Below are 144,179 nucleotides of genomic sequence, written 5' to 3' on the forward strand. Positions count from 1 at the left end.
TTAAAATGGTACCCCAGTAGCTCAAGATTGAACCCTTGAAAGCAGTTGTGGGGAAAGCTGTAAGTCGAGGGAAGGGACTCTCACATGCGAGCAGAGAACCAACCTGGGCGGCTGTCTTGTGATACTGAAGCCATGAGAGAACCTCTTGTGGAGATGTCTCCATAGCATGAGCAAGAGAGACTCCTCTCCCTAAGTGAACTGAAAAAAAGAGAGTATTATAGAGGTGGTAAACTGACTGGAAAACTCTCAAGGGTTGTCTTTTTATGTTGTCAGTGGGAGAAGGGAGAAAGGTGGGGGGAAGAGAAGTGTTCTGAAGGTTTAGTCTGACTTTTTTCTTCCTTTTAAGTGTGTTAATAAACTTCTTTATATTCTTTTAAGTTTTGTGCCTGCTTTGCTTTCTCCTAATTCTTATCTCACAGAAGGAAAATAAGTAAATAATGGATATTTTGAACCAAACAACTACACTGCGCCAGATGCAGGATGTGCATCCCATGGATGTGGCCACTACCTTACAGCCTTACAGCTCAAGAGGACTGGGGCTTACAAGGAGGAAGAGTCATCACCTTGTCCCTTTGCCTGGGTGCAGGGCTTGTGGCATTGGCCAGCTGCTGTCCTTTCAAAAGTGCCCCAAAGGCAGGTGACATCCTCGCTCTGCCCTTAAACTCTGTTCAGTGTGGGAGAAGCTAGGAAAACATTTTTGGCTTTACACCCTACTCTGCTAACGAGGAATTAAGCAAACTGGACCAACTTCATGGAAGGGGCTTTTAACAACAGGAATCTTGAAGAAACAAACCAAGAAATTATTTTTTTCCATGACGATGTTAATCCAAAAACGAGGCACATATGATAGTGGCTGCAGGACCCCTCCAGACACCGTCCCATAAGCCCATGGAGGGATGACTAAGCAGGAGACAGAGGGATGACTGAGCAAGGCAGCTCTGTCAGGGCTTGTTGTAACAACCGTCTCTGAAGCCAGCAATTTCACACACTGTGAATTAAGTAATTCAATAGAAACATTCAGTTCTCCAGTCAGTCTAATAAGCTGTAATCTAACTATTTCCCTTCAGAGTGAAAGAAAAAAGAAATCAGTAATTGGTAGGCAAGCCTCTTCTCACGGGGCAGAAATGCTTGCTGTAACAACTCTAAACTGGTACTCCTCTGCACCATGGGTTTTATCACTGTCCTGTGATCTTGCAACCAAGATTGGAACAGCCTCTACTCACTAACCTGGCTTAAATTCATTAATGGAAACTCTTCTGCACAGTTAGCTAGCCAAGAGGAACTCAACAGCCGAGGTAAATTATAAAGAAACTTCCCTGCTTTCCTGGAGCCCATTCCTCCCTATAGTCCCAGCAACGCAGATTTCCTCCCACCTGCAGAGCTGAGATGTCTGAGAGAGAAGCAGGTATTGGGGGAGTTTCTGTGCACCAAAAGGTGGTTTAGATGTCCCTGGCTTCAGGTCTGGTCTGGAGGACCTGCCCCACAGCTGCCACTTTCCCAAAGGACACCCCAAGTCCTGCTCCAGACTATGAGAAGCAAAGCAAGCCTGAGCTCAGAAAAAGTTACCCCTGTAGCAAATAAGCCAGTAAAGGCCCACAGAAATGTTTTCAAATGCTGGAGACCAAGTAATGAAACATTCCGTTTAGTAGAGAATCATACTTGTTCCAAAGCTATAAATTATCGAAGAGATCTAAAGCCTTCTGTGTCCTGCATCTGCCAGGGCTTGCCCACATGGAGGGCCCTGCTTTGGGGAATGAGGACCTTTCAGTGGCTCAGAGCAGAGGAATCTCAGTCCTGAGCACTGCTGCTGCCAAGGTCAGAATGGCAACAGCCATGGTGGGGCTGAAACTTTCAGGGCTCAGGCCTCCCCAGGTCTGCTCTGGCCTCCTCATGTTTAACACTGACAGCAAATCTTCCCAGTACTTCTGATTTTCCAGGCCCCCAAAGCTACTTCTGCCATGACTTCCAAGTGAGCAGATGGTAGCACTGGTGTTATTATTCAGTACTATCATTAGATATTTATTAGTCAGTATTTGTGCTGCTCACCATTGGGTTCAGCTCCCCAGAGCTGGGGTGATGAAGCCCTCAGGAAAGCTTTTGCAGGACATGAGTGATCACATGAGTCTGTGTATGAGGATCACTTTCGTGGCACAGCTGCTGGCACCCAAGCACTGAGGAGTGAATGGGCTGCCACTCCCACTGCCACCAGCATATTTTTTGCTTGTCATACTTTTCCTACCCAAGGCATGTCACTGCCTTCAGGATTCCTCAGCTCTTCCCTGAGTGGTCTCAGTCTCTCAGGACGTGGCTGATGTGCCATTTCAGTCTGCCTTCAATTAATCTTTCAAAACTGCCTGTGAAGCAGCAAACAGCCTATCCCATTCTGGAGACCCCCTGTGGCAGAGGCCAGCAGTGGAGACCATCATCAGCACACAATGGGCCCTGGACAGGCTGCTTGGTAACAGACCTGCAGACACAGCACAGGTGGAGAGCCTGGACAGCCTCCTGCGTAGTAAGGCCACCAGCTGTGGAAAGGATTCTTGCATTTCCTCATAAAACCACCCAAGTATAATCTCTTCAGAACCATGTCTGTGTGCTAAGGAATAGTGATGAGGAGGCAGACTTTCCCTAAAGCTCTCACGTTCAGCTTAGGCTGCACTACCAGAGGCTTTTGTCAGATCAGTAAAATGTATTTGGATGTTGAGACTTGTTCTTAACACTTCTCTTAGATCTGCCAATCAATAAGAAAAAAATCCCACCAACTCCTCTGCTGTCCACCCAGAGCCTCCACTGTGATTTTGGGAGCCTCATCACTAAAAGAAGAAATTTATGGATGACCTAAAAGAGGACCTGGTTTGAGTGGCTTATAAAAACCACACCAGCCTCATGAGCAGGCAGCCCCCTCTGAGCCCAGGCTGGGGCAAGCAAACATGGTCAGCATCCGCCCCCAGTCTGACAGGCCAGTGCTTCACTGCAGGCCTTGCCTCTGGCACTGGCGCTGCACACCAGGATCAGCAAGAGCCAAGCCCAAGCCAGGCAGGACTTCAGCCTGAGCCACAGCTGAAAGGGCACAGCAGCACCCTGCCAGCCATCACAAAGAGTGGGCAGAGCGGTGACCAGCAGAGCCGCTTACGGCATCCAGCAGCGTAGTTTCTTTAGGAGTAGGAGTAGGATATGACAAAAGAAAGGAGAGACTTTCAAGGATAGCCTTTGAGCAGATCACATCACAAACCATCCAGCTGTCATTGTGCCAGCACAGATTTTTTCTGACATTCACTGGGCACCAGAGGGACAGAATCCAAAGTTGGTTCCTGCTGGTGAAGTCACGGAAGCATCCAAAATAACTTTCCATCAATCTGTTGATGTTTTCTCATTATCTGCTGGTGAGGACCTCTCCCTGATTCTGCAGCAAAAGGCATTTCCTAAAGGAACAGGCAAGGTCTTGGATGGCCTGTCCCCATGACACCTCACCCTTGATGCCAAGCTGGTCCAGTTCTCTGTGGCAGTTCTCCTACTTCTACGAGCTCCCTAGAGATGCTGTAGCAGTTATGCAAGGCCATTCCCAGAGTAATATTAACCAAACAGTGGACTACAGCACGGAAAGGGATTGATGATACTGATTTGTCCTCGTGAACCCATCAGCCACATGAGAGCCAGTGCAGTGATGAATGGTGCTGGCAAAGCAATAGAAGTCCTGGGAGGAGGACATCTCCCAGGTAAGCCTTTCAAGCAGATTTGCAAAAAAAGATCTCCAGGGCAGGAGCCCCTGATCAGCAGCACTCCACAAGAAGCTGCGATATTGGCAGCACTGCTGCCTGTCATGGAAATCTCATGTCTGTCTCTCACAAATCCTCTAATTTCATTAGAAGGGTCAAAATTCAACAGGGAATTCCCAAGTCTGCCCACATGAGTACACTCAAACAGCCAAATGCCAAAGTTACTGTTCAAAGCAGAAATGTGTGCTCCACACTGGCCAAAATCAGCCATTCTTGAGATTTACCGGCATTTCAAGCTGAAAACCTTCAGCTAAAGTTAGCAGAGCACAGTTCTATCCTCAGGGCAGCCCTGGTTCCTAGAGCCAGATTATGTATGATGGGATGGGACCACTGCCCATCTGTGCCCAGGCTGTACCACTGCTGTCATCTGTTCCCAGGCTGTGGGAAGCAGGGCAAGGCAGCAGCTGCCCGCAAACCAGGAATAGCATCTCTTAACAGCAGTATTACAGTGCCCACCTTGCTCTTCTGCTCCAGGAAGGGGGTTTGCTAAAGCCTGGCACTCCACAGCTTCTCCCCTCAACTCTGCTGGTGTGTGGTGAGCGTGCACATCCCTGCGTGCCAGACATGCACACCCATACGCACAAACGCAGTCTGTACACGCACGTGAGCATTCCTGCGGGGTGCAGTGTGGACAGCGGGCACACGGGCATCCTCCTGGCAAACACAAACTTGGCTACGCGTAGTATTAACGCATCAGCATCGCCAGTGACTGACTCCCAGAAGGAGCTCTAGATAATAGTGACAGAAACATTAATATTTGCTGACTCAAGGGCTCCACCAGGAGGAAAAACCAGCCCAGATCATCCCCTTAGGAAGTCTAGAAGGAAGATGCTCCTCTGGCAGGCTGGGTGACGGGCAGGGGGCCATGCTTGCTCTGTCAAAGCCTTCATCATTCAAAGACAAGGACAAGAAATGTGGTGGAAGTGGATCAGCACAGTGTCAGCCAGAGAGGGGCTGGCCACAGTTCCGAGGGTGCTGCCACACACAGAGCATCCTCATCTGCTGCAAAAATCTTACCAGTCCAAAAACGCTAAGAAAGAGGCTGCTAATTGCCCTGCCTTCACCCACTTTCTTTTGTTTCCCAGCAAGGGCTGGGAATACTCACTGAGCTACAGTGGTTTCACAGCCTTCCACTTGTGGCTACTGACAATCAATTCATGGGATTTGCTGGGAGGCACATGTCTGCTTGAATGGGAACAATGGGAGCTACAGAGGTCACTTCGGAATTTCAAAGAGGGGGATTCTTCCCATGAGCCTCAGTTCCTACTGCAGCCCCCAAAGACAGGTTTCTGCTCATTTGACCAGACATGCTCTTCACTGTGAGACAAACACCTCCAGGAAGCATCTTCTCTGTCCCACTGGAACTATAGTGGAAGTCACACACCAGCCTTATTCCAGAACAGAGCACACAGACCATATACACTGAAGGGATGCTTTGCACTTTCTCTCCCACACACACGCCCATCCGGCTTTTCTAAGCTTGATGGCCACAGCATGAGACACACAGAGCCCTAAGAGGCACACTGGGTTTCTGCCCAGTACCCAGCACTGGTGGGAGAACAGAGGTTGTGCCCTTCATGCCTGTCTCAAGGAGGCACAAAGGGGCTTCAGGGACAAACAAGACTTTTAAAATTAGAGCCCTGAGAGTGCTGACACAAGCAGGTATGAAGCTGTACCAGCTCAGACCCAGATGACCAGTGCTTGGCTTCAGGCAGGTGCCTGGCCAGCCCCAGCTCAGGGGCTGAACCTCATGATGCTGTGTCCAGGCAGTCAGGGTGCCTGCCCCAAGGGCATGATGACCTTGACAGATCAGGTACCACCCACTGAAAACACATTTTTGGAGTGTTTCTTCACTGAATCTTACAGACTTCCAAAACATTTCTCCTTGAGCCAGAAAATCCCAATTAAAAAGAAAACAAACAAACAAGAACCAAACCCACTTGTTTGCTCACCAGACTGCAAAACCTATTCCCAGGAACAAGAAAGAGCAAGTCAAGAACTCCAAAAAGAGCAAGACAATATATGGAGCTCTTATAACTTTCTCCCACAACCCAAAAGCTGTGAATACTGATTTACTTTGTCACATCCCAACTTTATCACTTTGGATTGCACAAGGAAGCATGTAACTTGTAAATGAAGGCATGGGCTTACCCACACTCAAATTTTATTGAAACTACACACATATTTTACACACAAATTGAATGGGAGCTCTTGTACCAGACTTTGGTATCTCATATACATTTACAGAACCTGAGCACATTGCAGTTTTAGATTAGAATACTCTCTATACTCATCATAATTCACAAGACTCAAAATAAATGCTTTTTAGTATTTCCCGTGACATGATAGAGTAATGGAACCTAACAACACTCATTTACAATATTTTCTCTTTCTCCCCTATCAACTCAGTATTTCGAAAAGGTGATGGATTTTCCCTCTAAGTCCACAGTCCTCTTGCAGTTGCAGGATGTTAATGAGGGCCACCAGTTCCAGCTTTTCTCTGTACTCTCCAGGAAAAAAAGCTGTTCCACTTCCAGGCTCCATACATACTCCTTATCTTTTACAGAGACTAAAAAATCAGAGTCAATTTTGCTGCTTATTTTTATAGCAGGGACAGTTGTTCACTAGGAACTATGCTAAGGCAGTGGACCTGTTTCATGAAACTCAGGTACCCAGGACTATGGCTGATCTGGGCTGGCAGGGAAATAACACACCACCCCATCACTGATAACCCTGTGCTCTCAGCTCAGCTCATGCCAGGTGTATCAAAAGCAGCACAAGATGTTTGCAACAGTAAGACTTACAAAAGCCCTTTCACAAAATGCTGAACGTTATGAAAAATGCTTAGGTTTAATGAAGCAGAACCCTTTGTCTAGCTCTTGTACACTCACTCCATCTTTGAATAAAAAAGAGCCTATCTATTTGCAGATAAACAAGGTACAGCTGAATAGCATCCCTCACACCCCAAGTGCCACTGCAGCACATTAGCCATTCTTCAATTGCTCCATTCTCTGTGTGTGATGGCAAGAAATGACAAACAGTTTTCAGGCACACAATCAAAAACCAAACAACAGTCCTCTACAAGATGCTGCTACTCCATACTACTTCTGGGCTTGTTTTTGAAAGGTTTAATACCTTCTTTCAGAAGATCTTCTGTGACAATGGTTCCAATGGTTGACACTAAACACACAACTTGACATCCCTGCATATGTTACTGGGTGCTTCCTTACAGCCCGAGTAGTACGTTTGTAGCACTTCAAGGGACAGTCCCTTGGAATGATATGTCTTCTCACCCCTTCAATGCACAAGTGCAACCAAGAAGGGGAGAACAGCAAATCACCTAGCACGACAGTGGGAAGACTGACAACACCCACAGCTGGCTGTTCCAGTGTCAGATGATTACAAACACAACACAACTACAGGCTGCTTAATAAGGCACTTGATCAGTGAAGCAAGGAAAAACAGGCAGCACAAGCCAAAGAACTACAGCATGTGGTTTTTCTCCACTGTTAACAGGTGTGCCTTTCCAAGAACCATTCAAAGTCCACTGACCTGTTCAGTTACAGCTGTAAGACAAGAATCACATGTATTTGAATTAAATGCCTACAAAGACCCATCAGTTTTCCAAACAGAGTAAAAATTTTTTTCATACAGAGCCTAGGTTAATGGGGAGATCAAACTTAATTCCTGGGTTTAATAATATTCTATAGTTCAGACTTCCTTAATGTCTTCCCACATTCAATTATTATTGTATCTGCAGCAGGCTGAAACAGAAGAGCTTTTACTCTAGACAAAATCTCTAAACATGAAAATAGAAAACAGGAAAATAATTTATAGCAACATTTTTACATGGCGTGACACCTCATCTAGTTTTCAGACTAAAATACCATAACATGAGGTAAATAGGCAGTTTGCTTCTTAAAACATGAAGTGTTAAAAAAGTAGTAGTATCCATGTCATTTTTAAAGACAGCATTGACAGCAGATGAGTCAAGGGAATCTTAAAAGGCCATCCTTTTACAAAGCCATATAAATTTTATAAATCATCCCCCTTTTTTATTCAAATGACATAGAGAGAAATATATTTACTCCTCTGACAAACAACATGAAAACCCAGGAAAAAATCCCAGCAGACTCTGATTCCGTAAGAGGAAATTAAGTCAACTTCACAGCAAAAAGGGAGATGAGGAGAGGGAAACAGTCACCATTCATTTGCCAATTTGTCAAAAATCTGCATCCAGAGTGAAGACATTGTCCATTGTTTCTGTCATAACAGCAAAACGTTGATATTCCGAAACCCGCTTCTCAAAGAAATTTGTTTTCCCTTCCAGAGAAATATTCTCCATGAAATCAAAAGGATTTTCTGCATGAAAGACCTGGGGAAGGAAAACACTATTACACTGGTGATTCTGACAGGAAAATAATGCTTTAAAAACCCCACAACAAACAAAACTGTCAAACTCTTTCAAACTAGACCGCCTCCAGCTGCAATATCCTGTAGGCTCTATGGACACCTATCTAAGCAAATTCAGTACTGCCACTCCCAGGAGTTTGGTCTGTGGTGAAGTTCACTTGTGCAAGGGGTTTGTTATTCTTCAAACACTGCAGCATCTGAGCACAGCTTATGTTTCCCATCCCAAACCTGCTGAGCAGCTGAAGGGAAACAATGGCCTAAATTGTTCTTGTTCTTTTACAGTGAAGCATAGGTATTAATGCTGTGGTTTCAGCTGTCACTCACAGAAGTCCCTGTACTAAATATGACCTGGTCCCCAGCATGACAAGGGAGTGCTTTGTGCTGACAGCTTTCCTGGGCTGCACTGGCAGGCCAGCATTTGGGGCAATCGCATCTCTTACCTTTGAAAACCCAAGCTCCATTAGTAACCGGTCTGCAACAAATTCAATGTATTGTTTCATCAAGGTGCAATTCATTCCAATCAGACCCACAGGTAATGCCTCTGTTAGAAACTCCTAGAAGTTAAAATACAGATGACATTTAGAGAAATTAAATTTAAGAAGAAAAAGGAGAGAAGACACCTGTGTTTCACAATAATATAATTTGTGATGTTCAGGCTCCCCAGGAAGTTGTCTGAATAAATAACTTGCATCACTAAATTCAACAAGTATCTTCTGTTTTCAGTAATTGTTTGTATCTTCCTTTATTGTTAGCCTATTACTCTGGAAAAGGCACAAGATTTTTATCATTGCCCCTCTAATCTGCCTTTCCCTACTCCCCCAGCATAAGCTTCACTGTAAGCTTAAGCTCTAACTTCAATAAACCTACAGACCATACTAGTGGGAACAGGGATAAATCCAGAAATCACCAGTTTTCCTGGCTTCCAGCCATTCCATTATAGAATGACAGATCAGAGACAGCAGTGATATATATGAGTGCTGAACCCAGTCATATGCATGTTTAGGAACTGATGCAATACCTGTCAGTGTTGTGAGACCAAGCAGGAGCATTTGTCATCATCACAGGAGTTAGATGATAACAGGAAAGAAAACTAAACTAAAATCCTGCCAAATACTCAGCCATGCAGAAACTTGTGCCTGCAGAAGGGCAGCATTTCACATGAAAGAACCTGACATCAACCTCAGAAAAAGTCAGAACCCAGCATGATACACGTGGTCAGAACAGACCCTGCCTCCTCCTGAGGACAAGCAGAGATGTGAATACAATAGGGAGGGAGAGACAAAGATCCTGAAAGGACAGATGTAAACAAACTCCTCTCTAGGAGACAGTTGCAGTTGGACTAGATGATTATTGTAGGTCCCTTCCAACTGGAACTATTCTATTCAGTATCAAATAAGAGAGCTTTCCTTCCTTCCTGTCATTAAGGAGAAAACCAGTTGCCAGCTTCAGCTTCCCCCAGCTGTTTGACAACTGAATCAGAAAGTCTCTGACTTCTTGCCACCATTACGGAAGAGGGAAAGAATTGCATCAGGGATCCAAGCCTGAGCCAAGTATCAAACACGAAATCCCAAAAGTTAGAAGTTAATGTGTTTATTTCCTGCATCAGACTGGACCTGTGCTGCCCATGATGCTGTCACAGCCAGGATTACCTGCTCAATTTCTACAGCATTAACGATGATCTCACGGACTCGCTCTTCTGACGGTCTGTTCACTAAATAATGGAACATTAGACAAGCAAAATCACAGTGTAGACCCTGAAATAAGAGAACAATGGAAAAAACAGTCAGTTTTCCCCTCCTCCACATAGTTTGCTCTTATTTTCAGGCAGCCTCATCTGGGTTGAAGTTTCCCAGCCTCCTGCTTTTTTGAGTCTTAGTGTTATCACATGTAGTGTGGACTTGTAGTTTACAAGGCAGTAACATCTCAAATCCAACACATGCCACCTACACTAAAATAAGGCTCAGCATGCACGCTTCTCCGGTAAAATTTTTCTGAGGGCTGCTCTACTGCGAGGGATCCCACACAGAGCCCTGCTGAGCCCTGCCTCCCATCAGGGATGATTTTGCAGAAAGACCTCTACATCAAGACTGGCAAAACTACTTGTGAGTTAAAATAGGCTGTTTACCTCCTCTTTGTTTCGAGATAAAGCTTGATTTAAATTCTTCCAGTAGTATTTCTTCCCTTGCTTCTCCCAACAGCATTTTCAACAAGGCAGATTCAGATTAGAGTCACCAAACCCAAGATTAACAAATCACCTCTGCCCCAGCTAAACTCCCCTTCTCATTTTACCCAGCTATCCTACACAGAGCTTAATGAACTGTGCTCCTTTCCAGGATTTCCAGAAAAGTCTCCTGCCAAGGTAAGAAAACCTCAGGAGACAAGCAACCCCTCACAGTCTGCAGGAGGTACCAGCCAGATGCTCCAAGAGGTGCCTCAGCTTCTCTTTGACTTGCCTGGGTACAGCTTGGTGCTCTGGCTTCAGCCATACCCACCACTGCCAGACTAAAGGAGGACTGCACTACCATCTCTCCTCTCAACAGCAAGGTGGTGATTACAGCCAATAAGCACCAAGAGGGCACATCCAGAGTGAAAACCATCAGAAGGATTGGCAGACTAAGGGCTACAAGACAATCCAATACTATCATTAACAAGGGTCAAAACAAAACCTGGGGACTGACTGACTAGAGAACTGTTCTGCTGCAAAAGACCTGGGAGTCTTTGTGGGTGACAAGTAGACTGAGCCAGCAGTGCCCTTGTGACCAGAGGGGCAAGGGTATCTCAGGGTGCATCAGGAAGAGTGTGGCCAGCAGGTCGAGGGAGGTGATCCTCTCCTTCTGCCCAGCCCTGGTGAGGTCACATCTGGACTGCTGTCCAGTTCTGGGCTCCTCAGTAGCAAAGAGACAAGAAGCTACTGGAGAGGGTCCAGCAGAGGTCACAAAAATGATGAGGGATCTGGAGCATCTTTTTTATGAGGAGAGACTGCAAGACCTGGGTTTGTTTAGTCTGGAGAAGAGGACACTGAAAGGGGATCTCATTAATGCATATGATTATCTCAAAGGTGGTGATGAGGTTTAGGAATGGTACTCCCTAGTTCAGTACCCCCACCAAGACTCTTCCAAACCAGATGCCACTCACTCGCTCTCCACCAGCTTCCCCTTGCCCTTTCCTGCTCTGGGGATGGAGGCACAAAAGGTGAAAATCATGGGAAGGGCAAGAACAATTTACTGGAAATAACAAAAGGAACAGTAACAGCAATATCAATAACAAAATGTGTAAGACAAAGAAACTATTTACATGGAAAACCAGTGACAAATACCTACCTGCTCTCCCCAGTTAGGTTTTTCCCACTGGAAGGAATGCCCTTCTTCTCAAAAGCAGGAGAGGGAGTCCCTTTTCCCGAGCCCTTTTAATGACCTGAGATGGTGCCCAGTAACATTAGGGTCTTAGCCATGCCCACACAGCTCCAGGCTCTACTGCCTCACAGCTACTGCAAAAAATTAACCCTGTCTTTGGCTGAAGCCAGGACAGGCAGGTGCCAAGAGGATGGTGCCAGGCTCTTTTCAGTAGTGCCTGGAGACAGGACGAGGAGCAATGGCTATAAACTAAAACACAAGAAATTTCACCTCAACATGAGGAAGAACTTCTTTACGTCAAGCGTGACAGAGCACTAGCACAGGCTGCCCAGGGAGACTGCGGGGTCTCCCTCTCTGGAGACATTCCAAACCCACCTGGACACATTCCTGTGTCACCTGCTCCAGGCGACCCTACCTGGCAGGAGGGTTGGACAGGATGATCTCCAGAGGACCCTTCCAACCCTAACAATTCTGTGATTCTGTGAAAACCTTTTTAGAAAGGCTATAAAATCCTTGTGATTCAGGTCACAAAACAGCCCTGAAATAACGTAATTTGGGAAGTATCCCCCCCCTCTAGCGACAGCATTAGCTGCCTGCTGCAGGGCTTCCCATGGTCTAATCCAGGGCAACATCACCATCAGGATGCAGGACATGCCTGGCTTCTCCCATGAACCAGTGTGCTCTGCTCACTCGTGCTCCTACCAGCTTTGCACCTTTAAGTATCAGAGATCCACCAGCTCAAGAACAGCTTGGGAACAGAGTCTGCAGCTCAAAAAACACACTGAGCGTTAATCATTTATCTGTTCAGGTGCATAAAAACGTTTTGTAGTTTTCCATTGTGGATTCTTTTTACTGCCACTGGGTTTCAATGCAGGTGCTCTGTGCACCAAGCTTTAACCTTTGTAACAGCACTGCAGTTGGAATTATGCCAGCAGAGCTCAAGAAAATTTTAGTCTTTTGGCGCTCCCCTCTGCAAAGAGGTACAGTTACACTCATTCACCTGCAAGTGATCCTTGTAACAAATCCTGCCTCACTCAAATGTATCAGCTCATAATGACTCACAGAAGACAAAAGGAAGGTGAAGGCTGAGGAACTACTTGTTTTTCCTTACTCATCATATCACTTTCTTCAAAAGTGTCTTTTAAAGACATATCGTAAGATATCTCATTTCAAAGCAGTTTATCTAACCCATGAAAATTACTTCCATTATGATAAAGCTCTTTACACTTTAAGAGCAACTCTGCTAAGTTACAACCACTAGCATGTTTATACTGCATACAAAACTGATCTTTCTACTTTTTCAGTGCTGATAGTGCTGTAAGTAGTGCAGTGCACAGTCCCCAGCCATAAACAACAGCTTCCAACTTGCAGGGAGCAAGGAAAAAGAAAGGAAGGAACCAGTGAAAAGAAGGGGCACTTGTAAGCGCAGCCTGTCACATTTGGTGTGCTGACATGCAGCCCCTCAGACACTTCATATCTTAAGAAGCGCTCTCCTCAAAGGCAGATCTGTAGTTGCCCCCTCCCAGGAGATTCTGTCGCTGTGCAGCAACACAAGACCATGAAGAGGGGTGGTATCTGCTGCTTCTGCAGCAAACTGCCACAGCTGGCTCAGTGATGGATGCAGGCAGCTGTCTGCAAGCTCTGGGACCCACAACAGGAGCAGGTTGAGAGTGGTACTTGGAGCCCACTTGAACCTGCCTGAAGCAGCTGAGGCACAGCAAGTCTCAGAGTCACACACTATCCAGGTCCTTGCTCCAGCCAGCCCACCCTGCAGCTGGGGCCCATGCAATTCCACCCCACTCCTTGAGCGGCCAGGCCTTTGCCTTCTTTCACAGCACAGGAAAACAAACATTCCCTTCAATCTAAAAAATCCACGTTTTTCATAATACTATATGCATTGGTGTGCTGGTTTTGGGGAGAGTTGGCCTTCTTCATGTATGGTTTGGATTTGGGCTGAACACAGGGTTGATAATATAGAGATGTTTGTGCTATTGCTGAGCAGGGCTTAGGCCTTTTCTGCTTCTCGTACTGCCACACTGGTGAGGAAGCTGGGGGTGCATGGGAGGTTGGGAGGAGATACAACACCTGTCCTGAGCTGGGTGGGTGACCCAAACTGACCAAAGGGATATTCCAGACCATGTAACATAATATTCAATACATAAAGTGGAGGGAAGAAGGAGGAGGGGGGGGGCATTTGGAGTGATGCCATTTGTCTTCCCAAATCATCGTTGCACCTCATGGGGCCCTGATCTCCTGGAGATGGCTGAACACCTGCCTGTCCCTGGGAAGCAGTGAATTAAACTGAAAATTCCTTGTTTTGATTTGCTCGCGCGTGTGACTTTTGCTTTCCCTATTAAACTGTCTTCATCTCAACCCATGAGCTTTCTAGCTTTTACCGTTCCGATTCTCTCCCTGGTCCTACTGGTGGGGGAGTGAGAGTGATAGCGTGGGGCTTGATTGCTGGCTGGGGTTAAACCACAACTGGGACACCAGTACTTATGTTTACTCCCTTTAAAAACAGGTATTTCTTTTGAGGGACTCAGTGGCACCCAGGCTTTATGTTCATTAATGCTGTCTGCTGGGTAGAAAACTGGCTGGATGGCCAGGCCAAAAAACGTGGTGAGAATTAAATCCAGTTGGTGGCTGGCCACAGGTGGCATTCCCCAGGGATCAGTTATGTTATGTTATATATGCTACATATATATATATACATACAGATATTATATATATACATTACTGGCCCCAGTGGTCTGTCCTGTTTAATATCTTTACCAATGACCTGGTAAAGTGGATTGAGTGCACCCTCAGTCAGTTTGCAGAAGTCACCAAGTTTGGTAGGAAAGTTGAGCTGCCAGAGGGTAGGAAGGCAGAGGGATCTGGACAGGCTGGATCAGTGGACTGAAGACAATGGTATGAGGTTCAACAAGGCCAAATACCAGGTCCTGCATTTGTGCCACAACAACCCCATGCAGTGCTACAGACTTGGGGCAGAGAGGCTGGAAAGCAGCCTAGCAGAAAATGACCTGGGGGTGCTGGTTGAGAGTGGCTGAACATGAGCCAGTGTGTGCCCAGGTGGCCAAGAAGGCAATGGCATCCTGGCCTGTGTCAGCAATAGCAAGGCCGGAGGACCAGGGCAGTGACTGTCCCTCTATACTCAGCACTGGGAAGGTTGTATCTTGAATCCCATGTTCAGTTTTGGGCCTCTCACTACAGGAAGGACATTGAGGTGCTGCAGCGTGTCCAGGGCAGGGCAAGAAAGCTGGTGAAGGGTCTGGAGCACAAGTCTTATGAGGATTGGCTGAGGGAGCTGGGGGTGTTTAGGCTGGAGAAAAGGAAGCTCAGGGGAGACCCTGTCACTCTACAACTACATAAGAGAAGGTTGTAGTGAGGTGGGGTCAGTCTCTTCTCCCAAACAACAACCAACAGGACAAGAGGAAATGGCCTCAAGTTGCATCAAGCAGGGGATTAGACTGGATATTACAAAAAATTTCTTCATGGAAATTGCTGTCAAGCAATTATTAGAGTAGGCTGTCTAGGGAAGTGGTTGAGTCACCATCCCTGAAGGTATTTTAAAGACGTGGATGTGGCACTTAAGGATATGGTTTAGTGGTGGACTTGGCAGTCAGTGGCAGGTTAACAGTTTGATTCAGTGATCTTAAAGGTCTTTTCCAATCTAAATTATTCTATGATTCTGTAATTATTGGTAAAGGTCTGCTTCTTTCCCCTTTCTCTGTCAAGACTATGGGTTCTTCATGAATATAATTCTGCTCTTCCCCTGGAAACTCCCTTTTCTTCCCAAACAGTGTGTAAGACATGCCACATTACCTCATCTCTGCTAATAAGTTCATTGGAGAAAGTCAGTCCAGGCATCAGGCCCCTCTTCTTCAGCCAAAATATAGCAGCAAAGGAACCCGAAAAGAAGATGCCTTCCACTGCAGCAAAGGCAACCACTCTCTCACCTGTTTAACATGACACATTTTTCATTAGACACAAATTGCTGTGTTGCTCATCAGCAAGATGCACTATTTGCATCAGACAGAATGATGCTGGAGAGGAGTAATCCCCTTTGCAGCACCAGATGCTGTCTTTGACCACATCCAGCAGCAGATCCCAAGCCACAGAGGGTCTACACACCCCAGAGCACTCAGCCAGAGGCAACCCCAGCAGAACTGAAGAACCAAGGCACCCACTGAAACTGACATAGATCAGAAGCAAAAGAATGTAATTGTCCAGAGTGGCCAAGACATTAGTACTCCATTCTCTCTTTCTCCTGAAAGGCCAGAAAGCAGCTGTGTTAACTGACAGACAGAACAAAGAAAATAGTCAATCTCTTATAAATTAAACAAAAAACCCTACCCCACAATTTCTTCTTGTTGGGAATCTACATGAAACCATATTCTTACAAGAGTGAAAGACTACAGAACGTAAGCCAAGACACAAAGAACTATTTGTGCTATCCCACCTTTAATCCAAGGAAAGCAAGGCATTATTGGTTCCAGTTCTCCCTGTTCTCTACAGGAATGTATTTCTTCAGACTACAAGACCATCTGACTGTTTAGTGAAGCCACATCATTCCATGTATACTACTTCAAACAACTTCACAGGCTCATTGTGTATGTTCTAACATAAAGAGCTTTTGCACTAAGTTCTGGTGCCTTTTCCCAATAAGAACTGCATAGAATTTTGTTAATAAGATAACCCAAAATAGCCAGATGTCCCACTTCTTCTATGAGATACAAATACCAACTGCTGGCTCATCTGAAGAAATTCAAGTTAGGAAAAAAGCACAGAGAGCAATACCAACTTACAAGTATCACAGAAGTTATTAAGGAGAGAATTTTTCTGGCAACACTAAAAATCTCATTGGTTATTTCTATAGAGGAATGGAGAAAGGTTGCTCATAAAATACAGGTTTAATGAAGCACAAGCCTGACTACTTATTTGGATTAAATTAATGAAGTTTGGGGGCAGGGAGCAGGGGCTACACTGTTTTTTAAGTTAGGGAACCTTCTGATTCCTGGCACACCCCACACTGCTGGGAGCCAAACAAAAGGATGATGAAGGGGCTCCACACACAGCAAGCAAAGTCAGACTGGGGAGGCAGTGGGAGCACCAGGACAGAATAATGTACAGCTACAAATAATAACCCCTCTCAAAAAAGAGCTGTGAACAGATACCACAAAAGAATGATGTTCAGATTTATTTTGTTCACCAAGCTGAATCTCCCCACCTCCTACACTTTCTTGAAATATAGAGAATGTTTGCTTAAAAAACTTCACCAGAGTGCACTCATTATGCATTTCAGCTACAGCACACCCTTCAGAGTCAACACTGTAAGAATGCAGAACACTGGAAAGGATGCCCTGAAGCATGCTGATGGAAGCTGAGCCAGTGCCCCAGCTCTGAAATGAGATACAAGAACTAGAAACCTGGTCCCAACAGCAAACCAGGAACACCAGAAACAGATGGTTCTTGAATCTTTTTGGTCCAGGCTCAGTCATGCCTCAGTTACAAAAAAACTGATTTGTCTATATGAACGTGAACACAGAAAATGCCTGGACTTGCAAGACTTCAGCTGCCCAGTTCTGAACACCAAGTACAAAATAAGAACCAACTAGAAGAAATAATCAAAACTAGAAAATAAGGTCTACAAGCAAAAACTGAGGAAACCAGGGTTGTTCAGTATAAAGACAAAAAGGACAGAGATCTACAAGCATTTTTCATAACATGACTTCAGGGGGCACTGCCATTACTGTATTTCTCTAGCTGAAGATAAAAACATACATGCTCACCAGAAGTTACTTCTAGTTCTTTAGTTAAACCAGAGACCCAGAAGCCACTACATCTGTGGAGAATTTCATTTCATGTTCCAGGCGTGCAGCTTACTCACAGAGCACCAACAACAGAACATATGCAACAGAAACAAGTTTTTAAAAAGCTACACACCAAAAGTGGATTCTCGGTCTTCGATCCACTTCAGAGCCCAGTCTGCTTTCTTCTTAACACAAGGCATTGTTTCAATGGCATTAAATAAGAAATCCCTATAGAAGAAAACAGAGACAAAACATCAGAACAGTGATTTATGTAAATCTGCCCTGGTTGTCCCTTCCAGCTCCACCAGACAGAGGATCCCATTATGCCAGGCTCTGAACTAACCCAAGTAAGACACCATTCTCACCCCAAAGGGGTGATGATCTGTCCTGGTTTTGTCTGGGATAGAGTTAATTTTCTTCCTAGTTGTTGTACAGTGTTGTGTTTTATACTTAGAATGAGAATTATGTTGATAACACACTGATGTTTTAGTTGTTGCTAAGGAGTGTTTACATGAAGTCAAGGACTCTTCAGCTTCTAACCCCACCCCACCAGTGAGCAGGCTGGGGGGCACAGGAAGCTGGGAGGAGACACAGCCAGGACAGCAGACCCCAAGTGGCCAAAGGGATACTCCACACGATGTCATGCTCAGAATACAAACTAAGGGGAAAGCTGGCCAGGGGCTGCTTCTTGGGAACTGGCTGGGTATCAGTCAGCAGGCAGTGAGCAACTGCATTGTGCATCACTTGTTTTGTATATCATTATTATTATTACTTGCCTTTTCTGTGCTATCCAACTGCCTTACCTCAAACCACCAGTTTTACTTTTTTCCCCAATTCTCTCCCACCCCAATGGGTGGGGGCAGGCAGTGAGTGAGCTGCTGTATGGTGTTTAGCTGCCTGCCAGGTTAAACCACTACCTGATCTCTGATAACAAGGGCAGAGGGAGGCAAATGTGCAGAAGGCAACAAACCCAAGGGCTCAGGAGAAACAAGCTGTGAACTCAAACATCCCATCCCAGGAGTGCTCACCCACCACACCACAGTGCCTCTCAGACTTGAAGCCAGCCACTTCAGTTTATCCACGAAACAAAATCTCATCTTGCCCAACTCCACAAAAGGAACTGGACAACTCCCATGTGCACAGACTCTGTTCCCATGCTGAACACCTGAAAGGAAACCCTGCAGCTCTCCCACCATCACCAACACAGGATGCCACTGTGGGAAAGCAAGTTCTGCCTGACCATCATCATGTTGGAGTCTCTGAGGGAAAATGCTGCTTTTCAAACGTAGTACTGTTTGGACTAGGAACTTCTTCAGACAACAAAGGTGATGGAGCTCTCCAGAGAACTCAATCATTCAAAAATAAGCAGTTTGAGTTGTATTAAAAAGCACTGACAACAAAAAGGCTGAAAGGATGCAATACATTGACTGCTGTACATTAGAACCACCATTTTGATCACGAGCACTCGATTTCCTCGGGCTGATCCTTTGCTGATGTAAGAGCAGCACCGCAGGAGCGCGATAACCTCAAGGAGCTCATCTAACCTTTAACATTTCACATAGTCCACGCCTGCAGAAGTAAAAGATTTATACAAATATTCACTAATCTTCTGATACTCCCACAACAAGCCTTGGTCAGTAATACTCCTCTCCATTTTGGGGGTCAGGCATGCAGGCCTTGAAAGCTTTAAGGAACCTTCCCCAACTCCTCCAGAAAGTCAGCATGAAACAGGAGACAGCTGCAGCTGCCCAACAGCAGCGCCACTGGCTTCAGTAATGCGTGTGTAACACATCCAGAGGTTTACCTTTTCTTTGGATCTTTGATGTAGGTGTCTATGAGCAAGCTGTACATCTCCGAGTGAACATTCTCAATGAGAATCTGAAAGCCATAGAAACAACGAGCTTCTGGGATCTGCACCTCCTGACTAAAACGTGCCACCTACCAAAACCAGAAAGCATGGCAATGAGTACAGTAAAACAGTCCTGCACAACACTACTCTGAGCTTAACAGGAGAGACAATAGATCTCTGCTACAGAGACAGCATGGGAGCACTTCGGTCCTACTTTGTTCACAGACGTGTCAATGGGACAGCTGTGGTGCAGAGGAAAATAAAGCAGTAAATACATCTAAGAGCTGAAGCATGAGGGCACACGTACACAGGAGAAAAGAAAAGTAATGCAATACTAAACACTTGGCACTGAACAGAGCCTCAGACTTTTTGTTCATCATTAGAAATATAAACAGCATGACATAAGGCATGTTCATGCAATACATGCACACATTTTCTACATGTTATAAACATTCAAATGCTTGAGATTAAACTGGGCATTTGCAGATAGATACCACTGCTAATCCGTGACGAGATATTCTCCAGCCCAGAACAGATCTCAACAGGAAGAATTCCCTACCTTTTTAGCAGCACCCACCTGCAGCCCCAAGAGATTCTAGGGTGCCATTCAGTGAGAACAAAACATATTTTACCAAAATGAGGAATACGTATCACAGCCATGGTCTGTATTCCCTATTTTTCCATTAACATGAGTACAGGAAAAATATGTGGTTCTATTAATTCATTCAGAAATGCACATCCCACAACCAAGCAGGGGCTGCACTTAAAAATGGTGTCCCAGAGTGATGTGATTTGGAGTTCTGATGACCACAGCTGACCCAATTTTAACTCAAACACTGCTCCCAGAAGAACAGGCTGCTTGTTCCACTTGACAAAGGTGAGATGGAAAGAAAAAAAAGTACACATTTAATATACCTATGCATTAATGTGAAAAAGCCAAAATGGAAAATTAATAAGACAACAACATGACTAAGTATTCAAGCCCTCTGTAAGTCTTTCTCACCAGGTTTTCATTTACAATTCCATCGCTGGCTGCAAAGAATGCCAGAACATGAGAGATAAAGTATTTTTCATCTGCTTTCAGCTTGTTCCAGTGAGGAAGGTCCTTTGACAAATCAACCTAATGAAAAGAAAAAAGAAGATTATTGTCCTCCAGCATTTGTCATTCTGTAAAAACAGAAGCAGCCCAGTCAAGTGACTGAGGCAGAGTTTTGGCATTTGCTTTCAAATCTTTACACATAGAGAATTCAAATATTTTTGACTGTAAAAGACAACAGATACACAGCACTTCTGTTGTCTCTCTCTGCAACAGTAACATCATGCACTTGTTTCACAGTTTACACTTTGTAATTTGGAATAAAAATCAGTGTCTATTGAATAAATAAATCAGATTTTGAAAAGCATTAGTATCTTTTTGCCACAAGTATGAACATGCACCGGTAAGCAGACCTCACTCTGAGACATTTAAACTGTACTTGAAATAAACACTGATACTCCAAGAAAGCTGTACCTGAGTGTGCCAAAAGATGGACTGAGGGTACCTTTGCCTTTGGCAGGTGTTCAGCCTCCATCTTGTCGAAGAACGGTACAGAGCAAATGCTGTGCAACTGCTCTTGTCTATCACACCAAACCCCAGCCACGAGAGAAAACCACAGCTTCCTTCACATAGACCTGTTTTGTTTGCTGGTTTGTAGGATTTCTGAACCAAAGCAGCACTTCAGCAGAGTCAGATGTGAAAAATGCAGAGGACCCACAGATGGTGGGACAGTGTAAGAAGGAACCAGTAACATAGTAAAAGGGAAATGCTGATAAGGCAGGAATTCAAATGCTTTTTCTTTAATGGCTTAAATGAAGCTCTGCTGCAACAGGGCAGCAAGACACCCGGCAGGCAATGAAATATCACCTCCACAAACAGCTGCTCCTCATCATCCCATGATGCTTTCTTGTCTATTTAGAGCCTGCCAATGCTTTTATCTCACTCCTCTGCAACTGCAGACCACTGCTCACAAACAAGCAAAGAGTGCATAAGCTTTGAGTTGGAACAACCAGCTCCCCTGGCAGATGATCTCTCCAAAGCAGTGCCGTGCTCAGCGGCCTGCACTGCTGCAAGCATAGCAAGCACTGCTCAGGCCTAGCTAACCAGCAACATTGGGGAAGAGCTTAGAGCTTGCACTGTAACATGGGGCAAGCACCTCATCAGGGCAATCAGGAGTCAGCTAAATTCATTTTTAGCAAGTGTCCCTGATTAACACCATCTCTCTGGAAATTTAGGTACCTAATATTAAGGAACAGCATGAAATTTCCCAGAGCATCTTACACAGGCAAGGAGTTAGTTGCAGGTTCAGATATCACAGCAGGGTAGGAGCTATCTGACCACAAATCAGAGCAATCTGACTTAGGATTTCTTTATAACCAGAGAAGTACCCCAGGACACAATTCCACCTCATCCTGAACTAAGCACCTAAAACAGCTCTGCTGAATCACCCTGTGGAAGCAGCTTGCTTGCCACTGTCGATGGAGGGAGTTCTGCTTTGGTGCTGGCACCTCATGTTCGACGCAATTAACTCCAACCTTTGCAACACAGAAGCCAGCAGCAGAGCTAGGAAAGATGCACCAGGACCCCAGTGGTCTGATTGCCTTTTGCCAACCCACTGGCCCAGGGCTCACCTCTTCTGCTGTCCAAAAGGAGGCCTGAGCCTGCTTATACATCTTCCATATGTCTGGGTACTGGATGGGGAAGATGACGAACCGGCGGTGATTTTTTCTGAGTAGAGGCTCTTCGTCAAGGCCTGAGACATTTTCAGCAGCACCCGATGAGCTCTGAAAATAAAGCACAGTTCTGGTTAAAGTTACCATTATTGATTCCTCCTTCTCGCAGTATCCAAAAGGTGTGGTTTAAAGTTCACCCATGTCACACAGACACTCACCTGCCCCTCTGGGGTGGACATGCTGCCTGTCCCTGGAGTACGTGTCCCCTCGCCCTCCATCCGTGCTCCCGGCAGCACTGCCTGTCCTCCCGGCCCTACCCAGCACAGCTCACACCAACCGCCCCCGCCCAGCTGTGCTGGTGCCAGGAAGTGCCCCACACCTGTGTGCCAAAGACAAAGCGGAGGAAATCTGCCCTGGGAGACATCAGCCACCGTGGTACCACACACGGAGAGACATGTGTGAGGTCACGGCATGGTGCTGCAGCCTGCAACCAGCACAGCCCCACCAGGCTCACTGCCCAGGTACTTCCCAGCCATCTGCTTTACATTCAGCCATTAGGACCTGGATGGACCTTTTTAAGAAAGCCATGAGATCACAGCAACTAATGCCAGCTGACAGAGGACAGCCCTGTGCCACAGAGCATCTCAGCATGGAGGTCTGTGAGAGCAATCTGTGAGGGCAGCCCACACACCAGCGCAGGTCTGGAGGCTGCTCTGGAGCCTCTCCCTCAAGCGCCAATACAAAGCTAACGTGCCTCTTCCCAGCAGCTGGCAGCAGGAAAACCTCTGCCTGGAGTCACCCATCTCCACGCTGACCCTTCTGTGTGGGCTCCCAGAGGACATCTGTGCACAGCTCTTCCTCAGCGAGCTCCCAGTCCAGCCAAGGTGGGGACAGCCGACATTTAGGAAACAGGCCAGTGAAAAGTAGCAGGGGGGGCACTCTGAGCAGGGCCTTCACCTCACTTCTGGCTGGGGACATGTGCTCCCAGGATCAATCCCTGCATCCCTGCAGACATGTCACCAAGCACCTACTAGAAACAACTGCTGTGAAGAGCTGTCAGGACAGCACATTGCAATCTCTACTGAAGGGCTGGTGACTCACACTGATCAGCCAGCAGGACCCTTTCTGGGTTGGTTCTGAGATGCCACTGACACTGCTGTAGAGGATAACTAACCACAGGCAGTATACGAGGTGTTATGTATAATACAGCAGAGAAGGGGAGCTGATGGTTTGAACACCATTATTTCTACCCTCCTGAAGGTGCCAAAGTCCCTTCCCTACCCAGTCTGCTTGTAACTATGCACATAATAAAAAACATTCCTTTACTTCAATTTGCAAAATATCCTCAAACAAATAATGCACTCAGATTTTGAAAAACAAATAAAACCCAAACACACATGCACATTGCATAGCTGGCATACATACCACAGATGCCCAATGAATACATCAGGGAAGCACATTCTGGGTTACAATTCTACCACTTTATTATATTTTTAAATATTACCCAATTACATGAAACAGATTTCCCAGCCTCATCTTGCAAAGTCTGTGCTGAAGGCCATGAGAGTGCAAGACTTTTTTTACTTCCCAGAACATAGAGATGGTTACAATAACTCACTGGAATTGGGGGAATTTGGGGTTGGCACGTTTGGCACCTTGTCTTAGCACACACCTTCTCAGGACCTGACATGCAGCCAACAGCTCCATCTACTTCTGCACCAGCTGTCATTGAAAATGGAAACACTGCAAAAATCCTCCCTGTAAGCCCAGCCACTGCTGGCTCATGGATACCTTGTTGTCCTCCAGGACCCTCAGGGCCTTCTCTGCAGAGCTGCTTCCCAGCAGGTTGGCCCCCATCCTGTACTGGTGCCTGGGGTTATTCCTCCCCAGGTGCAGGACCTGCATTTGCTTTTGTTGAGTTTCAGATGGTTCTTCTTTGCCCATCTCTCCAACCGGTCGAGGCCCTTCTGAAGGGCTGCACAGGTCTCTGGGATATTGGCTGCTCCTCCCGGCTTTGTGCCATCAGTGAACTTGCTGAGGAGGCATCTGCCCCTTCATCCAAGTCACCAAGGGGTAAGTTAAACAATACTGGGCCCCGCACTGAACCCTGGAGGACACAACCAGGCCTGCAACTTGACCCTGGGATGCTGACCACAACCCTTCATGCTCTGCCATTCAGCCAGTGCTCAATCCCCCTCGCCATCCACTCACCCAGCCCACACTTTCTGAGCTTGCCTATGAGGGTATCATGGGAGACACTGGCAAAAGCCTGGCTAAAGCCCATGTAGACAAAATCCCTTGTCTATTCAGCCAATTGTCCCACCACAGAAGTTAATGAGATTGGTTAAGCACGAGTTCCCTTTGGTGAATCCATGGTGACTACTCCTCATGACTGTCTTGTCTTCCATGTGCTTAGAGACAGACTGCAGGACAAGCCATTCCATCATCTTTCCAGGGATTCAGGTGAGGCTGACTGGCCTGTGGTTTTAAAAACTGTACAAATATTTTTTTAAATAGATGGGTTTGATTGTTGGATTGTTTTTTTTTTTTTTATAATTTTAAAAAAGGAAAGGTCAGCCACAGAGACGACACCATACTGGAACCTCCTGCTCAACCTATACCCACCTCCCTCATAACCTTCAGGGGCTGAGAGGAGTTTCCCAGGCAGGCTCTAAATTGGCAGGCAGGCAGCTAGTGGCTACAAAACAATCCCATCCTCTCTAACTCAATTTCAAGTGCATGGCACATTATGATCACTGCTGAGGCTTCTGAGCAATCACCACCTTGTGCTGAAGGAGCATAATGCATTCCCTACCTTGCCTTCCTGCATCCAGGGGGCACTGGCAGGAGTATGGGGGGCAGGAGAAGGTAACAGTCACTAGGTCAACACTACCTTCAATCTGCACCCCAGATCTTTTTCTTAATGCTATGATGGTGTACAAAACAGTCAACACTCACCATAACAACAAAGGGCACCCAGTTTATAACGTGTACGGGCTTCATTCTGTTCAGACAACATGATCTAAATGCATAAAAGAGCTGAAGCTGGCGGGCACAGGAAAACCCTTGCTTCAGCAGGGTCAACCAGAGCAGACTGCCCACGGCTGCATCCAGGTGAGGCTTCAGTATCTCCAAGGATGGAGACTACACAACCTCTGTGAGCAACCTGTGCCAGCATCTGACCACCTTCAGGAAAAACAAGTGTTTTCTTACATGTAAATGCAAGCTCTTGTGCTTCAGTGTGTGACCAATGCCCCTAGTCTCACCATGGGGCACCACTAAGAAGAGCCTGGTTTTCTGTCTCTGTTACTCCCTCCACTGGCTATCTACACACACTCACGGAATCCCCTGGAGTCTTCTCCAGGCTAAACAGTCCCAGCACTCATGCCTCTCTTCGTATCACAGATGCTGCAGTCTCGTAATCATCAGCCCTTTGCTGGACACACTCCAGTACATCATATCCCAGTTACTCCGCAACTGCAAGAGACAAGCTCTTCTGGTGATGACAATAAACCAAATGGACAAAAAAGACTGCTTAGGGGTACTGAAACTCCTTCCATTAATTTCAAATTCAGCAAACTAGGAAATAATTAACATATATGCACACATACAACCATCATCCCACAGCAACAGCTGCTGGGTTACATGTACAAGTATCACAGTTGCATGCCCTACATCAGCTGTAGCCAGGGAAAAAGCTAGAGGTGCTGGTAGAGCCAGCACTGTGATGTGGCACATCCGCTCAATGGTTATGTGACCATGAACCCTCACGCACCCTAGTAAGAGGCTGCATGTGCATCCCACAAGCTCCCAAAGCACTCAGGCCAGCCTTGGGCAGCACAGGCCATGCCAGCAGTGAGACAGGGAAGACCATCACCATTCCCGGGAGAGATGGCTTGCACTGCACAGCATCTGAGGAGCCACCACCTGCTGGTTCCACATTCTTGAGGGAATGCACAGGACTGACTACCATGCACCTCTTCACTATGGGTACAGCATGTCACTGTTCAGGGGAAAACAGTAAGGGGTTTCTTACACTTGTATTTAACATGGCACACCTGGTTTTGGATACTTGAGTACTGATGAGACACAAGGGTTCCGGAAGACCACGTGCATCTCCGTGCCATGAAGACCCTTTCTCCTCACGCACCTCAGCCTGGCTTAGCGTAGTTATACTAGGGGGACACCAGAACGCAGCTGAGACACCTCGCAGGGGCAGACTTTCCTGGTCCACAGGGCCTGGGAAGCCAGGAACATCACCAATACCCACACCTGCCTCCACGGCAGCTCGGGGCGCAGGAGCTCTACCTTCCCGGCCCCGGCAGGCGCAGCTCTGCAAGCCCAGAAGCCCCGGGGCGGCAGGGCCGGCGATGCCCAGACCCCGTGCCAAGCAGCCCGCGGCCTCCGGTCGGAGGCCCGCATCCCCCGCAGCTGCTGCCACAGCGCTCCCGATCCGGGCCGGCGGTCCGCATCCCCCGCAGGTGCTGCCAGCGCTCCCCGGGCGCGCGGTGCCCGAGCGGTCCGGCCCTGCGAGCCCGGGCGGGACAAGGGCGCGGGGAGGATGGGCCCGTGCCCTTTCCAGGGCTTGTCCGAAGCAGCAGATCCCCGGTGCCCGCGGTCCCCCCACGGCGGCCCGGGCCGGCGGGCAGGCAGCGCAGCGCCCGGCAGTGCGGGAGGCCGCGGAGCCCGGCCGGGCAGGGCTGCGCCACCGCCGCCGCGCCGCTCCCGGAGCCCCCGCCCGCCCCGGCCCCGCTCCCCGCCCCGGCCGGCCTTACCCGCTCCGGGCCCGCCGCCTCCTGCAGCGCCGCCGGCCCCCGGCGCTCGCCCATGGCCGGCGGGACTGCACCGCGAGGGGGGCCGGCGGAGGAAGGGGGAACGGCCATGGCCAAGGCCGCTCCTCCCCCGGGGAGGACTCAGTAATTGCATAACAAACACAGAGCTGGTTGCAGCGCTTGGAGGCGCTCGCCAAGGGCTTGTCATTGAAAGCGCGACTGGTGCTTGTTTCGCTCCCTGCTTGCAAGCAGAGAGAGCTTCAAAAGATTCGGGTGTCGCCTTTCCAAAAAGGTAACTTTCGGTGTTGCTTTAACAATTCGTGTGCCCTTAAGAATTTTGGGTTTGTTTTTTTTAAAGGGCACCCGTCTGCCACAGTGACTGAGACCTCCCCTCTCTCCACTCCCCAGCATGGGAAGGGGAGTCAGGCCAGCTGGGCTCCTCGGGGCTGCATCTGTTTCCTGCGGCTTTTTTATGCCTTGTGAGAGACACTCAAGCCTCGCCAGGGCAGGGGGTAAGACAAGTTCAGCGGTGAGATCTGTGCAGCACGGCTGACTAAGCACAAGAACAGCTTTGGTTTTGTTACACGGAGTTTTCTGAGGAGCAGAAACAGGTGCCTGGGCAGCAAGTTACTGAAAAGCACAGCAGGAACACACAAACATGAGAAAAGGTGGTTTCACACTAACATCTGCTGTTACTGGAGTAACTTTCCGAGACATCCTTGAAGTTTTATTTCCCAGAGATACCTATACAATCTGCTTATTCTTCACGTCCAACAACAGCTCCACTTGTATCGTGTGTACGGACTACCACAGATTCCAGCTTTTTGTCCAGAGCAATGGAAAGGAACACGGATTGATGTAGAACAAACCCAACGGACCCATTTACAGACAAATTCTATTGGTGTGTGTAATACAGAGTGTGCTGGTGACTTAAGGGGGAGATGCACGAGTTTCCGGGCCAAAACCAACAAGCAGCAGACTATTTGTATTAAATGACATCGACTTGCCTATTAGTTGTCTTAGCCCCCAATTCTGATTGTCGTGGCTGCTGTTTCAGAGTTCCCTAAAATAAGGAAAAACCCTGTCCTGACAGGGATTAAGACCTATCATAAATTAATATACTTAGCAATAGAAATCGTTCAAGTATTTGGAGATAACTTCTTAAACACCTGTCCTTTTACCAATGCACAGCAAATGTCTACTTACATGATGCCTAAAGATGCACATAAAAAAGAAAAATACTGGAAAGGAAATGTACCTCAAGGATTAACCAAACATCAGGTGGCTGTTCTTGCACCTCCACAAAAAGCTGCCAACTTCTGTTAGCTTTGTTTTATAAAAATTAAATCATGTACACAACACTGAAATACAGACAAGCACATACAAATGAAATACAGCATTATGCACAATTTTGCAAGATTTCAGATTACTCAGGTGTACCTACAATGTCGTATTTAAAACAAGCTCCCTAACAGGTGGTGGAAACTGTATTCCTCCCTTAGTTCCTCACTGCCATGGCAGCTGTCCTGCTCTGGCAAGTATAGTCATCACTGCTTTAACTGTAATACCTCTTTTCTCCCTCCCCTAAAAGGTGTTACTTTTTTTGGGGAATACTTATGAGGCATTTAAAAAGGCAGCTAAGTCTAATTTTGTATATGAAAGTGCCATTTCAAGTAAATTGAAGGATTTTCATTTATAAATTAAAGTGAAATCTGCTTTTCAGCTTCGCACTGTTCACTGTTGGAAAGTCAATTAGTGAATAATTTCAATATGTCTAAAGCCTAAAATTTCCTTAAGTCTCCTTGCAGTCTCCTTGCCAAGAAACCTCATCATATGTTGTGGCAAGAATCTATTTTCCAGTAGGTTTACGTGACTTCAGTATTCAAGCATACGCGTTTGTGTAAGCTGCCATTGCCACTGGACAAAGGGACAATGAAGAGTTTCACCATTATGGAAAAGTCCTGAAACACCTGGGAGCAACCAAGTGCCTCTTGTTACACTAAACAGTCTATTACTATAATAGTAGTTTGTGGTGGTAATAGACAAAAAATACCTTTATATTAAGCCATTGACAAAGGGGGGAAAATAGTCTCTCACAGGACTGTGTTTCAAGCGAGACATGAAGTTACCCTCTTAGACAACTCCACAAAAAATCCTTAAAAAATATTAAAAAAATTAAAAGCCCTCCATGCTTCTCAATTCAGCAAATCTGAAAGAGCTGCAAATGAAAGCCATAAAAGCAATTTCCAACTAGCAAAGTACCCATTGGAGCTCCTGATAGTGCCAGAAGTCCTGATGGGCAACAACGGCACTGTGATGGAGGCCAGCTTCCAGTTGTGAAGCCTGTTCATGTCCTCCTAACAGAGATCATGTGGAAACTTCCAGCACTGTGAGTTCAAGATAGTCACTGAAGCTTTCACATGACCCATTCACCTACACATTTCAATGTGTGGACATTCATTCTACCTCAGAATAAGCTAACACCACATGTACTGAAATTCAGTTAATCTGGATTTGCAGAATTTTCTATTTGATTTTAGCAGAGCTGTTACTAAATAGGCAAACTGAAGAGTTCAAACAAAGGTCAAATCCTACACAGCGTGAAAAGAGGAAGGGAATCAGAGCTACTGAGCAAGATATCCATTTGCCTTACAGAGAAGAAGCCAAGAGAAATCCAAGTGTCAGTGAAGCAAAGAGCATGGACACAGAAGCAGCTCAGAAAAGGCATTTACAGATGCACAGAGAGACAGGATCCACAGGCTATGGGACACTATAAAAAGGGAGTTAGTTAGCATAGGAAGGAGGAGGTAAATACAAACCTAGTGAACAATCTTTCATGTGGTGTTAAGGGTGACCAGGAGCTGTGCTGAATTCTGGCTCTCCCTGAGAAGCAACCACACAGGAGATGGTTGGTGGTAACTGGGGAACTTCTCCCACCTGCACTCCAACTACCATGGAGAGGTGCAGCCCTGCTCCCTAAACACCTCTCTTCAGATGCATGGAAGTACACTTTTGAAAAACAGCAGGTCTGTATGATTTGCACAATTGCATACAAAGCAAAATGTAGAGTTGAGGAAAATTTCCTTTCCTCTGCCTCCCTGAATGCTGCTGTGCAAGGGTTTTGGTTTGGATTCACAAGTTTGCCAGTTTACAGCTTTACCACTGCTTGTTATCTAGTGACCAAATTACTAACTTGCAGGAAAGAAAAGTCACTTCCAAACCACACGGGGGGAAAGACCACTTGATGACAAGTCCATAGAATTATTCACTCCTGGAAAATTATCAAAGCCAGAGCAAGTGATTTTCCTTGTGTTGGATACAGTTAGCTAAGTAAGAGAAACCAAAGCCAAGAATTAGTCATGGAAATTAGCACTGAAGTATCAGTTTTCCCTAGATTCAGATTAGGACCTACTCTAGAAATTGGTGATAACATTTTATTAGTAGCTACGTTTATCTCCTCTTTTAGCAATGGTGAACAGCTAAGGATTTAGTCTATTTTAAAAGTGTAAACATTGCAGAATTTTCCTTTAACTAGTTTTTCTACCACATTTTAAGTGAACTAACAGAAGGCTTAAGTCAAAGGGAGAGGAAGTGTATGATTTTAATAAACATTTTTCTTATTAAAATCTTGATATAGTTTAAATATACCATACAGAGGAAAAAAAGCTATTTATAAAGCTACATACATATTTCAAGTCAATGACGACAGCATATACCATTCTAAATTCCCTCTCTGCTTATCAGAATGCCTTGTGTGTGTATATATGGTGAGCTACTGTGCTATCTGCATAACTTTTGTCTAGCTATACATTACAGGACTTAAAAAATGTTTAAGCTATATACAGAAATATATATACATATAACATATATTTATATGTTATACATACACATACACTTATATACATATACACACAATACATATATATACACAGTACTTTACATGTATATATGGCCTTTCATCCAAGGGCCTTGGATACTTCTTAGTACATCAAGCCTCACAAAGCTTTGTGAGGGGAGGGAGCTTTATTTTACAGACTGGAGATTTGATGCCTATTCTAAACAGTTTCTTTTGTTGCTTTCTACTAACTTTACACATTTCAGTTAGAGGCAGTTTTGGTAGTGGAAATGATCACAGCAGTTTGATATCCAGGCATAAGGCAGATGTTGCTTTGTAACTTACCCACCTTAGTATAAGAGAACAGCCATACCAGCATGAATTTTCTCTATACTAATATGCCTTTACCTAGATTTGTGAGGCTGTACTGCTTTTTATTGTTTAGCATAGTAAAATCTAATACAGTTTTGAACTTAAGATACACTGGAGGTCACAACAGGAAATCTAGAACAGACTCCAATCCTCGTACACTGAAACTATCCTTTTCTAGGATGATAGATTTAGAGGAAGTATTAGCACATGCAGAAATAATTCTACATCTATTTATTTATCTGCAGTTTAACTACACAAGCCTGGAACAGTCTGCCTTATTTAGAAAACAGGATTTTCTGCATCAATTTGGCAACTGGTTATCAGAATTTGTGCTATCAACTGTACTCCATACCTCTAGCAACTAAATAAATTATGAAAACAGGCTTTTTTGAAAATCAGATGTAGGTAACTTCTGCTTATCCTCAAACTAGCTGACAGAAAGGAAAACCCAATGGAACTCTGGCAAAGGAGAGTTCCACTGGGATTTTGATGGAACATTACTTCAGCTCATCCCAACAAAAGGGAGAAAAAAAAAACTAACATAGACTAACAGGGTTGGAGAAGCAAGAAAGGAGGAGAACATCACCACCACAAAAACTCTTATCCCTCAATACTGCCATCTGCTAAGCTTTCAGGAATTTATTTTGACACAGAAACAGTATCTCCTTTCTTTATTAATCAATTTCTAACTCACAAAAATCTCTCAAGCCTTAGGGAAAAGAAGTCCTAGATTATGGTCAAAGACTGCCCTCCCCAAAAGCAACCAACCACTTCAAAAGTGAACATAGAATAGAACTGACTACAATGAAGTTTGAGAATTTTATTCTAACCTAATTGCCTTGAGATTTTTCAGAACAAGCCACTTTTCCTTCAAACCAATTCTATAAAAAGGAGGGGTTGCCTGGCCCATTTCTTTCAGGATTCTCTGCTAACTGTAAAATGTGGGCTAAATATCTTCTGCATGTCAATTTTTCAGCTACAAAATTCAGATTTTTAATGAACAACTATGTTTAGTGTATGCTGTTAGCTAAAGTATAAATGGCTAAATAAATAAAAACTATTGTTTCTTCAGTATGACTTGGTATTTTGTCTGTAATTTCTTTATTAAAAAACTGTAACAAGATACTTAAAAAAAGGCTAGATACAAAAGAAGTTAAGCAGCTCACGAACATTAAAGTTTTCCAAAAAATGTATCTTCAATAATCATGATCTTATAAACATTTTACAGTTACCAGAAAGTGCCCAGGCTGAGTTTACATAGTTAGATAATGTAGTACAAGTGTTGGGTTAGAACTGGTAGTGGAACAATCTCCTGACTGTCTGTTCACTGTAACAAGGATACAAAAATGTTGATTGTGAACTATGAAATACTGTGCATTGGCCTCATCAAATATGTACAGGGAAAAAAAAAGCACTAAAGGTACAGATTACATGCAAAATATTAGTGATGGTATCTGATGTGCCAGAGTTCAATGCAATAGAACAAAATTGCAATGAAAGTGGTTTCATAAGTGAACGATCCCAACTCCGGGATCTGAGCTGTCAGGAACTTTTTACAAGTTCAATATACATGATACACAACTGCAGCCAACCACAAATTAAACACCATTAAAAAAAAAGTTAAAAACACAGAACATACTTAATTTTTTATTTCGAAATTCCCTACTCCCTCTATACAAGAACCTTTGCTGAAACACTTTCCACAAAGGCAGCAGTGAATTTTCAGAACATTTTACATATTTTCCCTCAGCAAAAAGATAAATCACAGTGTAAATTATATTGTTCTGCTGTCATCTTTGGCTGGGGTTAGGCAAAGGAGTTATTGACTAGCAAACTGTTGCAATCACATATTGCTAGTGCTCCTTAGGCCTTTACATTACAGATTTAGTACAGGAATGTTTGCATTTAAATCTTTGAAGTACCACCAGGGGTATGACAGCATTAACTTTCATAAACTTTTATAGACAAATGGAAAAATCTACAAAACTTAGCTAGTAATATTACACAGCAATACACACTTTTTATACTCTACACAAAACCAAAATTCTTGGTCTTAATGGCGAGTAACAATTTTTGTTTCAAAATCTGCTTAGAGGAATAGAGTGGGACATAAAGGCGAGAAATGCAAGTGTTTGCTGTAGGAAGATGTTGGTCATCTGGTGGCCTTATTGTGATGGATGGCATAGGCTGGAATCCCTCCTCACTGGCGGGCAATGATGGACTTGAGGTCCAAAAGTAAACCTGAAAAAATAAGGCAGCATATAAAATTATGATTTACAAGGCTGTAGAGATTCCTACTGCCTACAAAATGTGTAGCGATAGGTTAAAAAAGAACTGCACAGTCACACAAGTTTGATCACACTATGTTCTCTTCAATATGCCAGCTAAACTCCACAGTCATGCTACTTGCTTCTGTAGTAGTTTCCTTCACTTCCCTTCCTCAACTGCTCATTCATAAAACTGATAAAAGCAGCACTCAAAATTATCCTGTATCAACAAATCCTCAGTAAATGAAATGTCCCCAGGTCCATCTAGGAAGGTGGTGACTGCCATCAATACAAATTGAATCAGGAACCTCTCACAAACCAGTTAGAGACTACAGAATGTAGTACTGGTATAGACAAAAGGCAGCAACAGAGAGTATTTCGTTTATTGTCTCAAGTGTGAAATACTGAGTCACCACCGAAGTGTAACCATAGATACTCCTTGAAAAATGTGCTCTAGGGTTTCCACTTTTCAGAGAACTCTTTGTTTCCTCTTAGTAGACTGTAAGGGAGACAGAGTACCTTACAGAGTAGGAACTTAAACAGTTTGAAGAAGTGTACAACAAATACAGTTTACAGGTAAGTTTTTAAAGATTAAAATCCCTGAACAGTATCTTGTTTTTGCATGCTTCTCATCTGTTATTCCTGAAGGGCTTTGAGAAGGACATGGTATGATCACTGACATCTTTAAGAAAGGACACACATATTACCCTCAGGATACACAGAAGTCAGGTGAGTAGATGATCCATGAAGAGAATTCCACCTCAAAACCCTACCAGCCCACAGCACAGTTGAGTAACCACAGTTACTCAAGAGCAACTGTGCAGAGTAAAACTGTGCTTCTCTAAGAGACTTATGAACATGGAGAAGGACACACCATGCTTACTTTCAGTTACAAGAAGGTCTAAGATTCACACCTGCTGTTTCCAGAACCGACAGTCCTACCCAACCCTACTACCCTGCTCTGCTACCTTAACTCTTCACATAGTCTCTGCAGGTAGACACAGTTAAGAACAGTAATGACATCAGTTAGTCCAATTCTTCTGCATGGTTCCAATGGGAATAGACAACTTACTAGGTCTTGTCTTTCTGTCATACTCATCTTCTCAACTATGGACCAAAACCAACGCTTGAATTGCAAAAGCTTCTCAGCATTTTCTCCTGTGTGAAATAAAAGGCATACAATTCAGCTGCTACACTGGACAATAACATTAAGAGATCTGTTTTATGTGTGCTGCAAGTTGGATCTCAGCTACAATCGCATTTATGAAGTCCTGATATTGGAGACTAATAATTTCAAAACTAATAGCTTTGAATGCAAGGCTAACACTGACATAATTCAGTACCACTCCCACTCCTCCCTCCTTACCAAAAAGCCTAACTGCAGCTAAATGCAGTTTAAAAATTATGCAAGAAGTATTAAATTTGCATCCATCACATTTATAGTTCTAAAGTTAGGTCACAATTTTCACAAGAAAGATATACTAACAATAATACAATCCTTGTATTTAACATCTAGTGACAGCAAAGTTGGAAAACATGCTTTCTCCACCCGCCCTTAACTGAAGGTAAATATTTTCAAAGCAATGTAAAAAAAAAAAGCCAAGTAGTAACTTTATTACAGCTTTCACTGGCTTATTAACTAATGCCAGATTTGAAGAGATAGTTTAAGTTTAATGCTGGTAACTACTCCACACAGAACAGTGTAAAGTTATCCCTTCAACTCTGTTTATGAGTAAGTTATTTCATACCTGATTCGTCATTGAAAGAGGTAAAGCTGATTAGCATTTGCACATTTACTTCACCACAGCCATTTACCAAAAGTCTGAAATCTTCTGCTGTCAAATCTTCTAATGAATTCTTTGGAAGTACATCCAGGAGCCCCTTCCTCATTGCCTTAAGTGAAACCACAAAATGCACATTGTAACCCTGTAACTTTTAAGGATTATTTTAAACACATTACTGAAAAGTTTCATGTGAAATCCCCTTCAACTCAAGATTCATTATTCTCTGAGCTGTTCTTTTCTTTCAAAGCTTTATCATCTGAGATGCAAATCTTCTGAAACAAAGAACTGCACCAATTGTTAAACCCTACCTACTAGAGCAAAAGAAAGCAGTAATGGTTTGAGCTAGCATTTCACCAGGACCAGAAGCACATGCAGTCAGTCTCTCATGCTTAAAATGCGAAGCTCTGCTGAATCTGATGAGAATTTTTAAAAAATGCATCTTGCACGTTACTTTTTCTTTGCTTTCTCAGACATATGCCAACTCTGCTTCAATTATACACACACACAAATTCTATATAAATAATATCCTGAAAAGATTGAAAATTCCATATTCAAAATGGAATACTGTGAATCAATTTGCTTTAGAAAATTCCAAAATGAATACAAGTGTAAGGGTTTTCAACTCTTAAAATAAAAAAGAGTCAAACTATTAATATATGCAGACATGCAGATAAGTAGGTTAATTCCAGGAACATGTTCTTTCAGTGAGAATTTGGACCTCAGCTGCACAGAGGTAATCTGGTAATCTCACATGTGCAGCAGGAAACCACAATGAGCACAAGCAACAAAGTTTAGATGTAGCATCATATGACAGACTGGACCTTCAGTAACTGTCTACAAAAATATATTATTCCGTAAGTTTTATTTTACAAGGGCTTCAAAAAGAAAATAATTTAAAATATGGTTTTCTAGTCAATTTTTACATTTCTTGCCAGGCTGGTAGAGGCTGTTTTATAACTGATTTTTCCTTAGAACAAGGATGCAAACAAATCAAAGATAATAAATTATTAGAACGAAGTACTGCCAAATACAAAGTTCCAAGAGGATTTGTGCTATTTGAGCTGAAGAAATGAACTATTTATATGGTTATATTTAACCAATGAGACCCACTAGAAAAGAAATTATCTTTCATTCTATAAAATAAATTGCTCAAAGTACTTGGTCTTCAAAGTACTGCATAAACAGCTATACAATTACGAAAAAAATAGAAAATTAAATACTTTTAATGAAACTGTCAAGACTTCAAAAGAAACCTGATTAGCAATACCAAAATGAGGAAATTAATTAACTGACTGGAATTTTTTTTTCTTCTTTTTAAAAATACTCCACTAAAGACTTACATGTAGAGGCTGTTCTGCTACTACCAACATTCGGTGTTCTGCATATTTCCGGACATACTCATATACATTCTGAGGAGTGACTGGTATATTTACACCGTTGGAAATAAGTTCAACCTATGGCAAAGAAATAAGGAACATTTAAAAAGGGGAAGAAGAAAAGGGATAAAAAGGAAATGACATTATTATCACCACCACAGTATGCTGCAGAGATTTATTGCTTAATATACCTCCAAGACCAAGCAAAATTTACCATTACGGGTGAGTTTTAAGAATTCCCTAGGACTGACTATGGTAGCCAGGCTCTATGATCTCTCTCTAGATCACTTTCAAGGAAAAAAAATGCAGGTTTCAATGCCTAAGAACATTGCATCGAATCCAGGGAGAGTAAAATGTTTTATCTGTCATCTGAGAAGGGCAGGGATTATGTGCACACTACAGCCTGCATCAGCTGCCAAACTCTGAAACTACAGAGCCACAGATTTAGCTGTGCTTACCTGCCCTCCACCCTCCTCCTTGCACAGGTCTATTGCAAAGGCTAAATCCATTGCTGCAAACACTGCATCAGCATCTGTACTCTGGGAAGCGAGGATAAGTTGCCGAAGGCTTTCATACATAACCGGATCAAAAAAAGCAAAGTCGTGCCAGTTCACCTGTAAAAAAGGACAGAATTTTGAAATGTAACAGATGTTTGAGAACACATTCAAAATTATGTGATCCGTGCCAGGTCTATGCACTAGCAACAAAGTATACAAACACATGGAAATAAATGCAGTTAAACTCCTACTTTCAGTCTGCTTAAGAAGGTACATTAGAATACTGGAAGGAATACATATTCAACAAGAAAAACCTGAAGAGAAGAATTAGAAGGCAGTCACCCTTGGAAGACACCAGGGGTTATATAAAGGTCATTTCTGCCATTAACACTTTTTCATTAAAGATTATACTGTGCTGGATAACTGATTATGTGATCAAAATTGAATTTAAGGAAAGACCAACAGTAACAAACCTTAGTTTAAGTTTGCTGCATCAGACAGAACTTAAAATGCCACTGAATAACGCATCAGAAGTGCAATACATTATTCATTTTTACTGTGCCAGGGTAGCATTTTTGGTCTAAAGTTTAGGTAATTATTGCTCTGAATTAAATTATAAATACACCTATACCTAATTAATTAATGTAATTAATTTTAATTACAAATTAATTCTATGAGCTCTCTCAAATATCCACAAAAAAGCTTTTCTGTAAGCTAAGATACTATTGCCTAGCATTGTCTAACGATCTTTTCTGAGTCTCAGGAAGAGAAAAAGCAGTGACAGTATGTAGTTTCTGAAGGGAGGTGAAGGCTAACCTATTGCAAATCATTACATCTTAGTAAAATACCTGACTTCTAGTACATCTACTCTGTTCAAAATCTAGGAAACTAGAAAATTAATAGTCCTCAACTTAAAGACATCCATACAGTTCCAGTGTCAACTCAGCTAGTTAATACATACGTGGTTAGGGAAAAAAAACCCAGTTTTATAGATGAGATTTTTAAGTAATTACAGGAAATTAAAATATTTATGTTCAACTTACCTTTCTGCCAAGTAGAACTTTGATTACGTGTCTATTTAAAGTGATGGGACATAGTTCATTCTGCAACAAGCACAATCCTAGGATTCTGAAAATATATGTTTGGAGTTTGTTTTGGTACAGCAGAAATTACATCAGAGATCTTTTAGCAAACTCACATTAAGAGTTCCAATATTCTAATAATTAAGCTGGAGCTAGCTTTCCAACTTTATCGGTCACAAATAAAAATCAAGGACATACATAATTTAAAAAAACAGGATAAAAAATTAAAATTTAACAGGCAAAGAAACCTCAAGTTGACATATGCAAATTCCCAGTATTTAGGCTCAGGGTGAGAAACAGAGACCATAAAAAAGAAGGCTTTTCCAGCTTGGATCATCAGTACTCTCTCTGGTGTTACATATGATGGTCTTTTACATTTTTTCAGACTATAAAGTTAATGGTAGCATACCTGCCAATGTTTCGGAAACAATTCAGCCTTGCTTCTGTGTTTTTACCAGGTCTTGGTGTATAAAAACCTCGTTTTCCAGGTTGGTAGAAAAGTGGTGCATTATCATCCCCATCATCTGTATCATCTAATTCCATATCTACTACACTGCGGCTGGATCCATGTCGCTTTCTATTTTCCTGTTTTGAAAGTCAAAATAACAATTAACACACTTAATTCTAGTTACTGACACACATCAACAACCTACTTGCTACTAGACCCAAAGATTCAGGTTCCATTGGTTAAGAATTCCTGTGACATTTCCCAATAACATTTTATACTTTTGACTAATTACTGTTAATCCTTTTGAAAGAAAATAAAGGATTAAACAGAACTTTGTCTTGCATGATAAAGAAAGCTTCCAATTACTTCCGGTTTTAAAATTAACTGATACAACTGAATCTTACATAAATTTTGTGCAACAGGTACCTGCACTTTATCTGAAGAGTCTAGCAATCCAAGATCCAATATACTGTCAGCACCATTCTCCCTTGAGAAGGGAATAAAAAGGCAAATTTAATTTCACAATCACAGACTCACAGAATGATAGAATGGTTTGGGTTAGAAAGGGACCTTGAAGAACATATAGTTCCAACCCACTTGCTGTGGGCAGGGACACTTTCCTCTAGATCAAGTTGTTCAAGCCCAACCTGGCCTTGAACACTTCCAAGGGATCTACAACTTCTCTGGATAATCTGTTCCAGTGCTTCACTATCCTCACAGTAAAGAGATTCTTCTTGTTATCTAATCTAAACCTACTCCCTTTCTGTTTGAAGCCATTCCCCCTTGAACTGTCACTACATGCTCTTGTATTAAGTCCCTCTCCATCTTTTCGTAGGTTCCTTTCAGGGACTTTAAGGTCACAATTAGGTCACCCATAAGCTTTCTCTTTTCCATGCTGAACAACCCCAGTTTTCTCAGCCTTTCCTCATAAGACAGGTACTCCATTCCTCTGATCATCTTGGTGGCCTCCTCTGGACTTTCTCCAGCAGGTCAATGTCCTTCCTGTGCTGGGGACCCCAGAGCTGGATGCAGCACTGCAGGTGGGGTCTCACCAGAGGGGCAGAATCCTCTCCCTCAACCTGCTGGCCACACTGTTTTTGATGCAGCCCAGAACACATCTGGCACATTGCCAGCTCATGTCCAGTTTCTCATCCAGCAGCACCCATCAAGTCCTTCTCAGCAGGGCTGTTCTCAATAAGGAACTGTCATATTCTGAAACCAGTCAGATAGATTAAACCAAAGCCAAAAGGTCACTTGTCCATAAAAAAAACCATCTAGACTATCAAGGAATAAGCTGCATGTATTGGAGTTAGATGTAGAACAGTACAAATGCTTTGGCCACAAAATCAGTTCTCACTTCCTGATACTTTACCTGCCATGTGCAATAATGAGTTCCATTGCTTCATCAACTCTTGCTCTAAGGGAATCTTCACTAGCTAGTAACAGAAGCAGCTGAGCAGGAGACAACTCCAACAACATTCCTGTGATTTTACTTGCAAATGCCTGGGGATAAAGGAGTGATAGGTCTTACTATTCTCCTCCAGTTCTCTCATTTTCAAATAGGTCTTATGAAAGTTTTGGTATTTTAAATAGAGAATGCATTACAAGATACCTCCTAAGCTAAACAACAAATTATAGAAACAAAATCTTAACAGAATTAGAAAGAAAATCAGTCTTACATGTTCAAATATTTTCAATTAGGTTTCAATTATTTCAATCACGGATAAGGAAATAAATGTTTACATTACAAGGTGACAAGAACAATCCCTAAGTGTATGAGAGAAGTCTTACTGGTTGCATTGCTTGCACTCGAGGGTAGAGCCGTTCTCCAAGGGCTTGTCTGTGTGCTGGGAGAGGGTCAGGGTCATCGCTAGGATTCCCTTCCGATGCTGGTCTAAAAGGCCTCGTGTCAATGGACAGTTGTCTTCTGAAGTCCCTTAAGATAATCAGAGCAGTTTGTACTCATTTCAGAGGAAAAATGCAAAAATCCTCTGGAACAATATCATTTGCACACAGATTCAGGTTAGCATTAGCTTTACTGCTGGAATAGTAGTGTTGCTCATAGCTGCTTGGAGAGAATGCATCAGAAAGAGAGAATCAAAATGAACCAGAGATTTTATTATTACTCGTGTTTTGGATACAGCAGTCAGACCTATGCCACCAATGGCATTGCTGTTTCTAAACCACCTCACTATTTTATTCTAGTACACAAATTCTTATTGTTCTAGCAAAAGAGACTGATGGCCTGTGGTTGAGATATAACCTATTAATGCTAAAGTAAGCATAATAATTCTTTAAAGAATTACAAGTAGAGACTGAATTTCAAGAAATTACCCTGCAAATTGCTCGTGAAAGACTCCTTTAATTGGAGGGAGTAAAAGTATCTTTCCTGACAATATCCAAGGCAATTACTCTTATTTGACAAAATATCTTCAACAAGTTAAAGATTTATCACTTACCTATCCCTATCTCTCCGAGAACCAGTTCGCAAGCCACTACTTCTCCGCATTTCTCTCTCTCGCTCCCTCTCCCGATCTCTCTCTCCCCTATTTCGCAATCTCTGCATCAGACCTGAAGGGCAAAAAACCTCATAAACTTAAACATCTTTATATTTCTCTCTCCTACATAAGTTTCAGTGTAAGGAAGACTAACTTTTGGAAGAGCTTGAAAGACATCAATGAGACAGAACCACTTCACTTGAAGCAGTGGTTGGGTTCAGCCAAACTTAAGAAAGGACCTGAAGTGTTTATACCAACTTAAAAATGACAAAATACTTTTAAGAGTTTACATATACTTTCAAAAACATTAAAACATGTTTGTGGCAAGTCAGATGGAGCAACCATATTAAAATGTATAAGCTCTTAACAGCTAAAATCTTGACAATTATTACCTGCTGGAGGGAAGGACACTGAAAAAAAGCTGCGCACATCTAAAGCAGACTCTTGTTGCAAGAAAAACAAGAGGTTCCTGTTTCTGAAAGTGTGGGGGGAGGGAAGAGCCATTTCCTTGCTCCAGAGAACTAACATAGAATTTTTATGGATACTGGGCTGAGCTAACAAGAGATGTCTCTGGAACAGTGCCAAGTATTTCTATGTTAAAAAAAAGGAAAAAGCACCCAAGGTTTTTATGACTATTTTCTGTAGATTAACTGCTGTGCATCACTTACTTGTATGGGTACCCTTGTTGGCATTCTGAATACAATCTAGATTTGGCAGTTTCTCATTTGACAGAAAAGCCTGTGCAATAGCAGTATAAAAGCTTCGCGCTACACCGCTGCCTTCTCCAGGCTCATCCTTAAAAGTAACTTTCACTCTGTGTACAGCCATCGGAGTGGTAGCACACCTGCGACCAAAATGATTGTTGAGCTGCCTCATGGTCTGCTGAATTAGAAGATCTCTGTCTCGATCAACCTAGTAAAAAACACAAAAAAAGTTTTTTCTTTACCAATTATCATACTGAGAGACTTTCATTCTCACAACAAATTTCTGGACACTGCTGCACAGACTCAAAAAATATCAATTAGACTGGGAAAAACTACAGAGTAATTGAAACGTAACTCACAAAGTATGATTTAAGACACCTACTTGCAGACTCTGAAATACAACTTCTCCTATCAAGTTACTGTAATAATTCAACTTTTAATGAAAATGTATTCAGAAGATAAACTAACATTTTTTACCTCCAATGTTAAATCCCTTGATTGCTGGTTTCTAAGTTTTTCCATCTCCCTGCGGAATTTTGATTCCTTTACTTCAAAGCCACCTAATTCAGTCAAGATCTAAAAATAATGAAACACAAACCCCAAAATCAGAATCATCAGGGAGAGTCACAATTTAGTTGTAAGAGGAACTGTCCCTACACTGAGAAGTACATACCGATCCAGGCTCTGCTCCAACATCTTCCATGAATACTCTACCGAACAACTCCAAAGAAAGGCGCCAACGTCCCAGCAACATGTCATGAGAAATAACCATGCCCATGAAGCTACACTGTGGCCTGACAGAAAGAAGAAAAAATGACAGATACATGAAATCAAGTTAAATTTCAGACACATTTTGTGTACTTTGGCTTTTTCTTACTCTCTGCCTTCAACTAAGTTTTTTGTTCCTGATAAACCATGACCCAATACACTAAGTCTGTGGACAAAAGCACAAGAAGCTGCTTAGTTTCAGCTGAAACACAAGTCTTGCTTCCAAAGGGTAATTACTCCAAAAGCATGTAACTTTGCTGCTACATGGAACTCACTGTTGTTGGTCTCCCTTCAATCAAGACCTTAATTTCTTTTAAAAAAGGTGTAATTTGAAGTGAGCGCAGTTCAGTCCCTAAAATTGCATGAAGTGTGGGCAGCACCACCACACACAGATGGCAAGTTGTCAGTTCTAATTGCTCAACTTGGCCACCCAGGACATCACAGTAGCTCTGCAACAGAAGTCATGGAGTAAAGGAATTTGTCTACAGTTTGCACAGACCTCTTTGAAGACTGTTCAACTATTCACTTTAGGAACTACTAATCACAAACTACAAAGGCAAACTAAATTAAGCTACCCATTCTCATTTAAAAAACACTTTCCAGAGTCCCAAACAGCCATTTATCCGATCAGTAATATTTCAAAGAGTCATTTTTAACTCAGCTACCTGAAAGATGTGAGAGGTGGCCCTTCACTTTCTGTTAATCCTATCTCAGCCAACAAGCTGCTTTTCAGTTGTGCTGCAAGATCGTGAGCTGAAGGCCCTGGTTTTGAACTCTCAGATTCTTCTGTAGGCACATTTTGTTCTTCCCCTTCCTTCTTTTGCCGATTTTGCATGCTCATAACATTTTTTAAGTTGGCTGCATAAGACATTTTAGTTGGAAGAACCTAAAGGAGAAGTAAAATTTAATTGCACTTTCAAAGCAGCCTAGAAGGCTTTTTCAGCACATATATTCACAGATGTATATTTTAAATCACACAAAAGTGAACACTGTTACTGACCTGTTAAAACACAGCAATCTCAATCATTTCAATAAATTTAAAAAAAAAAATTCCCCACTGTATGTTTGCATTTCATATGCTTGCCAATTAATGTTCAGTCTGAAGGCAAGTCAAATCTACTGGACTATAGGAAGATTTAATTCTTTTTATCAAAAATAATTATATAATTAGCATTCCAAAATTAACTTATTTAAAAAAGACTGCATTTAAAAAAATTACCTGAAAGGTGCTATAAATCAATAATCATGAAGTTTCTACATTAAGCATATTTTTCATAAAGATTTCAAGTTTTCACAGGCACTGGGCTTTTAAATTATCATTCTAAAAGCTACGTAAAATTCTCTCTGAAAACACTGAAGTGTCATTTTAAGGAATGAAGGTTCTAGTTTAAATTACCATATTGTTTAAAATAATAAAAGCTTTGCATTTACCTCAAGGCAGTTTCTATCCACTGTAACTTCCATTAAGCACTTCCCACTGTTGGCAGAAGATGAGTAGAGACCCTGACTGGGTCGGCCGAACAGATCTTCTTTGCGAGCATTTGGCTGAAAAGTAACAAAAGCGTTCTGGGTCAATAATATACTTCGGTGAGGAATGAAAAAGCAAACTGCAGTTTTCTTCCAAAACACCATCTCTGATGTCACCTGTAACAGATGCGGCTGGTCTGCCAAGGGGATGGCCTCTGCCAGAGGAACCTCAAAAGGATTGGGTGGAATGCAGCCGAGGAACGTCATAGAGTCTGACCGTCTGAAAAATGGATGGTTTTGGCCAGTCTCTGCTGGGAGGGTGTCATCATCTTTGTCATTGAGTGTAGCACCTAAATATGAGAGAAGATTTCACATCAGTTTTCTCAGTTATAAAAGCAAAGGATATAAAATGCCAAAAATTAATATCCTTCCCTCTTAGCTATCTGACTAGAGAAGGATCTCTGCAAATTTAACTTCTACAGATGTTCATCCTTCTACATCTAAGGATGCTTCTGTAAATGCTGTATCTTTATTAGTTTGCTTAGTTATCACTTATTCTTTTTACTATACCTAGCTTTACTGAACAGGCACTCCTACACTGTATGTAGGAGTATACATACTATCATTTTCAGCACAATTTCATCAGATCAAAAAAATCAGTTCAACTCTGATTCAAATTTTAATGCAGAATGGTAAGGGCAGAAATGCAGTGGTTTAGTGAGAAAGGAGATGAAAAGATGGCCCTGAAATGAGAGGCAATGAAATAAGCAATGGCAGAAGAAACTTGGTAAAGCAACAATGCTAAGAAAATCTTACCAAAATCCAACTTTACAAATACAAGTAGCAAAATTTATTCGAAGTCTCAGGGAGCTAAAGGGAAAAAGCACTAACAAAGTCTGGCATTTTGGTACGCTATGTCAATTTTTGTATACTAACTTTGATTGGTATCATCATCATTTTCATGTTCTGAATCTTCGTTGTCAAGACCCAGTTCCAAAAGTTCCCGAGTCCTTAATAAAAGAAAAAACAAAACAACAACAACAAAAGAAAAAAGAGTCAATCATCTTGAAGACATTATTATGCAAAACATCTACATGTGTAGCATAATCTGGAGTGTACTTAAGAGTTATACAGAAAAAATCCAAACTCTAAAACTGAAGCACTGTAGAGAACTTCTCATTACATACTCACTACATCACACACAGTTACCCTTGGAGCCATTTGGCCACCGACCAATTTTGATCTTAAATGTTACAGCTTTAGGCAGTGATGGGTATGCTTGGTTTTAAACACTATATAAATATAAAAATGTTAGCAACCCTGCATTAGTGGAAGAAATATGCAAGCGAATGCTATTCCAAAATTTAAAAATAATCTCACTGATGACATTTCAGAAGGTAAGTCTGTGAGCTGCACTTAGAAAACTTGATTTCACTATGTTATAAAAAGGGTCAAGAACTTTGGTTAGTATTCATTTCTGGCAGTTTATGCATTGTGAAATGTGTTCTGCAACTAGATGAAGACTGATAAAAGTTCATTTCACTCAGACTACTAATACGTCATCTAACACAAGCAACTGTTTGAACCACTGACTTTTAATTGAAAAGGTCTAGGCCTTCATAGTTTTATAAGCATTTCATGCAAATTTAGCAATTCTTTGATGAATAGTTATTTAACAGATCTCAATGTGTGAATTTTTTGGGGGAAAAGCAGCTTCTGGAAGTACGTTACTGCCTGGAAAGGGTTAAAGATGTGGCTATAACTACTCAAGTCAGACAGTACAAAAACTTGATTACTGTATTATATTCATTCTTACTTGTGAGGAAACTACTGTTGCTATCATTGCCCTCTGGTACACTTCTGAAGTCCTAACAAACCTTACATTACCAAGATAAACAGAACATAGTATTGCAACTAAAGTAGCAGTCCAATATATATCTAAAATATCTGTATCTCATATTTTACAGTTACTAAATTTGTAGAGAAAATCAAACTTTAAGTATGACTTGCAGTATTGAAAATTAGGAGTAGAAAGGGGCAAAGATCTGCATTTAACTATCGACTAGGACTGCTCGGGTACATTACCTAAAAACCTAGAAAGAAATGAGAACAGACAGTGTAGACTATCAACATGTGGACATTTCTATGATCATTAATTGCCGTTTGAAATTAAAAAGAAAAGAAATCTTAAAACGTCTTAAAAATTAATAAATGTACCTTGTAAAAAGCTACAGTTGAAGTAGCAGTTTTTCAACTCAAGGACATTTTCATCTATTAACTTCCCTACTGTGCTTTAAATATCAGGTAAGTCTCAAATGCACACAACCAAATGGAAAACAAAACCACAAAGCCCATTATATCAGACACTGACATTTTCTCCAATGTCATCTATAACGTTTGACAGATATCTAAGTAAGTTGTTATCATGTCAAATGTATGTCCCATGTCATTAGCTGAGAAATTGTCCTGAGTATGTCTTTTAGAGGCACTGCTATGGAGTTAAAAATCCAACTCAAGTTTCAACAGTAAGGAAACATTTTACAGCAATCAGCATAAAAAAAAGTGAACAGCGTACCGCAACAGGCTTATCAAACAGGTACATTACATACGATTATAGAAATTCTTTTTATAATATATATGTTACTACAAACCCCCACACAGACATACAGATTAATTAATATATTTCTAGAAGTTATTGAGGAACAATGCCAATGACTGAAACAAAAGGGCTTATGCCACCTTTGCTTAAGTTCTGTTTCTGGGAGTCAACCTCAATACCTTTTCCTTTCCAGCTGAGGAGTATCCAATGTTGTCTGTTGATTCATTGCTTTAATCCAATAAATAAGGGCTTGAAAAACATATGCTACATGCTTTAGTGAGCAGACATCTAGAACAGGAAGAACATCCGAGTGCTCATCGTTGTGAGAACGCATCAAGGACAGTGCGTAGTTCAGGAAATCACCACGTGCTGACATCATTCCCTGACGGGCACTGAGTAAAGTAGCACGTCTAGTGAAGGAAAAGGATTGAATACAGAGACATCAGGCATCACAGAACAACATATACTTTACGTATAAGCCTTATATTTGAAATTTGGATGTAAAATCTCAATGAACTCCACACAAAAATAGTGATTAGAAGCTACAAGCATAGAACAAGCAGTTCAGATGCAGTACATTGTGAACAGTTAATGCTCAAGATGACTCAAGTCCGTCAGAATAAACCAAATAGTAGCAACAACACAGGAAGCCAACTTAAATCAAAACAGTAACTACATTCCAGTGCTACAACATCAGATTCCAAAGATGTCTGTAAATAAGATTTGACTATAAAACTGATAATTCATAGTGCATGCAGTAATCAAACTATTTTCATACCTTCTTCCTTCAAGAGTTCTTAAGCTGGCTTCCTCACGAGCTGTCATTCTTTCCCTTCTAGCTGAGTTCTGAGAAGCATGGAGAGGATGATTTGGATGCCCAGGATCACCAGCAGATGATAATGCTGAACCATAACGCAGCTGAGCTTCAGTAGAGTCCATGATACTGACCATCCAATTCCAAGTAGGAATAAGCTTTTCTTCCACGTAATTCTATAGAAAATGAGAATTAATTAGTTTTGCAAACAACAGAACTAGATTATGAGAATGAAATCTTAACATAAGCCTCCTCCACCTGATTCCCTACAAAAAGGCTGTAAAATCATGTTCAAAAATGACCAATGATCGATTTCTGAAAGCTTTGTTGAGACTGCTGATTTAGTACGGTGGCATGCAGCTCTCATCACTTAACACTTTGCTATCTATAAAGCATTCTCACTCTCTCTCTCTCTCTCTCTTTTGGGCATCTCTTCTACTCCTCCCCTTACAACCATTCAGCATCTCCCAGGTGTGCACAGCTTGGCAATTTTAGCTTAATTCCTGACTTTCTATAAACCTTAACAGCCCCCATCCTGCCAGATCTTTCACCATTCTTCACCCCTTGCAAATTACTCAGTGAAGACAACGAAGTTAAGACCTGCACAGAGAATTATGTCTGTATGCAAGTCTCACCTCCTGGTCTCATCTTTGCTTCCCCTGTTACCCCTACGGCTCTGCAGCCTCATTTTCTTGCCATCTGCTAACTCCATTGACCTCTTGGATTTCTTTATCCAACATCAGTCTGCTTTCTTCATTCCTCTACATTCTGGTCTTCAAAAACATCCCTCACACTTCTGATGCACCAAACTAACACAATGCTGTCTCAACCCTGTTTCTGTGTCCAACTGAAACCTCCACTGTTCAGTTTTCACATGCTAATACAAACCTCTTGCTACCTCAGCTGGACAGATCTCCTGTTCACTTTTCCCATTAAGAATCTCCCAAACAGAAAATTATTTTAGCTTCCTCCATAATAAAACTACACTCTCTTATTTCTTTCCCTGTGTATTTACCCGTGTTTGATCCCAGAATAATTTTCTGACCTTCCTCTCCCAAATCAGAAGTTTTTTCCTTCCATCACACTGTGAAAACAGAGCCATACAAATACTGTGTGGCTCAATTAAAAATAAATATATTGTCATCAGGTTTTCACATCCCTATATAGCACTACTAACAGAAAACAGCATCCCTTGATTTTCTTGCCTCCACAAAGCAGCTGTTATTCTGACAGCTGACTTCTGTACTAAATTCAGTATATATGATTTTACCCTATAAACTATGCCCAGGTGCAAGTTGATACATACTTTCTGAACACTCTGAAGTCCCTCCTGCCTTGACAGTCTCTCAAACTAATGTCTATACATGAAGGGGAAGACTGCTGTCTGACATGTATTTTCTCTACAGATGCATTTTACATATATTTTCAAAAATAAGACAGTCAAGAGCACTGTATAAAAAATATGTGCATAACATGGAAAGGATGACCATGTCCCTGAAGGAAGGGACAAAGAACAGTACATTTACCTGTACAAATCTTTTATCTCATTTCGTTATTTGGCCCTTACTAACTTTCTTCTTATACAGACTCAATAGTTCATGTCAAATAGAATATGGCAATAGATCTCTAGCAGAAATAAGTCAATTCTGACTTAACTATTAATTATTTATCAGTCAGATACTGTTTAAACAAAACCAACTTAAATTCCTCTTTCAAAAGAATGTATGTATATGAAATACTACCAATTTAATGGAGTAAGTAACCACAGTTACTTTATCCCACGCTCTCTCTTTAACATAAGAGACTGATTGTGCTGGAACAGTTTAGACTGAAGAAACAAACTCAGGAGGATCTTACCAGTGTGTATACCTGTATACCTGACAAAAAGAAACGAAATATACAAAGCCAGACTCTTCTAAGTGATACCCAGTGAATGGACAAGTGGCAATAGGTACAAATTGAAATACTTCGTAAGTCCCTTTAAACTCAAGAAAAACCCTCTTTTACTGTGAGAGCTGTCAAACACTTAACAGGTTGTTCAGAGCAGTTGTGGAACCTCCATCCTTGGAGATACTCAAAACGTAAGACAGTCCTGAGCAGCCTTCTCCTGTTGACCCTCAAAGAAATTTAGACTAGCCAATATGCAGAGCCCACTTTCAACAATTCTGTAAAAAACACAGTTGTATTGAAATTATGTTTCTCTATGAAAATTTCCATGCTCTTACCTGCAAGTTAACTGCATCTTGGTAAGTCAGCTTCACTGCAGCTGGAATCTGGGAGTATACTAAGTGATTGTATTTGGGAATCAGACCCATCAGATCAGATATCTGCCGTATCACAATACTATATGCTCTTGCTAAGCTGCTTGCAGATGTCAAATAGCTGCTTGCATTGCTGGCTTCAAGAGCTGCAGCTGCTGCTGCAGCACTCGTACTGATGGTGCCACTCCGACGTAGGTTTGAGGGATCAATATAAATCAAGCCCGCTGAACTTGCTAAATATAAAAGAACAGATGACATTAATGAACTCATTTAATCTTTGCTATGTGGTTTGTGTATTGATTGATGCCAAGATGTTTTGCAGAAATAAACTTGTAAATATTACTGACATCACAACTGTAACTAGAAAATAGTTACTAACTACAACAAGCACACTCAGATCTTAACTGCAATGGATCTTTTCCTTTTTTTACATTCAAACCTAGAACTGGAACAGTCAAGGTAGGTCAGCAGTATGACAAAGACATAAGATTTCATCCTTAAGAGAATAAACAAAAGCAGAGGAAGGAATGAGCCAGAGCTAGCTGGCATTTGCGCATGCAATTCACTCAGACTTGCCTGCTGGGGTTGACGTACTAGAGGGAGCTGTGCTGGTAGTTCTCTGGTTTTGGGTATTCCGTACAGCCCACTGCATGGAACGGGGAGCCTGGGCAGCACCATTGGCATGGGAGCTATTTGTGGTTCGCTCCAGAGGCTCATCAAGCATGAAGGTCTCCTGCTCTATGTCATCACTCTGACTGCTGCTGCTATCAGAGTCACTGGAATCATTTGATTGAGAGTCATCTTCAGAAAAAAATGCTGGCACACTGCTAGCTCCTGTTGAGAAAAATCAGCAATAACTGACAGCTCCACACCTGTGCATGTACACCTGTATCATGTCAGCACAGCAGACTTCTTCCAAGAGAAACTACACTGTACTAAAAAGGTTCAGGTACCACCATTGAAAATGTTCAATAAATTATCCACAGTTGTTATGAAAAAGCAGTATGATTACTTACACTTCAAAATATAAATTAAGAAGTAATCTGATTTAAAAATTCTTCACTGATTCTACCCCTAGGAAAAGAATTCTAAAAATTATGCTTCCAAATTGGGCAGTAAAGCAGTTGCTCTCAAAAACCTGTACCATGATTGCTCAGGTTTTGTGTACTGATTTAAACCATAAACCATTGTTTTAAACTTCTCTGCTTAAGTGAGAACATTTCATTTCACTACACAAGAGTGCAAGGTAATCTCTAACACCTGCAGATGCTCCATAAGAGCAAAACATATAGGTCACACCTTAATGTATTTTCTTGTCCAAAAAGTCTGCCTAGTACCTTACTATTAGAGCAAAGGAAAACCAGGAAATCTGGGGAAGGAGGAGCGTACTTACTCCCAGGATCTAGATTTAACCAGCTAGACTAAACCCAAAAAGATGTGGTGTACCTGCTTCTGACCCAGCAGTAGCTGCAGTGACAACACTTCTTCGCCCACTGGCATTGTCCTGGTTACTGTGGTTACTCTCACTATCACTTTCTGTTTCAGCAGCAGCTAGCAAATCCAACTCCATATCACTGCCTGTAAAAACAATGGATAAAACATTTCATGTTTATAAGACAAAATTAGAATTACTGTAGTGACTCGTAAGACACAAATAAACCCCAGACCCTCTTACTATAGCAGAAGTTAATGGATATGCAGGGGGGATCATAAAAGCAATGCAGACACCCAACAACACCTGGAGCATGTTTTCTTATTTTCCAGCAATTAGCAACCTGCTTTCATTCTGCACTGTACATGTACATTCAACACACAGTGAAAACAAAGGCTTTTAGGATTCAGAATTAGTCATTCAAGCCAAAAGATTCCACAACTCTTCACACACATGTACTAGGACAATTTACCATATGCTGTTTCAGCTAATATTTAAGGAATACTTGAAAACTTAAAAAAAAAATCTAATTAAATATACATGTTCTATTCCAGTTTTAAGCTTTAAGAATGAAACATCTGAATATTCAGCAAATCAGTAAACATATTTACTGTACTGTAAATGGATTGACTGCAAACACAAAGCACAGTCAGAAAGAGAAGACAGCTTTTTTTAATATCATAGCTTTGGGCCATCTAATCCTAAACTAAGTAATATAAGACAAGTCACATTAATTTCAAACATTTTCATACAGAATTGATTAATTTTGTCTACAAAATATTGAACCATAATTTAGTACTTTGTGATTAGTTTGTTAACCAACAATATAATAACATCTGATACCTTTGGGACCTTAGTATTTTCTCCTCAACCAGAAAAAGTTCATGTACTTGTCTACTACAAGTTATCTATAATTTTACACGTCCTTTCGTAAGATGAGCAGTCTGGAACCCTCAGATTCTCTCTACTCGTGCAAATCTCCCAAATCATTATCACTGGTGACTCCAAAGATGCTTCTCTTTTTGATGCATAGTTTTCTCATTGAAGCAGTAAATGCAGGAGGTACATTATACATACCATCCTCATCATGCTCATCATGCTGTCCTTCTGCTTCAGCATTTTCTTCACCATGTTCTTCCTGTTCATCATGATGATCTTCTTCACCAGCCACCCCCTCAACCACCTCAACCTGGAAAGAGCATTGTAATATTATGCCAGACTCTCTTCAATATTAGAGAACCTATGTGTTTTCCAAAACAGAGTGCAAAGTTTTATTTAAAAAAACACATCTTAGAAAGATGACCACAAAATTGAACTGATGTGAAGAAATGAATTTACAGCCACGTAGCTGTACGTCACTGTACATGTTCTAGTGTTGTGGGAAAAAAAAAAATCACATGCACAAATGAAACAGCCTTGAACATTAGATTTTAATGCTGTAAAGATAAAGGATAAAACTGACTACAAAACCTAGAATTCGTTTCTAAATACTGCTGAAAGACTTTCCAGCTCTCTAACAGAACCCTACATAATAGCAGCTGTGTGCTGAAAGACTTTAAAACTTTTTAAATAGGGAGAAATAGAAGAGAAAACAACAATTACAAAGTTCTATTAAAAATGCTCACAGCACTGTAGGATTTCATGAAGTACTGCTTAACATCTTTTTCAACTCAGAGGTCTTGATGCATGGATTTTGAGTTCAGATGTTAAAGCATGGGCTAATGCATAAGGTATGCCACACTGAGAAGAAAAATAAGTACAAAAAAGAAAACTGACCTCTTCTACATCAGCTGACACAATATCATCTTGTTCTTCATCCCTGCCACGAACTGGTTGTGACTGGCTGATTCGTCTTTGCTGAGGATTCCTTATTATGTAGGATGACTGAGATTGACTAGAACTTAAAAGAAAAATATATAAAAATAAATCCTCAAAAAAAATACATTTGGATCTCTGGATATCACTTAATGGAAAGCTAACAAAATCTCCAAAATAAAACCACCCTAAAGAAGTCTTCGAAAAGAACAGATAGTAAGCTTTAATAAGTTTTACCTGCTAGACTGGTCAGATGATGGTCTGGGTGGCAGAGGCTCCACAGAAAACAGTTCTTCACTACCCTGCATGGCATCTATACTAGTGCTGGCAAGGGTGAAAGGTGCTGTAGGACGTGCAATTCCCATCCTGACTGGAATAATTAGAGATTCTGCTACATTGCACAACTCTTCAACAGCATAGGGCAGTAACGCCTGGAATACACGCTTACATTTTCCAATTGGCTGTGGAATAAAATTGCTGGGGGAAAAATACAGAAAGATAAATGTCAAATACATCTTCTTTTTCCCCAAAAACTTCATGGCAATATTAATTGTCCTAATTTTTTTCTCAAAACATCATCTTTAACAAATACATGCATTGTGTGTTTAGAATAATATGCAGCTATTCAAGTCAGTGAAAAACATTTATCATTCAATAATTCAAGATTAAGGCTTGATATCTAAATCTACTACTGATAAATAACCATACACTGTAATTTTTTTATGTTAAAAAACCTATTTCCAAAAACCCTAACACTGTAAACAGAAAGGTTCAGTATGAACATGTAAATTAACAAGCACTGCATTAAGAAGTTACATGACATACCAGTAACTATTGGGCAATCTTGAGATTTGCAGCTTTCCAAATCTGTCTGTCTACAGAACACAAAATCAGATGTTTCTGCCTATTGTTGATTTTTATCAACTCATTTTATAAGAAAAAAAAAATTAATTAAGGAAAATAGCCACCACAATCAACACACATCTTCACCACTTACTTTTTCTTTTTCGAGGAAGCCATCTCCACACTAAGAATGACAAACACTCTTGCCACAGAACGCAGGAATCTCATTGTAACAGCAATGGCTTCTTCTCTGCGTCCTGGTGTATACTTGTTTTGTAATTCCTTTACCAGAGTACCCAGCAAAGTATCTAACAGCTGAAGAAAGAAGTCATTACAACCCATTAGTTGTGTGTAATTTCAAAGCATGAAACAAGAGAGATTAAGACTCAAAGGGAGATCACAGTCATAACTGTACAAATTCACGAAACCAAGATTAACTTGAAGTTAGTTTCAAATTAGTCTCCAAGCACATGGCCTGAGATACCTTATAATATCGTATTACTCAGAAAACCTACGTAAAACATGGCTAAGAGTGCTTACCAAAATGTCTGCTGTACATTTGACAATAAGGCAGTGTGTAAAACAGTCCAAGCGAATAGTTCCACTTTGCTGATTAAGGTAAACTTGCTCTTCAGGCAGAAGATGACCTATCCTACTGCTTGCACTAAGACTTGGAAAAAATAAAAATAAGGGAAATAAATTTATATCAGTCAGCAGGTCTCAAATATCAGATCAAACTTTATGTCGACAACTATTTGTAGATACACACGGGTCTTTATTTTCCTGGGAGCCAAACATGATCATGGACTTCAGGGCATTCCAGTCCTGTAAAACACGTTCCAGAGCTAGCTGGGCAAAACGAGGAGGTTCTAAATCATGATCAGGCATGTCAGAATCTAAAAAGACAAAAAAAACCACCAACATAAGAAAGAGGTACTGAAATGTGAAGTTTTCCATTTATTTCACTGAAACAGCTCTTACCTTCAGGATTTGCAGTTTTACGATTACGATCTTCCCTAATTCTAGGTGGTCTGTACTGGCAGTGTTCTACAGTTTGCCTGGCAACTGTCTGTACTAAAAACAACAGCAGATGTTCTCCCCTGTAATAAAAAAATTGTTAGTGGAAATACAATACACCACATATATTTACAAAAATAATTTTTAAAATTCTTCCTTAGTCAATGCTAATGTGAACTTGCCTGCTATTTGGCATGGTAACAAGATTTGTGGTGGTGAGCAGACGGTAAAGGAGATCAAGGCGAGCAGACTTTTGTCCAGCAATTAGTGTCTTACACTTGCACTTTTCCCAGCAATCGCAGTAGGCTGTTGGGGATGTTCGTTTGAGCCTACAAGAAACAGAAAAGGTGAACTGCAACACTGTTCAGTAATGTACCAAAATCTTTTCTACACAAGCTGAGGGTGTTAGCATACATCCTTAGATTCCTTCTAGAGTTTTTTGTTTCTGATACTAGCAAAATGCCAAAACCTAGCTTAAAAAAGAGAAATACAGATTTTATATGTGGCAGCACATGACATTTGTCATCCATGTTTCCTATACTTAAGAGGGCAGTTTCACAACAGAGCTTTCCATATTGCCATAGTAAAACTCATTCAAGATTATTTATTCTTCCCTAAAATAGCCTCCATCCAAGAAAGTTAAGCTGAAAATACTCATGACATGCAGTAAAATCTCAGTAACTGTTACAGTGCTGAGAATATCTTTATAATAGTATTTGTTAGCTTTTATAGCTAGGATATCAAATGCTGTAATTTTTACACACTGTAACAGCAGCACAGAACACATGCAGCTTCAAAGCTTTGGGCTGGGTTGATCTGAGATTTTTTGATTGTTCGCTCACTTTTCCCTTTGTTACAGTTGATTTTTAAAAGATGAATACGCTACACTTCTTTCCAAAAATTCACAAGAATGATCTGTCATCAGGATTCATAAAACTAAGGGGGGCACCCAAAATGAAAACACAGTATTAGTTAGATGCAATGTTCTTACCATATTACGCACTTTAAGAATTACTCATTTACTCAAAATACTACAAAGTGGAAAGTACAAAACCGCTTCAGGTTACTCTTTTAATTCTGACTTATTAAATAAATCTCATAGAGTAGGTGTAAAACTATTTTATTAATCTTCTGTTCTCTAAGTTTGGAACACTTCAAGCAACAGAAAAATTTATTAAGTATCAGTAAACAGAGGAAACCACAAAATATTGATTCAATTATAAGAAACGGAACACAACACTTACTTGCAGTCATGTCCTTTGTGACAGACCCTTGCACATTCTGTGCAACAACAAAGTGATTCCAATAGGCCACATGTTCGGCATTCAAATATATCCTAAAAAAAAAAGGAAAAAAAATGTATGTATAGTTTTCTCCTTACAGTGCTTGCAATCTCACAGTTTTCCAGGTTACAATAAAACTGCACTTGTTTAAATTGATGCCTAAACTTAGAAGTAGGTCAGTTCTAGAAAGTGAAACTTAGTTGTTAAGTTAGAATATTCCGTGTTTTTAAAGAGCTCTGTCCATCAAAATTTTTGACAAAGATAGCCAGAGGGGAAAAACCACACCCAGTAACAACCATGTCCTGAGGAACACAGTCAGCTTTGAGACTACAGAGCAGTTTGGGGAGGCAGTAACTATTCCAGACTTAAGTGTTACGGTAATTTAAACAATGCAATTAGTAATTTAAAAATCAGATTAGCAGACTAACACAATACATGGTTGAAACATGTTCCTATTTGCTTAAAAAAAAAAAGCTTACTTGGTTAATATGTTCTGCACCAGTCCAGGTAAAACTGCATGTATCATTACAACACAAAACATACAACGGAGAGTCATCTGGATTTGTCCCAGAAGGACAAACCATTCCCATAAACACATCATCTTCTTTTTCACTGGAAGTTGCTTCAGCTAAAATAATAGAATAACGTGTTAAAAATAACCCCCAAAAAATAAAAAACCCACCAAAAGAATCCATTCTTGGCAGATGCCCGCCATTACAAAAATCTCATACAGAAGTAGAAGTTTGAATAAAACCTGTTACAGCTTTTTGAGAAAACTTCTTGCTTGTCACATTATTTCTAAAAGAAGCCACTGCAAATTCCTAACTGAAAAACATGACCACTATCTCTTCCCCAGTTCTAAATTCACTAAATCACCGTTTTGAAGGATTATAGACCATGTTCTTAAGAGGAGTATTCTTGTCCCACACAAAGTCCTACAGAACTGTGGTGTGACAAGTTCTAATGTGTTTAAGTTTTTCCCTAAATTCAGTTTCATGCATTTCTCCTAAAAAATTAAATACCAACACTAAAAGAGAGTCACAAAATATTTGTTTGTATACAAGTCTGTTCAGAAACAGGATCTATCTTGGCATATCACTGTATCATACCAGATTTTTTCAATTTCAAGGAAGTAGTTCCATGTGATACATTTCTGCTACCAAAAAATAATACCTTAAATCCACTGGTTTATAAAGCAATGAAATGCTGAAAAGACTACAGAGAACACAAAAGCAATAATATTCGTAGAAATCTACTGCAATATACTAACTACAAAAGAGGAAGATACTCCATAATAGCAAAATTTCCACAACATGCAGCAATCTACAGTGTTAATAACGACTCTACACACATGCCAAAGTTTAGAAGGAAACCACACACTAAACTATTACTAAAACTGTTGTACCTTTAGCAATTTTCTGTGCAGTTTCTAGAATTGTAATTGCAGCAGGATATGCCCGGCCACTAACTGCTGACATAAATGGTGTCATGCCTCTTGCATCCCTAGGCAAAAAAAACCCCAACAGACAAGTTAAAACACTGAATTTTTTCATTATAACAGGAGACATAGGATGCAAATATATGAAAACTTAGCACTGCTGATCTTGTGCAAACAGAAAAACCACTGAGTGAATAAGCACTCTTATTTACTGTACTTCTGTGAAATAGACATACTTTTAAAGGATGGCAGGACAAAATACAGCTGTATTCTAACATTAGCAATTTTAACTAACAGGCCTTTATGTAACCTTTTTAAAAAGGCTTCTATGTAATTGATTTCAGGTAATGTAACATTACAGAGGATAGTGAGAACTCATATGAAAATCCTTACTTAGCTGACAGCAATTCTCGAAGATAAGGTTGTAGAACAACACTATCACACAGCAATTTCAGTATGAAATGAGCATTTGCCTTCCGATCCTTTGATTCCACTACAGATGGTTCTGTAGAAGGACCTGTAGTAAGAAAAAAAAATTGCAGAGAAACAGTTTTTCCTCAAAAAATTACTACCTGCTAAAATCAAGTAATTGAGTAATTCACTGGGGTGAATAATTGGTAACTTGACTATTCAGTGGTTTCAGCAATACTTCACTGAAGTACTGTAAATTTCAGCTCCAAATTACATTACTGAAATACAGAGGGTAATCCCAATTTCATGCTAATTACCATAGTTTTACATATTTGTCACTCCCCAGGTATGTTTTTACATAAAACATAGTATGGTGCTTCGTTTACTTTCTGCACACTTGAGAAATTCTGCTTCAATCCAATCTTCATCTGATAAGAGGCATTTTCATATGCAGAAAAGTCTGTGCAAGCAAAGACAGCTTTTAAGATAATTTTTGTTCTAAAGCATAATTAAATAAGCAGTATGTCCTCACCTGCTATTGTGGAGGTGCTGGGTCCTTGGCCGGTGCCAGTCGCTGCTGTGGTAAGAGATCCCACAGCGGGGGCCAGGATAAAATCAATGTCACCATCTTTCAGTAAACAGAACAGCAGGATGTATATCAATACATAAAAACATCCCTAACAACATGCTCTTGCTGCAATGCCTAACACACTGCAGGTTTGCTGTATTTAACTGGTAATCTTTCCCACAAATGGCCACACTCCTAGGTCCATAACGTAACTCAGCATTACAAAGGAGACTTCCTAGAAGTTTGACACCAGCATTGAAAAGACACATACTGGATTTAAAAACACCTGTCAAGTCTTCAATAAACTCTTAAAGCTATCTCAATGAACGCCTGCTACCTCAATGACATTAGAAAGATTTCACTGTGAGACTAAAATAAGTTATTCACCTTAAAAGCCATTGGTTCCTTTATCAAATCTCTCCTTATACAGTCTAATGTGATATATGAGCAGACTTACCTGGATCCATTGCAGGAGGATCTGGAACCCAGCTGGGAGGAGCTATTGGTGGAGAAACTGGGTCCTGGTGATCACTTGATGAGGCACCAGCTTCATGTCTGCCCAATCCAGCAGCTCTCAAGGATCTTCTCATCATTTCTCTTAATCTCAAACTAAATACAAAACCAAGGCAGAAATGCCCTCATTTTCATTTATAATTAGAACATATTTAAGAAGAATTTCACACTGAAAAAGGAAACCAAAGTCCTCTTATCTCCATTTTATTTCAGCATAACTAATGATGAGCAAAGAGGTATTTTTCATTACATTTCGTTGCATTAGAATGTTTTAGCCTTGGAAGAGGACTCACTCAGCAACACTTCAAGGCAGATTTGAGCCCAGAACACACCCCTAGGCACCACAGCACCGCCTCTTGCAGGCAGCAGCTGATGGGTATTCTTACTGCTACCTGATATTTCTTTTGGCCCAAGCTCATTCCCGGAAGTGTTAAGCTTTTGCAAGGATTTGCTCTTGTTGCTACTCCTTTTTAAAATCTAACTACAAGAAGAGGTTAATGATAGGATTAAAAAATGGGTCTTGATAGAATTTCTTTTTAAGGAATGTAATGCTTGTTTAGAATGAAATGAATCAACTTAAATTCTTCCCCAGTAGTGTTATACTGGTGTCAGTATTATTTATCTGCATAAGTGACTACCTCCCTCAGAAATTCTCTTAAAACAACCTGGGCACTATCACAGTAGTTCTGTGATACTTAATACTTCTTGGCAAAGAACACTAGAGCTTATCTTCAAATTCCCTTTCCCCACAAGGAAGAACATTTCCACTTCACAACTGACAGACAAAGCATCAACCCCAGAAAACAGAATTAGTTTAGAAATATCATACTATTAGTTCTCACACTAAAAAGGGTTCAAAAAACCACTAGAACTCTAGTTTGGTGCTTAAAGAAGTGAAATTCGATTTTAAGCTAGCAACAGAGGCCCATTCTTAAATCGGACTGAAGGAAAGAATTAATAACAGATTGGTAGTTAATACAGAAATTAGCATACAGAAAAGAAGAAGAAAGCATTACTTAGTTTACCTTCTGCTGCTTGATGATCCTGCCCTATTTCCTGGACCATTACTTGACACAACAGAGATTGCATTTGCAATAGCTTCCACAGCTGAGAGCCTTTCAGCAAACGTGTTCCTCTCAGAGCGTTCTGCTTCTGAAAAATTTAAAAAAGCATCAGTGCTAAAATTCTACTTGTGAAAATTTTAAGAAAGGAGTATAAAAAATGAAAAGTCACTAATCTTTTTTTTTTTAATGTTTAGAGAGACAGACTAGGTTTATATGTAATTTTTTCTTTTGGATGAGCTTAACAACGTTTCTGTACAAGCTTTCAGTATCATCAACAGACAAGGACCTATCCTGTAGTAGCTGATTCCAGACACTTGGTGAGTCAAGGCTTCAAAAACAATGATAAAAAACAAAGAAAACAAAATAAACAAAACACAAACAAAAAACAACAATGAAGAAAAAAAACACACAAAAACAAACAAACAAAACCACCAAAAATACCCACGCCCAAACATCAGACCAGGAGAAACAAACCACACTTCACAATGAGCATCCATGAAGAATGCAAATCTGTGGGCTTGTAATATACACACTCTATATATGAACATGCTTAGGAGAACTGTGCTATGAGTGTAAGAAAGCAGTACAATCCGTTTGTATCAGAAAGAACTAGCATTTCTTCCAACGTCTACAACTCTAAGCACCATAACACCTACAGGTTCTACTCATAATGAGGACTGAATTTTGTCAAGTGAGATACAGAACAGTATTTTTTTAAAAACCCAGTTTTTGGTGCAAACTAGAAGGAAAAGGTATATTTCTGAATAAAGAAAAGTATGTCCTTAAAGTGACTCTGATCGTTCTTTCAGGAAATGTCTCAAAGTTGCAAGGACCAGTACTCATTTTCCATTCAAACGCTTTTCAAACTGAGAGTCACCTTACTCTGCACACTTATTTTCACCATTGACAGTATTAAGGCCTGGATAGTTCCCCTTTTTTTTTTTTTGAGTAGGAAAGTACTATTAGTACCTTTCATTCAAAGAATGAAAGAATAAGATAATCTGACAGCATGTGTCAGCTGTTACGGTATGTTCGTATCTTTCTACTCATCATTACCTGAAGCAAAAGAGATCCTAGGTTTTGCTTGTTCACAAGAATGTGCAGGCCTCTTAGATAAAAATCACCTACTACTCAAAGCAGATAACTATTAAACACTTAGCAGTGAGAGAATACTATTCTTGTGCCCCTAGCTACAAGCTGATTCATAGCTGTAAGTGAACTGCTATTGTACTTGCGCTGTACTCCTTTCTCAGATCCACTAGTTCTCATAACTCACGACCCATCACTTCCAGACCCCTCACAAAGGGGTTCACAGCTCTTGAGAGTGATTCCCTCAAGCAATATAATCACTCTCTGCAACAGAGGTTTCACCTGTTCTGGAGAAAGTAATCTGTAACTGAATTTTCACTGTTCCACTTGCAAAATTAGCATTTGTTTTTGGAGAACCATCAGTTGTAAATGCTTTGGCTTTAATAGGGAATTTGCTGTTCTATTGTCTAATTAAATCTGTCCCAGTTCTCAAGGCAAAAAACCCTCAGTTTTTATGTGTTAAGTGATGTTAGCTGAAATTTAGTATTACAACTTTTTAATGATTTCGCATGCTTTGGACTTTCTTTTGGACATGCTTTTCCCAAGATCCTTTCTATTGGCAAGACTGAGAAGATACCAATTCACAGAAACAGAGCAGCCTTCCCCCAGATTTGCAGGTCTGGGGTCACTTTTCCTGCAATTCATTTATCGTTTATCCAATACTTCAGGAGCTATAGCAAAACTAGGCACAGGATCTGAGGGAGAAGGAAAAAAAAAAAAAAAAAGCTTATCCCTGACCTCAGTATTTCCTTTCTGGCACTTATGAAGAAACCTCTATGAAGAAGAGTGAAGAATCTCAAGCAGGTACTAGCTGGGAAGTGGCACTATGTTCTGAAATTGTTAAGAAATATTACATCTGTATGTCTGGAATTGAAGCCTTTACTTCTAAATCAAACTTTTTTTACAGTTCAAGAGATGACCATGTAACTCACAGACAGTAACATAAGTCACCACTGCCCTCCAAATGATACACAGAAAGTAAGCTTGTCCTAATATCCATCACTAACAGTTACAGTGGAAGCTAAATGTGACCTGAATGTAAAGAGATTAATCTCCTTCAAGGACAAGTTTTATGACGAAAAAAGAGAGAGGCAGAGGAGTGTTACAAGTCTATCATGTTCATGTTTTTCATGTTTCCAAAAGTTAAATTACACCCAAATGAAGTTACTGAAAAAAATGTCAAGGTTGCAAAGACAAGCACTCAAATTAGGAAAAGTCAGATTAAGTTTGCCTATGCATCCTTATTTCAACTTCCTTGTGTGCTTATAGTAACACAATCTTCAGTTACACAGTTGGGTTTTGTTTGCTTATTTTGGTTTGGGTTTTTTGTTTCAGATTGTTTTGTCTACCCACCCACCCTGCGCCCAGCAACAAGACCCCTGCCTCAATCAGTGCACAGGATGGACGACATACTGAAGATGAAGGGTTGTACAGAGAGCAAGCTGTTTATGCCTTGTTTGCTGCAACATTAGGGAGCGGTGTAGTAAGGCAGCAACAGCTTGGGAAGGAGGGGGGAAACACTGTATTGTGCTTAATGCCACTGAACATCACTTTGGAAAACTGGAACCTATTTCTGCCACATCTATGAGCACACAGAACTTTGTGAAACAACTTTTTACAGATGATTGTGATACATTTTACTCATTTATGGACACCTAAAAGGTGCCTGACCCACAGAAATAATTAACATTCCCAGCACGACTAAAACTACGATTAATCCAGTTCTAGAATTCAGTGTTTTGAAGTAACACCTACACAAAATCAGGCCCTAGGCTTCTCAAACAGAATGCTCAAAATTAGTTAATAGCTTTGAACACAGAAAAACTTCAAGCTATAATAAAACTCCAACCAAGAGATGAGAAAGCTGCAGCATTACCTCCATTTTATCAACAGGGATACGAGGAACAATTAAGGTCTATAAATGACTAAAATTCAATGACAGCACCATACAAAAATCCCACAAGGAAGTTAATTCATTATTCAGTGCAGGGTTTGTATGGTGTGCAAGAGTAAGGAATGGGGCCACACACTGAATGATGAGGATAAAAAGAAATATTGAATAGCTACCCATTCGGTGAGCACCGTCCATCTTGTGCACTGAATGAGGTAGTCCTGTGGAAAAAATAGTATGACGGTGTAATTAAAGACCATTTCACAATGCATACCCATGTGTAGCACATGGGTAAACTTAATTCTGCCATTCCCTAACTTTTGAGTGCTTGACTTAGCAACCTTGTTCTGTTAACATGCTTTTTACATAACAGTATTTAACAGACATTTTTAAGTGGTCTCAATAACTGGCATTAATAGGTCATTCTTCCCCATTTCTTAATACAAGCAGCATTTCTAACTGGAGGTATTAACACACAGAACACTTCAAAAATATTAAATACCATTTGTCATAAATTTTACTATATAAAGGGGATAATAGTGATACAAAGTTAGAAAAATACTTTTTTCATCCAAAATTAATGTGTGAACGTCAGAAGCTTTTACAATCAATAGAAACAGCTTAGTGCTCTTTACTACTGAATTCTTATAAAACCTTATTAGAGTAATAAAAATGTTGCGTCAGCACCTTTGAAAGGCCAGGACACATTTTAGGTGGTAAATTTTAATATACCCATATATGAAGAATGCAGACTTTTGAATGAATTTTCTTGAAAATTCATGAGAAGATTATTTTCAAAGTATTTTCATGATATTGTTGAGCTCACCCTCTTCCTCTTTTGTTTCCTTGTTGCTGGTTGGAAAGCACACAGATACACAAGCATGCAGAATATTACGGTTTCCGTCACATCTATGGCCAAGGAATGTCTGCAGCATTTGTGGATTCTGATCCAAGACAACTGCTTGTTCAAGATTCATCAGGTATTGTCTGCAAGCCTCATAATCACATCGAAGAATGTGCTGCATCAATGTTTGTTTCTGTACTCAAAAGAATAAAATATTTGAGAAATGTAAAGCACAAAAGGTAGATATAAGCTTCATAAATACTTCTGATTTTCTTCGCATTTTGAAATTATTAAGAAGGTCTTCCATCTCCAACACTGGCTGGAAGTTAGTGCAGGAACTATTCAAAACATGCATCATCTCAATTATAGCACTGTTAAAAACAGAGCTGTATGCATTCAGGCACAGACAAGCAAAAGGAAGGGAGCAGCAGAAGTCATCAGGCTCACAAAAGCATTCGTTTGGCTTCACAGTTGGATTCTTTAGATAAATTACTTCCATTTCATAGCTCCATGTAACATGGGAAAAGTGATACAACTGAAAAAGCCTAAGGATCTACATGAACGAGTTCTAACCCAGTTCTTTCTAAACAAGTGATTTATGTGCTGGGAAGTGAATGATTAGAAGCTCTTGAAAGTCTGGGAGGCTCACCCCACATACAACCAGCTTTTCCATAATGATGGAATACTACTTCACTGTGAACTCAGTCTGACAGGTACACAATACCTCGGGGTGGCAGCAGAGCACACAGCAGATCTAACTGCACTGCCCCAAATCACTGACAGGATTTTAAAAGTATGACATATAAATTCACAGCAGGACTACTCATACAGCACCACTGATGAAGACAGAACTCTACAGGTGATTCAAGTGAAAAAACCTCCACTTTCCTCTCCTAGTTTCCTAGTGCATGGTCCAAATAGAAGATTAAAAAAAAAAAAAAAGAAAAAAAAAGAAACAAGTATTGTATTCTCAGGGATCTAACCAAAACAAGTTGTTGAATCCCTGAGAAAAACTGTGCACCCATGAGACAAATAAAACTGCACAGTGTTAGCAGATATGAAAAGGTAACCATTTCAAAATCAATGCTTAAAAAAGCCTTACTAATTAAAAGCCTGATACAGAAGTCATGCACTGCCCAAAAAGGATCTTTCACTTAGCAAATTTATTGGTGTTTTCATGTTTCTAAGAGAGTCTTCAGTTGAAATTAGTTTCTTTCAAATAGTGAAAATACAAATCAGTATCTAAACAGGAAGCTGCTTTAAGCATAACTTTACAAAAGCAAGAGAAAAAAAAAGCACATAATTCTGTAGGCAGAGAAAATACTTTACCTCAACAGCCATAATGATAATAGCAGCTTTCTTTTTGATGGTCGAGTTAGCAGGAAGATTTGTTAAGGAATGAACACCCATTCCAAGACTACTAATAGGTGGAAGATCAAGCCAGTCAGGGTCTCGTATCCCACCCATACAATCTTTTGCCATTGGATAGATTGTACCATTTCCATCTCTAAGAATAATAGGTGATTCCTACATTTGGGAAAAAAAGTTTCATTATTATGTCTCCACAATTTATAAATATTATTCTTCCCAAAACGCCCAGTTGTTTTTGACTGCCAACAATTACAACAGTTTACCCAAGATTCTCATTTATGTCACTGACTCCTATCATTACAAGTGGTGCAACATAAGATACAAGATTCCTTCTGCAAATGCCTGAAATGTGCTTAACATCACAAATATTACTAGAAGTATCTTCCTTATGATATACATTCATTAATTAACATTACCAGTGAAACAAATAGAACCTATACTTTTAGCTTACTTTAAATGCTCCAAATAAAGTTGCATATACTGAAATGAAATATTCAAATTCAGTTATTTTGCAAAAAATGTTTCCTTCAATTATCCTAAACAAAGTATATAATCTTTGTGGAAGAGTTGCACAAAATCTCAATCATTTTTAGTGAATCTGAATTTTCACTCAAATAGAGATTAATTTTTTTTGTTAGTATTTCCATTTATTCTCAAAAGTGGATTTTTATCTGACCCAGTCCCAAAATACAGCTAGATAACAAGCTGACACCAATCCAAGAACCATTCTGTCACCTTTCCTCCCCGCCTTCTTTACATTCAAGGTAGAGTTTAATTAAGATGTGCTTAAGTAAGTTGACTGCTATTCCCCTTGTGCCTTCAAAATATTAAAGGTAGCAGCAAGTTTTTCATAACCTGTTTGAAAAACTATTTCTTTGCCAGACTTTGGAAAAGCCTTACAGAAGGCTGTACCATCTCATTCAAAGATGACAGAAGTGAAGTGCAGTGAGGTTACATGATTTGAGACACAAAACCACAAACCTGTCCAGCTGTAAAAATAGCAACACTTCTCTCATTCTGACCCAGGAATGCAATGCTGCTAGTAGGGAAATTATTTTCCTGTTCAGCCTTTCCTGTGGCAAGATCAAATATGCAGTATCGAACCCAGTTCCCAGTTTTCAGAACAGCATGCACTCCTTCAAAGACACATGAAGAAAAAAGTTAATGTGTTTTATGGATGGCATCCAGTAAAAGAACTTCTAACTAAAGCACTTTCAAGAAATTACTAATATCAATGGAAGCACCTGTTTATGTCCTTTTGAAAGTAGGTGTTTTCCACTTGGATGAGAGACAGGTAATAAAGGAACCAACAGATATGGACTCACAGGCTCAGTCCTACTTACCTTTTGAATCTACATTTACTGCTAGGATCTCTGTTTTTTCAGGAATACACAGCTTTTTGGGGGTTCTTTGAAAACAGTCAGGAACTTTTGGAGTTCCGCCAGTTTTTACGACCTGAAAACAGATGTAAAATTTTAAGCTGCAATTAAGCACACATAGTGCTGACCCTTCAAAATACTGATTATTTCCTCAGTGTTTCACAAACACATACCTGCAGTTCATCTATTCTGAGCAGCCTACAGTCTTGGAGGAGAGAAGAAGGATCAGGATCGGAATTCGAACTGCTCTGACAGTTTGCATTATTGGAGGTGCCTGGAAATTTCACAGCAACATACGCACCATCCACTTTTAGCACCTACAGGCAGAACACATAAGAGTTTTACCAAAAGACTGAACAAAATCTAATTTGCTTCAAAATAAACCAGACCTTTATCAGGGAGAGGAAAAAATTTACAATAACCAGTGATAAAATTACATAGCTCTTGGTCATTAGCCTTGTCATTTCAATAAAATTACTGATATTTGAAAATCTTGGATTTCCTAATGACTTCAAAGTAACCAGAATCATATCAAAGGTCCCTCCATTTCAACATCCTACATCCAACAGGAGCCAACATCAACTGACTAGAGAAGCTCCTACTGGTACTGCCCTGGTCTCTTTCCAACTTCCACCTCCTGGAAACAGCAGGACAACTTCATGTTTAATAGCCTGGATAGACCTTTCTTTTATTAATTTGTGCAATCACTTTTGGAAATAAACACTACTCTTGTGGCAATGAATTCCAAACATTAGCCAACAATTCAACAACAACAAAGTCTACACTGACTTCTTTTTTAAGTTCCCGTTAGCTCTTACACTACAAGACAAAAGAAGAAACTTTTTTTTTTTTGGCCTTCAACAGGACTGTACACAGTGGAAAAAAGACCTGTTAGTTTATGGGTCTGTTACCTGTTCTGTACACTCAATGATGAAGTCCTTCACTCAGTCCCTTAGGACTGAAGGATACAGACAAGTCTATCCAGACGTTCGTCAAGTGTGTGTGTCTGTCCTTCTCTGGCCCCGAAGGAAAGGGAAGCTATTCAACCCCACACTGACAGAGTCATTTCTAAGACTGTAAGCCTCTCTAAAGAGTTGCTGCCATGCATATCTAAGCAGAACTGTCAAAACAGGCTTCCTTGATATAGGAACTTCTTGTGCTATCACCAAACAGCAAGGCCCTTTGAATTTCCAGTTGAGACCATAATTTTCTCAACAGGAAAACAAAGCTAAGGCAGAAGCGGGTGGGGAAAGGACAGACAATGTTTTAATTATGAGCAGAAATAAGAACTCTGTATGCTCTCAGTCTTCATCAAAACTAGATATAAGCAGCCATCAGTCTTTAACAAGCCCTAATTTCTCTATGGTTTCTACACAGAAAGTGCTTAACAAACAGAGGTCTAGATGTAACCAACTTTATCTAAAAGGTCTCCAACAATAAAAAACATCTCTCAAATTTTCAAGATACTGTATGTAAGAAAAATCCAGGCACTTCCATGTTTTCTCCCCATTTCTCTAGCTAAGAGCAGCCCAACAAGTGCACTAGAGAAAATGATATATTGACAAACCTTAAAGCATTAGCACTTCAGTGAAAATATAAAAGTTCAAGCTCTTTTATATTTAATATAGTAGTTCTTGATGCAATGCACAGACACCTTTGCAACTGTATACAGAAATAGTAGAACAGTCTCTGTACTGAAAATCTTAGGATCTAAAACAGGAAGGATAGTTAAGGACAAGAGGGACTTTCCCAAAGCTGGTATCAGAGGAAAACAGTGGTTTCAGCAACTTCAACTAGATCTCAAAATCGTATTTACAGAAACTGAAGTGTTACAATGAACTAAGTTGCTCCATATTCATTCTGCATAAATGAATGCAGAACCCAAACCTGATAATCAAAATTCAATGTGAACCTCCTCCTTTCAAAAATACTGCTCAAGGCAAATCTTACACTGACACACAAGTAAATCCATTAAGGATGCAAGTAAAATAACTCTTACTAACTTCAGCTGCCTTCTGTTGGACAGTTATGGATCCTCTTCTGGTAACATTTTTTTAAATCTATGAATCAAGTAGAAAGCAACCAAATCTTTTCCTTTTGAGGAAAACCTTACTGGCTTTCTTGTTACTTTTATTTTTCAAAAGCATACCAGAGAACTGTCTAGAGAACCTAATCCCTCCTGACATTACACAACAATGCCAAGGAGAAAAGGGAGTATTTTCCCCTATATGGCTCCTGAGTCAGAGCAAAGATTTATTAGAGAAAAAAATGAAAACATAACAAGGATTAAACAAAGAGATTTTCTGTAGTAATAAATGAAATAACTTTATAATCATATTAATGAAGCATGTAATTTCTAATCAAAATATTTTTGTTCTTTGGTTGCCTGAACATGAGATTCACCCAAATATTCTACCTATGCATATGTAAAAAGTCAGTCACAACAGATGAAACCCTTCACAATCTCACTGGACATGTGGAAGTTACTGCTCAAGACAACAAAATAATATTTTGCATAAAACCACATCTGCTTTTCTTAATATTGTGGTTCAGTTTAAAATATCAGAATTTTTTAAGATTCATCACGTTTTACTCACAACAGATCTACTCTATTATTATCACTGTGTTATGGACAAATATATAAATGCAAGTCATACTCATCAGAAACACTCTCAAGCATCTCCAAAAGCATGATTTTTTTAAACAGTTAGCTTATCTAAAAGAAAAACCTTTTTTTTCCTCCTCCCAAAAGACAGTGGGACAGTGTATTTTATGTTTTAGACAAACCTTGCCAACAGGAACATTCTTAACATCTTCCACAAACACAACTTCCCTAAGAGACCACTGTTCTTCATTCACTTTCTCCTCCTCTTTTGGGGCAGGAGTAGATCGTCGTCGCTCTGAGACAAAAAAGTTATAACCAAAAAGAAAGACTTGAAATACTTAATCAAAGCATCAAAATGCAATGTTCAGTAAGCACCAAACCTTTCCCCCAAAAAGATTATCAGCAGTCAAATGTAGACATTAACAAGAGGTTAACAAGAATACAACTTTAAGAGTCAGAGCTACCTAACAAGTATATCATGTCACTTTCATGCGTTTCTATGGATTTAGCACTTATAAAGCTGGTATGATACGCAAAGCAATTTTTAAAGATATTTAAGAAAAGTAATTAGAATACAATTTTTTTAAATTTTAGATAACACAATAATTAGAATAAAAAAAATTAAAATATAAGGAACAAGCCCTGTTTTGGCGGGGCTCAGATACTCGTGCTGTAAATAAAACAGCTGACACTGTGACACCATTCAGTCACCGCTGCTACAGTGCTTTATATCAACTTCACAAAAAGTCTGCTTGCCTACCACATATGGATTACTTGGTAAAATTCTAGAAGAATAGCAAATGAGGCAGAAAATAGCTATTTGAGCTAATGGCAATTGCTATGCAGTTAGATTTGCTGCAGACTTTATCTGAACAGTAACTGTAGTACATTCAGAATCAAATCTAAATACATAACATGGCTAAATTAACACTGGCAAGAACCTTTAATCTTCCAAGTCAAGTATATAGTGTAATTAATACTATCAACATATTTAAAGTAAGAAGCAGAGAACTTCTAAGCTAATTGCAGAGTTAACTTCAAACACTAGTTCAAAAGCCCAAGAAAAGTTGTAGTCAGTGAAAAATTACAGTTGAACGAACTGCAAAAGAAATCAATAGTAAAATTAGTGAGTACTGCAGATCTGAGCATATGAGATTCTCAGTCACTGCATGAGGCCATTTGAGTCATTAGGTTAATGCAGTTTGTGAACAATTAGAAGAAAAAGCTAGAGAGAAAAGATTTCTTCAAATTACAAAGCATTGTAATTAACATTTTATAAATTTATGTGTTTAAATGGAGAGAAAAAAATGCTTAAGGAGTCCAGTTACACAAATTCGGATGTAGCCTTTCAGCACAACTTGTACTATAAAACTTTTCTGACTGCTTTTGCATGTTAGTAAAGAATGTCGTATTTTAGACATTTTCTGTATTAGATATAAACTACTGCTTTCTACATCAACATTCAACTGCAAGGCAAGCTGTTCAACAGCAGCTTAATCTTTAAAGAAGTTTTCCAAAACAAGTTCAACTTCTGGGCTGCAAAGAAGCTCATCACATTGCAACTAAACATAACTCTATCTTCAGACTTCCTCTTGATCACCCCCTGAAAGATAATTTTGATTCTGAGAACTGCTACGCTTGCACAGATACATCTTACATCGAGTAGTCACTGCTTATACATTTATTTAACACTGACACCAATTATTCAAAGCCTATTACAAAACCTTTATCTATATTGCAGTACAGATTGAAAGACCAAAGGATTGTGAAATTAGTACAGAATCACTGTAGAACTGCCTTTTATGGAAATTTCTTATCTACACAAATATTTTATGTTACCCTGAGCTACACATTACTTACTATATGGCATTGATGCACTGCTTGCTATTGAAGATGCATCACTACAAGTGGAAGCTGGGGATGGTGGAGGACCCATCTCAGTTTTCACTGGTTCCTGTTTGCTTTCAGGTCTAGAATAAAAGGTAGTACTTAGAGCGAAGAAAGAAAAAAGTGAAATCTTTTCTGTGACAATGGACAGAGTGTCAGCGTATCCCAGCATTGTTCCTTTAATAATACCTTAAAGAAGTAACTCCACACTCCTGACCAACCATCCCAACTGACAAGGCTATAAATCTTGATGTTGGGAACAGCGCAATGCCATGTAATCAGGGATTAGCTTTTTAACATTAACTAAGCATAGGTACACTATTACAGAAAATAAACATGATGAGCTTCATTTGAGGGCAGGAAGAATTATTAGCTTTATACAGTAACCTGAAACTCCAGAACTGCTAAGCATTTTCAAGCTTTACTTGAAATTGTTTAAATCTGTTTTAAGAAACATTTAAATGGCAATTGTCAACCCAAATTTTTTTTTTCCAAACTATGAGGGGCTGAAACAGATCTGTTTAATCTCATGAAGAGCCAGAAAAGAGCTGGTTCTATTTTCAGCTATTAAAATATAAAATCTTGGAAACTTTATGGAACACTGTAGGCAAGCCTTCATTTAATACTCTGTCTGCATTTCACATGTCCATAGTGATTTCACACAACTGAGACACCTTTCCTGCATTGAGTATTTCTGCACAGCTAGCCAAGTTTACAAGAAACCTAGTATCTTATAAAGAAGGCAGAATTTTCAAAATTATAAAAATCTGACCTTTCTTTTCCATTATTATTCCCCAGGTCAAGAGAATATCAAATAAAGGATCTGTGTGTACACGCACGCATGTTCTCCACACTTACTTTGCCTCAGTAGTTTTGCTGGCTTTCTCCATGTTTTTCAAGCTCTCGGGGGAGCGAAGCTGAAATCGACAGCTATCGTTCATGTTCCAAACAGATTCCATTAACACACCGACTTTAGGAATTCCAGCACTGATTGAAAAAGCAACTGCTCCAGCATGATAGAGGGGATTATTTCTTAAACACACCTACAGATAGAAATATTTATTTCTATGAGAAAAATGGATTCTACTGAGGGAAATCATATGTGCACTATTTTCTTGGTGACATATGTAGTAGTCAAAATAGAAAACTTATGGAATCAGGTGAAGAGGAAAGTCAGCAGTATGTACAGAAAAGGAAGCTGTTGTGCAATTCACAGCTGAAAGCAACAGTTTTAGCAGTGAAACATATAATAGCAGTTTAACATATAATATTTAGATGCTCAACCACAAAAGGAAGAATTACTCCAATAACAGACTCATCACAGTGTCAATTAGAATGGTATTGGAATCAACAGAAATGTGCTCCCTGGGAAAGAGCTGTTTTGTCTTCTATTAGTTCTAGTACTAATCACAAAAAAAAAATCCTCCATACCAGTTATTAGCCCTTTTGGTAAAGGCTTCAAAACAAAGGCCTATCACAGTGCATAAATAAATCAAATCCAGACATTAATACTACAGAGGTACTTAAATGCTTAATCATTTACTAAGCTACTTGTTCTATGGGGAATTGTATGTCCATACTTACTTTCTCTCAAAATACAGAATCAGTAGGTAAATTAAATCAGTAGGTAAACTAAACAGAAGTACTTTGCATGAGTACAGTTTGTTCTTGTGTGCAGCAATAGTCATACTTATAAAACAGTAACAACACTAACAGGACACAGCCATTTACAGTCATATAATTAAAACATACTATTTTAATTCCATTATCGATATCACTTTCATGCGTAACTTTTTGTGATAATTCATTTTGCTGGGTTTTTTTTTAAGAGCAGGTTGTAAGCTCATCATACAGCATGGTAAAAGTGCCACTGGTGACAGCTGTACTTGCCTGGGTTCCAACAGTTATGTTTGGCATAGAGGAGATACCAGCACTAGACTTCGGCTTTTTATTTTTTGCTCTGGCCTTTTCTAGCATTTTCTTCCTTTGGCTGAAAGGAACTACACCCCTGTGGAAAAATGCATGTTATTTTAAAAAGGCTGTGAAAGAAAAGCTTTGTTCAGAACTTTGAACAGTTTATTCCTTCTGCTTAATGTAATCACAATCAAACATACAAGTGTGTGTGCCACCTTCTCCAAAATCTCAAAGAACTGCAGAAATGTCATCTTTTTCTATATGCACCCCCACTTTCCAAATTCATCTCAACTGCCCCAATTTATTAGGTGGAGGTGGAAGAGGCAGAGCCCACAAGTTATTTCACTGCCAAATGGCTTCCCTTCCAGTCTGAAGTGCTGCAAAACCTCTGTCACCAAGTGGTGTACTCCAGTCACAGCTTTCAAGATGCAGGCTGCATGTCTGAACTTGAGGATTCCCACAACTAGTGATAACTTCCAGAGATTGCAAACTCTGGGGAACAAGATAAGCTTTTTTGTTTCTAATTCTAAAAGCCTCACTTTCTCTCTGGGGACATGGCTGAAGGAGCCTGGGACTCTTACGACTGCAAGTGGGGGAAAAAAGAACACTCCTTTTGTAATTGGATCTGCTCAGTTTAGTTGAAAATCATGCCTGCATACACAGTTAAGCATGCTTATTATTTTGATACTTCATGTTTTAGTCAGTGGCTTATACAGTTAAAAGCCTGGATTAAAGAAGCTCCTTCATGTTAAGTGAAACATGAAAAGCATCAATCCCATGCAACATCGGAAATTGAAATCCTGTCTCGTACTACAGCTCACTGGAACTCAGGGTATCAATAGTAACAGAAGCTTCTGTCTGCATCAGTCTGGTAACATAAAATCACCACAGCCCACATTTAACCAGAAAAAGACATGTTAGTTCATAAATTGCTTCCAAAGACTACATATAAATGCTAATGAGTCTTTTTGTATTTTGCACCGATTATTCCAGTAAAAATGGAAGGTTCTAATAACCAATATCTCAGATGCTATGGCTTAGTAGTTTCTATACAAAGAGTAATTAAAGTGTGGCATGTCGGCCATGACACAATGAAAGGGCCAAGAACCAGAGAGGTGTAATTTTGGGATCTGGGACTAGAAATTAGAATAAAATATGTCTGTGTTTAAGTTTACAAGTCTAGCTACAAGTCTACTTAAATATTTTCCAGAGTTAACAGAATTTAATGAGAAAGCCGTTTCATAGAATTAATTTTCAATGCTCTGATTTCCAGCTCATCATTAAGTATTTAATTCACCCATGCCTCAAAGCCACTTGAACTTTAGGCATGATACATAATGCAATGACTCCTGACACACCGAAAAATAATGCATGCTGACAATGCATTAGTATTACTCAATGAATTCACTTAAGTTAGAAACTCACTTCAGAGCCCTTTTGGAAGCATTATTTTTGAGGGTTTGTTTTTTGCTTCGTTTTGTTTGGTTTTTTTTGGCATAGCCTTCTTAATCATCAAGTTGTTAGTTAAAATATTTTAACTAGCATTTCATATTTTATGTTTTAACAACTCCAGAGGGAGCATTTGATGTTATTTCCCTCTTCTTTAAAATAGAGACTACAAATTAATAGACCAAATCTTCCAACAGAGCCAGAGAGAGGAACATTGACCTCATACGTGGGTAAGTTTGCTCCATATTTATAATCTGAAAAAGGCCCGAAAGGCATAGAGAAGATTATTATTATTCTCTGATCCTCTGTAGTACTGATACATCTGAATGCTAAAGCATTTAAACACATCTCCTAAAACAACGACCTTATTCTGTTAAAGATGTTATAACTGGATCCAAAAGATTTAGGCATTAAAAAAAGAGAATAAATGTATTTTAAAAAGGGAACCTAAGCTCAAGTGCAGATTTCCCGAACTCAGAACAATGGTGGTTCAGTAGTTTTGCAATGCTTCTCAGAGCCAGAGACATGAAGAAATCCAGGGCATCTACACTGTTGTACACAAACACAGTATTACTTACCACCAATACAAGTTGTTCTCTAGTTGAGCACATGTGTAAAGAGCACAACAATGTAAAGATACAATCCGTTCTCCCTGAAGCTCCGAGTATGTCTGTGCAGTGTGCTCTAATTTAGAGGCTACAGAGCTTAAAGTTTCATCTACCCATGTAGCAACCTAAGGGAGAAGGAAAGAAAGGAACAGAGAAGGTAGAGGAAAAGAAAGAAGTTGCACATCAGTTGCATCTTTAACATAATATTTACTGGTTTTGAAAGGGGGGGGGAAAAACCACATCATAAAACAAAAAAACAATTATACCCTTTGGAAATTTATCCCCTACCATCTTTTCTTTCCCCAAAAGAGAGCTTTTCAGAACTGCTTTCCCTTCTATTTCCAGTTCTCAACATTAACAAAAAAGGTTGGGAAAAAAAAAAAGAGAAACCTGTCAAAAAGTATATGGACATGTTGGTGTCTTTACCAAATCAGTTTCAAGTTTACCCTAACTGGGCTGAAAAGCATATTTAGATAACTTGCTTTACATCACTGAAAGCTTCAATGTCCTTAATTTTTCTATTAAATCTATAAAGAACATTAACAAGCTTCTCTATTCTCAAACCAGTGTCAGTTTCTACTGTAACAGCAAAAAGTCAAGTGTTTCAGATAATCAGGTAAACCAAGTTTCTTTTCACTGTTTCAGCTGTAAATCTGACAGGTTCCTTTTTTAAAAACTTTTTGCATTTCTACAAAACACCATATGGAGAAGAAAATAAATGAATGAGCAAATGAATTTAAGTACTTTCAAGAGCAGATAAAACCGAAGAAACAACTTCTCTATAATATACTGCAAGCAATTGAAAAAACCCAGCTTTGTCAAACTCAGCAACCAGCAAATATTTCATACCTTGTTATTTTCCGTGGCAACAGTTGCTCTAATACTATTTGCAGAAAGCAGCACTATCTTTTCATTGGTTAACCCCAAGAACATGGCTCGTGGATGATGTAGCGAAGGATTCTTTGGAAACAAAAAAATATTTCAGATATTCAAAGCATATAAATAATTCTGAAGGGAAACATTTAAAGCTATACAGTACCTGTGCATTTCTGTAAGGCTCTGATTCACTCCACTTCCATTGATAGAGTTCTCCTTTACTGCTAACAGCCACGAGCTCAGAATATAGAGCTCCAATAGAAATGAACTTTGTTCCATCCTACAAACACAGAAATATGAAGTCTAAGACAACAATATTATAAATGCATCTATAAAAACACATACATGAAAAAAAAATGAACTTGGAATTGTTTTTTTTTCCAGAGCACCCATGAACGTTGATCCTGAAAATAAAGATATATCCAGATTGTCTCAAACTCAGCATGTCCCCACACAAAAAGCATCATTGTTTCTGATGAAGTGAAGGAAGAAAGAAATAGATATTATTTCCCTGAACTTCAGTAATAGCACATACATGGCAATTAACTTGGACAGTTTATATTAAGAGCTTACACAGTGTTTTAAGAACACAACACTGCTCGTGAAATTAAAGATGAGAAGATCTCTTGACTTGCAACACTGAAAAAATAAGTTACTGCTTGAAATTCTGGCTGTTTGAAATTAACAAAAAAGCAACATAATTCCATTATTCCACTGCTAAGTATAGCCAGGAAGATATCTTGCAAGCTACCCAAGAAATCAATTAATCACATTTACTGGTTCATCAGTTAATTCTTATCTTTCACTTCTGAAAGCAAGTAACTGCAAACAATGTCAAGTTAAAAAAAAAAAAAAAAAACAAACAGTATACTACATGTCTCAATAATGCATCATTATAACCCGATATGCTGGAAAAGTTACTAATTATTTGTTTTTCCTCTCGCCCTTTTCTCCTTTTTAACTTTGTATTAAAACTCATCTGGTATCCTTCTACTTACATAGCATCATTTTGTTCATTTGCTTCATCCTGTACCTACACGGACCTCACAGGTCTGTTTTCCTCCCTCTTAGATTGGGTTCAATGTTGCTGCAACTATGCACAACCTCACTTTTGCCAATTCCTGCTCCTCCTTGCACTGAAATGGATCTCAAACTACAGAGAATTTAAGTGATTTCACAAAGCATTAAATTCTGTTTACTGAGAAACATTTGTAACATTTCACTGCTCCTCAGCAAGTGCAGCTATAGGACAAACATGTTCTTTCTGAAGTTCCTTACTTGTAGTAAGTCAAATTTTTCTTCCACTTACAGCTTTACAAAAATAAAAAAAAAAAACCCAACTTAAACTAGTGTAAAATCAAATGCTGTCTTCTACAGCTACAGATCTGAAAGAGAGGTACATGATATCTAGTCTTCTCTGTAGTGGTTATCTCCCAGATCAGTATCTTTAACTGACTCTCAGATACACCATGTTTATGTATTTCAGCCATCTGAGGGGAAACTGAATTCAGTCAGCCAATAAAAAACTCCCACCATCCTGTACCATCCCACCATCTATCTGTCCCCTAAATTAGGAGACGTTTTGCCACAGAAGTTTAAAAGTGGAAACATTTTTAGTTTCGTAAGTCTGGATTTACACTATTTTTTTACTGTTTTCATGCCCAGAAGTGCGCATTCCAAAAGGTGTGAGTGTGTCCTTGAGTAACACTGGATTAATTCAGTACAACTCTTACCAAATGCTCAAATGCTCACCAATATTTTGGGAAAAAGAGAAAAGCAGCAGAAGGACAGAAGCAATCACAAGCAATTCACTTTTATTCCCTGATAAAAGGCTCTAGAATTAGTTAAATCATTAGAGAACGATTTTGTTCTGGAGGGCATCTACCAACACAGTACAGAAGTAACACAAACACTAATCCACAGCATGATTATTAATACGTGCCATGGCATAAACACTGCACATTTTGAGAAAGAATTGTCATCAGAACCTACTGTAGTATAACGAGATACATCTCTACTTCATCAGCATAGATGAATCTTCAGAAGTTATCTGGCCTAATGCCTCAGAGTTAAGTATGGAAAGCAATTAATTTTTGCTCCAAGACACTCTCATTATGACTTTTCACCTTGCCAACATATTTTTATAAACAAGCAGCTTTGTACCAGAAGCTGAGTATTAGAGAGACCTGCCAATCAAAACTTATCTCTCCCTTCCATCAAAATATTAGCAGTTGTGACCTATGTGCTCCAGGATCAATGCTACATTCACCTCCACAGGGCCATTCAACCAACTGCCCAAAGATGCAGGAACAACACAACAGCTCTGCTCCTGTAAACCTGAGACTCCTGTTCAACTACAAATTTTGATTTCAGACCAGAGAAATTAACACACTTGAAGATGATGCAGACCACTGACAAATTCTTAGTATCTCAATAGCTAAGCAGAATATACCTATTTGAAAAAACTAAAGGCTTGGTTTGCACCTCATTACAGTCAAGCAGGGAAAAACCAGTCATACTTGCCATTACTACAGCGTGGCTCTGATACACATGGCACAAGGCTGACACAGAGCAAGTGTGGACTGATAGCACTACTAGTGCAACAAGATTTGAAATAGCAGAAGAATGTACTCATTGACTTGGATTCCTGAGCAGTTGATGACATTTATTTGGTGGAGAAAACCGAGTACCTGTGCAGTATGTCTATACACCATCAGTCTCAGATTGTGGGTGAAACTGATGCATTTGGGAACACTATCAGCTTTCCAAATGTTTCACACATGCCTCTCAGGTCAGTACTTCACCTTCCACAAACAAAAGTTAACCACCCTCATCACAGCCTACTACAGTTCTGCCTCAAATGCTAAAGGTCAAAATAATGAAAAATGAAGGACAAATATTTGCAAACATGACTGGTTCTTTAGTAGTGGTTTATTGTGTGCTTTAACTTGCCCCTAGCTTAACATTTCAAGACCTCCTTCCTGTTTCCCAAAATGGAAGAAACATCTGAACTGACCTCTCTGCTAAACCATCTTCCTCAGGATTTTCACCTTGAAGAATTTCTGTTGGAAAATACTAAAAAATTCATACCAGGGCTATAGTAAGAAAGACACAGAACCATTTCTTATCAATGCTCAGATGAAGGAAATGATGGAAAGTTTAATTACTTTTGGATAAAAATGGAAGGCCTTTCCAGTAAGATACCTTCATTTAACTGGAAGCCCAGAAGCTAGGGTTTATAAGAGTGCATATGCAAACAGGTAGGTGGGAAGCAGTTCAGCATATATAAACTGCACAGGCATACAGTTAGATATCACAGCAAAAATTAAAAAAAAAAACCCACACCAGTAATAATGGCCATAGTAACATTACCAAAACACAGATGATGAGTCAATATCCCAAAACTAAACTGTGTTTATTCTTTGATGTTAAATTCCTGAAATGTCTCTCTACCTAAGCTAGATTTTCTCATTCGAAGCTAGCAGGACAAAAGCTGCAAACTTTCACTGACAGAGAAGTTCAATGCTACTAGATGAGAAAAAACAAAACAAAACAAAACCAACAACAAACCCAAAACCAAACAAAAAACAGTTTAAACATGAAAGATCTGGCAGAGAGCAACTATTAGACAAACATTCTTTTTAGGTCTCTTAATTTCTCAGTTTGAATGCCCAAAAGAAGGCAATAGCATCTACAGTCATGCTGCTGTAAGCAGAAATAAGCCTCTATATTCACCTCCCTTCTCAAGCTATCTGGATTTAGTCTGAAATGAACAGAGACACAGAAAAAGGAAGTGTGACAGATCAAAAAAGCAACCTCACAGATCCTGCAGACAGACAGAAATGGGAACACCAGATCAATTCCATAAAATTTGGTCTAATAAACATAGATGATCCTTCCATTCTTAGGAAGCTTTTTGGTTTGGTTGGTTGGTTTGGGTTTTATTTTATTTTATTTAGGTTTTTTAAAAGTCATCTCCCCAAACATACAGGTAATCCATAAAGGCAATGACTACAGATATTCAATTAGCAACATACAGCTGGTTTTTCTACTACTTTTATCTCCTGTGGTAATTACTTCTTGCCTTGAAAATGGAATTAAGGTTACAAAGAAAACCAGATAATCAAAGCCAAAAGATTTTGAAGGAGCAACCAAGTTACTGATCAACTCAAAACACAACTGCAAATAAATGCCAATTTTTACCACTGTAGTTTAAAAGCCCAACCCACTCAAACTGAAAGTATCTCTAGGAATAATAATGCTTATCAAAAAATGTTTCCTTGATGAAGCATACTTAGATTGTTTCATGAATTTCCTACTGCCAATTAAATGCTTTGAGCACCCAAGTAAATAAAAGAAAGAAGAAAAAAACCCCCAAGCCTTCTGGTCTACAGCAGTGTCTTGAAAATACACAGAGAAGAAAATTAAAACAGTAGTAACAGAAGTGCAGCTATAAGGATATAATTAATTATGTATAACTTACGTGCATAATAAAGGAATATGCTTTATTACATTATCTCACAAAACTAAGATGTGATAGTCAAAAAGGAAACACACAGTATTTATTTGGAAAAAAAAAACCAATCTGTTGCACAGCATGCAAATAATACATTAAAAAAATTCCATACCTTATCTGGCCACCACTGCAAGTCTTCTCCTAAAGAAACAGGACTTTGAACAGGTGTATTCTTCTTGTCCAGGTTTGGTTCCCCTTCCTTACTTGTTGAGCCTCTTTCATTATCAAATGAGGCTCCATCAAGCCACCTTCGCTCACGCAAACGTAAAACGGACTCACGTTCACGCAACAGCTCAGAGTCTCTCTCTAAGGGAAGAAGGAGAACTGGTATGCAATTGGGTCACACCAGTGGGATAAAAGTAAGCCACTCTCTAGTAAAGACCCTTCAGGATGCAACTAACAGCAGTTAAATCTACTCACACAGATTAAAAATATAGTCCTGACATGCAACATTCAATATATTAACTCTTTCAAGAATATGTACTTTAGAATTACTAAACATAAAATAAGCTAGAAATAAAGGCTTACAGTTTTGTGCACTATGAAAAAATGCTAGAGCAATTTCACTTACAGCGTAAGAGGCCAAATACATTTTACATTGCTATTTAAAGTTTTCTAGTACAATACGCACAGTTCTGTAGTTTTATCAATGTAGTTACAATAATAAAAGAATCTTAAGTCTATATAGTCTGTCAGATATCTTTATGCAAACCAAAAAAGAGTTTTTATTAGAGAGTTTTGTAACAACTTTCCCAGAAAAACAGTAATTTGAAAAGGTTAAAGAAAGCAAGCATTAAAAAAAGCTCTCATACATGTTTGATAATCCAACCCCTTTTGTTTAAAGCAATATTCCAGGATTTAATAGGACTGGATTTAATAAATTAAAGTGTATCTGCTTTGAGTAGATCAAATGAAAACTTTTCAAGAGTCAGACAGGTTTTTAAAAGGATCCTCATAGAAAATGTTCCTTACCAAAATGCTTCCCCTCCAATTGGCCTATAAACTGTCTAAAGCCAGTACTCTGCAGTTCGCTCATGCAGAAAAATTTTTTAAATCAGGTAATCAAACTAACTTTCCACGAGTCAACTATGCATGGAAAATAAGGATTATAAAATTCGTGGTAACATCTTATATAGAATAACCTTAGAAAAGGAAAAAAAAGGAGGAATTTAGAAGGAGATATGTCAGATGCTGAATATTCGCACATGCACATAAATGCATTTAACCTATGAAGTACCTCACTTATGCTCACAAAAATCAACTGAAATTACATATACGAGATGACTGCATCATTACATCATAGTGTCAATGGATTATGCCAAGTCTTGGGCCTTTCGCTGTATTAGACAAATGGGAGAGCTTTTACATAAGCCAAACACGACAGCCTGTCTTACAGATGTATTTCACATAAGTACTGTACTTACTTTCTAGCAAACATCACACTGACCCCTGACTAATAATTTTGTAACAGGAACTTACATGTTCAGCAATTAATATATAAAACATGTTCATGAAAGGCAACAAAGCTGTACTAAATAAACAATCACACCAGAGGTTGGATTAACAGTTTGGAAATACCCTAGGCACTTGTGGCAACAGCTTCAAAAAGACAGGAAATTGCTGCATGGTCTGTTATAAATCTTTTAAGTGTATAATGCTTAAAAGAAAAAATGCCCTAACACTGCTCAAGGAGCTTTTTTTATCACCTGCCAATAGTTCTCCCTATCCAACTATGAAAACACTTCCAGAAAGTAAAATTTAGATTTGTTCTCCCTCCTTATCATCTAAAGTTCCTCATTCCATAAAGTTAACTTCTGTCATGGAACAACTAAGGAAATGTGAAGAACAGTGTACAAAGAGCAACCCAAAAGAAAGAAAGAAGAAGAAAAAAAAAAGTATTAAGAATGCTGCATGTCATCGATTATTACTAATTTTTGAGCCAAATTAAATATTTGTAATGCAATCTCTGTATTAGTAGGTACATACACTACAGCTTAAAATAAACTTAACATGCAAAAATTTTGTAACACCTTGCAACACCAATGATCAACAATTAGATTTAAAACACATGACGACCAACGTTCTTGCAGAACTTACCTGCTAATAGTCAGAATTCATTAATAATTTTGATGAGCAACAGTCTACTTGTCTACTCTGTATTTGACAACATATCACAGTCTACTTTCACATTAAATCAGCATCTAAACCACCAGTGTGTACTATCACTAGCTTTTTCCACAGCAAACTAGTTATTACAAAGAAAAAAGGTGCAAAATTACCTCTGGATGAGCCTAGCCTGGAAAGTGATGAGCGCCGAAAGGATGGATAACCAAAGTAACTAATATCTTCTGAAAACATAGCATCAGCATCAATAATGACACTTGGGTGAGCAGAATGTATGTCAGCATCCAGAAGAGACATAAGATCCTCTATAAGAGGAGACAAGGGTCTTAAGTGAATAATCAGCTACTTAAAACATCAGCTAGAGAGACCATCAACTAAACAAATATCAAAACAAAAAAATCCTATCTATTAATTGAATTTCTGCTCTTCAGATTCACCAGTGCAAACTCATGTGCCTCCTATGCAACCACATTTACAATCAGGCTTGGTGAACTAGTGAACGAAACCAGTTTCCCTGCAAGAACTGCTCTGTCACTTACCTAACCACATTTCCCAAACAAGACTTTCCCAAAACATACTGTTCTATATCCCAGAAATTCAAACTTTTGACTGTCACTTGAAAGAACACAGCACTAAGATAGAGACATATACACTCATGTGCACACACAGTCATGCACGTAATGCAGAACTCCCAAGATGACCTAGAATGAAGGGAGGACAGAGCTGACGGAGAAGGGCGGCCTTCACACAGCCACGTCTTTGATGCCAAAGACTGTACGTTTCTCTATGGAATGTTTCTTTCAGAGAATGAGGTACTCATTTAATTCACAAGCTAGTAACTTGCAGCTCTCAGTACAAAGCTTTAAATGGTAGCTACATGAACAACAACAACAGTTACCTGGAAAAAGCATAATGTTTTAATACCATGCAGTTTGAAAAAAAAGACCCAACCAAACCAGAAAGTTGAACTTAAATACTGTGACTACCCTACCTTCTATATTAGAAAACTTGAGTTTCCCAGAAGTAATGATCATCATTAAAATGCAAAACAATCTCCTTCCATTAACTAAACTATAGCTTCTATCTACACACAAAAGAGGCTACTGGGAATTCATGTGACTTACTGAAGTCCAGCAATATGGACTGGCGGTACAACTGAACCTGACCACCATCTTGCGACAAAAGGGCAGTCGTACTTCCCTCCTTCATCCCTGTGGCAGGCACCTTCTTGGGACAAGGGGGGATTTCTAAATCTCCAACTAGTGCATTCACCTGGCTTGAAAGAGAAGTTCACTGGGTATAGAAGTAATGTGGGAATGGATCTTCAGACTGACGTAATGGAGTAACCAGAGCCCCAAAGGTGAAGCCTCACCACATTCTGCAAAGCTGACAAGACCCTACTGCTTGCTGCCAAAGGAGATAATTTTTGCCCTTCCCAAACTTTCAAGCAAATCTGACTTAGAACAAAAAAAAAAAGAAATTAGGCTTCCCAAATTAGGTTTCACTAGCCCATACAGGCACACAAACCTCACCCCCATGCAAGGGAATGGCAGGATAGTGCCTTCTGGCAGCAGGACAACCTCATCTGCTTAAACCACCCAGGAAGCTCATGTGAGGCTATACACAAACCCTCTTCAGGAAACATGGAAGGAGCACACAGAATTTCTGCACATCCAGTTCTCAGCCTTTATCTCACAAGCATAAAACAAAATAGTGGCTAGAAAACAAGCATTCTTAACAGCAGGAACTGATTATTATGGGTCTTTTTCTCAGCGTCTGGAATGAAATGGAGGGAGGAACACAAAGTAGAGGGCATCAAAAAACTGAAAAGGAGCCATAAATCTGCTCTTAGAGCTGGTATTAATTCACTTAAGACTTTCACATCCCTGCACATCAGAATATTCATCCTCGTATTTCTAAACTCTCATCTACAGGAAATGTAACACATACCACTGACTGTCCACAGAAAAACAGCACTGTAACCAGTGAGCACACTCGATTTCAAGGCAAGATCTACATGAACACTTTTTGCATTAACCCGCTCAGGTGTAGACCATGCTTCTAAAAGGACACCATTTGGGACCCCATAGTTCACGTGGCACACTTCAGGAAGCCATCCATGGCAAACTGCTTGGAAATCTTAGAAAAAAAAAATCACATGAATTTGCCATGCCTGGCAAACAGGCTCTATCTAAAACAATTCAGATCACTCAGAGTACCCTTACCCTGCCTGCTACTGGCTTTTCACAATGATAAAGCTGCAGTACAGCTCACCTTCAGTGTCAACTCGTAAGTAACAGACTTTCAGAGCTGTGAACACAGATGAGATTCTGTTGTATTTCCCAATACTGACATACTGCTCCCTCTTCCCTCCTCCCACAACCACCACAACCATCTTTTCCTAGGTAAGCTCCAAGCCCTCCATAGTCTAGAAACTAGTTCTGATATCTTTTGGTCAGTATCCAGGAAAAAAACTGCAAAGAACTTTGATCTCTTTCTAGGAACCAAATTGCCCAGTACAGAAAAGAACTCTCCACCCTCATTCAAAATGGACAATACTGGATTCTTTTTTTTAAGGTAAGCTAAGTGAGAAATCCTCTTGACAGAAAACACACACTAACTTGTGACACACACACACACACCTTCCACCATGTCAGGCATCTTGAGTTTAACTGTGTTTCCAAAAAAAAAGAAAGTAAAAATTCAAGCTATCAGACGTAAGAACCAAAACTATGTGGGTTTGGGCTAAATACGCATTAAGATGAGTAACGAAATTAAGCCTTTTCTTACCCTCTTATTTCAGCTTCAAACCAGATTTTAATTTTCTTCCAGTATTTCTGAAAGAGATCCCCCTTCTTCCATTTTCTATATCAGCAAAGAAAGGTGCTAAAACCAGTAGGGATAGGAGCCAAATCCACTCCCCTTCAAACATCACTGGAATTTTTTTAGCGCTGTGAAAACACAGATACTGCAAGGCTACATCCAGTTTAAGAATTCGGAGTTTAAAAAGAAAAAAAAAACAAAAACAAAAACAAAAAACCCCCCAAAAAACATTCTCTATGACTTTGTTTTCCTGCTCTTCAGACAAAACCCATGGGATTATATCATTCATTGTGCTGTGTGAGACCAGAATCAGACTGCTCCCTTCACATCTAGATGTGATACTTCTGATGAACCTATTTTCATAAGAAAATACCCATGATTCACTACTAAATACCACAGAAAATTAGAAGGAAAAGGATATCCAGTTCAGAGGAAAGAAACAAAACAAAAAAAAATACCCACACCAAAAAAACCCATCAATAAAACCCCCTGGTTTTCAGTATGCACATAAGCAGCAATTCAAATAGCATCATCACTGGATTCATTAACTGAAGGCATTGCTTAGATCAATTCTTATCTCAGGTAGAGCTCACTTTAAACCTTTTCCCTTAAGGGGCAATCGCAAGTTCTCTCCCCTCTTCTCAGCTGCACACTTTTATGAAATATTCAAGGATTCAACGTGTTCAGTACCTCCTCTTCTTTCAAGTTTGGATTAAACTGGCAAAACTGTGACAGTGAAGGGAGAGAAACATTTGTTTTGGTTTCCTAGGAAACTAGACTAAAACAGAACTCCAGAATTCATTCTTGATAAGATAATAGTTATTCAAAATATTACCCAACTTGAAGTTCACAAAAACAGAGGAAAAAAAAACCAACCCAACAACAAAGAAAAAAAAACCACAACAACAAAACCGGAAAAAAAACCCAACCCCATTATCTAATTGTTTTCCCCAAAGGCAAACCACTGAGCTGATCCTACACTATGCTACAGTTCCCATCTCCCCTCACTGGAAGCCAGCACAGTAAGTCCTGCTGCGACACCAGCCCATCTCTCCTCTCTGCAAAGCAGCCTGGATGTTGTCAAACCCACGTTTCACAAGTCCCACTAGTGAGAACGCACTGCACCATGCAGAAGTTACTGAGCAAATATGCACTCATCTGAACTACACAAACAACAAAACATTTTAACATCTATAGCATCTCTATTCAGAATATTAACAGAACATAAAGCCTAGAAGAACCCTCTATTACAACTTGATATGAGCCTCACAGAGGTTGTCAAGTCTTTTCTAGGCTAAATGATCTTGTTCTATGTATCTTTTTATCTTATTCTCCTTATGTATTTGTTATGAAACAAATGAACCCATATTCCTCTCTGCTAACTATCATAAAACAAAAGAAACAGAATTAGATTAGAGAAGCCAAAAATCAAAGTACACTGGGGTCCAAAAATAAATATTTAACAGAGACTCGTTGATGGCAATTTGTACAGAAAAGTAGAGTTCTGCTCTTCACTTAAGACATTTCAAAGAATTCAGGAAGAACTGAAACATGTCTTTTGGCACCTCAAAAAAAGTTAGATCCATAACCTTTACAGTACTAACTGGAATCATCACAACTGATACATTAATGAAATTATGATCCATTAAACAAAAATTTATTAAATTCACAGTTCTTGGAAAGTATCTTAGCTTATTAATGATTTTATTACTATTTTTTAAATCATATGCAAAGTACTTTAAAAAAAGTTTGTCTGTCTTGGAAAGCTTAGAGAAGTAACCCCTAAATTTAAGGGTCACAAAGCATCAGACATGCAGAAGGCAGAAAGACAAAATTAATGTGCTTTTAATTGAAATGCAAGAGCCTCAGAAGTCCAGAGTCAAAATCTGTCTTGTCACATGCTTTTTTTGTGCTTGAAATGAACAAAATAAAAAAACTTTAAAGCATAATTTGACATAATTTTTAAAAAGTTCTTAATCTTTCAGAACATTAAAAAAGCCTAATAATTGAATGCACATACCATTTATCAGTTTTCTTTTATGATGTTATAGTTCCAAAGGGGCATCCAGACAAGATGACAAGTGAAAGCAAGAAGACTGCAAAGTTTCTAGAGCAAAATACTTTTAGAAAGAGCTATAGGCAACTTTCTCTGGCCATTTGGTTTTCCTGAAACCTAGCTTGCACAGTCATGTGGCATAAGCAAGGCTGGCAATTTTTACTACTCAATGTATCAATAGTAGAGTCATGGCAGCACTGCCAAGTGTTCAGCTAGACTTCCTCTGGTCACTCAGATACCAAACTAATTCATTTCTGTGCAACAAACTGATTTTTGCCCATGAAACTTAGGACAGAGAAGGCACAGCACATTCTACAAACCAGAAATTACATCTTTGAAGACTGGAGTTAAGACAGATCAAGTGTCATTTCAGCCATCATTTCCATATCTTTTCCCATAAAAACTGGGAAAAAATAGATCAATTTCTCAATGGGGTAATATAGGGGAAAAACCTATTTTAGGACATTGCAATCCCTTACAGGAAGTTTACTCCAAACAGAGAACAAGATTTAAAAATTAAGCCAAGAGAATTTTTTTTTTCTGGACATCCAGTGAGGACAGTAAAACTGCACACTACTTTAACCCATCTCAAAGAGATAAGACTCACAGACTGTAGTGGAGGCACCTTCAAATGAAAGTTACCAGTCACAGGTTGTCAGATGGTCCCTATTAATTGATCCTTAGGATCGCAAGAGGTACTCAGAGAACAGTTAATGCTGCAGAACGCTGGTTAGTATGGTTAAAAGCAGTAATTTACAGTAGAAGTTCCTAACTGTGATTTATCTTCTGAAAGCCAGCTCTGGAGGAATGCATTTGGGTATGCTTAAGACTAAGAACTGCTTTGAACATTTGGAAACTTAGGAGAATTTACTTCCTCCATTGCATCCATCTAATGCTATTAAGCTGATCACTAAAAAATAAGATGGAGATTGAAGATTTTTCACCCCTCTCACCAGAAGATTCTTGATTCTACAGCAAAATAAAGATGCTTGACAGATGCAACTAAAACTAGAAGAAGCAAAATGAAATACAAAGTTTTTGTTGCAGAAATTAAAAATAACCTTTGTCTAATCACATGACTGACAAGATAAAGATGGACGAAGCCCATGAACCTTCCTGGTGAACCAGATGAGCAGAAAAAAAACCCAAAAAAACCATTTATTAGAAAAATATCAAAACATCATTTTGACACACAGAAAAAAAGCTATAATGTAGTCAGAGTTTAGATGTGTTCTTTTCATGCAGTGCACCTAACACAACACTGGATTTGGCTGCTATGTTTTCAAATCTGTTTATTCAGCTAGAAAAGATTGCCTAAATTATTTAGCCAATGCAAAAGAAGACTCAAAGTCTTTTATAAAAAGCAATTGTACGGGACAGACAATATTTCAAAAATAGCTGCACTTCAATTACAGGATTTTGCCGGTCTAGCCAGAACACTACAGCATTTATAAGGGGAATTTGAGATGAAGAATAAATTCTCAATCTAACTATAACCACTGTAAACTGTTTTGCCCTCTACTAAGGCTTTTTGATTTTATAAAAACATAATTTTTGCTCTAAAAACTTGTATAAATATTAAGAATATTTGTTAGTAGTAAAAAACATGCAAGTCACTAGAAAGTTTTAGATTTAGCTTTTATGAGCAAGCCACACAGCAGTCTCAGCATCTCGTTGAGCAGCAAAATAGACATAAGTAATGCTAGTGTTACAAAGCCTGGGATCCTAAGAGAAAATATAACTTTCATGCCCCCACAAACAGTATCAACAGTTATTCTTCAGTGGCCATCCTAATCCCTCAAGACATCCCAGTCCATCTTTTGTTTTGTACATCTTTAGACTTTGCTGCTATAAGCAAGAATTGTCTTCGCTGCACACCTGGCACAGCACGGAACTTGCTGTCAGTACTTAAATACAGAAAAATAAGAATGCAATGCCATTTTTTTAATCAAAAGTTGCAGGATACAAACCTCCAGGAAGATATGATTCACTTGCTGTGTCATCCCCATCATCTCCATCTTCATCATCACGACTCAACAAATTATTGACAGCAAGGTTTACATCAAGATTTGTTCGTTGGAGTTCTCGAATAATAATACTTCTGGACTTCCCTTGTAAAACAACTTGTGCCTGTAAGAGCAGAGTAGAATTAGTCACTGGTCATTCTCAGCTCACCAATCACCATTCATAAGAAAAGGCTTAATTCTAAAAGAAGTCTAGTAAGAATCAAGTTGATAATAGGACATAGAGACACAGGGCCTCTTATCAGTTTTTTCACAGTATCCTGCACTAGATATCCAGCCTTCTCTCAGTTCCAGTCAGGCCACTGAATTCCAACTTTGGTGCTAAATTTTCTAACGGAACCTTAGAATCTACTTCTTGGAATGTTTAATGCTGTACTTAAATAATAAGCAGAGTCTGGTTTTGAGAATGTTCTGTACGTTTCTATAAAATTTAGTATGTCAAACAATGGAGTTTGCAATCAACTGCTGTGTCAAAACTACACCTCAATCCCTGTCTTTTACACTGGTTTCTCTTTCCACTGCCCTTCAAACAAAACCACCTCACTGACCGTATTTTTCTCATCATTATGCTTCTAAAGGTTTATCTTCAGCAGTTTTTGCAACATTTAAGTTTTTATTAACAAAGTGCAAATGCAGATAAAACCTTCCAAGCATTAGAGGCAATGAATTTAAAAAAAACCAGAGAAACTCTGGTTTATTCCACTAAGTTTAGGACTCAGAGCACTTTGTTTGCCCAGATTATCCTCTACTGAATGTCAGAGATGATGAGAGTTTTGAAAGATCACAAACAAGAGAACGTAAGAAAGAAGTACTGAGTATTTTCACAACAGAGTAAAAATAAGGCACCAAGTAAAATGGTCTGGTGGCATGCAAAAAAAAAACCTGGGACGTTTTAACAACACACAAAGGCAAATTTTTTGTCGCAACTTTCTATGCCAAAAGTTTACAGATTTTTGAGACGCCCTAGAATTTATAGACCATCTCTGAAGATCTTTCCTATTGCTCTGCTTTAAAGTTACCTCAAAAATGTTTTAGACACCTTCTGCTTTAAAGGTAAACAAAGTATGCTATTTAAAAAAGAAAAAAAAAGGAAAAAAAAAAGAAAAAAAAAAGGAAAGCAAAATATTACAGCAAGGGAAGAAGCAAAGCAGATTATCTTTAGCCTAGCAAATAATATCTGTATTTCGAATGTAGACCAGCAAGTAGTTCTAAGCTAATAGTTAAAATGAATTAACTAATCACATATTTTGAATGTATTCTTTTCTTCAAATATGGAGAAAAATGTTTTAACACACTTAAACAGCTTCTTCAGGCTTTAATGCATTAAAAGGCAAAAGCAGAGCAATTTATACCCAACATTCATAAAAGTCACATCTATAAAAAATTAAGTAGAGGTGTACATGAAGAAAAATTATCAGTATTTTAAAGAGATTAAATATGTTTAATGTCTTTCATTTACATCTAAAATGGATCACTCCTTCTATCAAACAAGAAAAAGTCAATCTGCCCTCCTTCATTACATTCCTTCAAGAAACTTAACGTTTGATACTATTCTCAAGTATTTGATTTTCTCACTAAATCTCTCCTCTGCAACCAAACATGGCCTTCCTTATCTACATTAAACATATACGTGTCTTGGGGGAAGTTTGGGAAATGAAAATTCTAGAATCCAGAAGTCTATCACTTCCACTATGTATATAAGAATAAAACCAAGTCAGCTAGGGAAAGTCAATTTCTTCAATTATATGCCATTACTCCTTGGAGAAAAGGCACTACTACAACACATTCCTGTGCACACGCTGTGAGAAGCTCTCCAAGCTTTTGGCAACAAGCAGTTTCCAGTTCACATACCTGTGAAATTAGTTCCTCTGGAATGACTGATGCTGGAATCACTGGTTGTGGTTGACTCCCCAGCAGCCCAGATCCTCTGTCACGTCCTGTGCGTATAACTCTGGTCTGCCTTCGAGAGTCTCGAGCTCCAGCAGATGATCTACCAGAAGATCCTCCTCCACTTCCACCAACCCCTGAACTCCAGCGACTTCTAGAAGATTTAGAATATTTATTTATTTAATACAACAGCATACTTTGGGGCCCACTTCAGTAAGTCTTTAGTTTTATTAATAATAACTTATAAATAGCCTCTGAAAAATACTGCAGCTTGACTTCATAGACAAACATATAAAAGTAACTCTCAAAACTAGAAAGAACAAGAACACCAGGAAAACTGATAAAGTTCTGAAATATGCAGAAGAAATAAAAGAACAGGACTCCAACTGGAACTTGCACTTTCCTACTCATACAGCTGAGTGGATGTATACATACATAAATACATAAAAGGATGAATTCCCAGCTTTTCTAAAAGCAGTAGCAGTAGCATAAGATCTAACACTCATCTGCTAATTTCCTGTTATAAAAGCACACATGCAGCAACTTCACTGTCAGTGGCTCTGACAGAAGACCACTATACTTAGGTGGGTCTTCTAAAGATTCTGATACTTGATTTACATTAAGAAATTGGTAAAGATTACACTGGAAAAATCAAGTAATCTTCTCTACTGCGAAAGAAATCTTACACTACATAGTTCTCTGATCCCCATGTATAGCTATCAAGAGATACTCTTCTTTTTACCTATTCCTTTTGCAGAAATTAACATCAACTGTATACATTGCAAAAACATGCCTGAACTGACTGAACAGTTTCTTCATTTCTATGAATCAGTATCAAAATAAGGCAACAAAAAGACAGTGATTTGTAAAAATAGACATCTCACCATCATTACAACTATCCACTAATAATTATCACCACAGAACTGTGTCAATTGTATCTGCTCTGGATTTAAGACAAGATAATCTGTTGCCATGAAAGACAAGAGACTCTAGTTAATTCTTCAAGGTTAACTAAGCTTTATCTTGTAATACACCTTAAAGGGTATTGGGTATGGTATTACTGCTACTTAATAATCTGTATCAGCAGAACCTTCCTCTATCAACCACTTCAAGTCTCAAACTGCTTTCAAGAAAAACATTTAAAATTAGACATGAAAATAAAGATACGATCTCTGAAACAGTATCTAATAATTTTACATTGAAAGTCTATCATAAGCAGCTATTAACAGCTAATTAAGCAAGAACACTTGTCTTGCATTTTATGCCTTCAGTTGATTACTAGCACCCTTTTTTAATTTGTGTTTTCTTTTTCCTCCCAACAAGACCCTGCAACCACAGAGTAACTCAAATGTCTGCTTAAGACAAGGCCCTGTCAGACACATCTACATTTTCAGGATTCTAGCTAGCAACCACACAGACAATGACAAGACAAGACAGAAAGAAATTCAATTATGTCTTTAGGAAAAGTCTTGTCTCATGAGTGAAAAAGAGAGTTGTAAAAAACAAAAAAGATGCTATTGAAAATACAAAAAAAAACAAAAAAAAAAAAAAAAACAAAAAAAACCCAAAAAAACAAACCAACAAAGAAGAATGTGACATATAAAAAAAAAAGAAGAGCTAGTTAAACTGTTCTAAAGGTGGGAAGGTGGTTGAGAGGAAAAGAATGGGGCTGAGGGAAAGTCAAATTCTACCTACAGAGCAACTCTCAATTCAACCCTCTGCAGGGAGGTATAGGGTTAACGAAAAGGTTCCATATTAGATATTAATACTACAGATGCATTTTCTATTTTAAGTTATAAACTATCAATGACATCATTTAGATATCTAACAGTTAAAACCATTTCTATTTGTGTAATAATTCAAATATTCCCTATGTGTCCTAATTTGGTCCTGTTAAGGAGAATAAGGACATGGCCATTGCCAAAGCTGTCTAAACCTAAAATAAATATAACACAGTACAGAAATCTTACGTCTCATTTCTGTTCACCTACTAGTTTACCACATCCCTCCACTGTGCAGCAGCATGCTAGCAATTTCCCAAATCCAGTTATCTACTATAACAGCCCCAGTTTGAATGGCTCCAGATTCAATTTATTAACATAATTATTCCCTCCAATTAACAGACTAGTTATAGTGCCTACTGCTACTCTACTAGTTCAGTGACGTTCCAACTACCTAGTTCCGAGACATTCAAGAGAAGACATCAGGAACACTTCAGGGTTGGTCTCTAAGATTCACACAATTTTAACACATTATGCTTAGCTAAGAATAACGAGGGAAAAAATGTGATACACATCCCACAATAAGTTCTTAAACATGACAATACTAGTTTGTCTTTAACGTTTATCACATGGATTTTTAGGTTCAGATGTGTGACGATTTCAGAAAAAATTTGGGAAGCTTATAGGGATGGTTATTCTTCATGCAACTAAGGCCCAAATGAAATTAGTTTATTTGGTAATAAAAAAACAACAAATTTTCTGGAAATTAATGGAAAGGTGTCATTCCTTCCTCTTAAATCATTTGCATTCTCCTTACTGCAGTTAGTAACCTTAGGAAGCAGCAGAGTTGGACATGTCTTACAAAAACATGTAACAAAAGAGATCACTGTCATTATGGAATGAAGATTACTTTACCTTTCTATAAAAAGGGACACCATCAATTTTAAGTCTAATGACAAGAAAACTGGATCTATACAGTATATTTAGCATATAGTACAATTTTAAAGGTTCTGAGAAACAACCTTTTCCAAATGCTCCTTTTTTATTACTACGTATAGGATCCCAGCTATCAAAACACCACTCATGACTTGGGGCAAGGGAGTGGAAGGCACAAAACAATGGAGCACATAATGAAGGTTCTTCCTGCATAAATGCACTCATTTCACTTTATGCTTGTAACCCATCATGGTTTAAATTGATAGTGTCCCTCTGAAATAGACTGCTTTTCAAAAATCAAGGTACTAAAAAAACATTCAAAAGAAGACAACACAGCCTAAAGCAAGTTATTCTTCACACATAGATGAAGATCTCTCCGTATCCTATGTGCTGAACGGTCACTTCAATGTCTGTTATTTTAACCAAGTCAATCAAGTGGGTTTTTTTGTTATACCCTACCTACCCAACTGCTGTGATTATACGTTCCCTTATACATACTGCATACAATTTATATATGTGTATACACATATACTCAAATATGGAACAAACAGATTGCAGCCTCAATCCTATCAAAACTTACCCAAGGGTGTTGCCTGCCAGTCTGCCCAGAGTTTCAGAACCAGACAGAAACCATGGGGAGTCACTAGTCCTGCCTGGCCTGGATGTCCTTCCTGCCCCTGAGCCACTGCTCAACTTTGAACTGAAAGTAAAAGATGGTAAATCAGTCACAAAACAATCCCAAATGGGTTAAGAACAAAACCTGGAATCCCAGGTTGAAATTCTCAGGGACTTAGTCTGGTAACATACCAGCTTAAGCAACACCCTTGGGGAATATTCCAAACTAATCTAACTGTATATTAAGAGGTACACTGGAAAAAGAAAGTGGAAAGCATGCCTAACAGACCTTACGTACATCGGCAATCCATAATAGCACAGTCGTAAATACATATTAAGCTAATTAGTGATTTGAGTTAGCCACTGTGCTAAGTTTTCCTTTAGTGTACATGTACAAATTGTAATCAGCAGGTGTTCTATCCATAAACCTGAGCACGCTACTTTGGTATTACGTGATTTAAATTCAAATGTGAACCGTTAATTAGTCCTGTTAAGGGGGACTTACCTGGACCGAGGACCACAGGTCTAGAAAGTGAGCCTTGCCAGATGGGACCACTTTCAGAGTGGATTCTACATTAAGCTTAACAATTTAACACAGATTATTTCTTAAGGATTATTTTTGGATGAGTTTGTTTCTTGAAGTTAAAGAGAGCCTGTCTCACTTCTTTCAGAATCACATATACTATTTCTTCCTACACCAGTTTGTCAAGCTAGGCTGTTTGGCTGCATCACCATAACCACTGTGTCTCTACTCAAAGTATCCATTCCAAAATCTACTTTGAAAACAAACAAATAAAAACAAAAACAGAAAAGCAGCCAAGCTGCTTACTGAGTTAAAAAAAAAAATCTTAGAAGAAAAGCATTTCTTACCCATCACTATTCTCAGGTTTACCCAATTCCAATCTGTCTGGTTGAACTGAAAAACCAATCCTGCAGACTCTACCATCCTGTATTTAGAACAAGAAAAGCAAGTGTTAAAACTGAAATGTAAGTCAAGTTTACAAAAAAAATTAAAACATAAGTCTTCAGTTACTGAAGAGTGTTAATCAATTTAATGTTAGAATAACTAATTTTAACTGTATGGTTTCAAGTTTGTTACCTGAGAAGATTTCAGCAACTTACCTCCAGAAGAAATGCAGCGTGATTTGGTCCCACCACACACTGTTTAATAGTGGCCTGTTCCAATACATTCAAAGGCGGATGGCTGAAAAGAAAAAGTGAGAGTTTATAGCATTTTAAAACTTTCGAAGTCTGGGGGGAAAAAAATCAAGTTGGGCATGGATGGAAAAATGTACAGTGGTGGTTACCAACAGGAAAACTTTCAAAAATGACTAAGTGTGCATTAATTGAAGCACACAGCACATAAAATGCAGGAAAAGGATCTTAAAAGATGATGGTTCTCATTTAATCTGATCAGCAATAAACAGCAGGGTTTATACCTCATATTAAGAAGTCATTTTGTAATGAAGATTTGCATATAATTTATCATAACTGAAAACCTCCCATTTTCTTCCTGTGTTATCTGAACTGTGTTACCTGAAGCATTTCTGGACTTCAGTATCAGTAGCATTGATGATTTCTACGGCTACATCATCTACAGTACAATCATCTGTTTCTTGTTGCTGTTAAGAGAAATTGTTCCTAAATGATTCACAGCAGCATGTGATATGCCTTACCTGTTTAAATTATATTTGTTCAGCTTCTCTGAAACTTCCCTTAATCTGAAACAGGAAGAAATGAAGCTGTTATTTGGTGACATACTCCACAGTCCACAACATCCATTCGTACAGCATATTTATGATGTTATGGGAACAACTTACTACCACATTAATTGAAGTTTAATATAAATACTACTTGGTGCTGGGAGTCTCTTTAAGAACTGCACAGTATTCAGCTCCAAATCAGGCTTTTGTTTCAGAGGTTTTTTGCTTTGGAATTTTACCCAAAGTTTTAGCCACAGAACCAACATTTGCTTGCATTTCTGTGTGTTTTGCAAGTCACTATAAAAAACACTACTCAGGCCTTGTTACAACCATCTACACTTCAGTCACAAAATAAACATATGAAGCAATGACCATGAATTGTAGATATACTTGTATTTCCTTGTATAAGTTTGAATACAGTATCCCAGAGGAGAATTATAATCTTCTAGGAAATGAAAGTATGTGGCACGCAAGAGCCAAATATATGACATTAAGTTCCCCAAAACAGAAAGCACAAGGAAACAGATGTACAAAAGCCAACAGCAAAAGGGACAAACAATAAATTCTGACTAGCAGAAGAAACAATCCATAGAAACATCACTATTTTAGGGTTATGTAAAACATCACCTTTCCTAAAGGTAAAGAATGCTTCCAAAAGTTCAAAAGATCAGAACACATGAAAGAGCCAACCCATATAAAACTCCTGCTTACAGGATACTGTAAGCAACAGAGTAATTTCCTAGGTAATTTCTAATCCACTTAGGAAAGATCCTCTATGGGAAGCAAAGATGCTGGAGTGGTATCAGGTAGGCATGTCAGTTAAAACTTGGGTTCCTTTCTTCCCAGACAAGCAATCTGAAAAAGGCCCTAAAGAGCTTCCAGTTACAGTCAGAGTATTTGCATTATATCAAGATATAAAACCAAGATTAATTCTGTAAAAATTATGCAAGGTTTTCTAAATTGAGAAAAAAAATCTCAGCTTTGGTACCATGTTCATCCTAGCATAAATCAACAACACCTTTCTAAACCTAACAAAAGACATGCACACTAGCACTGTTTTCCCCTGTTTGAATCCATGTCTTTAAATCCTTAATTTCTACTTGCCTCATTTCAGTTTCTACACACAGAGTATGGACAACAGACTTCAGCTACTTGCAAACCCTGAGCATGAGAAACAAAGAGACTAGAGGTCCAAACAGTGAAATCTTAACATTATCAACAGTGTTTAAAGTATTTGCCCTGAGGGAAAAAATAAGGAAAAAATCTCTGTTTGAGAAACAAGGTATTTTATACTGGTAGAAGTAACTTCCAAGCCCAAGAAGAAAGGAATAGTGAAAAGAAGAAAGCAGGAAGGAATTGAATATGTTCAGAATTGCCTTTTGCTATCCAAGCCAAGCTGCCGGTTTGTAAGTAGGCAATTTCACACTCCCAATTTCCAGCCACAACTACTTCACACAGGCCAAGAGTACATATGCCGATAAGGTTTCTGTGAAAACAACCCACAAAAGCAAAAGAGAAAACAAAAACTTCCCATGCAATCTGTGCAAAAGGTACCCCACACAACTGAGCTACTGTGGGAGACTGTGGAATGAACCCCAAGCTGAACAGCACACACTCCACAGCTTATCATACGGTTTTATACAGCAAGCAGGGATTGCTGCATAATATCTGACAAGTTAAACATCCCTGAAGTTTCATGTCTTGAGTTTATCACCTAACAGTTTCCCACAGGAATCCTGAGCAGTTTCCCATTAACATTTCTCTCCTGGCAAGCATGAGTAATAATTATAGAATAGGAAAATCTACCTTTAAATTCATTGCACTGCCTTTAAGAAAAATGGACAGCAAAAAATCAGTACTTTATTGGAGATGGTTACTAGACTAGTTTATGAGCAACATTTAAAGCTTCCTTATCTAAGTCTTGTGTCACAAGATCAGACCACTACCAAAGAAATAGATGTATTTAAATTTGAAAAAAATCACCTAGCTCCTTTTATACCCATTAAAAAAAATGCAGTAATAGGAAAGAAATATGCTCAGAAAGCTAAGAATATTCAATGAATCCACGAGTAACATCAATCTCAAGAGAGTAGGTCCATCTACAACAAGCACAGGCCAAAAGAGATCTAACATTGCTGAAGAGGCTGCTATCAGTCTTTAAAGGGAGGGAGCAGAGAAGGATATAAGCGACAATGCTGAAAGTACTAAACTCCTCTAATAGAAAGAAAAAAAAAGTAAAAACTATCTCATGCCTCAACCATCTCATATGCAACTGCTGTAATAGCAAAATTAACAAGTACTTCTTATAAGCTCCTGTAAGTCCACAAGGATTTGAATTTGATGCAGAACACCACTGGAGTTGTTCCCTCCTGTGGCGCTGGTTTCACCCTCATTCCTCCCCTTTTTTGTGCTGGCACCAGCATTCACATGAACACCAGTCACAAAACCAAACCAGCAGGAAAAGAAGAACAAAGCAGAAAGATGTGTTTGTATACTCTGTATGGAGAATCTCTCTGTACAAATAAAAACTTGAAATAATTTCCTGCAGTAATCTAAGCCTTTCTGCCTGCACAGTTGCAGGGTATTGTACCACTGACCCTCTGAAGGGAAAAGCTTATTTAAAATCAGGTTAATTTTAATAATACAGTGCAATAATTTCAACTGATGGTGTTCTGGAGGAAGAGGTACAGGCAGAGATGATTTAGTCAATTCTCACATTAAGGTCAACATTTTCCCTAAAACCTTTCTGTGGTAAAAGAAATCTCCAATACAAACGCCTTGACAAACTATGCTTCAAAAAGTTCTCATTAAAAGCAATTAAACTATTTCAAAGGACAAAGTTAGAAGCAACACGTATCTTGATCACAAAAGTTTTTGGAGAAATGCACTAGGCTTGGCAACACTTTTAGACAGGAAGTTTAGTGATGATGGCTCCTGTATCAAGACACACATTCTTTGAATACTATTACTGAAATGAATCCAAAAACAGTTGTGAGGAAAAAAAAGTCAGTTTGTACAAGCCAAGTAGGGATTTCTTTAATTTCAAGTTTTGCAGCTCCAATTTCTAGCCTCTAGAAACCAATCAGAATAGAAAGAATCTATGCTCAAACTAAGCAACCAAAAAGGCTCTAGGTCAGGACTACCACAGCTCAGATTTCCCACATGGCACTTTTATTCATCACAAGACATTATTTTTCTCAAAGAAGATTTCTATTTCCAGACAAGTTTATCTCAGGACCAATCCTTCCACCACATATTGTTTTATAAAAGCGGGTTAGGATCAAAAAAGCAAAAAAGTTACAGAAAAACTCCATTTCAAAATACTGAAGGTAAGAGGCGCAGAGGAAGAAAAGGTACTCTTTAAACAAAACAACCAAATAAACAAAACATAAACCAACCAAACAAAAAACCCCACATCCCAAAACCCCAAAACCAGCTTGGTATGAAGAACAACTTCAAGTAGGGAAATTAAAAAAAAAAGCTACTTTAGGCCTGGTAGATTTTTCTAAGTGATCAGGCCTCTTTAAGTCAACTTAATATGTCAGTGAAGTCTGGAAGCCAACAAACTTATGAGACTTCCACAGCAGAGCAGACAGAAGTATGCAAGTACCGCTACAATGCTCTTCCAAGGGAAGGACAATAATAATAATAATAAGCAGATACCCAAGGGGACACACCCATATGACACAATCAATTTAAGCACTGGGGAACAGTATTACATACCTATCAACACTTAAAAGGTAAATACATCCATCCCTGGTCCTCAGTTGAGACCCTGAAATGCTCTGAGCACAGCAAGTCAGATCCAAAGAAGCACCTATCTGGCCAATTTACAGGTTTTGGCCCAGCAGAGCTGCACAGCCTCCAGATCAAAGACCTGTCACACCTGCCTGTCTTGAATCACATGGAAATGAGCTCCTGTGCCTGTCTATCAGTGTCACAAAAACAGTCTCAGAAATGCAGAAAATGGACAGCAATGAAAAGCTTAAGTGATTATCTTTGTTTCCTAATCCCAGGGTAACTTTGATGCTAGATGCTGTCATTGATGTAAAGTCACACCCAGCTATCTTCCATGCCACAATACAGCATACAAAAGGATCCTGCCCCCGACTGCCATCTCAAACATTAGAGAGCAGCTTCCAAGAGACAGCCTTCCACAGCTACACCTTTCTCCTACTGGAATAAATGAAGATTTAGACTGTGTTTTAAGTCAGTCTGGGTAGGAAGGGGGAAGAATCCATAAAATCAAATGCTAAAGTACCACACAAAAGCAGCCAATAAGATTATCTGTAGAAAATAATGCACATAAGAAAAAAAAAAAATCTCGAGCACAAGTACAAAATGACAGGCTCCAAGGTAACCAGTACTACTCAGCAGGGTAGTGGGATAACGTGTTTAGACTATAATACACAGATGACTGAAATGAACTAGATGACAAAGAAACCCATTGCTCTATTCAGTCACTAATCAGGGGTACCATGGCTTACACTGTGTCTTCTCCACATTTCAAGAATTATAAATTAGGACTATTTGGTTATTACATACTAAACCAACACCTACTGCTCAAGGAATCACCAAGCTGCAAATTCTTAGAAGCTGGAAAAGCATCACTGTATGTTTGCCCTATTCTAACACTGTTCTCCTGTCAATCTGCCACAAACAGGAGGAAAAGAAGATGGACTTCTTGTCTGACTTGAACAGCTCTTCTTGTATTTCATGGTATCAGCCAACACAAGTTTACAGAACAGAGCTCCCAAACTTTATTTCCTATTTTGCAGGATTTTCAGTTTGATTGATAAAAGTAGTTCTGACCACTTAATAGTTCTCTCTGGAACAAAAGTAACACACTGTGCTGAATTTGTTATCTGCAGTAAAATGCCAATATGACAAACATCAAACAAATTAACGTCCTAAAAACAGCTTTCTGCAATATCACTGAAAAGTCTTCAGGTAATACAGTGATTGGAGAATGAAAATTCTCTAACAGTAGACCATTACTATTTAATGATATAACAACACTGATGTAGATAATGACCTACGTTAGGTATAAGCTAGCCCACAAGAAGGTTAAAGCATGACAAGAAAAATTAGCAAAAATAGGATAGTAGCAACAGCATCAGAAGGTTAAACACAGATACCCATCAATAGCTAATATTCAGAGGTAAATACACACTGTAGAGGCAGGTAAAATTACTTACCCATTTTCTTCACCTTACAGAGAATGTAAGCATGGGTTTTAGTTCTAGTTTTAAGAAAAAAAAAGGAAGATTTCATATCGCTGTATAGAAGAACAAGGAGAGAGCAGTAGATGCTGTCTAGCAAGGATTTTAATGCTGTCTCCCACAACATTCTCACATAGCAGCTGTTGATGTTCAGCCTGGATGAGCAGACCAAAAACTGTTTGGACATCTGGGTCTAGAGGGTGATGATTAGCATCATGAGGTCTGGCTGGAGGCCAGTGACAAGCCATGTGCCCCACGAGTCAAAACTGGGTCCAGTCCTGCTCAACATCCTCATTAACAATCCAGATGATGGGGCACTGGGAACCCTCAGCAAGTTTGCTGATGACACCAAACTGCAAGGACTGGTGGATATGCTGGATGTCACACTGCCGTACAAAGCACAGCAACCTCCTGACCACTAAGGGGACGCAAGGCACAAATCCCGGCACCTCAGGAGGAACAACCACATGCACAAGAACAAGCACATGCCAGAGACTGCCCAGCTGGATAACAGCGTGGCAGAAAAAGACCTGAAGTTCTGGTGGACACCAGGTTGAACATGAGCCAATATGCCTTGCAGCAAAGAAGGCAAATGGCATTCTGGCTACAACAGAGAAAATATTACCAGCATGCTGAGGCAGACAATCCTCTTTATTCAGCACTCATAAGGCCACATCTGGAGTTCTGGGCTCCCCACAAGAGAGACATGAACATACTGGACAGAGCCTAGCAAAGGGACATAAAATGATTAAGAGACTAGAGCATCTCTCAAAAGAGGAAAGGCTGAGAGAGTTGGGACTTCAGCCTAGGGAAGAGAAAGCTTGAGGGGGGGATCTTATCAACATATATGAACACTTAAACCAAGGGTAGTAAAGGTGACAGAGCCAGGTTCTTTCCAGGGGCACCCAGTGACAGGACCAGAGGCAGTACACACACACCAAAACACAAGAGGTTTTGTCTGAACATCAGGAAACATTTCCTTTGCTGTGAGGGTGACCAATTACTCACACAGGGTGCTCAGGGAGGTTGTAGAGTCTCAACCCTTGAGAGTTATTGAAAAGCCATCTGAACACAGACCTGGGCAACCAGCTGTAGACGGCCCTGCCTGGGAATGGGACCAGATGATATCCACAGGTCCCTTCCAACTTCAGCCATTCTGCAATTGATATTGAAGACTTAATGCTTTAGGATGTAATATTTGACTTGAAGGCACAGCAGCAAAAGGAGGGGATTTGCCACTGAAAAGCTAGGAGTTCATGTTTTGCTATACAGAATCCCTCTAAGGTCAGTGGCACAGGAAAAAAGTTACACCAATGAGGCAGGAAAGTGTCAGAGACTTAGACATTCAGTAAAAAAAAAACATGGGTACTTAAATATCCAGGTGGAAGTACTCTGTTTCTTTAGCAAGAACAGCAAGATTGGGGCAGACACCTGTAGAATTTGTGAACTAGCAATGAATTTTTAAGCTGAGTGACTGGTTCCTCTAGCTCAGAATCTACTTACATCCTTTCTTCAGATTTATCATTTAAGTGACACTGAAATCATCCCCCTCTGAAAAAAAACCACCCCAGAACCATAACTCCACACAACAGTGCAAAGGATGGCCATAGCCTAGCTCAAGAGGAATACAAAGTCAATCATGCTTTATAAATAAGCAAACACCCAAAAGCTATGAAACAGCATGGCCCTTTTTCTGAAAAAAAGTTGTAGTTAACAGTCTGAATACGAAGAGGAAGAAATCACAAATGGTATGATCCTGACAGGACTGCCACAGAGGAGGTACAGCACACCTACATGTTATTTAGCACATTATCTAGAGGGTTTAGTACGGAAGCATATCTACAGCTACAAGTTGCCTGAACACCTAGCGTTGTTTTTGGGGAAAAAGAAACACACTACAGGAGAATGAGTCAGCCTCAATCTGAGGCCCTTCTATGGCAGTAGATTTCCAAAAGTATAGTTTGCAAATCCAGGCAATGTTAAAGACAGAAATCTGTTCTCTGGTGCAAAACGCATCAAATCATCATTTTGTGGTCCCACATTCTGTTCAACTGCACAAACTCCTTGCAGCTGTTTTGGTTAATATTTAGCAGAAGACTATTTCTTTAGCCAGAACACCACAACAGCTAAACAACTGGATCAACCAACTCAGTTGGGTGAGTTCAGAATCATAAAACAATTATGGTTGTAAACTATTTAACTATCCATCATTTTAGGAAGTATATCCTCTTGTGATAATAAAACATGAATAATGGGAATTTAGAACCCCATGGTTCTAAATTCAAGGATACTTGAAAAATACACACATAATAATAACATGAGCCAGTGTCACTACACTGAAGAACAAACAAATCAAAATACAGCTGGGAAGCTGTACACTTGTTTAACCAGAATGAGTGAAAATTGAAAGAACCCATTATGGCAAAGAAAGCAAAAAATCCTATTTTTACAGTCAGAACATTGCTGTAGTGATTCCACTTTAAAAAACGCTATCAAAATAAAAATCCAGTCACTGAAAATCATAGAACTCTTCTGTGTCCCATAATGGTAAGATTGCTAATGCTCCTTCAGGAGTTAATTACGAGCCACCAGGGAGGCTATGAATTTACCAGCATACCAGCTTAAAGCCTGGAGAGCCAGGTTCTGGGCCCAGCTGAGGCTACTGCAGGAACCCAAATCATCTCTTCATCATTTTCCTTTCCTCTAAGCTTTTGGGAGCTGCGATCACTTTGTGCAAAGTTGGAAAATGGCCTTTGATTGGAGCATTCAAATGCTATAAAAATATTTTTAAAAGTAAGAACTGTCACACTATTAAACACTTTATGTCTTGACTAGAGAAAAGCAACTGTATGTTTTGTACAAGTGATTTTATTAAAAACAAAGCACAAACAAGAACTGAATTCTGATTGCTTTTCTATAAAGTCCAATGACCTTATTCTCATTCTGAATTACTTTTAGCAACAGGGAAAGATCACTTAGCATGTCCAGTTCTTTACTTGCCAATTCGTCCAATTCCAAACCTCGAAGTATTCAACAAAAACTCTGACATCACAGTGTTATCTGCATGTCCCTTTTTCAAACTTGCTAAAAACTGCCTTTTAAATACCAGACCTCCTCCTCACACTGCTCTGTCTCCCACTAAAAACACATCTTCAAAACCTTTCTCTCAGACACTGCATCTTTGATTTAGATTGGAATGGACTGAGGCCTGGAATAAAGAGTAGAGAGCAAGCACCAAGCCAGAAAAACAAGCCAAATCACTTTGTCCAATGCACAATGCAGGCAAAATAACTCAAAATAAACCTGAGCTTCTGAGGTGCACAGCTCATCCCAATACTTTTTTGCACTGCCAGAAAAAAGATTCTTTTTTCCATCTGCCTGTGCCCCAGCCATGAAACTCCAGATGCATCCCGCAGCGTAACCAGTGTTTTGGTTGCCCTAGAAGAACTCATGAAGCAGCACATTGAGTACCTCCTGCTTCACGTTTTGCCTAGAGCCATATTATTCCAGATAACAATTTTGCCAGATACAGATTCTGCACCACAAGAGAAAAAAAACAAACTTTGTACATTCCAGCAAAACAGTTGCCTGTTATTCCCCAGCCTTCCCATGAGGAGCAGGGCACACCTGGACAGATTACCTTCTGCCTACCCAATCTGCCCCACAATGACAAGATGCTATGATCTGTATCATTTGAAGGTTTAATTAAGTACCTCTAAATTACTGCTCTAGAGATAGATACATTTTGTCAAAGTCAGTGAATTGTGTATACAATGGCTTAAAAAGAAAGGAAAATGAGAAAATAAAAACCTGTTAATAATATACTGTGGTCAAAGCCAAAGAAAAGAGATCCAACAACCGAAGAAAGATCTTCATTAAAGATCAGACAATAACTCACTTATGCTAAAAAAAAATGAAATGGATTAAAAGCCATAAATTCTCTTTAGAAGAACATCTCCTGATATTTACTGGAGAGAGAGAAAAAATGTAGCTCTGACCATTTTCAGGCTGGATAGAGAACAGCAAAAATTTCATACCATAAATGAAAGAATAAACACAGAGACACATTTAAGAAAATTAATTTTGCAAAATGAACAAGAAATTAAAATCATACCACCCTTACTGAAGGAAGTGACAGACCCCAATAGCTTCAAACAACAACAGAGTAAGGTGTACACTCAACTTTATTCACATAGGCAAATATTTATTCTCCAGTTAAGTTTTTGGTTAAAATGCTGTAGCACAAACATGTCTGTATTAATTCAATGTCAGACTTCACACTGAGACCTACATAGTGAAATTAAAATTTTTAGTAGAATTCAGAGATCCCAATCAAGATCCTTTTCACTGTATCAGAACTACCTACATATATAGAGAGATAATCCATCCCAAAGGTGAACAAGGTGAGAGGCTGAGGAAACATAATGGATAATAGAGAATGAAGCATAATGAAAGACTGTAAGCAAAATTTTTAAATGCTGTTTTATCACAGATTTGGATTAAACTAATCAACTACTACTTCTATAGCGCATAGAAAAAGACAAAATTAGCATCCAGCTTAACTAGAGATGATGGCAAGCATGCTGCAGAAAGTAACACCAGCAAGACCTGGGTACAAAGCAGTTTCTTTCTGGGCTATCTTCTAAGGAATAGGCAAACTACAGCTGCAGGGTATAATCACCCTCAGTTATTCGAGATATTTTGAACTGATTCATTTGACAAACAAAAAACACACTCTCTTGAATATGGATTTTGGAGGGGGGGCTTTTTTTTTACTGAAGACAAATTCCGTAAGATTACTGAAGTCTCCAGCAGCCTTGGTACCGTCATCTGCTGAGTTACACTACTGTTGTCACAAATTAAACTGGCAGACCTCATGGCTGGCAATAAAACAACAATGATAGCAAGAAATCTCAACACAGTTAATGTCCAAAATAGTACCAATCATGGAAATGTTTTCAAAGTTTTTTATTCTGCACTCTTTAATAAAACATCATAATGTAAAAACTAAATCAGAAAGATGAGACCAAAATATCTTTGGGCATCTTTTCAGATTAAAGGTAGTAACCAGTTTAATGATGAAAAGCTGTCCAAACCAACATTACAGAAAATATACATTCCACCTCCACTGTGGATGTAAGCAATTTGAGAAATAAACGCAACAGCAACTGGTTTGGGATTACAAAAACTAGCCAATAAGACAAACCGTAAGATGCTACACTAAAAGTAATTTTTAAAACTGCAACAAAAGAATCAAGTTGGGATGTCAAATATTCAAAATTTCACTGCACCAACATGGATTGCTACTGTAAAACACACTGCACTTTAAAGTGCAGCACCAAGGATTTGCTGAAAGACAAGGTGAAGCATACTTAGTATGAGAAATTCTCCTGACAAGTGCTGGGTGTAGCAGTGAGACTTGTGAGATGAAGACAAAATTTTCAAAGACAGCAAATTTAATGGTTACATCACTCCTCACTAGGAACCAAACTGGCAGTTTTACATAAATGCAGATGACCAGTGCTCCCACCTTAAACCTTTCTACTAGGTTTACAGTATGTTTGTATGTTTCAACTGTTCAGAACTGCCACACTTCATAACTTTGTATCAGTGAGTATGTGCTCTCATATAAAACAAAAAAAATTCTTTAAATTGAAGCAAAATACTAATTACTGTGGAAGGGAAGGGTAAGAGGAAAGGAAGCAATGTTGGTTGACTGCATTGTTTAAGCACAGAAAGACTTTTAGAAATAGAGCACAGAGTTTATTGTCAAAATAGTTCTATGTCAGAAAGAGCAAGTAAGATCTGAAGTTCAGGTAATTATTCCTGTAGTGCAGTAACTAATGCTGTGTCATCCTCACTTAAACTGTCAGGCTTAGGGTGTTGGACAAAATACACATGTGCACCATGAAAATTAGATTTGTGCATCTATTTCAACTTTTTTTTTTCCTCCAAATTGTTCCTCTCAATTTAAAATCCTCTAACTACTGCAACCAGGCCTTGTCTTCTCATTTTCTCTGGGGCACATACAGATGCCAACTACTGCAGTCTCCTATGTGGAGTTGTTTCTCAGAGCCAAATCCTGAGTGAACTTCAATGAATGCAAGCTTTAAAAAAGTCTGTACAACTGAAAAGCACAAGTAGTTTTTTTTGTATATGTTTTTTTCCTGCATAAATGGCTGTTGATGCAGAGAAAGATGAAACAGCAGCTTTTACACTAAGCATTTTGCAAATTTAACTGCCAATTAGATTGCTACTAGTGTAATCACAAAAATAAAATACCTTGAACCCCTTCTCTTCTTTACCTAAGTTTCAAATACATAATACTGCCTATTTAAGTCACAAATGATTAACACTGCCACAACCGTGAAAAGGCAGCTACAACACAATACAGTTTGCCAAGCTTAGGTACATCCTTGGTTGTTTTTCCTCAAGTATAAAGTCGTTTTTCATGTAAATATAATTGTGTATTGAACAGTTATCTGCTTTAGATAAAGAAAGAAAGTGTCATACCCTTTACATCTATTTTATGATTTAATCACAAATTTTACAAACATCCTACATGGCAATTAGAATATTTCATGAATAGATACTATACCAGAATTTACCTCAAATGTATTTTATTTTTTATAGTTTTTAACTTTTACAAATATTTAGCACATAAATGTTATTGGCTGATACCTTACTGTTCTTAGAATTAAAAAAGTTGTTTTCTGACAACTCTGACTTGCAGCGCCAACCTTGAAATACAGCTACTGACATCTTAGTCCATTAGTCTTACTTTATCATTGGTCCAACAAATATACTCAAACCTTATATATTACTTGAGAAGGAAAAAGGAAGCAACATTTGTGCCCCAATTACTATTTTACTAAATTCCTTGTGACAGGTCACAACTACTCTCAGCCCAGATCATATTCACAGTACAGTTTCACATTACAGTAGCCAAAATAAACTTGCTGCTTTCAAAATGGAAGGAACTCAACCCTGCTTCCTCTTCCCTGTTCTACACTACCAACTCTCCCTCCTGCAGCACTTTTCAAAATATTCTGACGCACACTCAACAAGGAGATAAACCAGTTCAACTTCATAATGTACTAAATTGTATTTACTTCACTTTACCAGGGCTATCTTTATATCATTTTAGCAAATTAAGTCAGTTTCCTATGGGATCAAAAACTTACAGTTAGTGCAACGTAAGAGGTAGGGAAAACAAACCTCTGCCTTCAGAAGAGAGCAATTATTTTGACTTACAACATCTCAAGAGAAAGTTTCAGCAAGAATATTCACAGACAATTACATACGTACTCTCTAAAAAGCAGGATCTGGGGTATAGCAAGCAACTGAACCAGAAGAGGATCCTGGCAGAGCAATGTCCAAAAAGGCCCAGAATACCAGCCTATGTATAGGTAACTTTCCATATTCAACCAGACATGAAATAACACTTATGTGTAAATTCTGATGTTTACCTTCCTAAATTACTGTTCTTAAGTAACAATACTAAGTAAAATCAAATCTTAATGCACTGCTGCATATATGAATCCTATAACAGTCTATATTACCATAGTGGTGGTGCAAACCTTTTGAGACAGCCAAACCATTTCATTTTTACAAGTGTTTCCAACTAAGAGTCTGATGATGATGATGATGATGATAATAATAATAATAACAGTAATGTCATGACAGTCATACCATTCCCTCATTCTCTTCTGAAAGAGGTCAATCTAAATTTTCAAGAAACTAATCCTAAAACCAAGTTCAACACTTCACCCGTTACTAAAGTTTCATCAAGCAGCTGCAACTCAGGCAGTTCAAGTACTACATCAGTTAGGGCTTTCCAGTAATTAAACCTGTTTGAGGCAAGCTACCTACACTTTTGCTAAAGTAGATTAGGAACAGTTTAAAGTACACCAAAATAAATCACTTAAGCTAAAATAAGTACTGTATTATCTGGACACAACTTGTAGGTTCTCTGTTTAAGAATGCATCAGTCAATCCCTTCTTTTCCCCAACTTGGGGCAGCAGTGCAGATCACACAGAAGTAACAGCAGAGAAGTTTGTGCTCAGGCTGCCTTCCTCCACCCAAGAGGACAGGCACTCTCCCAGCACGCCTGTGGACATAGCAGAGGGGGTTCAGGGCTAAACCAACACTTGCATTATCAGGAGCTCTCTCTCCCTCTCTGTGCATGGCTCCTGCAGAGAGCACAGGGGCCAAGACACCAGCTCCACATCCCTGCTGGCTCCCTGCACAGCCATACCACACCCTATGCAAGCTTCTTCCAGCAACATCTGCTTGAGATTTTTAACAGATTTGCTCATCGGTAAATGCAAGGCAGGGAGGTGTTTGCCAGCCACATATCCACTGATCACTTGCACAGTACCTTAAATTGATGTGCAGATTAAAAAGGTATGTTCTTGCTAGGTGTTTTTTTCCACATAAATTGATTATCAGAGTGTAAACAATGCAGGCAATGCAAAGTACACCACTTAAATTTTCAGTTCAGGCAAAGCCTAAACATTCAAATAACAGAGACAGGCACTGAATGTATTATTAAGGGAAAACAAAGTCATGTGAGAACGAGATCATCCTTCCTTTCCCCAAAGCTGACTCTACGTATAGACTCACTGAAGCTTCAAATTAACTTTTGTCAGGTGTGTCAAAGGTGTTACTGCCAGAAAACTTACTACATGACACTTCTGAACACTCATCTTAAATTCAGAACACCCCCTATTTAACCAAATTCATTACATCTCATCTTCAGGAGGAGAGAAAAGACCACATTAACATTGTGTCAATGACCACTTCAAAAATTACATCTTACTCTATGCTAGGACTTTAATGGTTTAGCTGCCAAGAATTTTCTAAGTACAAGGTAAAAACAAAGTCAAGGCTTTAAGATGAATCCTGTCCCTGAAGGTTAGTTCATGTACGGAAAGCCATTTATGTAAGGTGAAAGACTCCTCTTCTCCTTCCAGAAAGCTGCAAGTTAAACTGCTTCTGTGAGGTTTCACAACAGCAGAGAAAAGGCTATTTGTCATGGTTACACCCACTTCCTAACCCAACATAAAATTAAGAAAGATACTAAGAAGAATTTACTAAGATTAACCTATCTATGAAACTGTGTCAGACTTCTTCCACAAAGCACAAAGTCTCCAACCCTGAAAGAGGTGGCTAAGTGACAAAACATACCTAACACCCACTGCAGTAGAGGCTGGACACATCTTTTTCAAATATTAAAGCAATTAATTATTTACATCCCAAATACTCTATGGAGTTGTTTCTCAAACTGCAGGCCATACCAAATTTTTCTCCCAATAAACTCCTCATATTTAGTTTGCAGAGAACAAATTGCTTGGGGGAAAAATTCCAAGTTACCTATCTTCCTAAATAAATACCAGAAAAACCCTAATTACCTCAGTTCATCCTAAACAAAAGCTTAGCCTAGTATCCAATTGAAAAGATGAATTCTTATACAACTACAAAATCAAGTATATAACCTTGTCCTTTGTGAACTCTCTTCAGTGTCACCAGCTCCCAGACATCTGAGTGAAGAAGGCAACATCGTTTCAGCTTATTTGAGAGAGGACTAGTAATTGCCATCAAGGTACAATATTAACCTACATTCTCAAAAACGCTAGTTAAGAAGTATTTTGAGATGATGAGTAGATGTGCTCAGGAGTCCTCTGATTATTTGTGGTTCTACAGTTACTTTTTCCTCTTTTCTTTGAAGTGTTTTACCATTCTTACAGTTGCTGCATGAATAAGTAGGATAACAAATTACACAGAAAACCTAGTAAGAACTGTAGAACAGAATGACAGAAAATGCACCAAACCAAACTGGAAAAAACTACTTCCTCGCATTTTGTCAACTACTTAAGAGCAGAGCAATATTTCAGGAGAAGGATGGTTTCCAAAAACATTTCACCTCCTTAACACATCTACACTGATTATTAAGCATATTGTATCAAATACTTGATTACAAAAATTCAAGTGTCCTGTATCCTGAACACACAGGGATTGCACTGATAAATGCCTCATGTTGTAAGTGATTATTCCTTAGACACATAACACTGGAAGCATACAATGTAGATTTATGATCCCAAAATCTGATTTTGAGAAAACTATCATTCAGAATGCAGACAGAACAAAACCCTGACTGACCACTGGCTGCAGCACAGACTCAAAAATGCCTATAAAGTGAGAGAGGAAAGAAACATCACAAATACAAGAGACGTTCCAAGATCCTAACTTGTATGAGTATGTGTATGAGAATTTATTAAGCTATCTAGATCCTGATCTACATTGACAGAATAGTAATAAGCAGCAATGCTACTGATAAAATTGAACTGGCATTTCCAGCATCTATGTGTGTGCCTCAACCCTATTTATGAATCATTCTGATTTCACTGCATTACAAGTTCTGATACACAGCTACTGCACTTTTAAGAGAATTATATTTATGAAGTCGAAATTTCTGACTTGCAGCTCAGATCAAGGAGTCACTTGATTTTTCAGAATAATCACTACTTAACAGCACTTCTGCAGCTTTCTCCATAAATTAATTACTGCACATTTTGAAGCTTCCTGTATCAAATAGTAGTTGTAAGAGATGCTGCTGTGGTAAGAAGGGAAAAAAAAATTAAAAAAAAAAAAAAAAAAGAAAGCATTATGAAGACTGAAGGGGACTCGTATTTTATATCAATATGTCAACAGAACAGGTACCATTAAAGAAAAAACAGATGAGCTCTCTCACTTGGAGCAAAGTGTGATAATTACATGCTAAACGTTTTCCAAGGGCCTATCAACATAAAAAGAAAAGAAAAAGAAAACCCACCGGGGTCCTTTCAAGTTCAAAGCCCTAGATCTTACTCCAAATCAAAACAGTGCAAGCAGTAAGTGGAAGAACTCCTAGTACAGCATCATCTCTCAGCTTGTCACTCTAAAGGAAGATAGTCTATGCCAAATTTGAATGTAGTACTTATGGAGAAAGCAAATCAATCCTGTAGGAATGGCTAGGTAGGCCTCCCAGGAAGCAGGATTCTGTAAAATGTATTATCAAGGGAAAAAAATACACAGGTTTTGGACCTGTTTTATGTTTTCTTTTCCCTGTGTAAGGATATGGATAATGCAGTTAGGCAGAAATTCTGTCTTTAAAACGACCTATTTTCCTCATCATACACTCTCAAAACCTCTCCTGTTTTAAGAGGCATCTTAAAAATGCCAGAGCAAAGACCAGTCTAGGAAAAGTGACCTAACTACAGACAACAGTGAAGTGAGTTGGATCCTGACCTACTCTGAAACCTGGTAGTATCAAAACCAGGGATTATAACCAAAAGCTCATGCTTTTAAGACTTACAAACATTTAAATATTGTTCAGAATCATTAAATAACATTTATCTTTAGTGCAAAAAGACTTTAGGTTTCTATCCAGTGATGATTAAAGATCACGATTTATTCACGCATAAATTGGTGAGAAATTAAAGATGAAGTTACAGGTTTTTAATAATTCCTATGTAAAAGAGCAGAAGTAAAATTTGCAAGCTATTACACATACCATTAGCAATTGCTACAGAAGAAATAATTGACAGCCACACAGAGCTGTCAAATACACGTCAAGCAGTGAAGAAAATTTGGTTCGCGGATTCATTTTCTCCCAAGCACTCCAGTTTCTCCCCATCCTGCAATTTCTCTCCCCCAATCCTACATAAAGTTAGCTGCGTGGTTTCCAGGCTGGCAGCTGTCATCCCCATCTCAGCCAAGCTGCACACCATCAGTGATTTGGAGATCGGGCCTCCTTTTGTATCGAACACCCGGTGCGTGAGCAGGGGAAGGCAGCGCGCACACCGGCGCTGCGTGTGACAGCGCTGCCGCCTTTATCCCCGCTCCCGTCATTCTCTAACACACCGCGATCCCCCACCCGCATTGTCTGCCTCGCTCCATCCCTGATTAATAGGGACACGTTCTCGCTCCTCCGCCAGGGATCCCCGGGAACCCACTTCCTTGGCCAAGGATCCCCGGGAACCCCTTTCCTCGGCCGGACGCCGGGATTTCCCTGGCCGGCCGGAGCCCCCGCCGGGCCCGCGGCGAAGGTCGGGCCCCCCCAACCTCGCGCGGGGCGAAGCTGGCGGCGGCGGCCGCCGGGAGAGGCCTCTCGGAGCGGGACGCCTCGGGACCCGGCAGAACCGCGGCCCGGCGGGGGGGTCGGGCCGGCCCCGCTGCCCCGGGGCCCCTCCCCTCGCCCCCGGGGGGCCCCTCCCCTCACCGGTCGTTGAGCTGGTCCTCGGTGCCCGGCAGCGGGTGCACCACGAAGTGGATCGAGGTCATGTTCCGCGCCGGTGCCCCCTCGGCGGCGGCGGGAGGCGGGCGGGCGGGGGCCGGGCACACAATGGGGGCGGCGGGGGAGGGGGCTCTCGGCCTCCGTCCCTCCCCCCGGGTGGTTCGCGGCCGCCCGGCGGAGTCTCGGGCTCTCGGCGGCCGCGGCGCTGCGGGCGCGGGGCGGGGCGGAACGGCCGCAACGGCGCCGCTCGGAGCTGGGCCCGCGCCGCGCTCACGCACGCGCCGCCATCTTGGCTTCCAGCGGGCCCTTCTCCCTTCCCCCTCCCCCGCCCTCCGTGCGCCGCGACAGGGAAGGGGCGGGGCTTGACCGGCGCGCGCGGCGGCGCGCGTGCAAGCCTCGTGCTGACTGGCGCGCGCGGCTCCCTCCCCTGCCACTAAGCGCGCCGCCGATTGGCCCGGTGCGTCGCCCTCGCGGCGGGGCGCGATGACGTCATTGCGCCAGCGGGACGTAAAGCACCACGTGCCTCCTGCCCCCCGCCCCCCCGCGCTTTCCCTTCCCCCCCGCCCCAGTGCGGTTTCCCGGCGGGCGGCGCGCGCGGCTGTCCCTGAGGCGCTGGGCGGGAGCGAGGTGGGAGCGGAGCCGCTTCCTTTTGGCTGGGGCGGCTCCGGGGAGGAAGCGGGGGTGTGGATGTGTGAGGCCTCAGTGTGCTGGTCCCCAGGGGTGCCTTGTGGGGAGGACACGGATTTCCCCCGATGCCCGCAGGTGCTTCAAACCCAGCGCCTCTCGGCACCCGCTCTTCACGGCCGGTGCTGGCTCTGTCTTTTCCAGTTGCATTTCTGGTCAGTCCTTCCTGCAGCAGCCGGGATTTTTCACCATTTTTCAGGGAGGCTCACAGAATCGTAAGGGTTGGAAGGGACCTCTGGAGATCATCCAGTCCACCCCCTCTGCCAAGGCAGGGTCATCTGAGCAGGTGGCATAGGAACGTGTCCAGGTGGGTTTGGAAAGGCAGCGAGTTCCCTGGGCAGCCTGGTTCAGTGCTTTGCCACTCTCAACGTAAAGCAGTTTTTCCTTATGTTGAGGTGGAACTTGTATTTCAGCTTACGGTCTTTAGTCCTCGTCCTACCGCTGGGTACCAGCAAACAGTCTGGCACCATCCTCTTGACACATTCCTTTAAAATATTTATATATATTGATGCGGTCCCTTTTCAGGCTTCTCTTCCCTAGACTAACCACTTTGTGGTATATTGAATAAAAAGCTACCACGCTGTGAAACTCTCGGTGCCGCTGGCCTTGCATGACTTCCCTCTGGACAGGATTTAGCTGAGCTGTTCCAAGAGATCACACCTTGCCAATGGAGCTGTTTTCAACAAATTAACATCTCAATGTACCGAAGGTTGAGTAGCAAAATCAATAAAACAGCTATTTGTTTCTATAGAAACTAAGCACTTTAGCAGGGATTGTACCAAGCTTTGATTTTGGTGATTTTTTTTTTTTTTAACTGGAATTTGCTGCTTTTGCAGCCTGTTCTTGCTTGTTTTCAGGAAATCAGAAATTTGGAAAACTGACTTGGAATATTTTAACATGTGAGGAATGATGGTAATCACATGATAATGGTACCAAAAAACATCTAGAATCTAGTTCAATGAGTTAGAATTAATTTCTGAGTCTGTTTATTCATAAACTGTAAAAATCTCAGTTTGTTCCCCTACCTTCAGACCATAAGGAACTTTGCAACTTCCCATCTTCCACTCCCCTTTCTTCCTAGGCGCTTTCTCCAGTACAGCTGAGAAGAGCTAATCCAAGAATCGGCTGATGCAGCTGCTTGCTGCCCAAAGATTTGGGGAGTCTGTGAAGGTTTTTTCCCAACTGTCATTAACGTTAGGAAATGTCACAGGGAGAAGAAATATTCAATTGATGCATTCCAGATTTCTTATTCTGAGATGAAGCTTCCCCATATGTTCTGTTCTCAAGCGGCAGTGATACTCAAATGCCTTCAAGAATACAAATAAGTAATTTAGCTTATTCCAGATGGAAAATACTAACAGATTTCTGGAAATACACAAAGGCATGGAATAGGACTCGTTCTGTTTGGTAGTGAGACAGTGCAGTAGCTGTGCTTTTAAAAACTAGAGGGTCCATGTTTACCTTTTTGCTTTTTTTTTCCTGTTAGGATAGAGCTTAGAGTTTATGGATTATTTAGTTCTGTGTTTGATTGTACCTAAGTTTGTTAGGTTTTTTTTGCCTTTTTGTTTTTTCCAACATCAGTCTTTGTGCTTTCCCTGAAAATATTTGTGGTGTTTATCACAAGGAGAGACTCTTATGAGCTGTCTTGACCCCAGTTATTTTATCAGAATCACTTTTGTGTTTTGATAACCACCTGAAAAGCCTTGCTTCTTAGTTTAATTTTTTTCCCAGACAAAAAAAAGGAATATTTCCCTTTGTCACTCATTCCTCTTTTCCATTGAACAATAGGAAGATGGGTCACATGAATTCCTGCAGAGCCCTTGGGAATATTGACAAGAATTTTTGGTAGGTTTTGGGAAGTTTCAGATATTTATGTTTGCTTTTCTGTTCAAGTTGCAGTTCTCCAAAGCATTTACATTTCCAAATGCTTCGACTTGTTCATTGGAATTCTCTAAGGGGGTGGGCATAAAGAAGAGATTTCCGTTACTCTTTTCCTTCCACCATTAACACACAGCCTTTAAAAGTTAATGGGTTATGGAAACCTGTTAGATACAGGAAAGGAGCTAGGAAAGCCCTAAAGGGAGGCACATCTGTTAGGCCTCAGTGGTCTGCTGCTGGCCATTTCCAAGCAATCCTTTTCTGTAGCTTTATTTACATTGTGTCTAAACCCCAGTTTTAGCCATTGCTCATGGCTTTGCCAATGCAAACACTCAGCATGAGCAAAAATTTTAAAAAATTTAAAATGGATTCCACTCGAACTTGTGTTCAGAGCCAGAATAAACTTGAGTAGTGCAAATGTCAGCTCTTGTTCACACAAAGAGTTTACTCTGCTGTCTAAAATGGCAACTAAGCATAGGTGAGAGGACACAAGGCCGAGTGCTCAACTGACAGTGTTATTCTGAGACAAGTTTGTAATATGGAAGAAGTTCCTGCTCAGGGATGTGAGCCTGCATCTTGCTGGTTGACTTTTGCATTACCATTGAATACCTGCCTTGGCTGGCCAGCCAGTTCTAAGAACTGATGCAGTTCTTAGAAGATAATTGTGGGGGTTACAGCTTGATGGCCCTTTGATTATCTGAATTTGACTTCAATTAGAATTGCTTTCTGATTGCAGGACCGCTCATTCTTACAACTTGTATTTTTTAAGAACTTCACAATAGAAGATTTTTCCTAAGTCCTCTCAATTGCACCAATCTGTTGGATGGCAGCATCCAATACTGAAGTGGTATTTTAAAATTCATATTTGCCAAGTCATGAAAAAACCCCTTAAGAACCAAACCAGATTTTTCTTCTTTACAAAATATATCTTTAAGTCAGCATTGTATGTCTTGGCCTAAGAATTTGGCTGTCTACATTGTGCAGCTCCTCCATGTGTAGATAGTGCTTTTTTCAGGTCTACAGGTAAAGGAGCAGCTTCTTTATGAAGGTGCAACTATAAATACACCAACACCCATCCAGCAGAACAAGTTTCTTGCTGGTATATTTTCCATGCAAGAGTTTTGTCAGCTTAGGAATACCATACAAAATAACTCCTGTGGGATCATTGCTGTCATGTCTGAAATTGAGTTTTGATGAGAGTCAGTGTTTCCTGAAGTTTTCAGACTGGTAGAAGCACATAGTTTGGTAAGAATCTCTGGAGGTCGTCTTATCCAGCCTCCTGCTCCACAAATGTTCAGTTCCAGTGGGTCAGGAATTTTAACATCAGAAAAAGCTTCTGAATAATATGTACTGGGAGAGGTTTATTCCCAACTGCTTGCTACTCGGCAACTGCAAGCCTGGTGGATTACACAGAATTCTGTTAGTTCTGAAGGGAAGGGCCCTGCTAACGATGGGAGGATTGGGGTAGGAGGACTGCAAGGGACTTTGCTCTGTAAACAGTGGGAGCAGATGCCAGCAGGTGTATCACAGGCAGCACTGTTTGCAGCTGATGGGACATGCAGAAGCCAGGAAGAAGGCTCTGAGTAAAGGCTTCAGGCAGTGAAGGAGAGCTCCAGAGGGCACTTTCCAGGCTGTTAACTCCAGATGTCAACAGAGATGACATCAGGCTGGCACCATAAGATTGTATTTTGCTCTGGAAGAAATGAGGCCAGCATTCCTGGAAATGTCAGGCAAGAATGCTGTGCAGAAAACTGCAGTTTCTAGATTGTTCCCAAGGCTGAAAAGATGTTCCTATAATGAGCAGCAAGTACATGGCAAGGTTTCCATCACCTTGTGCCACAAACTGAAGCAATGCAGGTCCCTCACTGCCTCTTCCCCTCCCTCTGTCTAGCTATAGTGTCTGAGTGGTTTCTTGGGGGCTGGGAACCTCAGGCTTTTAAACTACATCCTTGTGTTTTGCAACACAAGTTGCATAGTTTGCAAGTTAACACTAGAAATCAGACAATTCCATCTGAGGACTGCACTGCCAGCCATTTGCTTTCTGCTGTCCTGGGCAATGTTTTGTCCTGCTCATGGCCCAAGTTGTCATAGACTGATTTTTTTTTTATACATTGCTGAAATTTCATGACAGCTGAAATTTCATTTTGATGTCAGATACTGAGTGTTTGTAGTCTTCTTATTTTCTGACATACACTTGGCTATCAAGTAAAGAGGTCACTGTAACAGAAAAATCATTTGTCTTTGCACAAAATGATGCTGGTGTTGTTTTATATTATGAAGTATTGCTTAAGGCCACAAAAGAGCAGGTAGCTTAGTAAGGTTCAGAGCTGATGAAAACTTATTTTCCATGGAACTTTTCTTACAGTGGGTTCTTCAGTGTCTAATAGTGCACACATTTCTCTCTGCCCTGTGGATTCTTCAGCAACTAAAAAAAAAGTTAAACTCTGCTTTGATCTTTTTCTTTCCCCTAGCTGCAGTACTAGGTGGTTCTCCTGCTACCTCTCCAATGCTTGGGTCAGTTAAGCTAACAAAGACCTCTGAGATCAGAAATTTGTGTCAAAATTTGGCTGAGACTCAGATACTCAGAAGTGATTATGGTGAGCTTTGACACAGCCTGCAGATACAACACTTGCTACTGGACTAAGTACATTTGTTTAAAATTAGGCAATACTGCAGGTGCCTGATCTCCCTTCTCTTCCCTTGTCTGATGTACTCTGCATTTCCTCTCTCAGCTCTGCAGTGAGGGACTCCAGGGATAGAAATTAGGATTCTGCAAGGAATTTAGCCTGTAAGAAAGCTGGAGAGGGACTTACTACAAAGGCGCGTTGTAATGGTTTTACACTAGAAGAGGGCAGATACAGATGAGCGATAAAGAAGAAATTATTCAGTGTGAAGGGGGTGATGCACTGGAGCAGGCTGCCCAGAGATGTGGATGCCCCATCCCCGGAAGTGTTGAAGGCCAGGCTGGATGGGGCTTTGAGTAGCCTGGTCTAGTGGAAGGTGTCTCTGCCCATGGAGGGGAGGTTGGAACTAGATGATCTTTCATGTACCTTCCAACCCAAATAATTCAAGGAATATATGATCTGTTTCTCCTTTCTTTACAGTACAGTTTGCTTTCTCTGTTTAGGGGTGTTGGCACAACATGACTGGGATCAAAGTGAGGTCTCTGCCAAGTGTTTGGTGGAGTTTGTAGATCCACCAGTACCTGGTAGACTGAGATTTTGACACTCACTTGACATTGCTTCTCACCATTGCTTCTTACCTGTATCTTTCTCTTCCAGCTCCCACAGAGACACTTCTGAGCATCTGTTCTTTCTGACTGCACATCCAGGACACCTTTTCTTGTCCAGGCACCACCACAAAGTTTACATGATCAATTTTTATGTGTAGACCAGACCTGTTCTCTGATGAATGCAGCTGAGCATGACAAGAGGCGCTCACCAGGCATCCTGGGTGCTGTGCAGGAGCCAAGGGAGCAGAGGCTGTGGGCAGCCGCTTGTGTGACTGTCCCTGTAAGGTGGCATGGGCAGAGCTGGCATGCACAGTGTACATGGTGGGTGTATCTCTGAGACTTTGTGTCACTCAGGCAGGTGTTCTTGTGCAGGCAGCTGTAAAACAGAGTTGTGTTCTTTTGTATCAGAGCAGCTTCCTGTAAGTTCCTGGTAAGGAAAGACAGAATTTGTTTGAACTTTAGCAACCTTAAAGGTGGGCATACATTCCTAGGGGGTTGTCTGGGTTCCCTGTGGAATTGCCTTCTTCTTACCTGTCTGCACGCGGTCAAGGGAGTCCAGGTGATTAACTAGGACAAGAAAAGGATTTTTTATTTTCCTATTAGTTTCATTTGATTGGGTTAGCTACTCTTGCCTTAAACTTATTTACCTTCAAAAGTGGCAGTTTTGAAAAAAAAATCACCTTTATAAAATGTGCAGATGAAATGCATTCACAGCAACAGTTCTGTGTGCCCTTGATTCATGTACTGCCTTCTGAAATTATTGCAGAGTAAATTTTTTTCTGGCAGGGAAAGGACTGGAGACCTTCCAGGTCAAAAGCAAGTGAATTATTCCATGGACTCCAGTGGGGCTAGGATTTACCTTTCAGCATATATACTTTCACCCTACTTTTTAGCTGCTGTTTCTCTGTCATGAAATAGCTATTTGTCATGGATGGCTATTTATAATATAGGAAGAAATAGTAGATAGTTCTTGGGTTTTAATTCCCCTTGAAAAAAATACTAAAATTTAAACATTTCCAGAGAAGTCCAGTGTAGCACAAAGCAGCGGGGTGCCAAGTGCCCAGCCATCCCCTGTTTGAGGGTGGTTTTGTTGGCCAGCTCTAGCTGTTCCTCATGGACTGAACATCTGTAGCTTCCCCAGAGATAATGATGCACTTTGGGAATGGAGTTTTCCATTTGGTTTTACCCCAAAGGAGTTGTGTGCTCTCAGGCTGCTCCACAACATCAAACAGAAGATGGTGAGAGGAAGATGAGTTTCTAGCCCAAGCTGCTGATTTGAACAATAGCACAGGCACACTGAGAGAAAACTGAGCTGCTTGTGAAATAGCTCCAAAGCAGCCTCCCATTTACAGCTGGCACTTTAAGGAAACCAGAGGCTGTGTCATTTGAGAAGTGTCTCATAAACAGTGGCTATTCAGGAGAAATTTGGCCTGTGCAAAATGAGTGTACATAGAGGCTACAAATCCACCATCCCTTCTGAAATACCTCTTCCATGTTTCAGCAGTTGGAGGTTCCCATCAGGAGGTGCAGGCAAAGTGTCAAACACAGCCCATTCCCTTTAAATGATGGGTTTTGCTTCCAGGGAAGATTGCACCTTCTGCTAAAAATCCTGTGAGGTTTTTTTTCTTCTTTGTTTTCCCTCTTTCAATCACTAAGGGCATTCACATAGAACAGGGTGGCTGTTTTTTACTGTTGTTTCATGTCCCTATAGTGTCTTCCCTAGATGAGAACACAGTTGCAGTGAGTCTTGCAACCAGCCATGGAAGTGATTAAATGTCGAAAAAGTAGATGTTAAATTCATGTGAAGAGAGGCAGCTCTAACATCTGGGAGTCCCACAAAATAGGGTTTTTATGGTGATGGAGCTTCAGTCCTGAGAGGCAGAAAAAAATTGCAATGGAGAGTGGTCAATAGGAGATGCCGCACGCGAAGACTGTGCTGGGAGCTGCTTTGGTAGTTAACATTTAGCTTCACTGAAACTAATGGAGGAAAGAAAATATGAATAAGTAGTCTGGAATGTGTTTCTTCTGTTGCAGTTGAGAGGAAAGGGACACAGTTAACTGATGGCTGAACATTTTATTGTGAATAACAGCAATTGCAACACTTGTATATGCCTGCATATGTGTTGGTGAAGGTATTTCTGTAGACAGGCAGGTAGTTGACATGAAACTGCAGGCAGATTTGCAAATTCAGAATTACTTGCTGCTTACTAAACATACAGGTAGTTTCACTTGCCTCTTGCTGTGAATTAAGACTAATTGGGGCTTAAATGTTTAATACTGTATGTTTACTTTGTCTAATTTTTTTTTAAAGTGTCAAGTAAAAGGTTTAGATATTGCAAAATGGGAAAGGAGAAAAAACTACGGCCCTAAGTCATCTTTGAAACATTTTCATGAAAACTGTAATGCCACTAGAATCTGAAGGAGGGCAGTCAGTATATTATCACTTGCAGGAACTTCAAAGTTTGAATTTGGGTTATGAGCACCGGGCAAAAGAAAAATTGAATTAAACAAGCCACATGGAAACTTGTTAGTGTTTGACAGATCTGTTCACTCAGGATTATGTACTTATAGTTGGCCTTTTCCCTCCCGTACATCTTGTACAACCTACGTAGACCCTGCTAAATTTGCCTGAAGTTTTCCCTGTCACCTTGCCTTCCAGCTGGCAGGGGAGCCCCTTGGCTGCTCCTCTGGGCAGAACGCCTGCTGAGCACACTGCTGGGGGGGAGCTGGTGTCCACTGGGAAATGTCTTCTTGTGTCACCTGGCTTTTGAGACTACAGAGGCAAGAGCACAAATACGTTAGTTTGGGATGTCCTATTTAGAAATGCTGTTCATTTTTAGTGCACAAGTTACAGATTTTTGCTTGAGGAATGTGTAGAAGTTTATAGTATGTAAGGCACTAGGACAGGAGTTCAAATAGGCTTCAATCATAATGATAGGTGACTTATCCTCTTGGCTTCTTATTTCCTAGGATTTATTCTGCTGTTCTGTTAAGCTATGATTTAAAACACACTGAAGTGCCAGTGCAGGCTAATAGCCCCTTCTCCTACACTGAAACACATCACTGAGAATAGAAGACATTATGCTTTGTATCTGTTTCCCAGGGTGAGGGAAAGAATGACTGAGAGGTATGGGGCTCTGCCCACAAAGACCACCTCACAGGCTGTCAGATGGATTTGGAGTGGAAATTAGATCCAGAAAACAGATACCTGAATTTAGGTGTCTAATCTCCCACACTAGGCGGTGGAGACTTAGTTACGGTAGTCAATGGAGCTGGGAATGTGATTCATCTGAGGAAATGCAGGTATCCATCCTCTGTTGAGCTGAACCCCTCCTGGCACTGGGACGCTGAGCTCATACCAGTGTGTCGACACCTCTGGGTACGCAGCCACAGCCTGGAAGCCCATCCGCGGTAAGGATGTGCTGATGACAGGAATTCAGTCTCCAATTGCTGCATTGTTTCTGCAGTTAAACCAGAGGGGCGGGCTGGACCCCCCCCCTCCCCCGGCAGATGCTGGAGCTGCAGAGCCCACCGCAGAGTTGGAGAGTCGGAGCGTGTGTAGGCAAGCTTCATCCCCTCTGTGAGGGTTGGATGAGCGCATTAGACCTTATTTAGGTAGTCCATAAGGCTCAAGGCTGTGCAATAAAGAAACAACATCTCTCTGTTAAAATTATTTTTACAAACTCTGTTGTCGAGTTCAGACAAATAGACATAACCAAGCCTTCTTAGGATATGAAACATTAGTATCTACCACTTACGTCTGAAGCTATGTTTTAGATTTTATTTTCCAGACAAAAGAGTAATTTAAAATTATGCAAATGAGCTGCCAAAGCAAAGCATTATGCAGATTTGTGAGGCAGACAGCAGAGTGTTAACCCTTGGTGCTGCAGCTCGCTCTGGAGGAAGCGCTGCTGCAGCAGCTCTGCGTGAATTCCTTCCAGCCCTTGTGCTCTTTAATTTCAACGCTCCTGAGGCAGGGCCTGAGGTGGGAGGCTCAGCCCCTGCATACCCCCATTGCCAAGTGGATTTAGGTGGATGGAGGAGCTGTGTTTGCTGCATTGTTCACCTCACAGTCCTGCCCAGCACAAGCTGTACCCAAATCCGGCTTGGACATCTCAGAAAAGACAAGTGTTCTAACTGTCATCTGTGGTTTCATAAGGGTTGTTTCCAGAATATTTGAAGTGACTGTCATGGGAGAAGTATTAAATTGCTTTTCAAATGTCAGCAGTGCAGTAACACTTTAAAAAAAATTACACTGTCAGCTATAAGTCCTCAAGCTTGCTGGGCTGGCTGGTGTACACAAGATGCACTAGCAGCCTTGACTTTCTGTAGAGGAAAGCTATTAAAAGAGCTCCATGTTGTGCTAATTTGTGGATTCAATAGCTCATTATCCCACCCAGCTATAAAGGTGGTGTTAATAACTCTCAGCCAGGAACAGATGGGTTTTGATAGAAATCCAGGGTCTGATCTGCTCTGGAAATTTGCCCTGATCTCTGCAACTGATGCCAACAGCTGACATAGCCATATTGGTGCAAGCACTAGTGCTGAGCAAGAAATCCAATGTTTTATAGCAGTAAAGTTTGGCAAATGGCAAGAGCAGGCAAATCCTCAACATGCATGAGGATGTAAGTGCAGCTGATCTCTAATGGAGGTGCCTGATGCTGGGTTAAAATAGTGGCAGCCAAGCCTGGGAAAAGAGGGAGAGAGTTCACATTGGGCAGTTTTGGAAGGGCTGGGTTTGTGCCTCAGTCATGCCCATGTGGGATGCCAAGCCCTGTGAATATGGGATTTGTTCAGCATCAGGCAGGGATGGATCATGGTGAGGGCAGGAAGGAGTCTGGTTGCAGTATGGGGGGACTTGAATCCACATTTCCTCCTGCACTTCAGTTCACAGAATCATGCATAGTTGTTCATGGCTCTCTATGAGAGATCTCACAGAGCAGTGCAGGTTCCAAGGAAAACACCGACAATATGTGTTTCTGTAGTGAATTACTTCAGTCACAATGTCTCAGTGCTGCTCCAGGACACACAGGTAATTTGGGTTTCTCTCTTGCACCATCTTACACCCAAACCCTTTAAAGTTTTCTCCACTCACCAAAATGCTTCCTCACTTTCTTTCTAGTTAAAGGTGTCATTTCAAGCTGCCTATCAGAAGCTGCCTGTCTCAGCCAGTACACAATACTGAATAAACACTTCAATATGTTCAAACCTGGATGCTATTGGTAAATTTACAGGCTTAAGACCTACGGCCGTTTTTAAACTGGATACACATGCATGCACCCAAGGGTCAGCTCAGTTTAGCAACTTCGGTTTTGCTTGTTCTTAAGAGCATTTTTGGCTCAAAAATTTGATGTCTTTCACATATTTGGAAAGAGTTATCCAAAGCACATGATCAACATCTGTTGGTTTCAATATGCCAGAAGAGCTATGTAAGAGATGCAGAGATCACAGAATACATTGCTGCTGTGTATATTTGTTTTTATATTTGTATTTTCTATTTTAAATTTGGAGTTTTCCTATTACTCAACAATTTAAGCCTTGGGTGATGGTCTGGTTAGTAAAAACATGAAACCCACCTATATTGGTTCAGGTTTTGTTAGTTTTGGAGGAAAAGGATATAAGGATAAAAAGCTGAAATGGATATAAATCAGACACTGCTGCTGTACTGCCAGTGCCTGGCCATCTTAAAAGAACTAAACTGGTTTTAATAGGCAGAAACACTGTTTTATGATGGCAAACAACAGAATTGAGCACAAAGGCCATGGAAGGAAGTTGCTAGGAAACCTCTACAGTGCTCTGGAAAAGTTTTGAAATGCGGGCACCTATAAGAGAGTTGTCACCACCTGCCAGCCTGGGCATTTCCTAAAAACGGGTATAAAGTTGTAGTACACATTGATTTCTATAAATGCAACACCAGGAAATGCCTTACAGCTCATTTTAAATCAGTGCAGCTTCAGGGGACTGTAAGCTGTTCCCAGAGCCATCCCTGAAGACTTAACACTAAGGTCCTGTCCACAGTAATGCTGAAGCCCTGACTTCTGTGTCCAGGCAAGGTCTGCCCAGACTGCACTCATCTTAATTAGGTTCTTAGCAAATATCTTTGCTTCTGTGAGCTCTAACCTTGCCCATGCTGAGATTTCAATAAGGTAAACTGTAAGGTGGACTAGCCCTCTGCAGGCACAGCCACGGGGTCGCTTCTCTTTTGCACTGAGCCACAGGGTGGTTTTGCCAGCAGAGATTTCCTGCAGGCATGCTGCCACCTCAGGTGGGTTCTCTGCATGGGGATGCTTCAGAAAGTTGAGGTGCATCAATCAAAAATGTTACAACTGCAGGTCCACAATGTCAGCATGCATATGTTAAAACTCCAATTTCTGTACCAAGTAGTTGTAATTATGATGATATCTTAATGATGATATCTTAATCCTTTTAATGCTTGATTTCTTTTGGATGGCTACTTCATAGTTTAACCATTTAAGCCCATTTCTATGAGGAAACTGGTAGGTGAAAGATTGGGGAATCACCAGGGGCCATGTTTTTCTTTCATCATGAAGTCATCTGTCAGTGCAGCTCATGACTGGGATTAAGACAAGCAATGTCTATCAGGGGTTGCTAGGATTGCTTGTCTACACACTTCCTTGGTAACTTTTTGCAAAAATGGGCAATGTGAGGTACAGTGATGGAGGAATGGCTGCTGTGAGCACAACGAACAGAGCTGTGAAATTTCTAGTCTGTGAAATTCCCTTCGTGTGGGAACCCCCTTAAGGTGTGTCACCAGCAAACTCCTGCTTGCCACCACCCGTCCTTGTTACATCATTCATTCTGCACTCTCCCTCCCCATCTGGTAAAATGACCCATCATGCTAAAAGCCACTAGCACTCAGAAGGTGGGAGGATCTCCTGGTCCTTCAAAGATAAGCAATAAATTAAGAGAAATATGAAATACATGTTAAACCTGAGGATACTCCTTTAAAGAAAGATTCCTTTTATAAAGACAGGGTTCACTCCATAACAAAGAAGGCACTCCAGAGGTGTGATGCTGGTATGCAATACTGATACTTGAAGTATGGCTCTTACAGGATTTTCCATTCTGTTTTATCTAGTCTGTTGACACATGAAAAGATCCAGATCTTCAGTTTAACTTAAAAAACCCCAACCTCTTAGGAAATCCTTTTTTACACAACATATAATTAATATATGGAATCAGCACTGGATATTCATGACAGGTTTAGACTAGCTCTGCACTTGATGGTCTAGCAGCCTTTGTGAGCTGTGCCCATGTGAGATGCTGTGGGAGGGAGGGCTCCAAAACAGTCTGTAAAAGCAGGAACTCAGCTGTTAATTTAAAGAAAAGCCTTTAGTTTCTGGAGCAAGGAAATATGCAAGAGCTGTAGCAACATCTGGAGCTTTCTTAGTTCAAAGAAGTTTTTTCTGCACTTCAGAAAGGATTATGTGCATGCACAGAAAGCACTTCCAGTGGTGTTGCTGGAGTAAGATCACATCCAAGACTCTCAGATTACACACTTTGTGACTGAGAAAGCAGCACCCACATCACATGCTCTTACAGCGGTGATGTCCACAGCTGAGCAAGTTCCCTTCACCTTCCTTGTGGCAAGTGAGGAGAAACAGGGACCCAATGAACTCAGCTGTATAGTTGCTGATAGGAGTAGCCCCATCCTAGCAGCGCCTCTCTCCTTTGTTGACTGCAGAGAAAATTTAGAAGGGATGGGTTTGCTGTAGGTTTGAAGAGGTTTAAAGAGAATGAAGCCCATCAAGGTGTCTGCTGACTGCAGTTGGGGATCCATCTGCTTTCCCTGCTCTGAAGGCAGAGCCACCCCAGATGGGAGGCTGGGAGACTTGCAGGTTCCACATGGTGCTGGATGACTGAAGCAGGCACCTCTTGCAGCTGTCCATCCTGCCCCTTTGGTAGGCACAGTTGCCCCAAAGCAAGGATGTGCTCCTCCCATGAATCATCTCCTCAGCCACACAAGTCAATGTGTCACTACGTCCCTGTGCTTGCCACAGCCATGGGCCTAAGGCTGGTGCGGAGCAGACGGGACCTGGGCAGGTCTTGCTCAGATACAGGGCAGCTGAGTAGTGAGGAGAAACAGGAAAGGCAAGTTCAAATGCAGGTGTGACACGAAGGAAAAGGTGACGTAGTAACCCCAAGCCAGCAGGCACACCCCCATGCAGCCCATGGTGTCCACTGGACTCCTCACATCAGGATATACGATGGCAGCACCGTATCTCCAGAAGGAAATGAGAAGGGGTCTTCCCCAAAGTATCCAGCACAGGCAGGACTGTTAGAAGCAAGATTCCAGAGCAAACCTAAGCCTTGCTCATCAGCACAACATCCTTGTGCACAGGCAATTGCCTCTTCCAAAGCAGCAGCCCTCACAGACCTGAGCCTGGGAGGTGCAAAGCCTCTGGGCCATCTCAGAGATCAATGCTTCTGAAATATGGTGTGATTGTTGCGGTTCATCAAAGCACAGGCTTAACTTTAAACTCCTCAGTCATACAAGTAGTTACTGTCTGACCCTGTCTCACACCCTAACAGTGTTGCCAAAGGAGGAAGGAAAGAATTGAAATTTTACACGGTGACATACGGAGTGATTCATAATTCTTCTAAAATGAAGATGGTGAGAATGTTTTTGTCAGGTCTTTGATCCCTTTCAAAAATAGAACCCCCTGGATGTGGTTAGAGAGGGCTCATGCTGTGATCTGGAGTTTTTGTAATCACTGCTGACTGGAACTACCTGTCAGTCTGATTTGTGCATTTTTCCAGTCTGTTTTATAGTACAGTCAAATTGCTGTTCCCACATTGTAAGAGGTACTTCACAAGTTTCTTGGGAGAGGACACCAAGCTCCAAGGCTAATTAATTTTTCCTCTCAAAAAATAGTTTTTCCATTTTTTCTTCTTAAACTATTTTATTTTATAATTACTGACAGAGGCTTAAAATTGATTCAAACAAACCTTGGGTAATCTCCAGGTGTTCCCCAAACTGGAAACCAGCAATTGAAAAGAGAAAAAAATAGAATAAAAGAAAAATTAGTACATTGAGGAACTTCTTATTTCATAATATTTAAGTGGTGAAATATCTCTTGAGAGTGGCATGTCCAGGCAAGATGTTCAAATCCGTGTGAGTGGCCCTAAACCACTGCAGGAACAAGATAATAGAAGCCCTTTGATTTTAGCCACCAGCCTTATTTACCTCTGCTCTGAGGACACTGTAGATAAAACCTGTGAGACCCTAGGATAGACTTACTGAGAAAGTAAGGCTGGCACACCTGTTTCATCATGCTGAGTGCCATGAGGTAGGACCTGTAAGCTTACAGCTAATTCTTCTGGGCCACTGCTGTTGCTGCACCTTTCCAGGGAGATCCTCAGTGCAAACAAAAACTGTTCATCCTCCTTTAAACAGGGAAGAATGAAAAGGAAGGCAAAATTAGGATTGGTATTTTCTTGTCATCATTGGAGCTCATGCCTTGTTCCATCTGTGTGGAGAAAAGCTGTCACAGAAGTGATGGGAGGCTGGTGGTGGGACCTGACTGCCAAAGGAAGACACTGCTAGTAGCCTGGAGTGTACAGCTGATGTTGATGAGCAGCAGAAATTTAATTGGTAACTCATTTCTTATTAAAACTGACAATTTCTTTTTCTTCCTAGCAGAACAGACAGGAGTGAAAATGTTTCACAAAATCACTGATTTACTGAAACTTTGCAGCATTATCAAGCACTTTTAATCCTTTTAGATTTTATATGAATCCCATAAAATGTCCAAACAGTAGGATATAAACAAAGCACTTCAATAAGCTTAATTTTGATATTTCTATTATGTTCCAAATTTAGAATGAAAGGAAGTGTGAAATAATCAACTTTCCCAAGAGAATGTGACATCTCACACAGTTCTAACCATTCTACTGATGGACAAGTCTCCTCCTGCACTCAGTGATGCTGCAAAATGTCCAACACACCTGCCACAAAGGGACTTCTCATTCACATCTCGTTGGATGCTCAGGGTCACCTTCCAGGGCAGCAGCACCAACTGCCAATACTGTCTTTTGGGGAAGTACTTTCTGAAGTGCACTGATGGAAATGTAGAGGTCTTCTCTTACTGCTCAAGTAGCCTGGACACGTCTCTGACAAGTGGGTAGGCCTTACCTTCATCCTTTAGAAGAGAAAACAAAAGGCACATGCAAGCTATTTTCTGTTGAAGAGAGCATGGATGTTGAAGAAATGAAAGAGTTCTTGTTAAAAGAGCTCTCTCATATTGCACTAGCACATTGATTTCTACTCCTGCAGCAAAGCTGGGTTTCATCTGTAGAGGACTCTCCTGGACAGAAGCAGATGTAAGACTATTAACTAATGACATAGAATGCACTTTTTTGTAGCAAATAACATTTTGTTTGCACTTGGGTAGACAAGGTACCTACAGTGGAAGAACAAGACCCAGCAGATACCTTACACCCTGAACTGCACAGGCACCAGTGGCTCTGGGCACTTGTTCTCACATGGGGGTTTTGTACCTGGGGCATTGTGCACAGCTGGCTAATACCACCTATCTTGTTCATCTACCTGAGACCTGGAAAGCACAAATAATGATCGTTTTCAGCTACTCCACAATTTACATCTCTTCCAGGTGCTCAGTTAGCTGAGCTATTTGTACTAAATGGGAACAGTAGAATACAGTAATGTTGGCTGAAAACAAAAGCTGAAGCAAGGGGATTTTCAGAGCAGCTTTAGGGCCTGAAGACTGCTGCAGTCCTCCTGGTTTTGCTACAGAAAGGTGATATGAAGTCCTGGAAATGACTCTGGTTGTGACAGATACAAAAAACTTTCAATTTATCAGCAGGCTGCTCTCTTTAAGCATTGCAGCAGCTTTCAGATACTACCTTTGGGAAGAGCAACTGGCTTGATGGAGGGAGTGAGGAGCTCTCCCATAGCATCACCCACTCCAAACGTGCAGGATGGCAAGCAGCTGCTGCAAGCCCAGGCAATCTGCACTGCCTCACTCGTGCAGGAGCAATGGCAGGGGTGGCTCAGCCAGGCCAGGCCCTCACGTGAATTTGCACCACTGACATTCCATGACAGGCACAACACGGGCTTTTGCTCTCCACGGCATGGTGCTACAGCATGTTTTGGTCAAGATCCTGTGTACACATGGGACAAAGCATCTTTAGCAACAATGCTGGGTACCATGGTGCCCTGAAGTATGCTGGGGAAAGACCTGTCACTACTTTAATTACATTCAAACATGCAGAACTAGAGTGAATAATACTATGGGCAGGTCAGGAATTTATTAACTAGTTTGCTGTGAAAGGGAAAGGTACCATTCCTTTTCTTCCACCTGGCCTGTTTAGACCAGACCTTGTTAGGAAGAAGGACATTTATTCACTTAGGTGTAAGAAAATATGGTCCTGCCTCTCAGACCATCACCACTATGTGCCATTGGGAGAGCAGGAGTGGGAGAGAGCCCAGGACAATGAAGGAACATTATTTGGCAGGAAGACATGTTAGGGCAGCACTAGGAAAAGAAGGAAAAGACAACTCTTTTAAAGCTGACCTAGTATCAGTGTGTCTGAGTAGCAGCTTGAGGAATCAGTGCAAAATATTTGATGAATTATTTAAATTTGCATTGAAGGAATTAAATTGCTCCGTTATGAATTTCAAGTCGAGAAACAATTCCTTGAAGAAAGATATAAAAAGCAGTTATTGATATAACATGAATATTTTTTCCTATGAAGGTTAAAGAGTATTAAGTATGTTGGTGAAACCAAGAGAATATCAAAGGATGTCTCATTTACATAAACAGTGTGTTGGCAATCCATCCCCAGGAGTTAATTCCACAGGTTTATATGGGAAGTCAATGCCACTCCAAGGAGCAGGAGGCTGAGCTGCAGCCTGGCACCCTGGGTCTGCTCCAAGCCTTTCAGCAATAGTTGGCTGGACACATAGGTGCACAGTTACATGGCTAATTACTTCCATTCCATATGGAAATTAGAAGAGGAGAAAATGATCATTATTATCCATTTTAGCACATGGTTACCTGGTGCAGTGTGTGGCTGCAGTGCTCTGTATGCAATTGCACTCTCAGTTAAACAACACGTCTTTCTGTCTGAGGGTTAGTCCAGTCTCAGCTTAAAGTCATATTCTTACACCCCACTTAAGAAGGCAACTGGGGTGTTAAGAGATTCTGGCTGATACCTGTAAATCAGTGCTTCAGACACTGTCAAAACCTGTTAGGTCTGAAAATACGTTGACCACACTCTGAATTGATCTGTAGTTGCTGAACTTGATCTGTTCTTGCTCTAAAGAGACCATGAGAAACCTTGAAATAATGGTTAATTCGGGCATTGTGTTTGAAAGGGGAAAGAAGACAGCAGTGCTTCCAGCCCTGGGAGTTAGATTTTGGGATTCTGGAGGTTTAGGATTGGTTTTTTGTTTGGTGGGGCTTTGGGGGGTGTTTTGGGGGGGTTTTTTAGGGGCTTTTTTTTGAGTTTCAGATCATATGTAGTATCTTCAAGTCCATCTCTGTGGACTCCCCTGACAACTCAGTGGACTCTGGACTCAGTAGACTCTGAGTGAAGAGGTCCCTGGCTCCACACTGTGGACAAGGGGAGTCAGTCACACCTGTAAGCAAGGAAGGACATCTTCCAGTTTCCATCTCTATTCTGCTTTTACATTTTAGGAGCTTCCCAGCTTCATGAGTATCAGGAAGACCTTGACAGCCAGGGATGCTTAAGGAGCCAAAGAACTATACTGTGTTTGACTTGTCTGTGTTGAGATGTTGTTTGAGGTCACTGTGGGAGTGGGTTCAAGACAACCTGTGAGACTGACAAGGGCCGGATCAGACATGGATGCTGTAGCACATGCACTCCTTCATCCTCCTCTTCATGCCAGGTCAGAGCTGGCTGTGCAGACTCCCCAGGACTGCAACAGACATGAAACAGGAGGATTTCCTATTCCATTGTGTAGTGGTTTGGTCCAAAATACTCATTACTGTTTATCTTCTGTGAGATAAGAATTAGGAGAAACGCAAAGCAGGCACCAACTTTGAAAGAATATAAAGCAGTTTATTAACAGACCTAAAAGAAGGAAAAAAAATTATACCACACCTTCAGAACTCTTCTCCTCCCCCCACCTTCCTCCCTTCTCCCACTGACAATATAAAAAGACAACCCTTAAGATGTTCAGTCTGTTTACCACTTCCATAATAACCTTGTTCAGTCCATTTAGAAAGAGAAGTCTCTTCTTGCTCGTGCTATGAAAACATTATCACAATGAGACAGCCACCCACTTCCAAATAACTCTGTTCAGTCCATTTAGGAAGAGGAGGAGTCTCTCTGCTCATATGTGAGTCTGTGAGTCCTTTCCCCCCAACTTGCAGCTTTTCCCGCAACTGCTTTCAAGGGTCCACTCTTGAAGGTTTTTGGGGTACAATTTTAAGGTTGAGCCATTCAGAAACAAAAGTTCTCTTCACCCATCTCTGGGAGCATTTCATCTCTAAGAACAGAGGCCCTTCTCCTTCCCTGGGAGCAAAGGGTCTTCCTCATCTTCATCTTTAGGACTATCTCTGGGAGCATCTCTAGGAACTGAGGTTTTCTCCTTTCCCATTTGGAGCAAAAGTCCTCATCGCTTCCATCTCTCCCTGTCCAAGCTTCTCATGAAATTACAGCTACGTCAGCATCAGCCTATCTCAGCGCAGGTGCTTTTGCTTACAAGTTGAACACTCCACCCCCCAGATCTTCATGAAATTACAACAGGTACTCTGATATATCATAGATTCACAACAGACTTTCAGCTTTAAGCATCTCCTCTTTCTCTTCCCTCAGGTTTCCAGCTCTTCACAGCACTAAAAGGGTTAATCTCACCTCGGCCTTGCAGCTGGAATGTGGTTTATCGAAGTGGAGGGGGGGGAAGCAGAGCTGCTCCTGCTGCCCACAGCAGGGCTGTGGGGGGGTTCCATGGGTGGAGCAGGGCCCATCAGCTCCAGGATGGCCGTGGCCTGGCCCGGCCTGGCCCGAGCAGGGCCTGGGCCGGGCCCACTGGCCCCCACATGGGGCCTGCAGCCACCTGTGCCAGCAATGGAAATGAGAGAGAGCTGGGGGGGGGTTGTCTATTCTTAAGTGTGGATCACAGAGGCATTCACAATTTTAAGTGGCTTAAAGAATTGTCCATATTCAAACTGGCCAGCTGATAGGTTCTGTCAGGTCATACAAAAACATCACTTCTGAGACTATGCTTACTAACCTATGACCTATAACCTATGACTAACCTAAGTAAAGACAATTTCAAAACAGAACTTGCAAGTTAGGCTTAGTAGTGGACTCACTTCCTTGACAGCCCCAAACATGTTTCATTGCCTGGTCTTAGCAGAAGTCAAAATTCAGCTTGGCTTCACTGAGCAGAGACCTGCTTAAGCTGAAGCCTTCATCATACCACAGTGGTGTTACCCTGCTGATTCTCCATGTCCCAGTAACATACAGCATCCACGTCTCAGCATGCCACCAGCAGCTCCACATTGCATTTACAGCACCAGCTGACTTGCAGTGAAGGAGAAACACTAAGAGATCCTCTGTACCAGAGGGAGTACTGGAACTACCCCACCAGCAGGTGCAGTAACACACTGCATGACAGAAGTCCCTCCTTCCCCTAGGGAAACAGAGCTGAGATGGTTCTTGAAATGACAGACAGCACACCTTCAAAGTGGAGTTGATCTGTACTCAAAACAATTCTTATCCATCCGTCTACATTCTAAGAAGTGTTTGGTGCCCCTTTCAAGTGGGGCCAGCTAGGCAGACCTACAGAAATGTGAGTGCCACTTCCCTGTGCCTCAGAATCACCAGCTCTACAGTGGTGACATTGGCCAAGTCACATGCACGAGGCTGGTTATTCCTCCAGTGTGGGCCCATAATTACCCATCCATGCCCTGAAGGGCAGGCAAGCTCTTCCACAGCTCACAGGAAATAATTACAGAGCAGCTCACCTTCCTGCAGCACAAAACCCTTCCTGATACATCCCAGAGGCACCAGCACCATTACTCATGGTGACGTTTCCCAGCCTGATTCTCATGCCCTACCACAGCTGTCCATCCCACTCCCATCTGGGGCTGGTGCAGCCCAGGACAGCACGTTGATGCAGGGGAGTTGGGGAGGAAGTGGAGGACATGGCTCTGGCTGTGGGAAGCAGCCTATCAAGAAATGCTTGTTTAACACACGGCAGATTGGCCTGCCTCAGGAGTGAGCTGTTTCTGTAAATCACATAGCTTCTCGTGAGTCAGGAGCCCAACCCTTTATTACAGAGTTGCATATTTTCAGAAATCGCTGTAATTAAGGGATTTTTATTGTTAACATTTGTTGGTTTTCATGTACCAGCCTGAGGTGGGATCTGACTCCTTAGAACTATTAAGCACATGGGTTTCTGTGTGGTACCAGCACCCAAAGGGAGTGAAAGCCTGGAAAGGGATACCAAGCAACCCATCCTCATTTGCCAAGAGAGACAGATCAGTCCTTCTTCTCTGAATGCTTTTGAGGTCCCCTTTCCTAAAAACGACATCCACAGACTGTGGGGACACTATTGGAAATGATCATGTACGGCTGAGAATGCTGAAATTTGTAATACTCAGCTGCTGTAATCTGCAAACAGTGCTAAATAGTAGAAAGAGGCAGCAACCACCTTCCAAAGCTGTTTCCAAGTACATGCAATCAAGAGAGTCACTTGTCAGCCACAGCAGGTGCCCACTTCTGCTCAGCCCCTAGGAAGGATGATCGCCATGCAGGTCTTTATAGTAATTTCATAAAATATAAGAAGAAAAATAATTATTGAGTTGTCTAGTCTGGCTACCCATCCACCTCTTATAAGTGCAAAGTGAACAATTTGCAGCAGAAGACCAAAAGTTTAAAGTGTGTGGGGGTAACTAAAAACAGCAACAGAAGCATGAAAAAAGCTCTTTACCAGCATATAATTATTGCTTAGCTGCTGTAGTAATGGGAAAAAAGGCTACAAATTACTTTCAGAGCTCTATATTTCCATTGTTTTAATAACTACAGCCCATTTTTCGGAGCATTACAAAAACATCCTGCCTGCAGATAGACTTTTATGCTTTTTAAATGCTGATTGTAAACCTAAGTGCAGATATGTGGTTGGTGTGAGAGGGCCCCTGGGGATGAGCACACAGGGGTGTTTTGGGAAGTCTCTGTAAACCGGTGTTGCCACCACTGGATTAATTAATTCCATAGTGGGCACTTGCTGACAGGGTGTTTCATCCTACTGCAGGATTTCCTGGGAGGATTTGGGACACAGTAAGACAAGGCAAAGCACACACTGTTCCCAAGGCATGGCAATGCACAGCAAGAGCACTGCTGGATACTGTGCTTCTGCCTGTGATGATGGAATGGGAAAGGGGGCAGCGGAGGAGAGCAGAGCTTGGCAAGTACCTGCTTGCTTGATTTGTGTCCACGCAAACCTATTTATCCTACGTACGGTATGTGGTGATGCCCTCCAAGGTTATTTTGCATGCAGGTCCCTCTGCTCGGTATTCTGCTCACAGACCATGCTGCTGCTCTCCCGTTTTGGGGACAATCTCCCTGGATGACCATGTCTGCAGGGAAAAGTTCACATCCCTTTCCATAAAGATGCATCCCAAGGAGGCAGCAACTTATGGGCCCCCCTGCATGTTGACTCTCCTCATGCTCCTGTGGGACACATGACAAATCCTCAACCCCCAGTTTCATGTGCCAGGAAGGTTTAGTGTCAAATTATTTTGAGCTGTTGCTTTCCCTGCAGAAATTTTGTTTTGATACGCACCCTTGCGTTCAGCATCTTTGCTTTGTAGTGGGTCCTGCAGTCCCTACTTGTGTACCAGAGGGAAGATTAGGCTGAATGCTCAGTTCAGGTGATCTGCTCCAGACCTCATCTCTCCAGACTGGGCTTGGCAAACAAAACCCCCTCGAGGAAATAAAGGGTTCAGATTCACCAGGCAAGAGAGACCTCCTGAAGGACTCTTTCATGTAGAGCTGAAGAGAATAGAGAGTGTCAGAGTTTTAAAGACAAAGTAGTGCCATCAGAGAGGTGTACAGACTCCATACAGGAAGGATCCTTTACTTGTTGCCAGCCTTTGAATTCAGCTTTTAAATAAAAGATTGGTCTTCAGACCAAAAAAGTGATGTCTTTTATGAGTAATAAAGCACAAAACTATTTTTTTAATGGATGAAACTACCATTCAATACAAAATAAGCTGGCTCTTTTGATTTATTGATAGGCCAAATTCATATTTCACCTTGGGAAAACAACACATCATCTGGCTTGCCACTGGGCAGATGCCTGAAAGACAAGGGTGTTGGTGTTGCTGAGGCTGGGATTATCTTTTGTGTCACAGGCCAGTCTGAGGGAAAATGTTTCATGTCTTGGGCTCCAGCACTGGTCAGAGGTGATGGGATGGAAGCTGGTGGTCAGTATCATTGGGGGGAGTTGTAGGCAGACATGCTGAAGCAATATTGCGTATGAAACTGCATGCAAGTCAAGCTCCCCATGGCCCAAGGCTCTTCTGCCTGGCCACTGTGCACATATCCCTGCCATGTCCAGCCCCTGGCATGTCCTTCTGCAATGGGCTCCCCTGGTCCATGGCTGGGAACTGCAGCAGGGGCTGTGGCAGTGCATGGACCCAGCTGTGGTTCCCATGGTGACCACAGAACTCTGGTGTCCTGGACCCGTGATGTCATAAGGTGCCTGCTAGAAGGCTGCAGGAACACCTGCAGCTCTGCTCCACACTCACCACCAGATGAAACTCTCAGGGCATTGGAGTTTACTCCTGCCCTGACACACCTGCAGCGTGAAAATGTCAGCACACTGTCACTTTCAGGAAGACACCATGCAGAACCTGAGGCAGATACAGCAGCAGATGAGGCTGCTGGACATGCGCCTGCATCTGCTCCGTGAGAAGCTGTGTTCATGCCGCCTGCACAGGCTGGCCCCTCACCGCTGCTGCCTGCACCTGCCCGACTGCCGCTGCTTGGGGAGAAGGGCCCTCGCTGCAAGGCTGGATATGGAGCGACGAATGGACAGGTAAGAGAGAGCTGGCTGCTTTCTACAGACATCAGCAACCTTTAGGGTAGGATAAAGGGAGGTTTGACATTGCTATTGGGAGCAAAGGTTGAAACAGAGAAGCAGGATGGGAGCAAACCAGCCATTTTGGAGAAATAAATTGAAAGGGATATGGAAGGTAAAGATTGTTCTCATGTTTTAATTCCAGACTGAGAAGAATTAGCATGATGTTGAACTCATGCCGTAGTCAAAGTCATTTGGCTCTGGTCGATGTGAAGGGTTTTGACCCCAGTGACGTCTCTGTGATTGTGAGAGACGGGAGGGTGACTGTGTCAGCAGAGCACAAGGAGGAGCACAACACTGCACTGGGGAAGACATGTAACTACAGAAAACTCATTAAGGAATTCAGCCTGCCGCCCGGGGTGGACGAGGACGAGGTGACCTACTCTGTGGAATCCAACGGCCTCATGAAGATTGAAACGGCACCCAAGTGCTGCCCTCATCTCTGCAACTTCTGAGCTGCAGCAGGGTGCTGAAGCCAGGCACAGTCATTCCTCTGCCTCACGCCTTCTCCCCGTCACATTTAGGTCTGTCCCAGTAACTGTGTGTCAGCAGCCTCTCTTACCTCTTCCACAAAGAAGACAGCACTCTGAGCAGATTGTGTGAGCCTCATTTTGAAGGGGTTTGGTGGGCAAAAAGGGACATGTCATCAGGAAAACACAAAGATGGTTTTGGGCATACATGGCTGTGGTCACTTGCTGGGTACTGAAGGCAGGGCTAGAGGTGGTGGATTCAGGGCATACAATCTCATGGATTTTAATGGCTGAGAGGCACCACTTATAATCAGTCACATTTCTGTAAGGGCACTTCTCTCAATCCAACCTCTCCCATTTGAGCTCGAGGGTATTTCTAGGAAGAAAATCTTGATGATAAACACCTTGAGAGAAGGTGCCTTCTCTCAAAAAAATCAGGCTGTACTCTTTGTTCCCTTGGTTTGGTTCTTGCAGAGACTGCCTGGCTGGGAAAAGCTGTGGATGAAGGACAGAGAGCTTTTATTTAGAAGGTTTGAGATTAGGGTAGGACACTTGCCAGCTGAGGAGGGGATGACAGCATTTCCTGCTGAATCAATGGCCCCAAAATAATAAGAAAACATTTTTCATGTTGGGAGAGGGGGAGAACTGTCAGTATAATTTTTTGAAGGCAATTTTAACTTTGCTGCCCTGGCCTCAGCACTTGGGTATGCACTCCTATGGGAAGTAGCATTACCGCCCACTGCAAAAAGGCATGACACAACAACATACCTGGTGCCTGCATTTACCAGCCACCCGGGCCAGCATCTTCCCAGAGAGCACCACCTGGTTCAGGCTTCATAAGCCCCTGGGGCTGGAGGGAAGAAGGTTGCCACCTCTTCATGTGATGCACTCCCCTGCAGCAGACTTTCCTAACAGGGAAACAGGGAACTCAGTATTTTAGGTTGTGCTGGCACAGAATCTGATGTTCCCTAAGCTCCCAGGTGTTGTGCAGGCGTGCTGCACACTTGAAACCCTTCAGAGTGTAGTGTTGTCCCTGCCATTAGCCTGGCTGAGAAATGCGATTGGTTGCTGTCACACATGGGGACCCTGGCCCCTAAAGGACCCTTGCACCACTGGGTCAATATGCCCCAGTGCAGCCAAGGGGTCCCTGGTGCCAAGAGCTCCCACTCTCCGCTGCAGCAGGAAATATCACCCTGGAAACACTCACGCCTAAAGAAAACAAAGCCAGTCCTTTATGTACAGCCTGCAAACAGACAGCCTCACTTTCACAGTCTACTTTCATCTTACAGAGGCGGTGAATCAGAGGGGACAGGTTACAGAATAGTGAGTCCATGGCTGGGACCACCACAGCGGGGGGAGGCCCTCGGCTCTGTCACCACCTGCTCCTCTCCTCTGGGTGGGAGCTCCTTCAGTCAAACACGTCACAAGCAGATCACTTGAGGATCAGTTTAGCTTGGCTATAACCAGCTTGGTAATTTAACTGTGGTGCAAGACATTAACTGCTTCTGGGATATTTTCAGCATCCAGCTACCACTTAAAATAACACCTGTTAATAAATGTTAAACTTTATGGGCTTAGTGTGTAGCTGGGTCAGTATAGAACCATACAACCATGGAATAGTTTTTGTTTTAAGGGACTTTTTGAAGGTCACCTTGTCTAATGCCCCTCCCATGATCAGGAACATCTTCCACAAGACCAGGCCTCTCAAATGCCCATCCAATCTGGCCTCTGGGCGATCTGTTACAGTGTCTCACCACCCTCATCATAAAAATTCCTTATGTCACATTTAAATCTAACCTTTTTCAGTTTAAAACGGCTTTTCCAGTCACTACAGGCCTTGGTATAAAATGTCTCTCCATCTTTCTTATAGGTGTTCTTAATATATTGAAGACCTGTGCCCATGCACAGGTACTCTGATTCTGCTGGTGTTGCCAAGGTTGTTTAGACCTAAGCCACATCCCACCTGGGAGGCTACAATTGAGCCTCCTGTGAAAGCAGGCAGCAGGGATGGGGACTGAGGATGGACTGGGAAAGACCATCTTCCTACAAAGCAACCCCCCAAGTAATAAAACCAAAACCCCTCTGGGATACAGTTTTTGTAAGGATTTCTACAGAAGCTGTCTAAGCATGCAGAAGGGAAACATATTTCAACACCTCCCCTCTACCCGTGACTTGCAGAATATATCGAGTCCCACAGCAATCACAGGGCTGGCTCTGACTGCTCTTATCCTTATTGCTCATCCTTTAACACATGCTCTTCACACTCTGTTCCTAAATTAGGCTCCTTACGCTCCTAAAACCAAATTACACTCTTGAGCACTTATTGACAGATATGCCTTTCTGAGGAAAATTCTGAATTCATATTATAACCTGTGAGAGCATCTTTGAGACCTTTTCCGTAATAGAAGCAAATCACTGAAATAGTCACTTAGTTTTGTTAATACCTACATGCCGTTAACAATTTGGGACTTAGCCCGAAATCTGTACCAAACAAATACTGAGAGTTTTCAAGGAGAAAATACCTTTGGAAAACCACTATTAACCCAGCAAGCCATAACATCATCATCTCCCATAAAACAAATTCATTTACCACTAGGTGGCAGATACTATTTTTTTAAGTTTATCACCGTGCAACTCTTTTATTCAGAGCAAACACACTGAAGGTGGTGTCACAAAGCAATAAGGTTGACACATGCCGGAGCTGGAGTTTTCTTTGTTACGCTAATAGCAAATGAAGAGATGGGCAAGAGACAGAGCTGTGTTTTGTGATCCTGGGTGTGCAAGAGCCCTCAGGACAGACCAGCATCACATTAGGTTGCTACACTGGATTATATTGACCTTTGATCCTGCAGCTCTCCCCCACGGAGTACAGCTCCTGGATAAGGCCACTTTCATTTGCTTCAGCAGCCTGGCTCTGCCACAGTTATCAGCCCAACAGGAGCTTCCAGTTGTTCATGTATTCTTCAGCATATTGTGGCAACAAATTATTTTTGGGGCCAATCTTGACCATCCTCATGTAGCAGATACCCTTTCTGAATTCCCTTGCATGAGGAAGATACCAGAGAGGGTGAACTGGCTCTGTAGTTCTAAATGTTAGTGCATTCTTGAACCGTAGTCTTATGGGGACATTTATAAATAGCCAAAGAATTTGTAATGAGAGGTCATCTGAGGATGCTAAATCCAGACCTCTCCTCAATCATCAATTTCTAGGTGTTTTCCTACAGCCAGGCAGTGCTCTGCTGTGCTCTACACAGGCTTAGGCTGTGTAGAATTGTTGTTTCTCTCCCCGCTGTTGAAAACCAGGGGAGAGCAGTGCCTTCATGAGAAGGTACAAAGCGGTCCCAGCTTTCTTTTCACGATTCCTTGCTGCTTCTGAGGGCACAGCACTGCTTGGGCAGGGGGCTGCAGCTCCCAGTGGGCAGTGCCTGCTTGGCAGGGCTGTTCCTGCCAAGGACTAAGTTAATGCCTGTCGCAGGGGCCAGCTCCACTCTTCACACCTCCCATCCTTGGAGCAGCAGCATGGCGAGGCTTTTGGCATCACCCCAGCCATGTAGGGCTGGTGCAGCTGCCCTCCACTGCACCTCCACATGAGGTGAGAACTTCATCCATACATTGTGTCTGTGCTTAAGATTAAATTTAACCATTGTCCCTGCTAAGTTGTTTGGCACCTTAATCTCTTAGATAAACTTTTCAAGCCTGTTTTCCATCATCTCCCCTGGAGAAAGCCCTAAGAGTTTAGAAGAGAGAGCAAGACCCACATCTTCAACTCTGCCTTTGTACCAAAGACTCCATAGATTTGTTGTCATTTTGGACACTGCACTTGTCACCTCATTAATAATCCTGCACTGAATTTAGGTTAGGAGTAAGCTGATCCTTCCAGCACACTCAGCGTGACTGTCATGAAGCTGCCACCTCCATGAGCATGGGGTGCTGGCCCTTGCTTCTCCTTTTTTGCCCTGCAGCTCCTTTCCCTGGTCTCTGGAATAAAAAGTAATTTTTCCATCTCTGTCTGTCTTCTAATTCCCTCTGCCATCCCATTTGTGCCCCTCCAATTGCTGTAGGTCAGGCCTTTCTTTTGACAAGTGATGTATGAGAGTTTGCTTCTTATCTTGAAACCCCACTCTATGTGAAAAAAACTTTTCTGCCCTGGAGGTTATCTTTTCAGTTGCTCTGTTATGTGGTGTGAAATCATCCCCATACAATTGTCTTTCTCGATTTAAGCATTAATTACAAATAATAGCAGGTCTCAATGCTCTTTGGTTGCTTGTGCTGGTCCCTATCTTGGGGTATTGCACAGAGTCTTTAAAGGCCTGCAAATTATAATAATGCTACAACTAAAACATCTGAAAACTAAAAATCATCACCTCCCACACCTCACTAGAACAGATTTTAACTTGCCAGAAAAAAAAATGCAGCCTCTTTTTTGTTTGTTTGGGGTTTTTTGCCATAGCTTTGTGCATCTCCACATGTGTGTGCAGAAAAGCCTTCAAAAGGGAGAGCTGCCAGGGCTCTGCCTCATGGTCACACAAGTGCTTGTGGCACTTTACAACATCTCAGAAGAGAAAACAAAACCTCTCTCTGCTGAGATCTGGGCTCCAAAGTCCTGGAGAGTCCTGGGTCTCAATGGAGACAAGCAGGGCCCGCAACAGCCACAGCATATGACCCTGTCCTCTCACATCCTCCCCTGCCCCGGGGCTGCCATCTGGGGGGTCACCGGCCACCATGTGCCTGTGTTCGTGGAATGTAGGGTTGTGCTCCTGCAACACAGAACCAGGAACACCGCCCAGAGCATCTGGCTATGGCCCAGTAAGCATTTCAAGGAGAATGTGAGCCAAAAGTTGTGTCAGTGGGAAGGCAGAGGGGCCAGGAGAGTTTGTCAGTGTGCTCACAGCCCAGGGACAAGCAGCCTCACACCAGCCACAAGCAAGGCACTGGACCCAGCGGGGCCCAGTGCGTCAGGCAGCCACCAGGACAGACTACTCCAGAGCCCAGCAGGGAGGGAAGGCTCTGTGCTCCAGCAGAACAGAAGTGGGATGGTGAAGAGGAGAGGCTGGGGCCAAGCAAGGAGCACTGAAGACACTCAAACCGGAGCACACTCCATCAGAACAACTCCAAGGTGCTTTAGAACCCATTGCCTCTGGCTCAGGCCAGCTGCAACAGCAATGCTAAGCTGTGACTACCATTGCTCTGTGTCTCGGCTTTTCCCTTTCTTCTGGTAACCTGCTAGAAATGTTTAAATATGAGCAGAATCTGCAGGATGCATAAGAAATGACTGGGGTTGGAGATGTGAAGCTGAGAACAAGTTGGGCGTAAAGACCTCATGCAGATAAATAATTAAAATCAGTGAACATCTTTTGGTAGAGAGGCAGCAGAAGAAAAGGGCTGAAACCAGCACACTGTAGCAGGCAGTAACAGCTGAATGTAGCAGCTAAAAGTCATGCAGCCTTGCTGAGGTTTTACTGACTGCAAATCCATAAAGGCTCCAGGACATTGAAAAGAGATGAATAAATTAAAATTCCAGCACTTGGGGCCCACTCATGCCGTGTCTTGAGTACTTTCTATTCCCACTAAATTCCCTGGACAACAACAGCACACAGCAGAACGCCACCATTACTGTGAACACTTACACAGCTAACGCCCTTGGAGAAACACAGAGATATTTACATGCCCAGGAGTGAGAGTCACCACACAGAGCTAAGAGGAAAACTCCATCATCTTGGGGAAAGTGTCAAAATCCCATCTTCTCTGACCAGGTTCCCACCCGTTCTTGGCTGCTTGGTGTGCCTGGAAAGCCAGGCACTTAGCTTGAAATCCAGGGCTGGCTCCCAGAGAGACTTATGGATGGTAGTGCACCAGTGTAATGTAATCCTCGCCCCAATATTTAAAAATAGCCCAAGGGACTGACCTACATAAACTCCAAGCCATCCAGTCTGGACTAGGTGCCCAGTCAGCACGATGACATTTCAAATGTGGTGCATGACAATATGGTAGGTTTCATCTAGGAGAGGTATGCAAAGTGTGCACAGGGAATGACACTTCATATTGGATTAAAGCACCAAAACAACCTGGAGGAAGCACTCACTGTTTACTCTCCAGAGCAGCTACTAGAGAAGCAGGAGCAATGCTTGTGCTGTAGTACTATTCAGCCATTTATAT

The 144,179-nt window shown here is 40.9% G+C and overlaps 3 protein-coding genes across 12 annotated transcripts; 1 reads left to right on the forward strand and 2 right to left on the reverse strand.

The window, feature by feature from the left end:
- Nucleotides 1–5,899: 5,899 nt before the first annotated feature.
- Nucleotides 5,900–26,818, reverse strand: RRM2B (ribonucleotide reductase regulatory TP53 inducible subunit M2B). 2 transcript variants are annotated; one of them, XM_069005263.1, is made up of 9 exons: nucleotides 26,689–26,818; nucleotides 21,872–22,024; nucleotides 20,208–20,324; nucleotides 19,160–19,293; nucleotides 17,489–17,583; nucleotides 15,368–15,501; nucleotides 9,839–9,943; nucleotides 8,630–8,743; nucleotides 5,900–8,151 (listed from the first exon to the last, which is right to left on the reverse strand). In XM_069005263.1, exons 1-9 carry the CDS (start codon nucleotides 26,794–26,796, stop codon nucleotides 7,999–8,001), a joined length of 1,113 nt encoding a protein of 370 aa, XP_068861364.1. In that variant the 5' UTR covers nucleotides 26,797–26,818; the 3' UTR covers nucleotides 5,900–7,998. The 2 variants fall into 2 exon arrangements, with proteins under 2 accessions (XP_068861364.1, XP_068861365.1); XM_069005264.1 differs by lacking the exon at nucleotides 26,689–26,818 and adding an exon at nucleotides 22,132–22,233.
- Nucleotides 26,819–31,697: 4,879 nt separating this feature from the next.
- On the reverse strand, nucleotides 31,698–113,742 carry UBR5 (ubiquitin protein ligase E3 component n-recognin 5). Of its 9 annotated transcripts, none has more exons than XM_069005266.1 (60): nucleotides 113,645–113,742; nucleotides 96,133–96,177; nucleotides 95,579–95,660; nucleotides 95,327–95,403; nucleotides 94,422–94,541; nucleotides 91,149–91,338; nucleotides 89,244–89,403; nucleotides 82,550–82,699; nucleotides 80,383–80,576; nucleotides 75,918–76,034; nucleotides 75,728–75,838; nucleotides 74,849–75,003; nucleotides 72,798–72,915; nucleotides 71,766–71,950; nucleotides 70,881–70,990; nucleotides 69,203–69,315; nucleotides 66,589–66,732; nucleotides 66,380–66,491; nucleotides 66,018–66,172; nucleotides 64,995–65,192; nucleotides 63,648–63,858; nucleotides 62,998–63,042; nucleotides 59,803–59,929; nucleotides 58,722–58,873; nucleotides 58,229–58,324; nucleotides 57,679–57,802; nucleotides 57,253–57,350; nucleotides 56,327–56,475; nucleotides 55,809–55,900; nucleotides 54,747–54,893; nucleotides 54,529–54,647; nucleotides 54,317–54,443; nucleotides 54,088–54,217; nucleotides 53,702–53,862; nucleotides 52,942–53,181; nucleotides 52,666–52,789; nucleotides 51,967–52,078; nucleotides 50,904–51,035; nucleotides 50,034–50,291; nucleotides 49,422–49,690; nucleotides 47,161–47,372; nucleotides 46,562–46,792; nucleotides 44,720–44,793; nucleotides 43,961–44,133; nucleotides 43,748–43,861; nucleotides 42,982–43,202; nucleotides 42,222–42,342; nucleotides 42,026–42,124; nucleotides 41,513–41,756; nucleotides 40,806–40,917; nucleotides 40,138–40,282; nucleotides 39,719–39,849; nucleotides 38,773–38,833; nucleotides 38,308–38,483; nucleotides 37,860–37,944; nucleotides 36,778–36,933; nucleotides 36,284–36,397; nucleotides 34,908–35,052; nucleotides 34,232–34,317; nucleotides 31,698–33,133 (listed from the first exon to the last, which is right to left on the reverse strand). In XM_069005266.1, the coding sequence occupies exons 1-60, from the start codon at nucleotides 113,704–113,706 to the stop codon at nucleotides 32,921–32,923; spliced, it is 8,424 nt and encodes a 2,807-aa protein (XP_068861367.1). In that variant the 5' UTR covers nucleotides 113,707–113,742; the 3' UTR covers nucleotides 31,698–32,920. The 9 variants fall into 9 exon arrangements, with proteins under 9 accessions (XP_068861367.1, XP_068861369.1, XP_068861366.1 ...); XM_069005268.1 differs by having other exon boundaries at nucleotides 58,229–58,273; nucleotides 80,383–80,594; XM_069005265.1 differs by having other exon boundaries at nucleotides 54,088–54,211; nucleotides 80,383–80,594.
- A 21,985-nt stretch (nucleotides 113,743–135,727) lies between these two features.
- Nucleotides 135,728–138,129, forward strand: ODF1 (outer dense fiber of sperm tails 1). The gene is made up of 3 exons (XM_069006029.1): nucleotides 135,728–135,931; nucleotides 137,309–137,511; nucleotides 137,699–138,129. The coding sequence occupies exons 1-3, from the start codon at nucleotides 135,785–135,787 to the stop codon at nucleotides 138,006–138,008; spliced, it is 660 nt and encodes a 219-aa protein (XP_068862130.1). The 5' UTR covers nucleotides 135,728–135,784; the 3' UTR covers nucleotides 138,009–138,129.
- Nucleotides 138,130–144,179: the final 6,050 nt, after the last annotated feature.

The sequence above is a fragment of the Aphelocoma coerulescens genome, chromosome 2, assembly GCF_041296385.1.
Source record: "Aphelocoma coerulescens isolate FSJ_1873_10779 chromosome 2, UR_Acoe_1.0, whole genome shotgun sequence".
Taxonomy (NCBI): domain Eukaryota; kingdom Metazoa; phylum Chordata; class Aves; order Passeriformes; family Corvidae; genus Aphelocoma; species Aphelocoma coerulescens.

What these genes read in the sequence shown, in the direction of transcription:
- RRM2B (XM_069005263.1), bottom strand. Translation starts at nt 26,796, where the DNA reads ATGGCCGTTCCCCCTTCCTCCGCCGGCCCCCCTCGCGGTGCAGTCCCG. An exon ending in CCTTTTGGACAGCAGAAGAG is followed by an intron (nt 20,325 to 21,871) that starts GTGAGCCCTGGG and finishes TCTTTTCATTAG; the next exon opens with GTTGATTTGTCAAAGGACCT. An exon ending in AGACCGAGAATCCACTTTTG is followed by an intron (nt 15,502 to 17,488) that starts GTGTGTAGCTTT and finishes CATGTTAAACAG; the next exon opens with GTGAGAGAGTGGTTGCCTTT.
- UBR5 (XM_069005273.1), bottom strand. Translation starts at nt 113,706, where the DNA reads ATGACCTCGATCCACTTCGTGGTGCACCCGCTGCCGGGCACCGAGGAC. An exon ending in GTGCAGAACATATTAACCAA is followed by an intron (nt 55,901 to 56,326) that starts GTAAGCTTTTTT and finishes TTTTTTTTTTAG; the next exon opens with GATATATTTGAATGCCGAAC. An exon ending in TCTCGGAGAGATAGGGATAG is followed by an intron (nt 40,283 to 40,805) that starts GTAAGTGATAAA and finishes GATTATCTTAAG; the next exon opens with GGACTTCAGAAGACAACTGT.
- ODF1 (XM_069006029.1), top strand. Translation starts at nt 135,785, where the DNA reads ATGGCAATGCACAGCAAGAGCACTGCTGGATACTGTGCTTCTGCCTGT. An exon ending in ACCTATTTATCCTACGTACG is followed by an intron (nt 135,932 to 137,308) that starts GTATGTGGTGAT and finishes TGTCACTTTCAG; the next exon opens with GAAGACACCATGCAGAACCT. An exon ending in ATGGAGCGACGAATGGACAG is followed by an intron (nt 137,512 to 137,698) that starts GTAAGAGAGAGC and finishes TTTTAATTCCAG; the next exon opens with ACTGAGAAGAATTAGCATGA.